At 33.1% G+C, this 144,179-nt stretch overlaps 4 protein-coding genes and 4 pseudogenes across 4 annotated transcripts; 6 read left to right on the forward strand and 2 right to left on the reverse strand.

Annotated features, from left to right (window-relative positions):
• Positions 1-9,927: 9,927 nt before the first annotated feature.
• On the forward strand, positions 9,928-12,170 carry LOC133193214 (scavenger receptor class F member 1-like). Its single transcript, XM_061329181.1, has 4 exons — positions 9,928-10,093; positions 10,399-10,539; positions 11,711-11,848; positions 12,007-12,170. Exons 1-4 carry the CDS (start codon positions 9,928-9,930, stop codon positions 12,168-12,170), a joined length of 609 nt encoding a protein of 202 aa, XP_061185165.1.
• Positions 12,171-21,448: 9,278 nt separating this feature from the next.
• LOC133193215 (uncharacterized) lies at positions 21,449-23,974 on the forward strand (annotated as a pseudogene).
• Positions 23,975-26,369: 2,395 nt separating this feature from the next.
• Positions 26,370-27,951, forward strand: LOC133193216 (THAP domain-containing protein 3-like). Its single transcript, XM_061329182.1, has 4 exons — positions 26,370-26,494; positions 27,018-27,245; positions 27,389-27,473; positions 27,922-27,951. Exons 1-4 carry the CDS (start codon positions 26,415-26,417, stop codon positions 27,949-27,951), a joined length of 423 nt encoding a protein of 140 aa, XP_061185166.1. The 5' UTR covers positions 26,370-26,414.
• On the forward strand, positions 27,376-32,180 carry LOC133193062 (uncharacterized). Its single transcript, XM_061329049.1, has 6 exons — positions 27,376-27,473; positions 27,922-28,011; positions 28,298-28,466; positions 28,918-29,053; positions 29,421-30,134; positions 31,776-32,180. Exons 2-5 carry the CDS (start codon positions 27,960-27,962, stop codon positions 30,120-30,122), a joined length of 1,059 nt encoding a protein of 352 aa, XP_061185033.1. The 5' UTR covers positions 27,376-27,473; positions 27,922-27,959; the 3' UTR covers positions 30,123-30,134; positions 31,776-32,180.
• LOC133193218 (uncharacterized) lies at positions 30,751-33,419 on the reverse strand (annotated as a pseudogene).
• A 1,354-nt stretch (positions 33,420-34,773) lies between these two features.
• LOC133193219 (uncharacterized) lies at positions 34,774-38,262 on the forward strand (annotated as a pseudogene).
• Positions 38,263-38,376: 114 nt separating this feature from the next.
• Positions 38,377-38,918, reverse strand: LOC133193068 (P2X purinoceptor 7-like). The gene is given in 3 exon segments (XM_061329053.1): positions 38,377-38,564; positions 38,567-38,639; positions 38,738-38,918. Coding segments are annotated over 3 exon segments (327 nt in total). The 5' UTR covers positions 38,804-38,918.
• Positions 38,919-56,199: 17,281 nt separating this feature from the next.
• LOC133193220 (receptor-type tyrosine-protein phosphatase epsilon-like) lies at positions 56,200-102,843 on the forward strand (annotated as a pseudogene).
• The last annotated feature ends 41,336 nt before the right edge of the window (positions 102,844-144,179 follow it).

Here is a 144,179-nt window from a genome sequence, read left to right on the forward strand (position 1 = left end):
TAACGTCCCTCTCGAGAATTTTCCACTTCGAGATTGCTTTTAACCTAAAAAGTAATGTCCTTGACCCTGTCCGCAGCTCCAACGGAAGACCTACTTGTGCTTTGCAACGAGCTTTGCTTTAGTTCAGTTTACCTTTTGTTGTTATTCTTTTGTTTTGACAAATGTTCACCCGCTTTTTCATTCTCGCAGACATTGCACGATAACCAAACGTCTGTCTACTTGAAATTGAAACTCTAATTAAAAAAAGGTACAAAATAATAGAGACATTTTGATTTTTTTCCCCTGATGTATCAACCCATGTCAGCAAGCAAAGACTGTAGAAGTTTTATGATGTACTTATTTAAATTTAATCAAGGTTCGGAAAGAATTTTTTTTCCAGAAGATAGTTTTTTCGTATGTCTCAAAATTATCAACAGCTCTCTCTCTCTCTCTGACGTTAGTGAGCCCCTGTTTGAATGCGCTTATCGCGTTCTACATTGAAACTAACTTACAGACACTACAGCCTTCTTGTCATCATCCTCTAACTCACCGATAATTTTTCCTTCTCTTAATGTCCATTTCATCTCAAATTTTCACAGTAAATTTACAAACTATATGATTGTGTACAATTTACTTAAAATGATTAGTGTTTATCAACTTATGTCCCGCTAGTATTTCAAAAGTAGGCCCCCCTATCCCAAAAATAAAATTTTGCATCTATAAGTATGCCATGTTGAGAGTGATATTGGAATGATTGATCAATACCCTGTCTCAAAAAAAAAAACTAAAATTTATATACCAGTATTAAAAAGTGATAATTATTTTTCTTTAATGCATAATATGAATACAATAATTTAACATTTAAGTGTTTAAGATAGACATACATGTACATTTAAGTCACCTTACCGGCCGCCTAAGTTTTGCTAAGATTGTCAAATCTTTGTACGCTTCTAGTTACGGTCTTATGTCTAGATCTGAGTCTGAGATCGTACGTACGTCCCTCTAATGCATGGTCTTAGACCCAAGATCCCTTTCTGTTACGACCCCCTTATTAACTGCATGTTTTCCAAAGACCTAGCTAGAAATTCAAAGTTTTTTGTTCGAAATGCAGGCCATTCGAAATGTCGATCGTAAAAAATAATAACTATGAAAAAAATAAATTTATTTTTTAACCAGTATCTAATCTCTCAACCCAAAGACTCAATTGAGCTTTCCTGATTAAAATTTTTCCATTGTTTGTCATCATTATTGGCGTTCTTGGCGGTATCGTCGTTGTCGTCGTATACCTACTTGTAAACTTTTCACATTTTAATCTTCTCTAGAATCACTGGACCAATTTCAACCAAACTTATCACAGAATATTCTTGGGTAAAGGGAATTGCAGTTTTGTTCAAACGAAGGGCCACATCCTCTGCAAGGAGATAATTAAGAAATACATGTAGTAAAAATTGTGTGCGGTCATTTAAAAATATTGTTTTCAAGAACCACTGGGCTAGAAAAGATTGATTGTTTGCTGTTTTACGTCCCGGTGCGGCGAACGAGAATCGAGCCCTGGCCTCCCGATCACGAAGCAAACGCTCTACCACTAGGTTACCGTAACCGGTTATGCCAGAAACGAGGATACTTACGTAACAACTTCCTGACATAGTGTAGATTCATTTTTTTTTTCCGAATCATGTCCAGAGGGGGGGGGGGGGGGGGGAAGGTGGGCCGGAATGGGCGATCAAAGATTAAAATAGGAAAATATAGTTATATTTAAAAAATAAAACCCCGTCTTCTCAAGAACAGCAAACGCATGATTAGTCATATTTATTTGGAAGCATCGTCAGATTGTGTACATTCAATTTTGTTCAAATCATGATCCCTGGGGATAGGGTAGGGCTACAATGGGGAATTAATAACATAGAAATATATGGGGATTTTTAAAAACAAATCATTCCAGGACCAGCAAAGCCACGAATAGTCATATTTATATGAAAAAAAGTGTAGATTCAATTTTGTTCCACTCATGACCCCCAAGGGGACACAACGAGCGATCAAAATTTTACATAGTACAGAGTTAGATTCAAGTTTGTTGAAATCATGCCACCGGAGTGATCTGGAAGAAAACTGATGAACTTGTCCAGTTGGAAACCAACAGATGGGAATTGCTAATACCCAGAGAGTGTTACGGTCGTGAAGCAAGGTTATTTGGACAAGTTTAAGATCACTAAAAGAGAAACTGCGTTTTCTGTCTTTCTACTGGTGACACATAGGGAGTTGATACCTCTTTCAAGATTGCTTTTTACCTGAGAATGTGTTATGACCTTGACCAAAGGTCAGTACTTCCTGTCTGCACCTCTAAAGGAAGACCTACACGTTGCTTTGCAACGGGATCTGTTCTAGTTTTTATAATTATAATTATTATTTCTTCTCCTGTACTTTTTTTGAGTGATCTAGCAAAGTTTTCATCCGATTGAGATCGTTTAAAGTCATCATTCCGTAAGTTCTATGGTCGATACAATGACCTTGTCAGCAAATACAATATATCATTAAGTCATATGCTTACTGACGTTTTACATGCATACTAATTGTTAGGCCAGTATTTACACACTGAATTGTCTACAGATTTTTCCGTTATTTCCCGATCATGACAAGGAGCACACGGCGGGTGTGGCCGGTCGGCAGGGGATGCCCACACCTACATGACACCTGATCCCACCTCTGATGATTTTTGAGATCTGTGTCTTCTCTGCTCCCGATTTGTATTGTTTTAATGGACTTTGAGCTTGAATACTGTTCGTTATCTCCATTTTTAATGAAACATTTTATAAGGTTAACAACTATAATGCTGTATAGATGTGCGGAACGAAGCAAAAAACAAAAGTATTGTTTAATTTAATCAAGCTTATAGTAAATTGGGCACCGTTCCCGTTACAATTAGCACTAGAAGATACCTTGCTTTGTCGGATATAACTAATCACAAAATTGACTGCAAGTTAGTTTTCATGTAGTATACTGCTCCCCTTCAGCTTAAAATCTCGTCATTGTATGATGGTATTTTTGTGGAATGGTTATGTTTGTGTTATGTCATAGTAAAAATATAAATTAGGCCCGCGTCCTTTTTGTAGCCTAAAGTGAGCTGCATGTAATTTGCAACATATATGCGAATTTAGCTACATGTACCATAGGTACATTGAAACTTAGGAATAATTTTTCCAAAACCTTTAATCTCTTCAATCATTTGGAAAATGTATGTCAGATCCAGCAGCAAAAGCATTCTTATAGCGTGCATCCCTAGTTGTATCATCCATTTATATTTGCTCAACATCCATTTTAGAGTTTCATGACGTTTTAAATATAACATTGTTACTCCTCTACAAAAGTCGCTCATATCAAGCATCCGGAGCATGTCATGTGGCGTCCATTCCTAGAAGCATATTTCATACATGTATAAACCAGAAAGTGCTCATCGATATTTGGGAAATACTTGCTTCAAAGTTAATATTCTTACTTTCATCACACATTTTTAAAGTTACTTTGGAATGTACTTGCTCAAAAAATTTGATCCGGGAGGCCAACTCTAACGTCAATGCCGGTGGCATAACAAAAGCTCACAGTAAACTAATAGTTAACTCAAGTTTACTATAATATTTCTTTTTACAACGTGCCGAGGCTAGGCAAAGGAACATAAAATTTTGCTAACCTATTTCTTTATCGAATTCTAAAGGTGTTTGTGGCCTGGGCTCAAACCCAGGACCTTTTGATCTCAAGGACAATGCTTTACCAACTGTTTTACATCAACGGAGGCAATAATAAGGATGTTTTAATGTTTGTTATTTTTAAAGCGCTGTCTTTTGTTAAAATCAACCAGCTTTGAAACCTGGAATGATGTTGTGAACAAATAAAATGCACCTTTGTATATCGATGAAATGATTCCAAACAAATACACGAACAAAATATATGATGATTTTTATAGAAAAATAGTTATTTTTATCATTGATATTCTACTTTGTAGTATATACTTAGTTACCCTCCCTCTTTTTAAGCACAAATAGCAACTAAATGCAACTAATCATGTTTTGTGTTATATTTTTAGAGAACGCCTTTTTTTTCAATGACTACCATTCACTCTAGAATGCCTTTGACATGACCTATTAGTCGATTGCATGTTTCTTAGCAGTAGTCTTCTTAATTCGACACCAAATGTTTCATATACGTTTAAATCGGGACCATTTCCCGGTCACAAAAGTGTAGAAACTGTTTTAAAAATTTTTGTTGTGCTTTTCAAGTTATGGCGATGTATCAAGTTTTGTTGAGATACATTTTTTTAATCTATGAAGCAAGCACACTTTGTAGTAACCTCTTTCATTATCTTCTTCTGATGAAAGGTGAAAATAAGGAATAGAATTGAGCTGATATTGAAGTTCCTTTTAGCGATATCGATTTTAAAACTCATTGGTGTAAAAACACCATTTATCAAAACATTCTTCCAATTTGAACAATGTTGAAAACACTTGAGGTCGAATAAAGGAGAACTTTTGTCAGATCATACCAACGACTCTTAAAAGATTCTTCGAAGGAACTCGAGATGTAATGGTTCTTATTTTCAAATTGTTCTCTGAATACTAAACTCATAGTATGCCTAATTTCAAAAAGGCTGTTTTGTTCAAAAGCAGAAGCAACATATTTATTTAATTTATAAGTAGAAATCAATCATGAATAATAAAACTAATCAAGTTTGTTTTTATACCCCGCGCAACAAGTTGCAGGGGGTATAATGTTTTTGACCCGTCCGTCAGTCATGGCATTTTCAATTTTTAGCGGGAAACAGATTACACTTACCTGTGGGGGGACTATTATTGCTAATGCAATACTCTCAGAATGCTTGTTAGTCCCCTACCGGTGAAACCGGAGGGGAGTACAGGTTTCTTCTGAGTCTGTCCGTCTGTCTGTCTGTCCCTCTGTCTGTCTGTCAGTGTGTCACACTTGGTTTTCCGCACTTTTTTTCTAAACGCTAGCAGATATTGAGCTTAGTTTTGGTATGTGAGTGTATCTTGATGAGTTACAGATCAAGTTTGCATTTAGTTTCGCTTTAATGATTTTTGGCGTAATTAAGTCCATTTTCAAGTTTTTGGGATTTTCCGCATTTTTTTTTCTAAACGCTTGCAGATATAGAGCTGATTTTTGGTACATGTATGTGCTTTACTTTGATGAGTTAAAGATCAAATTTGCATTTCATTCCGCTTCATTGATTTTTGACGGAATTATGGCATTTTCAATTTTTAGCGGGAACCAGATTACACTTATCGGTAGGGGACTAGTATTGCTAATACAATATACTCTCAGAATGCTTGTTACTTGAGGAATGCGCACTGTTAGGCGTACTATGAAGAAATCAACGGAATATAGACGTGTATAAATAGATACCTTTTTTAAAATGGAGTTTATTTTTTGTAAAGCTATTATATTATCACAATAATTTAATTTAATTGAAATAACATATTATACCCCACTTTGTATTGAATTAAGTTTGGTCATTTTATTTGACAATCACGTAATAAATGCTTATAATGTGTTCTTCACGGAGGTCAATATCGCAAGGGCATGCCCTAGAAAAAAAAATCAAAATTTAAGTAATAAATTATTTGTACATATCTTGTAGTTCTTGGAAAGTGCTGCTGCTTTAAATAGAATTCCCATTTTCTTAGTTTAAATTTCAAATAATTGTGCTCAAGTTGAAAAATTTGTGAGTTTTACCAAGTATCTTATCCATTTATTAAGACATGTCCCCGATTTAAGGAAAGCAGCAGCACTTTTCAAATAAAGGAACATTTCTTTATGTACATTCAAACAAATGATCAAGATCTATTAAGTGTATGCCCTTGCGAAAAGGCGATTTTAGGGAGCCGACTGGGGTTTCATCGTGTGGAAACTACTAAAGAGAAACTCTTTAATTTTATACCATTTGTACCTTACATTGACTTCAGTATACATGCCAAGTTTAGTGAAAATCTACCGTCTGGTTAATTTTAGGGACCATTTCAAAATACAGGTACATTTACTATAGGATTATATAGGAAAACACTGTTGTTTTCAGCACTTCGGAGCAAATTATACAAATGCTACTATAAACTTCTTCCTCAAATTAAATTATTTGACGAATAATACTATATTGTACATTTTATGCAAGAAACACAAAATTCTACCGCCTGGTTTCTAGAGCGAGCATCTCAAAATGTCAAAATTCATGATATTTTCCTGTTTTATGGAGTACTACAAAACATGACAGATGCCATAGATTTATAAATAAAATAATAAAAATGTTTGTCAGATTCTCAATTTCCTATGTTTAATATTTCAAGAGCATATATTTTATACTTTTTATTTTATGACATAATTAATGGTCCCTCTTAAAGAACTTCGTTCTTTCATAAGGTCAAAAACTCACTATTACGACGTCTATCTAACCATCATTTTTAAAAAATCGTTTAAAAATCAGTTATTTAAGAACGTAATTAGATTTTCTAACCTGGGATTTCCGAATTTTGTAAATTTTTATAAATTAAGTAAAAAAAAAGTTGCTTTAAAATTGTAAATACGCTTAATTTTACTATGCTTCGCAAAGTATTACGCAATGAAAACCCAAGTCGGCCCCCTTAAGACAACACCTCGATCTTGAACAGGCCAACCTTGTACACTAAAACAAGGTAAAATTAATTCAATACACTCGATCAATAAAGATTGAATAATGCCATCAAAAAATGTTTCATATGGTATTAATGGTCCATCTAACATCTTTAAATAATATTCTGTTTAATAATAAAACGCATTTGTCACTGTCAAAAAAATACTTGATCCGCATTAGACTGTAAATAAAATGCGTCAAATTTTGCCATGATGACGTCATGTCGACAAGTGCATTGCGATCATTGACTCTTTTTTATACCTCGCTGTGTGGGATTTAACTAGCGACAAAAATTAACGCATTGCTAAATTTTGATGTAGTTTACTACTCTTATACAGCCTTACAATTGCAAATTATGTCAATTTCTGGTATTGTGTGGAATTGCTTTTTTGTGTGATGTCACAGTAAACATTTCCCGAATAAATAAGGTCTCGTCCCCTTTATGCAGCCTTAACAGTGCTGCGTTATTTTTTTTTATTTTGTGAATGTTAGTGGTATGTAAATCCAACATATTTGTCAGACAAGCTTATTTAATGAAGCTCTGTAGCAATTCATGAAAAATATGCCTATGTGCACGTCTGTGTGACTTACACATAAACAACACTCACAAACTGATAAACACTCATGTTTGCATTTTAAATGTCTAAAACGAAAAAAAATATACTGAAAATGTGATTTTTTTTTTTTTTTTTTTTTTTTTTTTTGCTGTCCTTTATTGTTTTTTGTTGTTTTTTTTTTGTCATCACGTTAGCCTCATTGTGACGTCATTTTTTCGTGTGTTTATATTTCTACGCGTGACGGTGTACAACCAGAAGTCTCTGACGAGACTGTAGCTCTACTGGTTGTACTTATAAAGGATGATAAAAGTAGCACTTGGACTTGAAACTTTGGAACAGCAATAAATAGAATAATGATCCTTGGTTTAGTCTCTTTTTGTGGCAAGATTTATTGCAATCAGACTAAAACTGTAGGAGGAGTAGCCTTTTAACAATTTTACAGAAATTTTGATTTAAGTAACCATGGCAACATCGTTCAACAAAATCAAAAAAGAAAAAAAAAACAATAACGACAATTATGCATCTCAGTGTAGTCTACTTGTAGGCCAAATTATACTGAAATCAGACAAAAAGGGTAGAAGTAGCGTTTTGAAAGTTTTTAAAGAAAACTTCTATTTTTAGTAACCATGGCAACAATGTTCATCGAACTCCAAAACTGAGAATTGAGAGAATAATGTATCTTAGTGTTGTCCACTTGTGTGTCAAGTTATTCTGAAATCAGACCAAAACTGTAGGAGGAGTAGCATTTTGAGAGTATTTCAAGGAAATTTCTATTTTTAGTAACCATGGCAACACCTTTTTTTGAAATCAAAAACCGATTCACAGAATTATGTATCTTATGATAGTGTACTTGTGTGTGAAGTTATACTGAAATCAGATAAAAACTGTAGGGTGAGTAGCGTTTTGAAAGTTTTTCTCGCAAATTTCTATTTTTAGTAACCATGGCAACAGCATTCATTGAAATCAAAACCCCATATACAGAATTATGTATCTTAGTATAGTCTACTTGTGTGTCAAGTTATATTGATATCAGAACAAAACTGTAGGAGGAGTAGCGTTTTGAAAGTATTTCCAAAAAATCTCTATTTTTAGTAACCATGGCAACACGGTTCATTGAAATCAAAAATCGATACACAGAATTATGTATCTTAGTGTAGTTTACTTATGTGCCAAGTTATGTTGAAATCAGACCAAAACTGTAGGAGGACCGTTTTGAAAAATTGTTTACAGACAGTCAGGCAGACGGACGGACGACGGACACCTTACTATCGCATAAGTTCTTCTGGTCACTGAAATATTAGAGAAAATTTGTCATAATTGAGATTTTAGTTTTCACTTTTTTATTTGTCTCAAAGTAGGTTTTTTTCCTTAACTTGTTCGCCCATCTTCTTTGTAAAAAAGCATAAAAGCATAAAATAAACAAGTTGTGTTTGAGAAACACTTATGTCCCCGTATGACAGCTTATGGCGAAGGTTAAAGTTTCTCAAATGCAACTCAAAATCCAGGCCAAAAAATTAAAAAAAAATTGGTTCCCAAGGAAAGGTCTTGAAAACAAGTTTTTTAAAAGTAAGTAAAACGTCAAGGTCAAAGTCAAAGTTGTTGGAATCCAAAGGAAGGTCTTGTCACAAGGACCAAGGACCTAGCACCAACCATTCAAAAGTTATGGCCAAGGTTAAAGTTTTTCGAAAGTAGGTCAAACACCTAGGTCAAGTCAAGAAGGTAAAGTGGTTGGTATCCAAAGCAAGATCTTGTCACAAGAATTACATATGTGAAATATAAAAGCCCTAGCACCAACCATTCAAAAGTTATGGCCAAGGTTAACATTTTTTCGAAAGTAGGTCAAGATCAAAAGGTCAAAATGGTTGGCATCCAAAGGAAGGTCTTGTCACAAGGATTACATATGTGAAGTATGAAAGCCCTAGCACCAACCATTCAAAAGTCATTACCAAGGTTAAAATCTCTTTAAATTTTGCAAAAGTGGGTCAAACTCTAAGGTCAAGGTCAAAAGGTAAAAAATGATGGTACCAAAGAAAGGTCTTGTCACTAGGATTCATTGTTTGTTGTTTAACGTCCCTCTCGAGAATTTTTCACTCATCTGCAGACGCCACCACTTGCCGGTGTAGGGCTACAAATTTTGACCTATACTCGGCATTCAGGCCCATTGAACAGTGAGGGATCTTTTTCGTGCCAGCACCTACTGCGACACGGGACCTCGGTATATACGGTCTTATCCAAAGGACCGGTCTCCACGTCCCGCAGTGTGATTCGAATCCGCGACGTAAGGATCAACTCCTTACTCCCCGACTCTAGAGCAGATTCTCTAACCACTGCGCCACGCGGGCGACTCTTGTCACAAGGAATACACATGTGAAATACGAAAGTTATAGGTCCAACCAATCAAAAGTTATGGGCAAGGTTAAAGTTTTTGCTGGCAAACACACAAACAGACAGGCGGACAAGGCAAAAACTATATACCCCCGAATCTTCGATACGGGGGCTTAAGAATCAAAGTAAAAATCTACAATGTATTAAAAAAACGCTTACTTATCACGACTGCAGAGATTCCTCATCTTAAAAATTAAATATGCAGATGTTTTTGTCCTCATTAAATGTTTTTAATTTCATATTCCATTTTCTCCATTTGGCTTAGTCCTGAGACAAAGGGGTAGGTTTGCTGGATTTTCTCTGTATCTCTCAGACTCTACCAAGAAAGAAGACGGGTATATGTGCTACAAAGACGTAGCGGGGTTACCTCCATTAAATTTCACAACAAACTGTATTGGATATGGTCGATATGTCATCTACTACAATGAAAGACTGATTGGAGTGACGTATCCAGAAGGATATCAATCTATTTCTTTAATTCAGTTGTGTGAGGTCGTAGTGGAAGGTAAGCTTAGAAAGTCATACATGTATTTAAAATTTCTCCTATTTTCCTGTTTCCAATTACCAAAACATTTCTTCAACAGGGTGCTCTAGAGGAGAGTATGGTATAAATTGTGATATGAATTGTCCCATTAATTGTTTTGGAAGTGAATGTGATATTGTCCATGGAACTTGTATGAAATGCAAGCCAGGATGGAAGGGAGAAAGCTGTCAAACACGTAAGGTTTATTTTCATTTTATAAATAAGCCTATTTCGGATATGTGTAAACCCCTAAATGGTTTTGAAAAACTAACTTCTTTTCAAAATAGCTTGCCCTAAAGGATCATACGGTCAGGACTGTAAATTTCGATGTTCAGGACATTGTAAAGATGGAACTCCATGTGACCTCGTGACGGGTGAATGTGTCAAAGGCTGTGTTTCGGGATGGATTGGGACTGGGTGCAATAAAAGTAATTAAGACTACAATATTAAGATAAAGAAATGTCTTTTGAAGTGACAAGTGCATTAATACCAATTGGATTTACTGTGGTTTCATCAATTTTCGTTGGCATCAATTTTCGTGTATTTTGTAAAACAGACGTTTTCGAGGATACGTAATTTCGTGGACAAAAGCATTGCCTATACAAATGAATAACATTTTTCGTAAATCAATGAACATTTAATTTCGTGGATCTGCCCAACAACGAAATCCTTGAAAATTGGTGCTCAACGAATATTGATGAAACCACAGTAAATGAAGTTTATGCATACGTGAAACCTTTTTACTTTTATACTTTTTACATTTTTATATTAATAAAAGTATTACTCATTAATAGGAAAAAATATATATAAGGGAAAAATATTATCCTCAGGCAATCTTTAAAACAAAATGTTTGGTTGCTCTCTCCCGACCGACTGGCTAAAAAAGATCCAACTCAAAACTTTTTCAACCTTCAGGAATTAAGAATTTTTTTTTTATTCCTGAATTTTCCCATTCATTCAACATATATGTTGAAATTCTATGAGAAAAAAAGATTTTTAGGGGTCTTACTGATATTCAGAGTGAGACTAATGTAAGGAATATAATATGAAAAAAGAAAGATTTTAAATGTTTTTTAATTATTAAGGCATAATTATTGACCAAAAGTACATAGAGGATATTCAATGTTTTGTAGTTAGATTTTGAACTTATTTCACGAGTGGGACAGGGTTTATTTTATTTTCACGAGTGCGAAGCATATCCAACTAAAAAGCATTGAATTTTCTATTTATTATATTTTTTTTTATTTCCCTTTGGTATCTACCTTTTCTTAACACAGTGTCATTCGCTTCGACGTCATTGTTGAGCGGTTGAGACGTCATAGTTTAGCAATTTGTGAGATTGAAAGCATAATAAAGAGATTTTAGCAATACATTGGCAAGAAATAAGCAGTTTTAGTTTCTATCAAGATTGTTTAGTTACTTTAACTTATGATAGGCCAGAAATTATTATTTACTTACTATGGTATCCTTTCACACTGTGAGAGAATATAATATCACGTTGGTATCCTTTCACACTAACAGGATATCACTTTTATTCAATAAATTAAATCACAGTATTTCACTGTTGAAAATGTAATAAATATATTTATCTAATTTCAGCTTGTGATAATGGGCGTTATGGTATCAATTGTACTTTCTACTGCAGTGGACATTGTTTAAGTGAACCATGTAACAAAGAAACTGGGCACTGTGACTTGGGATGTAGTGATGGATATATTGGTGATTTATGTAAAGCAGGTTTTAATATTACTGACATAATATAAATCCATGTTTCTGAAGTATTTATTTGTTCATTTTAGAAACTGGGTGGTTTGAAAAAGAAGGCAAATTTCTAATCATATGTAATATTAATATCTGTTTTTGCTGTCTTAACGAACACTTGCTAATTTTTACAGAATGTACATCTGGATGGTTTGGAAAAGGATGCAGATACCGCTGTAGTGAACACTGTACTGAGAGTGGAAGTTGTAATCACGTAAACGGGATTTGTTCTCGTGGATGTGAAGACGGTTACACTGGACTAAATTGTACCACACGTAAAATATGGAACCTCTTATAGTCAACGTATTTGGAAATTATATGTTAATTTTTAATCATTTTTTACATTATCATATATCAAAGTATAGTCTTAAATTTTTACCCACATTTTAGCCTGTACAGTCAACCACTATGGTAAAAATTGCTCCAGTGTCTGTTCTTCAAAATGCACGAGTACATGTAGACATACTGATGGTTCTTGTGTGTGCAGTTCCGGTTGGACGGGTTCTCCGTATTGCAACAAAAGTGAATATAAATCATTTTTAACTGGTTCACCTAAATATATTTTGGAATATTATATCTTTATGAAATTAAAGTGTTAAGATAAATATTTCATTGTTTTAGGGTGTCTTCCTAACATGTATGGCAAAAATTGTTCCTACACTTGCAGCCGAAATTGTGCAAATGACACTTGTGATAGATTCAATGGAAGTTGTCTTGAAGGATGCAGGGAACCATTTTATGGAGATAGATGCAATCTTGGTAAATGAATAAATTTAAAATGCTCCTTTTAAAAAAAAAAGTTACATACTATGAAATTACAAATTTTCGGAGGTGTGTGTGTGGGGTGGGGGGGGGGTGGGGGGTGGGGCTTTGTATTGTTGGATATGTATGAAGATACCCATGAATTCATGTATTCGTAAAAACAAAAAAAAAAAAATCCAATGAACCAATATTGATCTCTCAAACAACGAAAATTTGACCACACATATATGATTTTAAGGACTAATGACCCTATGCTCTAAATTTCATAGATTTCTTTTAAACTTTCAACAATGATTTTCATCAAAAGCTATAGCATTAGATTCAAATGAAAAAGCATGAAGCATGAAGCGCTGCTTATTTTTTTTTTTTCAGAAATGATTATGTCATATAATACGAAGTAATTTTAATATAGAGAATAGGAAGAGTAATAATTTATTATCACAAGATAAAATAAAAAATATGAGGTGTATATGAAAATGATATTTTGTGTCATACCTATTACATTCATGTTAGAAATTATAATAAAGAGCTTCTTCAAAAGTCAGAATATCACAATGGTATATGTGGTTGTAAGAAAACAATACATCTGTTAGCAAGAGTTACCTTTCTTATAAATATTTTTTTTTTTCATTTGGAAAAAATTGTAATACTAATAAAAAGTTTACATTCTGTACTTCATATATCAAATCATTTTTAAAATTAACCTTAAAAGGATAAAAGTTATTCAATTTGTAAGGGTTTTAATCTGGATTTAAATGTTTTTTTTTTTTTTTTTTTTTTTTTTTTTTTTTTTTTTTTTTTTGTCAAATATAATAAAACAATTTGAAAAGTATAGGCGAAGTATATAGAAGGTAATGTTTCCATCACATGTTGCGTTTGATCGATTTGACTACTCAAAAGTCTTGAAAATTAAACTCTGATAAAGTAAACTTTGAGTAACATTAGTATTTTTTTTTTACTCAGAAAGTTAGAGGGTCGGTTACCCTTTAATATCTAATGTTTAAATTTGATAGTTTGTTTGTTTGTTTGTATATCGTTTAACGTCCCTAACGAGAATTTTTCACTCATATGGAGACGCCACCACTTGCCGGTGGAAAGCTGCAAATTTTGACCTATGCTCGGCACTTAGAGACATTGAGTAGTGAGGGATCTTTTTCGTGCCAGCACGTACTGCGACACGGGACCTCGGTTTATACGGTCTCATCCGAAGGACCGGTCCCCACGTCCCACAGTGGGATTCGAACCCGCGACGTATCGATCAACTCCATACTTCGCGACTCTAGAGCAGACGCTCTAACCACTGCGCCACGCGGGCGACCAAATTTGATAGTATAAGCATTAAAGTGAAAATAACGTTTTTGTAAGCAAGTACACTGTAGAATTCTTTCTCAGTTAAGGTGATGCTCAAGTTCATTAAAAGAACACCCCTTAGTATTCTCTTTGGCATTTAGGTAAGATTTGCGAATCCCTCATATTTTTATTTTCTATAAACTGTACACGTCATACATCAATTTATTCGAAAGAATAGCTTCATCATTAAAATGATTTTAAAACATTTTGCCTGTCCCCCATTTCTTTTTTATTAAAAGACGCCAAATTTAAGGTATCTCATGTTTTAACTCATTTAATTATTTTCAATGAAAAAATTGATTTATTTTAAAAATTATCATGCTAAAATAATTAATCAGTTAAAATAATCAATATAAATGAATGGAGGATGTTTAAGCTATATATAATGAAACGCAAAAGAAACGCAACATCTCAATTTTAGGGGGGGGTATATACAGGTTATAACTTTGTACTTAAAAAGTTAGGACATCTTCAACTTTGCCAAATCAGTAATTTAACGGTTGAATGATTTTCATTTTATTACCGGAATTGATAATGAGCCCTCTTTACAGAAATCAAAAAATTGCATGTTTAATTAAACATTTGACAATAATTTGGGTTTTCAAAGGTTTGTAGCTGTTAATCATAAATATTGAACTAATATTCCGAATATTATGAAACGCATGAGGCTGATGAGTCGTTATGTAGTGCATATTTGCAACTGCAACTCTTCTTTACTCCGAATAATACTCCAAATAAAAAATCCTTCTTTCTTTTCCCTATGTGATGCCAATATTTCATCAAAATGAGTGAAAGCACGCATTTTCATTGTTCTTGCTGGAATTTTTCAAAATAAAAGTAAAGGAAATTTTCTGAATTATTTTATATATGTTTGTGTTGAGTCTTTGTTCTAAATCATATTAAAAATTCAAGGTAGGTCATCGGGCTAGTTTAAGAGAAGTTTGATAATTTTAAAATAGCCTTCTTCACCCACCGAAGAGCTAAAAAGCAGGGTAAAATAATATAAGAAGAAGATATGAAAAGGGCTATAAAATTTTTATTGATATATCAATTATCATTTGTCTTATGTGAATTCAAACATCTGTCTATATGAATTAATATTTGACATCAATCTTAAAATTATCAAGCATTGTAAGCGAAAAACAGAATTACATTTACCAAGATGCATGGTCAAATTACGTTAAAATATTGCATATTCATTGCTCAAAGACTCACACTTCTGCTTCCACTGTTAAAAAATTACCCATCAAATTTCTTTTTTTTATTGCATATTATAGTTAGTCAATAGGTATCTTAAATTTCAGAAAAAAAGCATACTACATAATGGGGTTTGATTCCAACCTGGCGCAAGTTTATTATCTTACACCCTACCCTACCCCCTTCCTTTACAAAAGATGCACTTTTGAAGAATATAGTGACTAAGAGAGATTATCAAAGAAGTCATAAAAATATTTCACAGAAAATGAGTAAATTCTTTTTAATATTCTACTAAATTACATTTTATATCACAAAAGCAAATATTTATACATGTTCATCCAAGACACATGTTGCCCTGGTTGACCTTTGTGCACTTACATTCAAACAGATATGAACTTTCCTTTATATCGTTAAAATCGACTTTGATGGATTTATTATACATATGATTCTTGGATGAATTATCAATGACAATATCTTTTGACCATTTCTGTGCATAGATAAACTGGTCTTTTAATCTTCCTTTGACAACATTAGTATTAATTTCACTTTCCTTTAACAATTCCTTTTTCATTCCAAATACATGCATAACATGTATAAATAAAACCAAACGATTATGAAGTTTTGTAAACAGAATCAATCCACAGTGTGTTATCCTTGTTTTAAAGATATTCAAATAAAAACATGAGTTATGTGTTTCACTGTTTAAAGCGACAGTACGGCTGCAAAACGTGTGCTTTTTCATTCAAATTTACCTAATATATCTTTATGAAATAAGGTATTAAGTTGATGTAAGCAGTCTGAGAAACAGAAATATTCTCTCCTCATACAAAATTAACGGAATTAGAATCTGCCGGAAAATCAAGGGTCGTACGAACTGGAACAATCTTAGATCTGTTTATTTGTACCACGTGAATTCTAAAATAGAACCTTCGCGAGCCCCTGCGTGAGTGTCGCCGAGTTCCCGTTTCTTCCTTATCCAACGATTATATTAATCCTCAAACTAAATGTTAGTCAGGAAATCTGCTTTTTCAAGCCCTATTTTCAGTTTCTTTTTCTTTTTGGTCGATTTTGTCAATGTAGCAGGCCTACCGGGCTTCCATTTCTTACCATGCTGTTATGTTTATGAAAACTACGCATGCGTGCATAGCATGGAATGTGGAACCCCGCACACGTTGCGATGTATATATTTATGTCCAATAAATAAATATTAATCTTAATGAAATAATCAGAATTATTTATTTGAGAAAGTTGTAATTTTCTGAAAGTTTATACATTTATGAGTAATACAAAAATTCCAAATCTTGTAGGAAAATTTTATCAAGTCAGTTTTATGATGAGATGCGCCGTATCACTTTAATGGAGAGTGTCTGGTCATCAGTAGTCAGATATTAATACACTAAAGCCTCACATGGTAAAAAGTGCGGGGAAATAGGGAGTTATTCGGTTATCATTACATACATACAAAAATATTGTAATAATTTACGTAAGAACATATAATCTATTATAGGTAATAATTTGTAACTTCAAAGTATAGATTTTATGCACACAGGTTCATAAAAGTTAGAGGAATCCCACCATAAACTGTACATCATTGTGTACAACTTTTAAACTCAGGATGTAGTTCAACAAAATAAAGTGAATACATTCAATGATATGTAAGTTTTTCTTGTAGTCCAAACGCCTCAAGTAATTTCAAGAAAATTGGAATGTCATTTGATACAACATTATGACCTACAACAAGAAAAGGATGGTTTGATTTAAGAAAATCTAAGAAATATAACAATGTTTGATGAATGTTGATGCTACATGTACATTAAGATTCATTTGGAAAAGTAAGATAAACTTGTTATTTTGCTAGCTGTAGTTTTTTGGCTTATTGGCTGACGAAGATCAATGTACACATGTATGAATCTTTAATTGCCATCATATGCATCCAGTTGTGTCATGATCAAGGAACCAGACAATTCTGTTGATTCTATGTCAATACAACAAAGGTGTTCTTCTCAGAAGGAGCTGCAATGAGCTGATTTCATTCTGTATATTCAGATTTTGAAGCACATATCTAATGGGTGGGATATGTCTGTTCCTCTTTACTGTGTCCTTCTGGTAGTTTTTTTATATATGTATTCATCAAATTGTCATGAGTCTTTTAATCAAATGCATATATAGTCGGCCTCATAAATCTGGACACTTTTGCTCCCAAGGAAATTGTTTGGATTAATGAAGTGTCTAAATTTAAAAAAAATGGTATATATAGATAAAAATTAAATATTTTAGTTTCTCAATGTAGGTCACACTCTAAGGCCAAGATCATGGGGTTAAAAAAGGAAATAAACATGTGAAATACAAAGACCCAGCAATAATTGTTCAATAAAGTTTTTGTGGAAAAAACACTACATGTACCTGTCAATGACACATCTTCAATGTGATACAATACATATGGTAACTAGCAACATGCTATATGCGTATTAAAAAAGCGGGCTTCATATTTTAGCGGCTTTGGTGCAGACAACGATGCGCTAATTCAAGAATACCATTAAGAAATCATTTATAAATACAATATACAGCAGGGACATATATAGCTCAAATTCATGATTTTGCCAACAATTCCACACCCAGTAATTGCGCTAAATTTTAAATACGCCAATTTATGTACATGTACAGTAACTATTATATGTGGAATTAAATTAAAATACATTTTCTACATCATTCTAATTCCTTGTTTTTTAATCCAGTCTTGTCCTAATTACCTTATTGACATAATTCCAATATTCTTTTGTAACACTGCATATAACACTTGATTATATAGCCAAGGATCATGTATGTCCATAAGATCTGTAACATGAAGAAAAGGCAATAAAAATTAAAGTAGATAGCTTGATCTGTTTAAAAGATATTGTAGAATTTATTAACAATTATGATTTAATTTGTAAATTTAATTTTTTGTAATGTTAGGTATGATAATGTGAAGAAGTCAGTATGTACATGTATTGTTAAAAAACCATGTCTCATCAGTTTTTCAATAATACTGACTTCTTCAGATTATCATACCAATTCTTTGGTGTTTTAGTTGAAACAATTTCATTCAAGTTAGAAGACATCTTTACATTTTATAATTTTTGGTTACATGTATTCAGTTTTTAATTCAATTTACAAAGTGTTTTTTTTTGTATGCATTTACCGGTACAATTAATTTAATAGAGCACCTGACTAGTGATGCAGGGGTCCCAGGTTAGAATCTCGGTCGAGCCATACATTTTCCTCCTTTCCTGTCACACATGTATGCTACTTTATGTACAGTTACTGTAGCAGATCTGTCTTGTATTTTCCTGAAATATGTATATGAAATTTGAAAAATTATTTACTTGAGAAAACGCTTCTACATGTATAAAAAAGTTTGTACATTATGGTGTGTAACTTAAAAATATAAGGACTAAAAATTTGAAATTTAATAAATTTATAATAATATAAAACACCTCCTTTTTACACCCCCCCCTTTAATGGAAAAATTTCTGGATTTTCCCTGATACATGTGCAAGTGTAAATTGAAAGGAAAAAATAAGAGAGGAAACAAATTAAGCTTTAAATACAAACCAGTGGCTACTTTGAAGTTAATGTAAAAAGCATCCTTGATATTACTCTTTCCAGCTGACACTTGATTTGAATGACCACATTATTTCCGCAGAGAATGCTGAATACACTGCCTTAGCCTAGTCCATATTTTGCTTTTGAGCATACAACAAATACATATATAAATTTATTACATGTGCATAATTATTACATAAACTTGCATAATTATTTGAAAAGCTTTTGAATACAGCACCATTTAAACTGTAATTTATCATCTATGTATATGGATCATAAGTTAACATGTAAAATTCATATACTTAAATAATATACAATGTTAAGTATTAAACAGGTCCAGTACAATCAGCACATTTATCTGCGTAGGTCGAATTACCTACAGACGACTACTGTAACTTTATTTAGCTACTTTGGGTAGCTATATTTAGCTATTTCAATGCAACTTTTTACAAATTTGCTTTTTATTTCAAAAAGACAAAAGATCTAGAATCGCAAGTAAATGTCCACTATTATTTGACTGGCGTCATGAGAAAAGGGCCCTTATCTTTCGACGTCACAATTCACAGAAAACGACGTCAAAGTTCGTGAACTTAAATCTTCAATATCGCGGCAACGTAAACCCGGAAGTTATTTTGTCGGCTGCGTTTGTTTACATCCTGGATGCGTTGTTTACAAATTCATCACATGACAGTTCTAATATAAAGGCTTGAAATAGACTTTCAAATGGATTTACAGGTAAAAATTGCTTAGAATAATTTATTTCACAAAACGGGTTACAAGAAAATTTGCCGTTTTGTCAATTGTTTTTTTAAAAATGTTTTTATTCAGCACCATTATGCACAGTCTATGTATGTGCGTTGTACATGTACAGTATCTATTCAGATTAAAACATTTTAGATCATTTATTCATAATTATATGAATGTACAATAAATACGTACATGTTGTTTTAAAATTCAATATATTTATAACTTGAAGAAAAAAAAAAAACAGGTATTGTAATTAAATTTACAAATATGCATACATGTAGAGTACATAAAACATTTTGATCCTCCTTCTTTTCCCGAGTTTTTTTTTTTTTTTTTTTTTTTTTTTTTTTTTTTTTTATAGTTGGCCTATTATTTTAATTTCATATTATCATTTCATCTCAAAGACGGTTGGTTCCTGTTTTTCGTTGAAAAGAGAGAGGACCCCCCTTCAAACAATCACATTTTTTTTTCATCTATTACTACCCCCTCTATTAGTCCCCCTATTTAATGAAAAAATTAAGCTGCAGTTACTAAGTCCATGAAAGTTTCATGAAAGTTGTGATTCTGTAATATATGTTAAAAAAACAAAAAAAAAAACTTTTTTGAAACTGAACAGGATTAAGTCCATGAAGAAGAAACAAAATATTTTATCGTAACGGTCTTAATATTTGTGCACGATAATACAGACATGTACAATCATTTTACTGAAATACCCTTGCTAACGTAAGAATTAAAAAAAAAAACACCCACATTACATATTAAATAATTTAAGCACATAAACATACTACATGGAAATACGTACATTTTCTTTTTTACACAAAACTATATACCCTATTTTTAGAATGTTTAGGTGTTACCATGTTAGCAGTTATTAAAAAGTACTAAATAAAATTTGACAGACTCATATTTTCCGGAATGTTTTAGGAACTTGATGAAGTAATACTATTCTCTATTGAGAAGTTGATGGCTCGTTTTAATACTCCCCCTCAACTTCTCTAAGAAAGGCCTAATAAAAGCAGTTCAGAAATTGACTAAATGAAGAACCAAAACCGGGTCCCACTTCGATCGGTGTTTTAGGATTGATGCATTATCATAGACATATTTTGGATGCACATATGTTGTTTTGCAATGGATATGCGATTAAAAATACCGATTCTGCTGACTTAAAAAACATTCATCACAGTAGAACACCTACTTGCGATATCTGTGTCACCGGATTCGTTTATTCATTCAAAACTGTGTTTGAACCCGGTTGACCTCTAAGAAAGTCCAAAACTTTTTATCCGGATAAATTGGATTAAATGTTTCAGTGTTAAATAGTTATCCGGAGAAATAGTTTTAGACTTTTTTAGAGATCAAACGCAGTTTTGAATGAATAAACGAATCCGGTGACACAGATATCGCAAGTAAGTGTTCTACCGTGATGAATGTTTTTTTAAGTCAGCAGAATCGGTATTTTTAATCGCATTTCCATTGCAAAACAACATATGTGCATCCAGAATATATCTATGATAATGAATCAATCCTAAAACACCGATCGAAGTGGGACCCGGTTTTGGTTCTTCATTTAGTCAATTTCTGAACTGCTTTTATTAGGCCTTTCTTAGAGAAGTTGAGGGGGAGTATTAAAACGAGCCATCAACTTCTCAATAGAGAATAGAAGTAATACCAGAATTCTTTCCGAGGTCGGAACACAAAGTTAATAATAACACTGAGGCAGTTAATGAAAAGCCCCCTTTTTCTGAACCTATATAATCAGACGAAGAAATGGTCAGTAGACTTGCTTCCAACTATTCGCAAGATCAAGGATGTGTTGTATTTGAGGAGGATCCTTGTTTGGACAATTTAAGAGATACAATTTCACTTGGTTGTTCTTGCCATTTGAAATGTTTTGATAAATTTCAATGTGAAGAGATTAAAGAACACATACTTACAATGCGCGAACTTTCACGTGACGAAAAAGATATGTACCTAATGGGAAAATTGAGAAGTAAAGGCACTGGAATCGACGCAAGCGACAAAAAACGGCAAAGGTACCAGTACAACTATGACGATAGGGAGGTATGTAAAGAAGCTTTTCTTGTAATGCATGACATCGGCGAGAAGTATTCAAAAACTTTGATAAAACACATGAAACTTAATGGACCAGTGCCCAGGTCCCATGGAAACAAAGGTAGAAAACCTAAACACGCCCTGTCGTTTCCGGACATCAAAAGAGTAGCGAATTTCATCGTGCGCTACAGTGAGGAGTGCGGGTTGCCCCTCCCCGCTGTGCCCCATGGCAATGACGCTGTCCAAACACCCATTCTTTTGCCAGCTTCCTCCACAAAGGTTGAAATTCACTCAAGATACAGGTCGGTCTGTGAGGAGAGCAATGAAAGGTCTGTCATGTCTTTAAAATTTAGCTGATTAAAACTGGTCATTTGTTATATTAACTCTATAATATACAGTGAATATAAACTTAAAAAAAACTATACGTAGGTCGGTGGAACTGTCAGCATTTAAGAGCATCTGGCTGCAGTGTGTTCCTCACATCAAAATCGCCTCTACCAGATCTGATGTTTGTCCAAAATGTGAAACGCTTAGATGCCGCGTGATGGGTGCATTCTCAGAGGAGGAAAAATTAATCGCTCTGCATGATTATAAGCAACATATTGAAATTTCTCAAGGTACATAAAGGCTTAAACATAAAAGTTTACCTGGTTTTCATAAAATTTACTGAATATTTTTCACCAGCGGCGGGGGGGGGGGGGGGGGGTCTTAACAACTCAAGAAAGATAGTCTGTAAAATTCCATTGAGTGGGGTGAGTCCGGGCCTCAACCAATGGGAAACTTCACAAACAAACACAAGAAACGATAAAATTATCTACGTTTTTTATTTCGTGTTTTTTTTTTTTGGGGGGGGGGGGGGTAGTTCTTACATTCCTACATATTCGATTATACTTTACAAGAAATTAATTATTTTTTCAAGAATCCAAGGTTAATCATATAACTCGAAAATTTCGTGGCACTCAAGCCCCACCCCCACCCCATTAAGAATGCATCAAAACTAGAAAAACATATTTTCTTTTTGTTTTATTTACTGGTACATATCATCACAGAAGTCTGGATTCATATGCAGATCAAAACGATACACGAAATATATGTAATGATAAAAGGATTTTTGATATTTTTTTCAAAGAATAATTTTGTAATATTTTGAGTACTTCCACTGAAAATTATTTTGTACCACTACAGCTGAACATGCGGTTTACCGTCAATGTGTTGACCTCGCCAGAGAAGAACAAGTGGCATTCGGGCAACGTCCGTTTAGCTGTCCACCATGCTCAAATCAACTGTCTCAGGTTCATTATACCTTTGACTTTGCACAACAACTAACTCTCCCCCATCATTCTAGACAAGAGGGGCCTCTGTATTTTACATCGCCCAGAAAAGTACAGCTTTTTGGGGTATGCATGGAAGGGGCTGGAGAATAGTACAATAAATTGTACAATTGGTGTGGATGGTTCACGGTCCCACGGCCCAAACACTGTTATATACATGTTACATCATGCATTTCAGCAGTTTGGACTCGGGGAGATGGCATGTCACGTTCAATGCGATAACTGTGCAGGTCAAATTACATTTATTTCCAACAGTAAAATTAGAAAATGAATATTATATTTTATAATAGTATTTCATGCAATATTGAAAACATTAGTTCTCTTATGCATCAAGAATATAAATAAAATCAAATTTCAGGTCAGAACAAAAATCGTTATGTAATGGTTTACTTTTGCTGGCGCATTTTGGTCGGACTCCATAGAGAAATAACCGTTAGATTTCAGATACCTGGCCACACAAAATGTTTAGTGGATGCTGGATTTTCTTACATCAAAAAAACTCTATCGACGGTAAAAATTGAGTGTTATAATTTTGTCTGTCACTTTTATGTGCTTCTGACAGAAAAGTTAGAAAGAATAAATAGATATTTATATTTAGAACAGACAATGACTCTCTCTCCGATCTGATGCGGACAGTAGAAAAGTCTTCCAGAACCAATCGAGCCGTCGTGGTGGACCAAGCATTCATCTGGCAAGACTGGAAGTCTTTTCTAGCAGAGTTTAGTCCTCTGCCAGGTATTCGGAAGTACCATTACTTCCGTTTCAGTGCCCTTAATCCTGGTGTAGTATTCGTAAAAGAGAAATCAGCAGATAACGAAAGGGCAGTCACCTTACTTTGCTGTTCAACTACCACTGTATCTTGCAGGAGTCTTCCGCGGCCCTTGGCTAAAGGTTAATATTTGACTTAAGATCTGATTCTTTAAAAAAATAAATGCAATGAACTTATAACTTAGAACACTATACCTTTTTGACAGGTGGACTTTCTTCGGAAACACTCCAGTATCTCTACAAACACGTGAGGCCTTTTGTAAAGAGCCATGCCAGAGAGGCGAAATGTCCCACTCCCACTGAGGAATAAATGACTCAGACGATGACGGCCATAGCCTTTTTTATTTATTTATTTATTTATTCCTGTGTGTTATTATTGGTTGATTGTGAGTTATATATTTAAACGTACATGTATGTAAAATGAACAAGGAAATCTGAGTTTGCACTGGAATTTGATTCATCAATATGTTGTTGAACTTCTATGAAAATGTACAACTGTACAGACCTTACAGAATTGATGAAAAATGGTGCATGACCATTTTCTCTTAACATATGTAATAAAAATATATACATGTATAAAGTTTTCACGGTTCTAAAACAAATAAACAAATGTTTTAAACTACATTTACAACGAAAAGATGCAAAGGACACATAATAAGAATCGACACAATGTTTGACGTCGTTTGACGTTCCGTTGACGTTATGATTTTCTAAAATGGACGTTATCAATATTTTTATATATGCGTCACAAAAAATGTCATAAAAACGTTATTTTACGTGATACGAGCAAAAGTTTGGTATTTTCAAAAACAAAACATGATGGAGACTTCATTTCAAGAAAAAAATAAAAATGTGAAATTTTGACCTTAAGGGCCCTTTTCTCATGACGCCAGTCATTTATACAAGGGATTAATATTTAAAAAGCGATCCAAAGCAGAGAAAGTTTACATATTTCTGTGTTTGAACACTTTAAGCAAAATATGTGTATATCTATTGTTTGAGTAATTATACACAACCTCGTGTGCGTAAGGCACAGAAAAGTATGATTACTTCACATTGCGCTAAATAATTAACAATCCGGCCTTCACCATGTTCACCAGATATGTCTGGTCTTGTTATTTCATTCAAGAAGTAAGAGTCTGGTCATAAAATAAGTTTGACTTTGTAGCTAGATAAAATTACTTCAGGTAGGTAAGTAAACCTATATAGGTAATTCAAGCTACGTAGCTAAATCTAGTGATTGTACCAGACCTGTACGTTAAACAAACATGCACCATAGTCGTAAATATTCACCTGATGTATCTGAACGCAGCACTGTTAAGGCGTACTTCGAAGAAATCAACAGAATATAAACGTGCTTAAATACATACCTTATTAAAATGAATTTTAATTTTGTAAAGGTACTATATTATCTTATGACTTTAACATTCTCTGAAATAACATTGTATACCCCGCTCTGTACTGAATTTGGTTTGGTCACGTTATTTGATAGTCACGTGATAAATGCATGTATTGTGTACTGTATGTAGGTCACAAACAAATTTCAATATCGCAAGGGCATACCCTAGTTAAGATTAAAAATTAAAGTAATAGATTGTTTCTACATAACTTGTACTTTATGGAAAGTGCTGCTGCTTTAAATAGAAATATGTGTGACCTTTATCAAGTATTTTATGTATTTATTAAGTTATCCTATCGATTTCAGGAAAGCAGCAACACTTTTCAAGTTAAGGAATATGTCCATTATGTGTATTCAAAAAAAGGACAAGATCTATTAAGTGCATGCCCTTGCGATAAGGCGATTTAACGAGGCACCTCGGCGTGAAACATGCACATCCTGTAGACAAAACACGGTAGAATTAATTGAATACATTCTCTCGATATTTTTTAAATAATGGCACTAAACAAACATTTCAGATTTGTATTAATGGTCTACCTAAGGTTTTCAAATAATATTCTGTTTAATAATAAAATGCATTTTTCACTGTGAAAAAATGACTTGATACGCCTCTCACTGCACATAAAATGCGTCAAACTTTACTGTGATGACGTCATGTCGACAAGTGCATTGCAATCAGTGACTTGTTTATATCTTGCTGTGTGGGATTTAACTTGCGACAAAAATGAATGCAGTGGTAAGTTTTGATGTAGTTCATTACTCTTATGCAGTTTAGATTTGCAAATTAGTTCATTTTCTGATATTGTGAAGAATTGCTATATTTGTGTGATGTCACAGTAAACTTTTTCCGTATAAATTAGGCCCCGCCCCCTTTATGCAGCCTTAACAGAGCTGCGAAACGGACACTGCAAACAAAACATTTGTTCTGCAAAATTTTTACTTCTTCCATCATACCAATTAACATCTGCAGGGTCATGGCCTTTAATCAGTTAATGTCTAAATTCAAAACCACATCAGACACAGATACCGGCACCCACGTGGTGCTGCAGTGGACAAGGAGTAGTTTCACCAAAATTATGTTCATGGTCGGTTTCAGTCTTATTTTCATTTCGATTCTTATTAAGGTGCTTCAATTTCGAGGACCGTCAAGATTAAGTATGTATGATACCTTTGTCTTTTAAACGACGAAATTTTCTCGACTGCTTCGTCGGCCATCTTGTAGCAGAGACAATAGACCGTTTCACGATAACTGCGAGACTGCTCTTCGCGCATGCGTACAAACACTTCCGCAGGGCAACTTTCAGTTTATTGAATATTGCGCTTTCGGTTTAATCATAAGATTTGTCTCAGTATGGTACGCTCTTGCTGTGTTGTCAAATGTTCAAATCGTGATGATACGAAAGGAAAACAGAAAGGTCTACACTTTTTCAGGTAAGTCTTTCAAATATCTTTTTAAATTCTCTAAAATCCAGGTTGAATCGTGGTAGGCCCCTATTTCCTTGCGTATTAAAAACCAATATGAATACAGGTATACATTGTTTTATATGGTTTTCGTATTCATTATGCCACACAAAGAATTTTACAAGTGTGTCATTTCATAAGAGGAGATTAAATTATATTAAAAAAGTTAAAAGTTATTTAATGTAAAGCATCCACATACATCGTAACATGCATATAACTGTGTATTTAACTGTAAAGTATACCATCTCATTGTAGTGATGGTACCTACAAATGGACAAAGAATGTAATTTATAAGCAAAATTTCTTTTATTTTCATATATTTGTGTATATTTGTTTAGTTTATACATGTAAATGATACCAATATTGTGTGACAACAATATCTTGAGTTGAAACTGTTATGTTATATTTATTCCTCTGTTATTTAGCTAAGAGTGACAACTAGTTCTTAGCTGATCTTTATGTTTTTCTTTCAATATTCATGTATTTGTTATAGATTTCTCAAAGTCAGTCGAAAGCGTCGTGCTTGGATAAAGGCAATAAACAGAGATGATTTTGTGCCCAATGAACACACCTGTGTGTGCTCAGAGCATTTTGTGACTGGGTGGCACAGCGAGGACCCTGAAGATGTGGATTATGCTCCAACTATTTTTTCATACAAAATGAAGACAGTTAATCCAGAGAGAGAAGAGAGATTAGCCAGAAGAAATTTAAAAAAAATTAAGCCTTTGGACAAAACTAAAAAATGAGAAATAAATATGGCACATTCCAAACCCATTTCACCAACAAAAAAAAAAAAGATGAAATGGTTTACATTCATTGAATTTAACATTAATCATACAATAATTTTTGCTGTATTATTTCTAGGAATTTCATGTGTCAGTACAGAGAGAGCAGGAGCAAGAGAAGAAAAGTCTGGACTTTTCTTTATTTGTACATTCTTACTGCAAAGGTAAGAGGAAAATGTGTATGTTATTATTTGTATTAAGATCTGCGCCAAGACTTTCAGAGTGGGAATAGTTTCTTTCAAGATTTGATTTGGAAGTCCCAACCATTTATGAATATTTTATCCCATATATCTCAAATACACTGTTCTCTTGATGTGTTACTCAGTCCCATGTAGATAAGAATAACAAGGTTTGAATGTACTGTAAAGAATCAATTGAATTGAATTGTAAATTTTGGACAATCATCATGTTATAACCCAGACAACTGAGCTGACAATATTGAATAACTCACTAACACATTATTCAATTTGTTAGTACAACCATCTATGTTAAGACATGCTGAACATCCAAAATCTGCAATTAATTGCTTAAATGTTAAGAAAAAAATTCAGTCAGGACATATTATGTTTTCTAACTTTTGGACATGAATTTGTTGTTCAATTTTTATTTTAGATAAGGAAGAGGAGGAATGTTTTCATGTAGAAGATGTAATGGAAGATACAGATGATGTAGATACAGGAGTTACACTGAAGAGAGATATTGGTAAATAAATTAGATTAGCGGAGGAAAGATTAACACAGTATTGTGTTCATACATGTACACTGAACACCAATGTCAACAAACAAAATTAGATGACATACATATTTCCGTAACAAATCCAACTGTCATTCCAAGAATATCATTAATAATATCCATAATGATATGAGTTAAAAATTAGATATTTGCTGTATTTATGTAGTTTACAGGCTTTTAGTCATACAGGTATATTTTATGAAATAGCTATTAATGTACATTAAAATGTCAGCTTATTGTAATTCATGAATTGTAGGTTGCCAGTGTGATCCAGACCCCCTTATACTTGAAAATCAGAGACTTAAGTTGGAATTAAGGAGGATACGAGACACAAGGTGGTCTGTTGCCAAGATTAAAGATGATGACGCAATGACCAGGTTCTATACAGGACTCCCAAGCTTTGGGGTGTTTCTGTGGCTTTTCAAGTATGATTTAAGAGCTTCATACCTCTTATTCCATAGGCAGTTTCACAATAACTGCGGTACTTCTCTTTATCTATCAACAAAAACTTCGGTAAAAGTTATTAATTTGCCCTGCAAAAGAGTGGTACCGCAGTTATCGTGAAAGGGCTAATTGAAAACTTTTTTGAAAAATATTTAGTGGCTTATACTCACTAACTGTTTGTGTGTTGAAGGATGGAGGCTAAATGATTAGCAGATATTATATTTATTTCTTTGGGCTAACACTTAGCATACAGGTTATCTTGGTGAAATTCCAGTAATGCAAATTTAGTCAGGTGTATTTAATTTAAGCAAATATTTGATACAACTTGAAGAAAATCTTATATTTATAGATATGAATTTTTTGCAATATTAATTTCAACCATCTCCTTGGCCCTTGCCAGAATAATATGCTCCTACTTTATGATACATTTAGCTACCTGGCACCAAAGCTTGAGAAGATGGTCTACTGGAGAGGTAGTTCAGCAACTCCAGAGGAAAGGAGTAGAGCTAGGCGAGGCATGGCACTGGAGCCAATTAACCAATTTTTGGCAACATTGATGAGGCTTAAGGTATCTTATAGTTACCATAAATTAATACATATACTAGTTACTGTAGATTCCTTATATTTATACTTGAATATTGAATTCATGATTTCACTTCCTTAAATCACAAATTGCTAGAAATTGAATTCATGAATGGTCTGTTGATCAAGACCTATTACATGAATTTCAGCCATAGAAAAACAAAAGGGAATAATTTTAAATCATGAGAACTGCTTCTTGCAGAATTATGGGATAACAAATTCTTTGGTTACATTTAGGAATCTACAGTATTGCATAATAACATAACTGTTTAGTACAAAGTATTTTAAAATAAGCCACATTTTATGTTGGATTTCGTCGTATTTTTGAAAGTTTAATTCTGATCATTTTAAAGGTTGGATTATATGTACAAGACATGGCAGAGCGTTTTGGTGTTTCTGTAGGAGCCTTCTCTCAGTACTTTACCACCTGGATTTGCCTACTTCACAAGGAACTGAAGGATCTTAATCCCTTTCCTTCCAGAGATGTTGTTCAGAGAAATATGCCAACTTGCTTTAAGTCTTTTCAAAATTTAAGAGTCATACTTGATTGCACAGAGATATTCATTCAGAAATCTAACAGTTTGATAAACCAGAATCAATCTTTTTCTCATTACAAACACCATACAACTTTGAAATTTTTGATTGGTATAACTCCTTCTGGTGTTATCTCATTTGTTTCAGAGGGCTTTGGTGGAAAGATCTCGGATCGGCAGATGATTGAGTGTTCACCTCTGCTTGATCTGCTTGAGGAAGGGGATGTTGTCATGGCAGACAAGGGCTTCACTATTAGGGATTTATTAGAGAAAAAAGGCTGTAGTTTGAATATTCCGCCATTTCGGTCTTCTTCATGTCAATTTTCTACTGTAGATGTTTTTAACACGCAAGATATTGCTAAATTACGGATTCATGTCGAAAGAGCTATAGGACGTGTAAAAAATTTTCACATTTTTGATGGTGTACTTTCTCTTTCTCTAGTGCAACTGGCATCTCAGATATTTTCTGTCTGCTGCTGGCTTACCAACCTTGATGTCCCTATGGTTGAAAGTAATCAATGATGACAAATTTAGGTTAGTATGAATTTATCTGAAGTTATACATGTATCTTTCATTTCATTTTCACTTCCTTAATACTATTTGAGCAATGCATATATAAATCTGTATAAAAAAAAAATCATTTTTTAGTCATAAACAATCAATGTAATTTTACAGTGACATCATAACCATATTGACATATTTAAGATATGAATTTAATTTTTGAGAATTCATGAGGACATGAACTATGACGCTTCATGGGTGAAGCGTTGTAGTTCATGTACCTCATGAATTTTCAAAAATTAAATTCATATCTTATATTTACATTATTTTTCTGATGACTTCCCACATATTTTTGTCTTTCAATGATCATTTTTGAAAAAAAGAAGTTTGCACTATTTTTTTCACTTCAATCACATCACAAGGGAAATATTCTTACTCATCCCATGGTAGTTCATGAGAACATGACCTTTTTCTAATTTGCAAAGAATCTTAGGAAAAAATATTAGAAATTGTAAATATTTCTAGATAAACATTTATATGGGTTGGTATGTGATCAAATCTTCCATAACACCTTTTGAACTTTCTGGGACTAGACCAACCCACATTTATATTCCTATAAATGTTACCTAATTTCTAAACTGAAGAACATTTACATTTTAAGGTATGAAGATGAAACATGTGAAACAAAAAACTCTACAAGTTTAGGCATCATCAAAGAACAGAAATCTGAATCAAAATAAATTCTCTCTACAAAGCAGTTGCTCTGCCTGGCTGCTGTCCACACAACAAAGTCACCCCATGCACATCCCATAATGGCCATTTCCCCTTGTATCTGGGCATAATATTTATGATCTCTTTTCAGTCTGGTTCCCTCATCAGTGTCTTCCAAGAAAAAACCTCCTCTACCAACCAGTTCATGCACCTGTTCAATGTATGCCAATGTAAGGTTGCTTTACTTAAAGTATGACTAATAACAAAAGACAACTTAGGAGGTGAACATGTACCTCTTTGTCTGTAATAACTTCATTACTGATGGAGTATGGGCATTTTATTTCCAAGACCCCTCTTTCATTTCCCTCTGGCATGGACTCATCATATACCCATCCATGACTGGTTGCTCCCAGAAATGCATGTGATGGGTATATGGTGAGTCCAGACTCCTCCACTCTGAGATTGGTAATAGCATTCTGGATGGCCAAGTAGTCTTTCAGGGCATTTTTCTCATTCTCTATCCCCCACTTGACTGGCAAAGGTAGTGTCTGGTACCTTAAATATAAAATGTTATACATTATGATATATCAGAAGTTGTTGATGTGCTATGCTACTTGATTCAATGCAGACTAAACACGTAGGGATTATTATAGTTTTTAAGATTTTAAACCTATTCCTTTACCTATCTAAACTCGATCCATTTATTATCTGGTCGACTAGGCTGTGGGGAGTTTGTCCTGATTTTAGAACAGAACCAAATACGGAACTAGTTATTCGTCCTCTATGCAGCTCCTTCCACATCTCGCACGCTCTTTGGCCTCTTGTTCTATGCTCGATGAAAGCACTCAGGCTTTCATCAATAGAAACTGGAATGGGTACTGTAACAATAATGTTTTTTTTTTTTAGATAAAGATTATTTTCAATTTAGAGCATAAATTTACAGAAAACTTTTTTCCCTTACAGTTCTCCTCAGACAATACAAGACTTTTCATTGCTGTTTCCATTGGATCCTCTGTTGTTCTGACTTCAATTTCCCCAGATGGATTAGGTGTCTCTTCTGGAATGGTCCATAAGTGACTCATGCCTAGAATAAAAATTTTGATGAAAATTTTTATGTTTTGTAATTCTAAATATTTGTGTTATTCTTTTTTGTGGTTTTTGTGTGTATAAACTGTAATATACATGTACATTGCATTTTTTTTTTGTAAAGCAAAATTGCAATTCATGCTTTTTAAATTGTAATCAGCTCTTTTGTTTAACCTGCACATTGATATATAACACTTCTGTGTCCACTAGAGAGATCACATTTTCCTTTGGAAGTTAGTAGATTGATTTTATCAAGATTTTGAAAATAAATCTTAAACTGAACCAGTATCTATTCTTATCTAGTATGATTTATGTATTGCTTTTTCATGCACATAACTGAAAAGATTACTTCTTGTATACCGGTTTTGGGAAATATATTTTTTAACATCATCAATTGTTCCATGGAATGTTTGGAGTTAAATTCTCGCTCTTCAGGATGCCGAGGATCAAAGTCTAATTGTTTTCTCTCACGGTACTCCAGTTCCCCCTCTGTCGTCAGTTTTGGTCGCCCAAGATTCCATTCCCTCAAGGGCATGGGGTCCATCTTAAGTGGACGGGGGACATTCCACTGGCATGGTCTAGAGGTTGCGCTGTCTGACTTAAGTCGGTCAGATGCCAGTGGTGTAAATAAAATAGCAGTCCACCAATATGGCTGCATGTTTGGGCTAGACTATATCAAACAAAATACATGTATAATTTGTTTGTAATTTAAGAAGATGTTTATTTTTTTTATTTGTTTAACTTTCTATTTTTCATATTGATTTTTAAAATTGTGCCTACCCAATTGGACATTCACAATAAGCAAATTGAACCGTTGTCCTGTCCTCAACACAGAGAAAAACTTTGTAATTCACTTTTTTCATAGAGGCTAAGCAGTAAGCTCTGATGTAGTCAAGGGACTCATCAATCTATAAGTTTGAATTTATAAATGTTAAGCATCAGTGACGTGAAACTTTTAGATAGAAAGTTACTGTTTATTTAAATTAGGCTTTATTCTCTTCTTTAAAGTCTGTCTTCACTCACCCTTTTCATTATTAGAGTAATTAATATTTCCATTAAGTAAACAATTCCCAATATATTTATTGTGGAATTCCAAATAAAAGGTGAAAAATACAGAAAAATTAATATAGTTGAAATGTTAAAAAGGACGATGATACATAAACATACTGAGTATACTTTTTTAATGCTTAACCATCATACCTGAGCTGTCATTATTTGGGATATATCTCCAGCCTCAAAATGCTTAATTGCTCTATCTAATCCCTTAAAATTCTTTGCTTGTCTCCCTTCTGTTGTTTGCCTCAATATCATGTGATGATAGATCTGATGAAAAGAGATATTAGGCAGGGAGGTGGGCGTGGCAGGGGAAAACGACGCAGACTGTAGAGGGGGGAGGTTTTCATGCCCAGAAATCTCGGGTACAGTACCCACCAATGCCATTGTCTGATACTTGATGGGCACTTCAGCGAGAGACCCTCTCCTTTTCCTGATTAGGTCATTTAAATTCTCCCGGGAAGCCATCTTCGCGTTGATAAGTTACACGGAAGTGCCCCCTTTGTGCACTAAACTCGGATCTTGATTTTATTTAATTTCTCTATATAAATATATATCTTCAAGCATAATCAACACAAGAGAAGTCTAAATATGTTAGAAAAACAAAAAACAAACACACTTTCACATAAGAATCTTTTATTTCGATCAAAGCCATCTTCGTATTGATGAACACGGAAGTGCCCCCCTTTGTGCACTAAACTCGGTTCTAGGTTTTTTTTTTTTTTTTTTATAAATTTCTCTATATAAATATTATGTATATTTACACATAATCAACACAAGAAAGGTATAAATATGTTAGAAAAACAGAAAACAAACAAACTTTCATATTAGAATCCTTTATTTCGATCAAGTAAATGTGGCTTTGTCGTAGTACCGTAGTAGTCAGCGTAACCTATGTAAACAAGTTGCCCTGCGGAAGTAGTTTTACGCATGCGCGGAAGTTATCGTGAAACGGTCTATAATGTGTAAATGAAGATTATTATTTGGCAGCGTTGCGGAATCCGGAAAAACAGCACGTGGTAATATGCGGATTCTATCTATCACGTGATTGCTATTCGTGATATTTTTTTACTGTATAAACACAGCAATACATGTAGAATAAGCGGAATCATATGCGCAGGAAAAATACTGCTTTTCAATTTTACTTACTTTTAATATATAAGCATCGTGTTATATGACTCTATCATTGAAAATATTTGAAAACGAAATTCTAAAGTTTGTTTATTATCATTACATTTTTAAAATACTTTTTCAAGGCCAATCAAGATCAGCATCTGGAATTTCAGCATCAGACTGTGTCTCTTTCATATGGATAGTGGTGACTGCAATATCTATCACACTCAATACATTTGCTTGTGTTGCCTATGTATTTTCAAAAAGGTAAATTTAAGGCTTTGAAATTTTATATCTAATTTGTAGTTTAATAATGGAGATTTTTATCAATATGTAGCATATGTAGGCAATTAGATTTATTTGAATATGAGAAAACTTATCCATATTAAAATACATAGACATTGTGATGATATCTTTGTCTACATTCAAAGTCAACTGCAGGGATAGTCTCTAAGGTTTATTTAAACAAAATAATATGCTTTTTTCTGCATTTGGTTAAACGGACCTTGTCAAATAATGGTGATTTGCCCCGTTTTGCACTCGGAAGAGTGCCTCACCAATCACTTATTTGATAAACAAACTACCGGATTGAATTTTTGTCATCCACACAAAAATTCGGCTTTTATCTTTGCTCCATTCACGAAGACCCCTGCTGACCCTGCTCGTAAAACAAACTGCGCATCCCTGACCGAGGTCAGAGTAAGTGAAGATGTCGTCGTCGAAGAGATCAACACGTGGGAGAAAACGATCTTTAACAGATTCGGCGAGAAAACGTAACAGAAGTTTGGTTGTGTCAAAATATAATCAAGGCAGAATAGCTATAGGTGGTCAGTATGATCGATGGATGGAATTAAAAGAGACACTGCAGCTTAATTCGCATACTGATGTAGCAGAGTACTTGCTTGATCGGTAAGTAAAATAATGTCCATTTTCACAAAAGCTGCTAAGTAAATCTTGATTTCAGTATAAGTAAATACTAATAGGAATGAGTTTTATCTGATATTTTTTATCTAAAACTGCAATATTTCGGAGAGAAAATGTGGATTAACAAATGTAAACAATATGTAAACAAATCGGAAAAACTGATAGGGGCCCCCAGGGGATACACTTTCATTGTTAAACAAAGGAGAGGAGAGGGAAAAATAGAGATATAAAACTTTCTGCTTTATTAATTTTGTTTGTGTAATACAATGCTATGTGTACAGTATTTTAGAAAAGAAATTAGATTAATGATATTTTATTGAAATTAGATAAGTAGATCAATGTTTCAAATGTACTATATGCACATACATTTTGTTTATATAGAAATGAAATCTTGGCATTGGAAAGTTCTCCAAAGAAAGTAAAAACTACATTAAGTGCAGTAACATCAACACCAGGACCAGCAACTACAATTTTCCCACCCAAATTCTGAATCCATTAGAGTAAGTATAATTATTTAAGTTAATAGATATCATATAAATTAAAATTAGTTCCTTAATGCTTTTAAGATTAGATATACATCAGAAATACTTTTATTTGTTGTTACTGATATATATAATAGAATATTTCTTATAATCAGTGTATCTTATGGTACTTTTGTTTTGCAGTCTCTCAATCTGTTTATCAAAAAACTACACCAACGAGGAGTCAGAGGATTCATCAGATGAAGATTATGAACCTGGTTACATAATGACGATTAGGTATGTATTGCAAGGACACCTTGTCATTGTATGTCAGTATAATATATAAAATTACTTTCTTATTTTAATATTTTCAATTATCGTTACTGCATGTTTAAACATTACAACTTTTAAATTTTTCTAATCACTGTCATAAGAGAGGACACTCAGACAGAAGCCATGGTTGAGGAATCGGAGAACGAGGATAGCTGTGATGAGGAATCAAATGATGATTTACGCCCGGGGGTTGCCAAAATTTTAACTCAAGAGGAGATTGAGGGCTGTAAGGAAGATCATCCTTTCATTGTTTACCTCTCACAGTTAATAACATTAGCAGAATTACGTGTTCTGCCAAACTGCCAGTTTAAAGGATGCAAAAAAAAAAAAAAAAAAACAAGTGCTTTTGGACAAAGCTGTTGTTGGATCAGCACTCTATTTTTAATGGGTAGGTAAAAAATTACTTGTCAATATCATTTTTTAATAAGTACCGTATCATTAATTGGAAACAAATTATTTTCATATGGGTTAATTTAGCATTGTTCTGATGGACATCAAGCACAGCAGTGGTGCTCACAGCCTGTCCTAAACAGAGGTCTGCATTTAGGGGATTTGATGCTCCTCTCTTCAATTTTACTTTCTGGAAGCAATTATCAGAAGGTGTCAATGATGGCGAAATTCTTGAAGTTACCGATTGTGAGCAAAAACTCATTTTACAAAATTCAAAGGACATACTTGATTCCAGCAGTGGATGAATTTTGGACGGAACATCAGGACACTGTTTTTAACCAGTTTCAAGGAAGAGATATAACAATACTTGGTAGATATCTTTTAAATTATACCAAAGAAGTTATGGGGGGAAAGTTTATGAGAAAATGCTAATAACCTTATTGTCTTTACTTATCACGTAAATGTATTTATCATTATTTTTTCTCATATATATGTTTTCTTTTTTTTTAATTAAAGGAGATAGCCCAGGTCACACTGCTCAATATTGCTCCTATACTTTCATGGAGTATGACACCAAGAACATTCTGTACATAATTACTATGGACAAGCGGGTGACAGAGAAAAAAAAGCACGAATCTCGAGAAGGCTTGCTTTGTCCAGGGCTTGAGATATCTTCCCGGCAAGGGACTTCATATTGTTGAAGTTGTTACAGATGCACATGTGCAAGTTGCCTCCGTAATGAGTAAGTTTAAACAAAACAATCAATATGTATATCACTATATATGTAAATCACATGTACATATAGGTTATTGTATGAAATGAGAATGGTCTTTATTTGATAATTGTGCAGAAAAAGACTTCCCAGACATAAGACATTCTTCTGATATTTGGCATGGGACGGAAAACTTCGGCAAGAAAATCATCAATGTAACTTTAAATTAAGCATATTTGAATACTCTTATATATTTTTGAATATTAAATCTTCATTCAACATAATTGAATAATTGATATCTTTAGAAATATTTTGTGCAGTGTGTTTATTCATGTCTTTTGGGCAGGTCAGCAGAAAAACCAAAAACATATACTGTCATGGACAAAAGATGTTGTCAACCATTACTGGTATACAGCTAGCATCTCACACACAAAGTAGGAGTTTATTGTAAGTTTCCAAATGCAAAAAATATATACCTTGCAAAAGTGTTTCATACAATTACGAAAACTGGTCTAAAATAGATTTTACTTTTCAAGGAGAACTGGATAGGAATCCTCCACCACACAGTTAATGTTCACACTTGGGGTTTTGCCCTATAGTGACATTAACGAATGCAACCATGGACCACTGACTGAAGAACGTACATAGGGATGGTTAGAAAGGGATTCTCCAGCTCATGTGGCCCTGAGGGAGATTGTGTTAGATAAGCGTCTCCAGAACAATGTGACCTACTATCTTAACTGCAGGTCAGTTTGATATACATGAAATAATTATTGTAAGATCTTTTTTTGTTATATTGCTAAAAATAAAATGTCAGAAAAATTATTTACACAATCTAGGTATTTACAGGAGCACAGCAGAACTTGAGAATTTCCAGAATGTAGTGAATGCATATGCATCCAAGCGTCACTCCCACAACCCGCCATCATATAGGTGCAGGAATCGACTTGCTGCCTTGGACCATAACAACCACATAAACAGAAATGTTCTCGTCAAGAAAGATGGATCAACACAGTAAGCAATATATGAACGCTAGCCCATGTTTAATGTTGATTGTCACAGTTAAATAATAAACAATAAGACAAAATTTACAAAATACACACATTTCAGATATCAGAGGAGCTTCAATAAAAAAAGTGGAAGATGGTCAGTTCATCCTGTGAAAGAGAAGAAATTGTTTGCATATATCCCATCTCTGCAAAAGAACATTCTTTTGTCAAGAAAGTCAGATCAAGTAGGGATGAACCAACCCATGGTGCTGGAGGCAGATGATCCAAGAAGGTTGTCATCCAATCTGGCTCCACTCCCACCCCATCCCACTGAACAGCTTGTCGTAGAACAGAAGTCAAGGTTTCTAAAACAAGAAAGAGACAATTGACATGTTTATATTAACAATTACTTCTACATATAGAATAAAACAGTTAAGAATTTGAAATTTGTTGAGTCTTTTTAAACTGATTACATGTTATTAGGATGATAATGGTAACTCACTTTATCCCAGTCGTCCTACAATGAAACCTCTATATTGGCCAAATGCATCTGGGAACTTGTCCCTTATTCTCCAGACAAAACAACTAGGTATCACCCTTCGGTTTCGTGCACCTAGGTGACCATGATGCGAAAGGATAAATTGTCTGTAAGCTGCGTGCCTGTTCCCTCTGTTTATATCTGCATTTTGAACATGACGTTTATATCCTGACGATAAAGCCTTGCGACAACTAGTACAAGGTCATCAAGGACGACCCTTTGGAAATCCTGAAAATATAATCAATATTGAATGAGTTAATCTATACATTTAAATTGGCAAAATTTAAACTTTCTTCATCTGTATATAAGTAATTTGAATTTCTTACTGGAACAATTGAATAGCAATTTGTTGGAGTTTGTCCACAACAGAGTTTCTCAATTTCGGATGGCATCTCTCTGCAGTGGTTACAGGTTCACCAGCTAGGAATGCCGTCTGATGGTTGTGGGTGGTACCCCTGCCTTCTCTCATTTTGAGATGCCTCATTTAGAATGTCAAAAACAAATGTTGAGTCCCTGTTGCATATTGTTTGGACAAGGTTCCTCAAATTTTGCTCTTCAAAGTTTGATATAGCTTCCTAGAATCATTATACTTTAATGATAAATAATTTTTCTAATGATATATTTACATGCCATAAACAAATTGTATACATTGTATTTGTAAGAATGAAGGTTATTTGACTTGTCAACTTATTACATCTTACCCTAAGATGAGCACCTCTCTGCTCTCTTTCAACAGCAAGACTTTCCGCAACAGTCTCTTGGGTGATTCTTCTGCGGGCACCTACACCTCTTCCACCTCGCCCGCCTTTAGTCTAACCCCCCTTGGGCGTCATCCTCTCCCACGTCCTCTGCCACGGCCCCTACCCCTTCCTGAATCTGAGGAGGATGGGGATTCTGGGGAGGAAGAACTCTGTCTCGATAGATTGAAATTCTAAAATAAAATTAATATTATTTAAAAAAATAAAATACATTTTGATAAAATTAATTTGATTCATAAAATTAAAATGCATTTCGATATATAATCCTCATATGCTAAATATTTCAAATGTGAAAATATATATATATATATATATATATATATATATATATATATATATATATATATATATATATATATATATATTAGCAAACTCTCAAAAATTTTAGTCAAATAATTTTGCAGAGGTCTATTTATTAAAATCTGTATAAATTCAATAATATTTGATATACAGTGATATATGGAACACGTTTTTTTCTTGTAGATATGTACATGTATAAAGATGTACATATGCTTTATAAAATTAATGTATAAATTTATATTTCAAATTAAAAATTTAAAAGCTCAACTTCAATTTCAAATTTTAGTGTTTGAAGTCTTTGAAATTTATGTCAAGGATTGCAATTTGTAATTCCAATTTTTTATATAAAGTGTTATTTAAATTTTTGCAGCTTGTTATTCTTTTAAAGTTTTTTAAATTGTAAATTTATATTAGAAAAGGAGATTTTGGTAGTGTAACATGATTTTCTTTTTTTTTCAATCAGAAACAGAAAACCATAAACATCACTATACTAACTTTACTGTTGATCATAGATCAATTAACCCTTATGAGGCCCCTCACATATTATAATCCGCTGGAGGTCACTCTGTTCAAATGAGTTGTGTTTTAAGAGAAAAATAAAATTAATATAAATAGTAATTTTCTAGTATCATTTTAATATTATTCATGTTTTAAATGTAAAAACTTACCTCTTCTATCTCCATTCTCTGCTACTAAGCATCAAAAGTGCAAATGATAAGATGGTCATCATCTCCCTGCTGAGTCGGCTATCTTCGGAAATCATGCCGAGCAATAATGAGGGCAGTAAACAGACTTCACAGATGGGTGCTAGTATTTATTGATTCTGATAATCAGCAAACTTCTTCTGAGCTTGCAATTATAATGGAGTGTCCTAATTATGTATTTCACACATGTACATGCTAATTTATAGCACCCAAACCTTAGAAACTATTCCTTTAATGCAAGATTAAACACTGTCGATGATCAACCTCCCCCTACGCCTTTCAAGGACCTATGACCCAGTGCTATAATTGTTGAGGAATGCAGCATTAAAACGCACGTTGATTAAGAGTTCATCATGTTAAATGTTAAAACTACCTACAAACGGTGTTTGTTGACAAGAAAAATGCTCAAAGTCCCTATATGAGTTAATGGCTCATAAGGGTAGAGAACTACAGTAAAATACTTCTTTGTAAAATATAAAAAATCAAATCTTTCTAGTAGCTAGACGAAAGTGGAACTTTCTTTTAGACAATGTGTTGCATATATATATCTGCTCTATATCTACCACTGTTGCGATTAATTGTTGTGTTACATCTATAGTGAGATTTCTTTTACTTGTATATGAGACGTTATCAGCTGTCGGTGATAAAATTTTAATTCGCTAAGTATAGGTATATATAATACAAATTATCAAACTAAATAAAGTTATCGAAGGTAATTAAATCAGCCCATTGATATGTAATCTCTACATAATTCATGCACTCAATTTAACTCTCTCGATTTAAGAGTGTATTAGTTATATGGGGAAAATCTTTATTCCATAAACTCTTCAAGGTCAGGTGGCATGGTTTACATCATCAGGTAAATGCACCGATGATTGAATCTTGATAACAAATACCACCCTAAGCAAAGTGAACATGTAATGCTAAAATGAATGAAAGTTCGAAATTTTCCTCTTCTTAAAAGATTTTTTGTAATGATAACCAGTTACAAAATTTATAATCATTATAGAACAAATATTGTAAGGACATGGAATGAAAAAGATTTCGAAAGTCATAACTGTATCTTTCGATGACGTCAAAAAGGGTCGATGTGCGTTCAACAAATCACACTTATCACCGGTCACGGTAGCCTAGTGGTAGGGCTCGCTTCGTGATCGGCAGGCCCATTTTCGATTTTCGTTCGCCGCATCAAACCTAAGACGTAAACATAGGTTAGTGACTGTTTCTTCGCCAAGCGCCCGACAATAGAAAGTAACGGGTCTATATATATATATATAGATATAGATATAGATATATATATATATATATATATATATATAATATTGTTTAAACATCAATACTGATTCTCAAATTTAACAAACTCATTCAAGTGAAGTAAAATCAGCGTTCGTATGTGTTGTGGTCAGCAGCATATAAATGACGCATCAAATTTGACACTCTTTAAAAAAAGAATAATGAATTCAACAATCACATCTAATAATTTCAGCTATGCAAACCCTGATAAATCCCCGTAACACATTGAGCTCAGACTATCCTGAGACAAAGAAAAATATGTGTTTTGAAAATGAATGAAATTGTGAGATTTTATATTTGTACAGATTTTCTTCTCATATTAACCAGATTTAAAAATCATGATTTTAGAAAAAACATCGCACAGATATGGAACGAAAAAAGAGGGGACTCAGAAGCGTACATGAACAGAATCCAAAGCAGCTCAGCACAAGTCAATGATGTACATAACTATCAGGAGCTTGATGTATCTGTCAATAACGCAAACAATTATATTAATTTCGAATTAAAAAGAGTGTAAATATTTTAATGATATTAAATTCTTATATCTAGCTGAATTACCTTGATGTATTAAGTTTATTTTCTTTTTCTATTGGAAAATAATGTCGCTTGTACGACTAATTAATTCTTTTGCTCAACACAAACTGTTGTTCACGCTTAATAGTAAATCGATTGATTGACTCATTATGTCTTCAATTTCTCATGCACCTCGTTTGAACAAATGACGAATGATGGGGCATACTGTAGATTCCTAAATATACGCGAGGAATTAATTATCGCGTAATTACGCGAGACGCACCACTCGCGAAATAAAATTTCTCGCTTTTATTTTTATGGTAATGAAATCAATGTAAAATTCCTTGATCAACCGTCCACTCGCGAATTATTGTTCTCGCGATTTGACGTGAAAGAGCCATTTCGCGATAATAAGTACTCGCGAAAAATAAGGAATCTACAGTATTGGTGTTGTAAATTTATCTACTTCTGATATGGTCCATTTGTGTTCAATTGTTTCCTTTTGTCCGTGCTCAAATTCTAGTAAGAATTTTCTTTCTTTTCAAATTAAAGAAAAGTGCGCCTACATGCAGTGCACAGTATAATAGAAGTTCCGAAGCCAGTTTCACTGTGACAAAAATATGTAGGAAAGATATCATCACACCTTGTGATTTGGTCAAGCCATAATCTATCATTACCTAATAAGAATTGAATATATTAAATTTTCAATCAGTTCATCTAAGGAACATAATGCAAATGTTAATATATATAATTGATCGAATAAAATACATATTTTTTATGGTATAAAATAGCTTTATGATTATACTATAATATTTCTTCTTACCCCAGGACAAGTCGCCCTCGTGGCGCAGTAGTTAGAGCGTTTGCTCTAGAGTCGCAGAGTAAGGAGTTGATCCCACTGTGGGACGTGGAGACCGGTCCTTCGGATGAGACCGTATAAACCGAGGTCCCGTGTCCCAGTAGGTGCTGGCACGAAAAAGATCCCTCACTGCTCAATGGCCCTTATTGGCCCTGGTATTATTACTCATTACTCCGCGACTCTAGACCAAACGCTCTAACCACTGCGCCACATGGGCGATTCTGCAATATCGTAAAAATACAGTAAAGAAAATAAAATAAAGACGATTTTGACAGGAGTTTTAAAATCTTGTTTAAAAATTCTCACTTTTGACAAAATGTATCCATTGATAACAAGAGGCCCAAGGGCCTTGAATCGCTCTTCTGATAAACTGTACAACCTATCACTTCTATTTGAAGCCTCTACGTATCCTGTATATTTAGATAAACCCTTGAAATTCCAATTCACACTCTGAGAACCCAAGATGATTCTAAGCCAATTGGTACAAGAGAGTTGGTCATGGTGACCTACTTATCACTTATCATTCTCTGAGGACCCATCAACTAAGTTTGATGATTCTAAGCGAATTAATACCTAAAATATTTTTAAAATTATAACTTTAAAATTTTATAAGTCAAAGTGACCTACTTTTCAGTTGTTGTACTCCAAGGACCCAAGATGCAACACCTGACAAAGTTTGATGACTCTAAGCCAATTAATACCTGAAATATTTAATTGAAGCCATAAAATTTCAAAAGTAGGTCACGGTGACCTACTTTTCAATTGTCTTACTCCAAGGACCCAAGATATATCAACTGACAAAGTTTGATGATTCTAAGCTAATAAGTACCCAAATATTTAATTAAAGCCATAAATTTTCAAAAGTAGGTCAAAGTGACCTACTTTTCAGTCGTTGTACTCCAAGGACCCAAGATGCAACAACTGACAAAGTTTGATGACTAAGCCAATTAATACCTGAAATATTTAATTAAAGACATAAAACTTCAAAAGTAGGTCACAGTGACCTACTTTTCAGTCGACTTACTCCGAAGACCCAAGATGCATCAACTGACAAAGTTTGATGATTCTAAGCCAATTAGTACCTGAAATATCTAATTATAGTCATATAATTTGAAAAGTAGGTCACGGTGACCTATTTTTCAGTTGTTGTACTCTGGGGATCCAAGATGCATCAACTGACAAAGTTTGATGATTCTAAGCCAATTAGTACCCGAAATATTTAATTCAAGCCATAAATTTTCAAAGTAGGTCACGGTGACCTACTTTTTAGTCGACCTACTCCGAAGCTCAAGCTCCCTCTACGCCTTTCAATGACCTATGACCCAGTTCTATAATTGTTGAGGAATGCAGCATTAACAACGCACGTGAATTAAGAGTATATCATGTTAATTAAATGTCTGCCTATTTCTACCTTTTTGATCTGATTCTTTCAGTCAAAAGGAAGCCATTTCACTCTTTAGCTACAAAATATGAATTTAATAAAATCAAATACAATTCTTGAATCATTAAAACTATCTACAAACAGTGTTTGCTGATAAGAAAAAAATGCTCAAATATTAATCAAGCAATCTCTGTGTGAGTTAAAGACTCATTAAGGTAGAGAAATACAGTAAAATACATCTTAGTAAAAGATAAAATAATCAAATCTTTCTAGTGGCCAGACGAAAGTGGTTCTTTCTTTTAGACAAAGTGTTGCATATATATATCTGCTCTATACCTACCACTGTTGCGATTCATTGTTGTTTTACATCTCTTGTGAGATTTTTTTTTTTACTTGTATGTGAGACGTTATCAGCTGTCGGTGATAAAATTTTAATTCGCTAAGTATAGGTATATATAATACAAATTATCAAATTAAATAAAGTTTTCGAAGGTAATTAAATCAACCCATAGATATGATGTAATCTCTACATAATCCATGCACTCAATTTGACTTTCTTGATTTAAGAGTTTATTAGTTATATGGGGAAAATCTTTATTCCATAAACTCTTCAAGGTCAGGTGGCATGGTTTACATCATCAGGTAAATGCACCGATGATTGAATCTTGATAACAAATACCACCCTAAACAAAGTGAACATATAACGTTAAAATGAATGAAAGTTTGAAATTGTCCTCTTCTTAAGAGATTTTTTGTAATGTTAACCAGTTTCCAAATTTATAATCAGATAATAGAACAGATATTGTAAGGATATGGAATGAAAAAAAAATTCAAAAATCATAACTGTATCTTTCGATGACGTCATAAAGGGTCGATGTGCGTTCAACAAATCACACTTACCAGTGTACAAGCCAATTAGTACCCGAAATATTTAATTCAAGCCATAAATTTTCAAAGTAGGTCACGGTGACCTATTTTTAGTCGACCTACTCCGAAGATCCAAGATGCATCAACTGAAAAGGTTAATGATTCTAAGCCAATTAGTACCTGAAACATTTAATTAAAGTCATAAATTTTCAAAAGTAGGTCACAGTGACCTACTTTTCTGTCGACCTTCTCCGAAGACCCAAGATGCATCAACTGACAAAGTTTGATGATTCTAAGCCAATTAGTACCCGAAATATTTAATTCAAGCCATGAATTTTCAAAGTAGGTCACGGTGACCTACTTTTTAGTCGACCTACTCTGAAGACCCAAGATGCATCAACTGAAAAGGTTAATGATTCTAAGCCAATTAGTACCTGAAATATTTAATTAAAGTAATAAATTTTCAAAAGTAGGTCACAGTGACCTACTTTTCAGTCGACCTTCTCCGAAGATGCATCAACTGACAAGGTTTGATGATTCCAAGCCAATTAGTACCCGAAATATTAAATTATAGTCATATAAATTGAAAAGTAGGTCTCGGTGACCTACTTTTCAGTTGACCTTTTTTGAGGACCCAACATGTATCAACTTACGAAGTTTTATGATCATAGGCCTTAAAATGTCCAAATTATGCCTCTAAAACACTTTGAAATCGAATGCCTGCAAAGTTCAAAAACTAGGTCACTGTAACCTACTTTTTAATAAATATGTTTTATGCCCCAAGATGCATCATCTTCCAAGATTTAATGAATCTAAACCCCTCGGTATTCGAATTAATGACCTTAATTGTTTTGAAAAAGATTAGCCATAAAGTTCAAAAAGTAGGTCAAGGTGACTCACTTTTTAGTTGACGAACTTTGAAGATCCATGATACATCAACTGAAAAAGTTTGATGATCATAGGCCTTAAATTGTTCAAAATATGCCCCTAAATCATTTTGAAAAAGAATGGCCGCAAAATTTAAAAAGTAGGTCACCGTGACCTACTTTTGAGTCAACATAATATGAGGTCCTTAGATGCATCAACTGACAAGGGTTGATGATCCTAGTCCTTATAGTAAGCAAAATATCAACATTTTAATAAAATGTAATTTTTGGTCAACTTTGAAGTGACCTTGAGACCACGCCTTTTGCCCCAGGGTAAATCCCCGTGCAAATTTTAATCTACAACATATCCTCATCCTTTTATATAAGTTTGGTGATAATCTGCCCAGTGGTTCTTGAGAAGAAGATTTTTTAGCAACCAGTACTTTTGTTTCTATCTTCCTAATTATCTCCCCTTGTTTAAGGGTCACAACCCTAGTTTAAGTACAAAAGGGAGCCCTTGAGCCAAGGATACCCTGTGAAAAATTTGACAATAATTGGCCAAGGGGTTCTTGAGTTATGACCCATATTCTAAAAAGTTTACGCACACCGCACAAATGGCCGTAGCATAAGCTCTTTGAGCCGTTGGCTCAGAAGAGCTAAGAATACTACAAGTAACAGCTTGTTAAAATACCTTATTAAGCACTGGATAAAGTTGACTTTTCTTCCATGGTCTAGCGAATCTTACATCCATTTGTAAAATATGGCTGCTTGAATATTGTTCAGTTGCATTTCTGCATATGGTTAAGGCATCATAGAATTTTCAAACACTTTTTATTCAGATTTGGTTAACGATGAAGTTTAAATAAAAAGCTTATCTTAAGTGACAGCAATATGCCATACCATTACTGTGATCTTACATTATCTTTATGCAATATCTTGATTTATTTAAAATAAGTTCACATAATCATATTCAAATTGGTAAAAAAAATAATACTGAATATACGCCAGGATATCGTGTCTCGGTGTGTCTTGATATGTCCCAAACAACGTAGAGAGTCCAGTGATACCTGAAAAGCTTAGATTAAGCACAAGTAATGACAAGCATTCACATAACAACAGAACTTATAATACTTGAATTTATTTTTGCCCGCAATAAGGCCTATGTTCTCAAAATACATTAAATTAAATGGTTTTAAAGGTAATAAAACTTTCAATATTTAATCATTCATTTATGTTAAGCATTCGGAGAGATGCTGTCACTTAATCGACAATTACCATGCCTGAAAATTTCTGTTTAAAGTTTTTAAAAGGACAAACAACATCTATTAGAAGTTCTGACGTCGGTATCAAAGCTGAGTGGACTTAAAGGAAATAAATACAGAGGGCATCTTTTCCGGAATTCAAGGAATGGTTACGCTTGCTACAGGTTCATGTACTTAGTCACCTTTTGTTTGTTACAGACTTCAACGTTCCATGTCCTTAAAAATCCTCCGCAGGATGTATTCAACTTCACGTATAGTGCTGGTAACTAATTTAGTTACATAAATCAACATCAGCAAAAGAACCAGCATCCAGCTTATTTAAGGATCAGCATTTAAAAAACAAATTGCCAGGAACAGCATCAATAAACATAGGATAGAAGTAGCATAAATAGCATTGACATACTTAAAAGCAACATTGACCTAAACGCATCAAAGAATCAATGATTTTTTTTTTCCAGTAGAGAATTGAAAATAGAAACTGATTTTCAAACCTTAAAGCTCGTATGCAAACCTTACCAAACTCTTATGTTTGCTGCAGACCTGCAGCAAGTCTGTTGCAATTAAGATTGCAGCAAATAAAACTTGTTCACAGGAAGAAAATTTTCTTGTTCGCAGATGATTGCCGCTAACTGCGAACATTGCAGCAATTGCTGCAAGCTTGCAGTAAATTTGCGGGAACTCAACATTTTTGCAGGAACATTGCAAGAAAAATACATGCAAATCTGTTGTTTGCAGCAAGTTCGCAGGAAACCTTTAACAAATTGAATGTTTGCAGGAAGTTGGCAAGAACAGTAAACAAGTCAAATCAGCCAATAAAATGCAGATTGTACTGAGGTCAACACAGAATTTGCCATTTTGAAATGTTTGAATTGAAGTTAATTGTAGATATCTCAGTATTTTGTTAGGAATATTTACCATTTTGAATGATTACAAAAGCATAATTCTAGATGTAGGTGTACTTTGGCATACAAAACACATGATTGGTAAGATCTGATTTTGTTTTAATATGAAACAATGATCTCTTTAAAGCATGTTTAAGTAATGTATTAAGGTTTCCAAATCAATTATAATTATATTTCTAAAACGAGGTAAATTATTGGCAAACAAGTTGATGAAACAAGAATATCAGCAGTCTCGTTTAAAGTCATCATTTCGTAAGTTCTATGGTCGATACAACGACCTTGTCAGGTAATACAATTTATCATTGAGTCAAATGCTGACTGACATTTTTCATACTAATTATTAGACCATTATTTACACACTGAATTGTCGTTGGATTTTTCCGTTATTTCCCGATCATGATAAGGAGCACACGGCAGGTGTGACCGGTCGGCAGGGGATGCTCACTCCTCCATAGCACCTGATCCCACCTCTGATGTTTTGGAGGTCCGTGTTTGCTCTGCTCCTACTTTGTATTGTTTATTGGACTTTTGAGCTTCAATACTGTTCGTTATATCCATATATTTCATTATAATAAATGTATATATGTTTTCACAAAAATAGGTACATGTAACTACTTTTTAAAAATTTCGATTTTAGAAGTCAAGTGGAAAGGTCCTTTAATTTTCTGTATATGTCAGAAATTTCAACTAAAGTATTTTTTTTAATTGTTGTAACAATATTTTCAAATGGAAGCAAATTAATGAATATAGAACCACTGAATTTACAATGCATGAAGTTAATAGTCAGACCTCCGTGTCTCACTATACACTGAGCGATGCGCCCTTGCATACTCTCTACCAGACTGTCTATAGTTCTGATCCAAACCCATCCATGTTTCCATGATTGTTACTTTCCAGTCTGTGATATTATCTGGCTGAATGTTTTCCACACGATCTTTCATGATCTGCCAATCATTTTTATTATACCCCACGCAACAAGTTGCGTGAGGTATAATGTTTTTGACACGTCCGTCAGTCAGTCAGTCCGTCAGTTCTGTTTTTTTGTCAGCGCAACTCCTCATAAACCGCTGCACAGAATTTCTTCAAACTTTGCAGATATTTAGGACACTATGTGTAGATGTGCATATTATCAGGAAATTCAGATTCCTTTATTTTTTCTGGGAATTTCGGCACTTTTCAACTTCGATTTTTGGTCATATCTTGAATATAGAGATGAACAGTTTGTTAGCGCAACTCCTCTTAAACCCCTGCACAGAATTTAGTCAAACTTTGCAGATATTTAGTACACACAGTGTAGATGTGCATATTACCAGGAAATTTCGATTCCATTATTTTTGCCTTAAGAGTTTTGCCTATTATTGAAGAAAATTTCCAGCTAGGTAATAAGGAAATCCACTGGAATCAGCTTTTGTAACGAAATTTTATGTTAAATATTTTATGACCTTAAAAAACCCCTATTGATTTTGAGCTCAAATATTAATGATTTAACACGAACACAATCTTGGATAGTTCTCACCCGCCTCCCCTCAAATTGGTGCTTTGCCTTAAATAATTTCATAAGTACAGTATATAAATAAATTCATATGACTACTACATCATAATTTTGTTTCCATCAATTATTTAAATGTGTAAATTATCATGTGTTGGACACGGACTTACACTCATTTACAAATCGAAATCACTGAGGAATTTAAATAACAGTTTGTCAGCATAACTCCTGCACTGAATTTCCTGAAGCTTTGTAGGTATTTCAGACATAATGTATAGATTTATGTATTACCAAGAAATTTTAATTCCATTATTTATCAAGAAACTTCAGCCCAATTAAATTTGTAACATACAAAGATGTGAATGTCCTTATATATGCAAGAAGTATTGATATGTGATGATTTTTTGCAAGTAATGCCCCTTTTTGAATTATACTGTGTTTTTAAAATGCACTGTGCCATTCATTACGTGTTGCATTGTCGAGTTTTGGGGGAGCGTGGGGTATGTGAGCTTACTCACTTTTTCTTTCATTGGATTTAAATCCGGTGAAGCTGCAGGCCAGTCCATTACGGTCACGTAATTCTTTGTAAACTATGGAACGCCATAGCTGCCTTATGTGGTTATTTCATGAGAAGATGGTGCTATTTTATGTTATGCTGTGGTTATTTCATGAGAAGATGGTGCTTTATTATGTTATGCTGTGGTTATTTCATGTGAAGATGGTGCTTTATTATTCTATGCTGTGGTTATTTCATGTGAAGGTGGTGCTATTTTATGTTATGCTGTGGTTATTTTATGTGAAGGTGGTTTTTTATATAAAGGTGGTTTTTCATGTGAAGGTGGTTTTTCATGTGAAGGTGGTTTTTTATATGAAGGTGGTTTTTCATGTGAAGGTGGTTTTTCATGTGAAGGTGGTTTTTCGTGTGAAGGTGATTTTTTGTGAATGTGGTTTTTCATGTGAAGGTGGTTTTTCATGTGAAGGTGGTTTTTTATGTTATGCTAATGTTTTTTTATGTGAAGGTTGCTTTTTTATTTAATGAGAAGTTTGTCACTCGGAACTCCTCATATTTTTTAAGACTGAGTTAAACAGCTATTATCTCGAAATTTTGAAAGTAAAACAAATAGTCAATGTAATTAAAATCATTTTAATACACCATTGCTAGTTCCTCTTTTTTTCCATAGGCACTTGTTTTCAGGATTGTGTATTTTGTGTATTATGTTTTTCTAGGTGTGTCGGAATACACTCGATAACATAAAAATAAAAAAAAAAATCACTGAAATTAGCACGTTTTAAAAATGTCATATTACTGTATATAATAAGAGTGAAGGTACGACAGTTGCCATTGTGGGAAAATCTAGAGGGGTCAGAAACCGCGCCAAACTTGTTCTCTCTAGACTTTCCGTGTCATTCCGGGACGCATCTACATTTTAGTACACAGTTAAAAATCGTCACTTCCATTGCTTTCACTTTCAGTGCTAGGTATCAGCACGTTTTTGTTTACTGCATATTTTATACGGCAAGTTCAAATTGGCAGACGATTGAAGGGCGTTATTCAATCATTTTGTAATGTAGATTTCACCCAAAACTGGTAGGAAAAGTGTAGATATTGAATAAAATCAAGTGTGAACCGAACCAGACACCCCGTAAATAGCAACTCTTTTTTTTATACACAGTAATATGACATTTTTAAAACGTGCTAATTTCAGTGATTTTTTTTTTATTTTTATGTTATCGAGTGTATTCAGAAACACCTAGAAAAAAACATGATACACAAAATACACAATCCTGAAACCAAAGGCCTATGGAAGAAAGAGGATACTAGCAATGGAGTATTAAAATGATTTTAATTACATCGACTATTTGTTTGTGAGGAATTCCGAGTGACAACCTTCTCATTAAATATAAAAACCACCATCACATAAAAAAAATCAACATAACATAAAAAACCATCTTCATATAAAAAACCACCTTCACATAAAAAACCACCTTCACATGAGAAACCATCTTCACATAAAAAAACACCTTCAGATGAAAAACCATCTTCACATAAAAAACCACCTTCACAAGAAATAACCACAGCATAACATAAAAAAGCACCACCTTCACATGAAATAACCACAGCATAACATAATAAAGCACCATCTTCAAATGAAATAACCACAGCATAACATAAAATAGCACCATCTTCACATGAAATAACCACAGCATAACATAATAAAGCACCATCTTCACATGAAATAACCACAGCATAGCATAATAAAGCACCATCTTCACATGAAATAACCACAGCATAACATAAAAAAGCACCATCTTCACATGAAATAACCACAGCATAACATAAATAAGCACCATCTTCTCATGAAATAACCACATAAAGCAGCTATGGCGTTCCATAGTAAACAAGTCACGGGTATAGCTTGCGGTGTGCGGTCTAGCGTTGTCCTGTTATAAAACATAAAGTAGATCGTTTGTCACAATATTGGACGACAATAACCCCTCCTCCAAAATTTCACAGTACTTCCCTGCGGAAATAATTCCACTCACAGAAACTAGCAGAGGTAAAAGCAACTTGCTTATTCCACACCATACCGTTACAGCTTCGGCACCATTTTTTGACAATGTCCAAATTTTGCACACCTTTTTCGGGTACATTTGTAGAACTGAAATCGACTTTTGGCTGTAAAAATCCAATGCTAAAATTGTCATTCCGATGAACGATGCACCACGTCTCTCTTTTACGCTTATGTTCTGTGGTCAATTGTAGCACCTTCTGAGGCACCGATTTAAAATAATTACTGCGAGCCATAATCTCAGCGAGATCCGTAGAGACTAAACATTTTTGTCTGGTGTATCTAGGGATCTCAGACCAGTGTCACATATTCTCATTCGGGGTTTCGTGCCCGGACTTCGACCGCTTGTTTCGATTAATACGAGCTGAAATGAATTAGCTGTCTACTTCAACTTTTTGCTTTGGATATCCTTTTAATTCCCTTTCACCATTAAACTTTCGTTTCTTACCTCTGAAAAGTTTAAATCCATCAAATATAAAGTTGTTGATTTTTCATAGTAATAAGCTATTATTTTACACCTCCGGTGATGAAGAGTTCCAGCAATAGTCTGCATCAAATACTTCGTACTATGGCTCATTTCTATGGGAAATAGTAGTAGAAAAACTGTTAGGAGCCGTCTTGAGACCCATGGGACGTCTAGTGAATTTATATGTGCCATAACATGTGTTAAATGCAGTTAAATTGGTTGATTCTTTAGATATGTCCATTTGAAAGAAACCTGAGCTCATATCTATAATTGAAATAAAATTGGCTGTGGTTTAACTAAATGACTCTGTGAACTTTTGTATATCAGGTATATTGTAAGCAAAATTAAGTGTTTGAGATTTCAGATATCTAAAATCACAAAAAATCTGTATTAGGTAAGGTGAGTCTCTTTGCTCTGGGTATCATGAGATCCATTGGATTTGCGCTTAGCAACCAAAAAAATGAGGCTAGTAATAGGCAATTTATCTGTTTCACTAACATGGAAAATAACTCCTTGGGAGAGGAGTTCATCTAACTGTGTGTACGTAAAACTTCTCTCCTATCTGGGGGTAGACGGTAAGGTCTCTGATACTTTGGAACAAAATTTGGTTTCAGATGTATCTCATGCTGCACAAGGTTTGTAAAACCAAGCTGAGGATTTTCTTTTGTCACAAATACATTCTTGTGTGCATATAAACATCTCTCATGTTTCTCAATCTGTTCATTTGTAATAACATGTGCACCAGAAAAATCAAAATTTGTACAAAAAGCATCAAAATCATCTGATTTCTGACAATCTGCCTCATCCTGACTGACATTCTTAATATTATCACACATGGGGGAATGACACAATGTCATGAGGGTAATCTAATACAGCAAAATCAGCTAACACCATACCTTTAGGTATAAAAAGTCTTTTCCAAAATTCATGATTTTAAAAGGAATGATTTTACTTGCAGATATGGTATTCAATGATTTAGTCAATAACAGATCTCTTCTCAAAACATTTACATGAGCAGATAATAAACCCTGCACACCATACAATGACTTTAGGAACCTTACCATATACAATAAGATCTGTGTTAGGTTCAACAGTAACAGGTTTCATGTGCCTAACTTTTACTTTTGATTTCATTTTTTGATTTTATATAACCATTCAACAAAATTATTGCATGCACCACAATATAAAACAATACCTTTCTCTAACATGTAAACGCAACTGTTCCTTCGCCAAGCGCTCGGCCCTTTGAAGTGAAAGTTGCGGGTTCTTCGTCGGAGACCTTAGAACCGAGGCCCCATGTCACGGTGGCGTTGGCAAGATAAAGATCCCTCGCTGCTCAACGGCCCTGAGTGCCGAGTAAAGTTCTAAATTTGAAGCCCTTCACCGGTATATGGTGACGTCTCTATATGAGTGAAAAATTCTCGATTGGGACGTTACAATCAATACAATCAATCAATTTAAAATGTAATCTGTTCCAGCGATAAAAGCGTTTGAGGTATATTCAAAAATATACACTGTAAACCAATGTGCACTTTGAGGTGTTTGACCCCCTTAACATTTGTAACACCTAAAACCTTGACATTCTGATTGTCAGCTATTAAAACAGAAATATTACACGATTGCAGAGGTTGCTTAACAGAAACAGGTAACCTATCATATAATGACAATGACATGACAGATATACATCAACCAGAATCTAATAATGCTGCTACATTAACAGTTTTAAATTTTACTGGCATATACATACATGTGTAAATTTAGTAGTGTTTGAGGTATGTATGTCTGGAAAATCATCAGACGAGCTCAGTCACTACTCACAGGCGCGGTTGCGACTACACAAGAGTCACACAACGGAGAATCACCACTAAAATATGATGCGGTATTCAATGCCGCACACCTCTGCTGATAGAGTCCCTCTCCATTGTATAGGTGAAGGGCTACGATGTCGTGATCTTAGTGTCTTCCCGAGAGAGCGCCCTGTTGATGTCTCCTCGGGGCTCTGGGGTTATCCGGCTTCGCAAACATGCACGAAAAACATTATGGCCAAACTAGAAACAGTACGGACACTGGGGTTGGATACACCATCAGCCCTTAGAGCACATACATGCTGCATGTGACCAATTCCACCACACCGAAAAACAAGACTTCGGTTGCACTGGTGGTTGGGGTGCAGAATCAGTACACCGAGACAGCTGCTGTCCATGAGAATCTGGAGCTGCCAACTGTTGAACTGCTGTGGATAGTCGAGATAACTGCTGCACAACAAATTTCATATCAGAAAATGAAGGTTGTGTGCGCATGGCTTCTGTAGTAGGTTGAACCTTTCGGTATCCAAAAGCCTTTCCTGCCTTTGCAACTGTTAGAATGTCAGCAAATGTCGAACATCGCCCAGCCAGGACGTAGAAAGCTAGCTGTTGTGGTAACTTCTCAACAAACTTCTTCATTAAGTCTCTTTCGGGTTTGCCAAGTCTGCGTCCCTTTTCTAGGATAACACTAGAAGTCCTCAAGAGGTTGTGAGAGAGATAGACACAGTGAATCAAACATAACCGACTCCATGATTAGTGTAGAATCTAAAGGTGACTTACTGGTTAGGTCCTCTCGAACCCGCTTAATGACATTCCAAGATTTCCTAATGAAGTCCGGAAGCTGACCAAACCATATGAGTGCAGGATCATGGAGATGGAATGCTGCAAATTTCCGCGAGTTTGTTTCGGTCGAAGTCGAGCAGGTGCTTGAAAATCAAGTCCAGGACCTAATCACTCCCCACTCAAATACAGTATATAGAAAAATCAGCACGCCCTAAATTATAATGAATCTAGTCAATACAGGAAGTTAACATATTGATTTTCATCTCATAAAAAAATTCAGCTCCAGTCTCGTATTAAAATTCCCGAATCGGAAGGAAAGATTCAGGAATTATTTTGCGTCAGCCATGATTTGACAGGTGAACCTCAAGTTAAATACTGTTACGACACCAACACAGAGATCCATATCGGGATCGAAGTTCGTTTTTTATGAACTGTTTCCGTCTTAAAGTACCGGTATACTATCAACAGTCGTTCTTTCTAATATTTGGAGACTTCTTTACATTAAAATGCACTTGTCCAATCGGGCAAGTGCCCAGCAATATTCACTTGTTCGTAATCTTTTTTCAGTGGTACCGGACAAGCGGACAGGAGTTAATGTCGAGCGCTGGTCCTCTGATAAATGAGCACAATAAGTTCCCATCTGAATTCGAACTGATTTTTGGAAGACCTGGTTTCAAACGTAGATTTTGTAAAATGAAAAGTAAAAAAATGAATAATTACATAAACATATTTAACAATCCGATACCTTATCCAGTCGATAGCTTCAACATGAATTTGAAGAACCTAGACATGAAGTTCCTTTATTTTTTTTTCTTTTAACGTCTCTTATTTAATTGTTTCCAATATTGTTCTCCATAGATATTCATTTTTCTGTAACTAAAGCTTCCTGATAAGTTTTTTTTTTTACCTTTTTTTTTTTTACCATTTTTGTATTGGGCGTTAAATTGATAGCTGTGTGATTCTATCCATCATGGTCATTCTTTGGACACTATTTGTCTGTAATGGAATTACTCTATCATCTGGATACGGTATGTGCTTTTAATTCTATCTTACATTTTACCAGTCCTAAGCAGAGGAGAATCAGCAATAAACCGATATTAAAAATAGTTTTGATTAAATGAACATCATTCTTTTCAAGCTCATCTTTTACATCTCTAATCTATGGCATTTACGTTATTTCTATGACATGATATGATACCTGATGCTCTAATATTATTTTTCATTGGAAATAAAACGTGAAACTTTGGAATGGCATGACTAAAAATACATAGTTATGTTAATCTGAAATAAATTATTTGCTACGGATAAAGTATATTTCTATGTACACTAGTACGAAGAAATAATAAAGATGTTACACAATTAAACTCATTAAAACTAGAGGGAAATTAGATACCTCTGCGTTGCCATTAGGAAGCATCACAATTACTTGGAAAAGATATATGGAAGAACATGCAAGCGATAACAGTAAATAAACTCCTTTTTTTAAATCCTGATCATGGGAAATCAGAGTCGGAAAGAACAAAGGTACCTTAAATTTATGTAAACTTTAAGTAAACCTTGACATAATTATGATAAAAATTCCCCAGTGGAATAATTGTCTAGGCTGAATTCACCTTACATTTCTTTACTTTAATGAAGAGAAATGCATGTGTTTGAACGTATGCATAAAAAAAAAAACAACCCCCTCCAGTAAGATTAGATCAAAAGAACATTAAAAAGTTCTAAGCATTCACAAAATGAGTAATAATTATAAACTTTCACATGAAAAATTGAAATTAGTGTCATTGAAAAAGTTTAAAAGACAGTGTTCAATAATGTAAGAATAAAGCTGATTCCTAATATTCTCAGGATTTGTCACAGGTAGTGTTAAAACATACTTTTTATTTTAAATTTACTCAAGAAAAAAAATAAAGATTTTTTTCAGAATCATTGTATATGCAAAAATCTTTCAAAAAAGTGCGGTTGGGCTATTATTCAAAAAAAAATTCTAATATTTACTATGATTAAACCTTTAATTTGAACTTTTTAAGATGAACAAACACATTTATATATTTATCTATTTAGATGTTTTATCTTATAAACAACTGACGTTTCAAAGTACAACTGCCCATGGGCCTGTATATGCAGCCAATAGGGCTGTGGATGGGAATCATGCTACTTGTTCAAGGACAGATCCATTTGGTCCTAATAGTGTACATGATAATGCGTGGTGGTACGTGGATCTTGGTAACATTTACAGTGTACACAGCATTAGGATACAGTTTGAGGACATGGGGGAAGAATATGGCAAGTTTTAGTATTCCATATTATCCTTACGTTTCTAAATTGTTTAAATGCAATTCTTGAATATCAGTCCGTTTATTCCAAGTTGTTTTAAATCTAGATTAACAAGGAAAAATGGTTTTCATTTAGGATCATACATGTTCCACCTGCAAAAATATTTATTCTGCTGAAATCGATCTATTTTGATATGTTTTTTTTCTTTTAAGAGTTGTTCATCTACGCTTTTAGATACAAAAAAAAACCCCACAAAAAGACTGATGGCAAATATCTACAGTCTATAAAAAATTATAGTATATTTAATGTTTGTTGCAATTTGTATACCGCAAAGGCTCTAAAAGTTTTCTGCTTACCTACATACAAACACACAATATTTTCTTAGGGCCTTTTTGGCCCTGTAAATTTCTGAAAATTCAAAACTGCTCAGTTTTAGTCGAAAATACATTAAATTTCACTTAGACCCTTGGAGACCTCATATCTATTAACAATGATATAATTTTCGCGCTAGTCCATGCATTATTATAATTGCGTAATTATCTTCAAATCCTGAAAAATTATTTTAAAATGGCCAACAATTTAGCCGTTTTTCAATATTTCCCATAGACCCCAACCTCTAATCGAAAATGTTCAATCATATACTGAAAGAACTGTCCTTTTTTTTTTTTTTTTTTTTTTTTTTTTTTTTTTTTTTTTGATCGAGGAGTGTGGGCTCATATCTTAATTCTTTGCTGAAGGTACTCAAATAACCCGATTTTCCTCAAAATTCAAGAACATAGCAATTCCACAATTTTTTTTATAGGAAATGAAAGCATTAAGTCTCCAAGTTATATTGATGTTTGAAATAGGACATTGGGACTTGGTTAGTTAATGATATATGGGCAGGGCCATTTTATGGATAAAGTGAACCTAGCTCTTTAAGTACAAAAACACAGAAAGTCTGCTGGCAAAAGTACAGTCTAATGAAAGCTAATATTGATAGTACTCTTGCAATTTGATGACAAATGAAGGGATTTTCATGCATCGATCCAATTCCTTTTTAAAAATATCGCAAAGAATCTGAATGACAATCATCAAGAAAAAAAAATCAAACATGCCTGATCCTTGAAGACAAAAATATGCATTTTATGAAAAAGCTGCTTACCTAAGCATTCATGGAGTTTATGCTTAAATTTTTGATTATATAGACGAGTTTGTTTTGAACGAAATATTCTGCATTATTAAAAAAAATAAATTCGTTGAATTTTGAGAGTTAAGTTTCAAACATAAATTATCAAATATTACAAACTCGATTTTACGAGCAGTATCGAGAAGCAAGCAATGTCTAACATCGCATGAATGTTCTAGTAATGTGTATTTGTAGGTAAATTATCCGAGCAAGTTTGGTCAAGAGAGAGAGAGAGAGAGAGAGAAAGAGAGAGTGCAGTGGTTAGAGTGTTTGCTTTTGAGTCGAGGAGTAAGTTGATCTTGTGTCGCATTAGATGCTGATATGATAAATACCCTTTACTGCTCAAAGGCCGTAAGTACCAAGGACGTCTAATTGCAGCCCTCCACCTGCAAGTGGTGGGGTCTCAGTATGATCGAAATCTTTTCCAATAGAGGTGAAACAAACAAACGACCAAAAAGAAAAACAAGAAGTCCATGGACCGATATGCTAACCTGAGACACACTGGCCCTGCCGATTTTAAGAGATGTTAATTTTCCTTCCCTATTCACAAGAAAGATTTTGACACCATATTATGACACAGTGGTATAATAGTTCCACAGAAGATTGAAATGCTTTATATCGATATGACTAACATGATTTCTGATCTAGAGAAGATATCTAATTTTTTTGTATACATGCATTAGGTAATATTAATTTTGATCTCTGACTTAAGCTTCATCCTACATGTAACCCAAGGGGGACTTATTTGAAAAAAAAAACACATGTTCTATATAGCTTGAGAATATTTTATATCAAAACGATTTATTGCGACCTTCTGTGCCATGCGGGCGACTTATCTTGGTCGTATTTATATCATTACTTTTTTCGGTAAAAAGTAGTCTTTTCACACCTATTTATTGATTTAATATTCAAAAGACTGTAGAAAAACCAACAGAAATGTATTTGCAATATTCCGGAGATTTATAATGTGATTATTCGGATTTAGCTATAACGATGCAGATGTAAACATCCGTATTTAAAGGGTATATAAAGGCTGAACAGGTCGAGATCACTAGATTTTCTACCGAAGCATAAATTTGCATGTAAATTAGCTATTTGTTTACTTTACCGACTGTTGAATGAGTCGCAATGCATTATGGGCTACTACAAGTATCAATTAGGAACTCAGTTGTGTTGAAAACGAACGGCAACTTAAATTGTCCCTTGGAAACTCATTTTTAATTCTTTTTTGATATTTGTAAAAGAAATATTGAAAATGATGTATAATTTTTCATTTCTATGCTCACATTTACAAAATTTGCTTTATGAAGCTTTATATCAACTTGTAATACATCGGCGTAAACCATTGTTCACAGAGACGTACATGTAGGTGCTACATGTATTGTGTCGATAAAGCATTGAGTGTGTTTTTTTCACGTGATATACATGTGAATAGTTTTAAACAGCAGTACAAGGTGCGTAATTATTATTTAACTCCTCGATATCATCAATTTTTTTTATGTACACTCAAACATCAGAGCGTTTGTAGGGTATTTGCAGCAACTATATGTCATCTAATACAGCTCAAATATTTAAACCGTTCACGGTAGCTCAGTCGGTAGAGCGCTCGCTCCGTGATCGGGAGGTCGTGAATTCGAATCTCGGCCGCGACTGACCTAAGTCGATAAAAAATGGGTAGCAACTGTTCCTTCGCCATGCGCTCGGCACTTTGAAATAAAAGTTGCGGGTCCTTCGGATGAGACCTTAAAAACCGAGGTCCCGTGTAGGCGTTGGCACGATAAAGATCCCTCACTGCTCAATGGCCCTGAGTGCCGAGTATAGGTCAAAATTTGAAGCCCTTCACTGGTATATGGTGACATCTCTATATGAGTGAAAAATTCTCGAATGGGACGTAAAACAACATACAATCAATCAATCAAATATTTAATGGGAGCATGTAACAGTGTCTTCGGTATATAATCTTTCAGTTTCAGCCTTATAAAGTATAAAAGAAACTTTACGGTTTTTCCGGTGATCAAATTAATATTATACAGTAAACCAACGAAAACCACATGTCGCTATTGAATCGTAAACACGTAGTGAACCGTCATGCAATGCGATTCATTCAATTGAGAATTGGAGAATGGGTTTGACGAAAACATCGCCATGTGTTCAAAAGTGCCTTCCATAAAAGGTAGTGTACCAGACCTGCTGAGTGTCATACCAGTGCAAGCTATGTAAAGTGTAAGACCGTTAAAAAGTGTGCGAACAGAACAGTGGTAAGTGAGACTATAAAGAAATAACGACAGCTTACAGAGGAGGTTGACCTTATGAAAAAGTAAGGTCTACAAGGATATTTAAAAGGCTGTTTTGTTTTGGATTGGCAAGCCACTCGGAGACTAACCAGCAATGGGGGTTAGCCACCTCACTTGTAATTCGTATTATTGACCTGTCTGGCGACCAGGCTAGCCCTGTTGTGTGCAAAGTGTCTGCCTGAATAAGGCTAGCACTGTGTACAGCAGTTGAAGGGCACTTGTACTGAATGTGTCCTGAATAAGGTTACAGTACAAGCGTCTGTCCGAGATTGACCAGTTTAAGTGATAGTCTGCCCACTGCAATTTACTCAATCATTTGTAACTATTTGATTCTCTATTTCATACTGTCTTTGTAATTATTAACCTAGATAAGGTTAGGCCATATTATTTGTAAATATTTGCAGGGCTTTGTTTTCAATCATTTGCGAGTCATTTATCAAGGAAAATTGTTATATTGAAATCATTCCCCAAAACCCTTATCCGACAAGGTTAGAACCCCCGTTAGGAATTAACATTCAGCTCGACACGCTACATATTAATTAAAGCACAATTTTTTAACAGCTTTTGTAAATATATGTAGTATCTACAATTAACTTCGGGTTCGCTGCCATGATGCTCTCTGTGGCGAATATGCACATCTTACTGGTACATTCATTAGCACAAATGGTACATTCATTAGCACAACTTGTCGCCCGCGTGGCGCAGTGGTTATAGCGTCTGCTCTAGAGTCACGGCGTAAGGAGTTGATCCTTACGTCGCGGGTTCGAATCCCACTGTGGCACGTGGAGACCGGTCCTTCGGATGAGACCATAAAAACCGAGGCCCCGTGTCGCAGTAGGTGCAGACACGAAAAAGATCCCTCACTACTCAACAGACGTAATTGCCGAGTATAGGACAAAATTTGCAGCTCTCCACCGGCAAGTGGTGGCGTCTCAACATGAGTGAAAAATTCTCGAGAGGGACGTTAAACAACATAAAAACAAACAAACATTAGCACAACTTACTAGTAGTCTTGCGATATATAAATACATTTACAAACCTACAGTGTACTTAATTGCGTTGACCCTGAGGTCCACGCAGAAAATATATTAACGGGGTGAAACCGGATGCCATGGGCTTACGTCAGGCTAAGCATGCGCGAAAATGCTAGAGAGTTCGCCTCTAAGACAATTTGCCCTTAGAACAATTCTTCCTTTTCGAAATAGAATATGCCAATCATTGGCAAACCTCGCTCTAAAATCTGCACATGTATTCTTTGGCGTAACCAAGATCTGAGTTCCTCTTTAATACATATATCCTTATGTACAAACTAAATTCTATGGTACAAGCATTTTAAATAAGCAGGAAGAACTTGCATAGATAGCTTGTTAAAAACTTAATTCAACTATTAGGATAGTCTTAACCATGTTTACCGGCATTAGTTTTGTGCATCAAGGTTCGCAAAAATAATTGGATAGACAGCAACCCAAATTTAGCTTGATAAAGGCCTGATGCAACGTTTTTTCCATGCTGGGAGAGGGAGAAACATAAAAAAAAAATCCTGCGTACTACAGATCTGTGCTACACGTGTACCATCTATCTTTCCAATGATAGAATCTTCCGTATAAATCTAGTACAGATGTCAAGTCCCAGCCGTCATGGATTATGTGTATCGAAATAATGACAAAACTACAGGCCAATCGGGAATAAGATTTAACAATTTTCCTATGAAAGTGTAATCACTCAAAGTAGGCAGACCATTGTAGAAAATGTTAACGAAAGGTTAACCTGTGCCACCTTTCAGAGTAACCAATGAACTCGTCCATGGATGCATTGACGGTCATTGTAACATGGTTACTCCATATCCAAGATATTCAACTTTTAATTTACTCCAATTTTCACTAGAAAAAAAAACTGCTTATGTTATGAAACTGTTCTTCATGTCCGTAGCAAATACCGTCACCAGTCTAAGCGTCACTAGCAAACCGTACACACACCTGTGCTTGCAAGACCAAATAGCCTAGGTCTACACACGTGCGATGAGATTGTCAATCGCATCTTCTCAGACCTGCTGGCGAGCTCGGAAAAACACGCTGTTTTGCCGAGAAGTTTCGATTGCAGGTGTTCTACTAAGAGACAGAGAAAAAAAACACGTGCAAAATCTTTTTTGTGTTTTTAAATTGATCGAGTTAATCGATAACCTAGCATCGTGTAAGATAACTCAATACCCTCTACATGCTAGTGCCGAGACCCTTGAGTGCTCAAGTACAGGGTTTTTGAAAAAACAAAAGGGGGGGGGGGGGTCTAGGTCACACAGCAAGCATTTACATTCAAGCCCGTAGCAACGGTTTTTAAAGGGGACAACCTCCAAAAAGAGTTGGCAAGCAAAAATAAATTAATTAATTAACTTAAAATAACAACCTGTGCACCACACTGCAAAATCCTATTTGGGGGGGGGGGGGGGGGTTCGTCTAACTTTTCGGTACATTTTGATTTCTTTTAAATGTTTGATTTTCCGTATTTTGAACCTTCCCGTAACAAGAAATACGGGGGAGCTTCCAATGCAAATCAAAGCTTATATATTCAAATTATAACAAAAGATTATTTGTTTTAAGGAAGAGTGAGCCATCCCCTCCCCCAACAAACTACGGGGACATTTTGAACCTTTCTCTTCATTGATTAAAATATCCCCGTAATATAAGGAGATATATATAATATAAATATTCTATTATGGATACTCCCCTTGGATGACTTTTTATGCATACTTCTTAAAGTTAGTTACTTTAGAAGATGGTCCAAAAATGGCATAGTCGTACGTTCGCCGGAATCTTCCGATGATATCAAAGTGAAACCTTTCATGTTACGTGTGGATGGTCGAGGCCTGGGGCCGGGGTTGTGAAGGTACAGGGGGAAAGCAATAAGCAAAACTCTATCTAAAGAGCACAAAGGGCAGAGATTGAAGTATTTATTTTATTGAAAATACTAGACGTAAAAGTAAGTTAATAATTGATATATAAACAAAATACGACCTTGAAGCGGGGGTGCCTGAAATTGAGTTAGGTACCTGGTGGTTAAAATAAGTAGGGATGCCCCGAATACTAAACAAGTGCCTGTGATATCCCATTGTGAAAAAATAATTTTGAACCGCCAAATAAAATGCGTCAAATTTAACCACGATGACGTCATGTCGACTAATGCATTGCGATCAGTGACTTATTTATATCTTGCTGTGTGGGTTAATAAATGCAGTGGTAATTTTTTTATGTAGTTTAATGCTTTTATACAGTTTAAAGTCGCAAATTATTTCATTTTATGATATTATGAAGAATTGATATTTTTGCGCGCTTACACATTTCCCGTATAAATTAGGCCACGCCCCTTTATGTAGCTTAGCAATGCTGCGTTCTAAATATCTTTTAAACAACTTGACCACGACGAAGAAACTTGTCAGTTTTTCTTGCCGTCGCTGTAGGCTGTTGCTCGGTTACATGTAACCAATGTCTTTACGTTGTTATCAACTTTGTGTAGAATATCTGTAATCATGTCTGTTGGGCTTTACGCAAACACCGCCTGGGTGAACTGAGAAAAACATCACTTGATTTTAATTCCCGGGAAAAAAATTCTCGACAAGCTGTATAAAGTTATGACTTCGTTATGATGAAGTTTGACATGGCAGCCTCTCGATGACTCCACTGCTGGTGTTGTCCCAATGTCTAATTAGTCCTTCTGTAAAGATGGAGGAAATATGATTAGCTTCTTCTGTGCATCGCCTTTAGATTAAATACGTGAACAGATTTGCTAAAACTTCTTTGTGGTCTGCAGGTTTGAAATCATAGAGAAATGTTGTTTTTCGTGGAGAGGCAAGCTGAACATCTCGAAACAACACACGTCTTACAGAGCTTAGTTCTGGAGTAAACCTTGTAAAGATGAGTTTTTGTTACCTCTCCTATTTATAATGGATTTCATCATTGTTCACCTTAATATAAATTGGGCAAGATCAGTTAACCATTTTCTTCGACACTTACAGTTTTGCTTGTTTACTTTCATAAATTTCATAGTGAGGTATAATCTCATCAGATAAAATTATTATTCTCTTCATCAAGGTTATTACATGTAGCTTTTGTTTTTATTCAAATTCAAAGTGATTTCTTTCTAACACATTTGATCTATTAAATTTGAAAAAAAAGTAAAGTATAACGCATAAAGTTAAACATTTTATAATGAAATTTGTCAGGTAAAAATTTTTCAAAATGATTCAAAATTGAGTCAATTCAATTGAAAATTTATAGAATTGATTTTCATGAAAAATGATTATCGCTAAAAATAAACAAATAAATGAATAATAAAAAAAAACCAGAAAGTGAACTATTTCATCTTTATAAATAAGGAATATTTTGCTATAAGTACATGTAGCAGTCACGTGATGACGTCGTAGTGGTGCACTTCTTGGCCTCAGACACTCTGTTGTCTTTATGCAATAGTTAAGAATAGTTTACGTTTTATCGGCGACTTTGATAAATTATCAAGCTTATTTTTGTTTAAAAAGTCAAAATTTCCCGAGAATTGATTTGTATGCTTCCTTAACATACCCGTGCAAAGTTAAAGCTTTTATGAGACAGAAGGAAATATAATTAAAGACATTTTTTTAGATTAATCAGGAATAAGAAAAAAAGGTATTGATATAACAGTAGAACATTTTCGTTTAAGTATTTTAAGAGTCTTTTTGAGGATAAAACGAATCTAGCAATGTTAATGTCATGGTTAAACAGCATTCAGCACCTTGTTATATAGAGTTAAATATGTGTATATCCGAAGTGGAAGTAGAGAAAGCAATTATGAAACTTAAGTGTGTCAAGTGTAACGCAGATGACTGTGTAATTAGTGATTCTTTTTAAGTGTAAGGAAGTAATGATACCTATTTTATGTAACTGTTTAACAATATTTTTGATTCTAGTATGTACCCAGATAGCTGGTGAAAGGGGTGTATTGTACACATTTTTAAAAAGGGCGACCTTCAAGACTCAAATAATTATAGAGGCATAACTTTGGTTAGCTGTTTAGCAAAATTGTTTACATGTGTTTTGAAAAATATATTGTTAGAATGGGACTAACAAATAATATTATTAAAGACGCTCAGTTCGGCTTTAAGCCAAGTACAATTGAAGCTTTATTTTTTCTACAAAGTTTAATCAGCAGAACAGTAAGAAACCAAAATAAAAGATTATGCTGTTGCTTTATAGATTCTTCAAAGGCTTTTGATTTAATTGACAGATCCAAGATATGGTACAAGATACAAACAGAGGGTATGCAAGGAAAAATGATATGTATTATTATGCCTGTATTAAACATCAGGGAATATTGCCTAGTCCAATAGTGAAACTAAAATAAATAACAAAACAAAATTACAAAAAAACAAGATGTGTTTGTGAAATACTGATGCGCCTGTATGGCAACTTATAGCAAAGGTTAAACTTTCTCAAATGCAAATCAAATATGTTGGTACCCAAAGTAAGGTCTTGTCTCGAGGAATATACCTGTGAAATATGAAAGCCCTAGCAGCAACCTTTGAACAGATATGGAAAAGGTTAACTTTTTTTTAAGTATATCAAAGTCAAGGTCAAGCGGTCAAAATTAATGGTGCCCAAGGAAAAGCCTTCTCCCAAGAAATACACAGGTGAAATATAAAAGCCGAAGCACCTTTCATACAAAAGTTATGACCAAGGTAAAAGTTTTCCAAAAGTAGGTCAAACTCCAAGGTCAAAGGGTCAAAGTTGTTGGTATTTGAAGAAAGGACCTGTCACAAGGATTAGATATGTGAAGTATGAAAGCCCTCGCACCAACCTTTCCAAGGTTATGGCCAAGTTTAAAGTTTTCCAAAAGTAGTTCAAACTCCAAGGTCAATGTCAAAGTTAATGGTATCTAAAGAAAGGTCTTGTCTCAAGTATTACATATGTGAAGAATGAAAGCCCTACCACCAACCGTTAAAAAGTTATGGCCAAGGTTAAAGTTTGGTAAAATTTTGCAGAACTGGGTCAAACGTCAAGGTCAAATATGGTGGTACCCAAAGAAAGGTCTTGTCACAAGGAACATACAACTGAAATATGAAAGCCATAGCTCCAACTAATCAGAAGTTATGGGCAAGGTCAAAGTTTTTGCGGACAAACAGACAGACAGACGGACGGACAGGGCAAAAACTATATACCCCCGAATCTTCGATACGGGGGCATAAAAAACAAAATTATAAAATTTAAAAAAAAAAAACGAAATTACAAAATTAAAAAACGAAACTAAATAAAAAAAGAATTTATTAAATAGAAAAAGAATTATTAAATAAAAATCGAAATTATAATATCAAAACGAAATTAGTACATAAAAACGAAATTACGAATAAAAAAAAATACGGAATTTAAAAGTGCGTTGTAAAGACGTGAACCCAAGAATCATTCCATATGGTGCATATGTTAAAAGCATTAATTTTATTGACCTACTTTTGTTTCGACATTACCGTAATACAAGTGTGATCTATTTCCATATCATTCTCATGACCAGATGGGTAGCTCAGTCGGTAGAGCGCTCGCTCCGTGATCAGAAGGTCGTGTGTTCGAATCATGACAGCGACTGACCTAAGTCGAAAAAAAAATAGGTAGCAACTGTTCCTTCGCCAAGCACTCGGCAGTTTGATTTGAAAAATGCGGGTCCTTCGGATGAGACCTTATAAAACGAGGTCCCATGTCACGGTAGGCGTTGGCACGAGTAAAGGTCCAAATATGAAGCCCTTCACCGGTATCTGGTGACCTCTCTATATGAGTGAAAAATGATCCTCGAACGGGACGCAAAACAACATACAATCAATCAATCAAATGCATGTCCATCTACAATCATGACCAGATGGAGTAGACGATCACACACAACACGGAGGAATTTTAGCTTTGGTTATCTAAGATGCTATGATCTACTAGTATATGTTTTTATCCTGCATTAATATGAGTTTGAAAAGTCTGATGAATTGGCCAGAGATTCTAGAAAAGACGATAAATAGTTAACGTAATCTTTCTTACATCTTCGGCTCAGTTTAGCTAATTATCAGCGAACGATTAATCTTTACATAAAATAACAAAGATATTATGCTAGTAAATTCAAATATTTTAAGATATACATGTCTGTTTTTTTTTTTTAGATTCTGTTGTTTACAACTGCTAAACATTATACCATTTAAGAAATTCCCATGGCTATACATCATCTGTCAACTTATCGCACAACACGGCAATGTTGTAAAATGATATGTTACCGATCGGATTTTGCGCGTTTGTTGGACATTACCAAGGAAACTATTATAGAGAGCAATTGCTAAAAATTGCACAAGACAAAGTGTTAACATTGAGTAGGTTGTAATGGTCGCTTACTTTCAATAAGACTAAAACAGTGCATTTCTAATTTCTGGGTCATTTTATCAAAGTTTTAATAGAAGTGATGCAGATGCAGTATATATGACTTGTATGTACCGCATATTTCAAATGATAAATATCTATAATATGCATTTAAATTTCAGTCATAGTTATGATCAAACAATGCACGCACTTGCATAAAACTGTCCTTTTTAAAAAAAGATATTTTGTCCGTGAATAGCATGGACCTCAAGACATACAATGAATATCGCTGTCCTGCGCTGAAAACCTCATATGTGCATTATGTAGAATGACTCATGGGTTTTTAATTTTTATTTTGTAATGTCTTTTTGATTTAATAATTTCCTTTATTTAGTTTCAATTTTAATATTGTAATTTCGTGTTTTTTTTTTTTGTTTTTTTTTTTTTTTTTTTTTTAATAATCTTTTTTTTGATTTAATAATTTCGTTTTTATCTAATGATTTCGTTTTTATGTCATAATTTCGTTTTTTTTACTTTAATAATTTCGTTTTTATATACTTTCGGTTTTTAATTTTGTAATTTTTTTATATAATAATTTTGTTTTTTTATTTGATAATTTCTTTTTTTTTATTAGTTTTGGTTTGCACATATTGGACTTAAAGGTCATAGAAAACGATTCTTAAAACTAGGATTTCACTTTTTAAACCTAAAGCTATATATGGAAGAATGTTAAATTACGAGTAGTAATATTTTTGGCCTTTGTTCTACTGAAAAATAAAGGTGAAAACTTCCACTTGTTACTTTTCTTACCCGCTTATCGTTCTTGATTTTGTAGTTTTATGACGTCACAAGAGCCCACTGATGTAAACTGAGCATTAGACTAATATATTCCTACCATATTTTATCTACATGTAGTTAATTTAAGCTATTTTTGTAATAAAATATACATGTGTCTATGTTTTCAGGTGAGTTATCTGATTTCGTAGTTCAGTCAATTCAGTTTGAGCGAGTCGTTAATAAGGCACGGCAACTCGAAACTGGAGGTTTTTATCGGAAAATGATCCTGATGAAAATCCTATATAAAACTACGCTTAAATTATTTTCTTATAACACCTTATGAAGCCAATTTTACATGTATTGATGCGAAAAATAAAATTAATTTGAAAATAAATTCTATTTTTCCCCTGACATGTCAATAACGTCAGTGGATTACTTAAAAGTATGAGAAGACAAACTATTGGGGTCATTTTTTATTTATACATGAAATATATGGAGATAACGAACAGTATTCAAGCTCAAAAGTCCATTAAACAATACAAAATAGGAGCAGAGCAAACACGGACCTCTAAACATCAGAGGTGGGATCAGGTGCCATGGAGGAGTGAGCATCCCCTGCCGACCGGTCACACCCGCCGTGTGCTCCTTGTCATGATCGGGAAATAACGGAAAAATCCGTCGACAATTCAGTGTGTGAATAATGGCCTAACAATTAGTATGAAAAACGTAAGTCAGTAATATAATATTATAAAAATATAATATTATAAATGTAATATTTCATCATTAGTCAAGAAGTTGTAACTTGTAAATTACGGTTACGTCAACATCAAACGTCATAATGGGCAAAAATGAAATAATGTAAAATTGAATAAAAAGTAAAATAAAAATTGATAAAATTATTTACAAAATAAGTTATTACAAAAGTATTTATTTATCATAAATTATATCAAAACTTAAATAATACAAGACACACATCTGCTTAGCTGGAATAATATAGCCCTCTCCGATTTTTTTTTTTTTTTTTTTTTTTTTTTTTTTTTTTTTTGAAGACTACAACTCCTTAGGATCTCCGTAATGGTGCAAGTGCAGTAGTGATTCACTACCGCACAGATTTAAGCTCAAATTATCAGTAAGTGTATATTTTATTACCATATCTTACCTGAACTCATAAAATGTAGTTGCAAGACACGAATTGATCCAAAAATATACAGAACAATCCGTATATCGGTTATTTTTCGTGTATGTCAACATCACAACTTGAATTTATCCGCCATGTTTTCTGACCTTGATCGATTTTATTTTGGGACAACCAATGAAATTCGGGATCTAGGGGAGCGGATTGTTTAGGATTTTCCTTATTTTAAGCATAAATATCACTGTTTATGAAAAAAAATATCATATGGGATGCTTTTATTTATCGATGCTTAGTGATATCATACAACACAAACATTTATAAACACCGACATTTACTTTATCAAGTGATTCTAAATTTCAAGAGCAAGTTTCTGTACATCACGGGAGAACTGTCATGGCTGCTGAAGAGAACGACTGGTAAACAAGCAGATTTATTTTACTTGGTTTTCGCTTATAAAGGTCTATGATGTTGATAGTGAATAAAAATTCCGTCTTATTGGAAGTAAGTTGAATGCAAAAACAATTTATTTTGCCTGCAGTCGCCCGTATCTAAAAAATATATTTGCACCATTACGGAGATGCAGTGGAATTGTAGCCCTCTCCTGAAAATATCAGATTAAAAAAAATCGGAGAGGGCTACATTATTGCAGCAAACATCTGCTCATTTGTCTTCAAAATTGTTTGTAAATTGAATGTAAAATCGTATCATGTGATCACCCCTCCATTCGACTTACCTGAGCATGTCGAATGAAAATCGAATGAAAAATCGCATCGTGTGACCGCACCTTAAACATCCAATTTTACGTTAGCGCCTCCAAAATCTACCTGGTTCAAGATCAATAATATAACGCCTGTCAATCATTAATAAAACAATAGCTTCTGGCTTCTGATCTGATTGACAGGCCAGCTACCTGTGCTACCTGATGTTCTGAGATTGGATGTTTCGATAACAATTACCTGACCACGCGACAACCTCTTTTATGTGCCCTGCTTGATTTGTCGCTTGGGTCCACAGAAGCTCAATTCGCCGTCATCTGGGAACAATATAGCGACACCCCCCCCCCCCCCCACACACACACACACACCAAAATGAATCGACACAAAATGGAATAAAATAATTAGAAGATAATTTGACACTGATGGCATGAATTAAGTTTGAAAATTATGAAGATTCCTTTATCACAAATCTTAGCCGTGGATGCAGATGTTTAAAAAAAAATCACAAATAATACACACACGTAAATATTGTTTTCCTGTACAATAGATTGGGGTTTAACTTGAATTGCACTATCTTCGGATGGCATTTATTTTTATTTTGGATTACAAAAATGTTCAATAATTCTTCATCACGTAGTGGAAGAAATGTCAAAATCATAGTTCGAATTTCCTCTTAGTTCCTTATTGGTAAATAGCATCATGGGCACCAGTGTCGGCCAGGGAAATTGATAGTTTCTACAATGTATCTTGTAATTTTTTTTTTTTTTACTGACAATTACAAAGTCATTGATATGATTGATTTGTAGCTTACATTCAATATATATATATATATATATATATATATATATATATATATATATATATATATATATATATATATATATATATATATTTAAATAGATATTTCTTCATACATATTTTTTATACAAAAAAAGTATCGATGAAAATGTAGAGTTTGTCAATTTAATGCAAAAGTATTATTTGGTTTCACTGCAGTTTCACCCAGAATTAGACAAGAAACGTGTGTAATGTTGACCATGATCACCATAAAGACTTTCTGTATAATGCAAGGTGTATATGAATTTTTGGCATCTTGAGTATTAGGACACTCCAGGTAAATAACATCTGGTACTTATAAGACAACTTCCTCTTTTCAGGTAACCGTACGGTAAAAAAATTGGGTCTTTAAAACATTTCTACCACCTTTAGATATAATATGACGTTAAGCAAACAGAAGTATGACGAACTTTCCGAACAACCCCCGTATTTTGGCGTTGCAAGGATTTCAACATCCCAGTTTAAAGTCATGTTTCATACAATTTGTTTGGTCATGGCTTTTATACTGATGTTGACTATTGAGTACTCCGTATACCTCATCAATACATAGGGTTCACGGTGGGAGACGACAGGGATTCTTATTCCGTCAAGGCACCTGGTCCCACCTCTGGTGCTTCTAGAGGTTCGTGTTTTTGCTCTGTTCGCGATTCGTTCTCTTCGTTGGATTTATGAGATTAATCACTGTCAGCTCCCTTCACCTTTCACACCTTTACCGGACACATACGGCTATTCGGCAGTGAGTGTTCTTTAGGGTTCCAGTGGTAAAAATTCGCAGGTGTGTTAAGGAAGCACTAAGATAACCTGACTTGACTAAATCAGTGATACAATAATAGTAGGCGAGAAGACGTCAATTTTAGAACACAAGATTTCTTAATATTGTTATTAGGAGATATAATATAACTCCTAAATATGAATAGAAGCTAGCAAATATTAACAAAAATAAAATGTTTTTATTTTGTAATGCTGTATCTGTCACTTGAATTAAAATCTCCGACGGATGACGCCATAACTGTTCAACAAGTAACATGAGAATTGATCATGTTGTGTAACGAGAACTTGGCTTAGACGGCATGCAAAAAGATACGTAAAAGGTGATTTACAAGCAAATACCGTGAATATTGTGTGTAATTCATGTGAAGTTAAAGTTTGTTTAACAGGTATGCTAATCTATTTTCATCGATTTAATCTTCTATTGAAGACTGTCAGCTATTAATGTATCCCGGTCGGCCTTTCCTCTGTCATTCGTGGCAACAATATAATAATGCAGAAGAACAACACTAAGCTGGATACTTCAAAACATAAAATTGTAGATATCGAAAGCTTGCGTTCTATTATACTTGGAAAGTGCTGCTAGAATAGTGAGGTAAACATGGTTTGAAGAAATATCTATGGTTACATATATATAATGCAAAACATCGGGTAAGGTTTCGTGCGAATATGTGGAATAATTATTTTCCCGACCGGACAGTGGGATTCTAGCAGCATTTTTTAGGCATAAGAGATGTTTTTCAACTATATATTATTTACTCAAACAAATTATTAAACCCTGGGGTAGTGTTGTTCTGTTAACTATTTTATTAAGAAATATTTTGCTATTAATAGCAGTCACGTGATGACGTCGAGGTAGTGCACTTCTTCGCCTCAGACACTCTGTTGTCCTTATGCAATAGTTAATAATAGTTTACGTTTTATCGGCGACTTGGATAAATTATCAAACTTAATTTTCTTTAAAAAGTCTAAATTTTTCCGAAAAATGATTTGTATGCTCCTATAACATACCCGCATTGATAAAAAAAAGGAACCAATCAATAACTTTGAAAACCTTGATTGAATGAATTCAATGATAAGCTATGAGTGACATGACTATGATCAAGATGAAAGTAAAGGTCATATAAAAGGTCATTTACTATGATCCAGTGTATGACCACATGGGTGCATAAGGGAGGGATGGGCTTGAATGAACTTTTATATTCCTTAGTTACATGTACATATAAAATGATTTTACTTTGCCCCAAAAACGAAGATCGAGGGCATATAAATGATTTTTTTTACCACCCTTCATCCTATATAATATGCATGTCATTAACTTTAATCTACAAAATAAATTTCGAACGACAGAACTTCGAGTCCTTTTTTGCAAACTTATACATATATATATCTTTCATCAAACCTTTAACTCGCTTATAAATCAAAAAATAAATTAAAATTTAGACCGGAATCAATATTCAAGAAACAGAAAACACATTATTGAGACTACACGTGTGCTTATTTCAAAAAGGCAGTTAAATTTACATTTTTCTGATTAAAATCGATATTTATCTCTCTGTTTTGGGTGACTTTTATGTTGAAATGCTGTAAATCAAATGTAACTCCTTGGCCATTTTTGAGAATGGTAAATAAATTTTAAAGACCGGGGATTGTACCAAAGAAGATAAATATTTTCGTGTATCATTAGATGGGTAGTCAATTCACGATAAATTTATAACTATAATGATTATTGGTTAATTTATATGATGTTAATCATCCCTGTAATAAATCACAGGAAACTGGTAGTAATGTATGTCACTGTTCAGTGCGGTTGCATACGAGGATCAAGGAATTTTTCGAAAGTGTGCGGGGGTTGGGAAAATATTCCTGCACATTCTTACAATAAGGTTCGTCCATGCATTCATGTGTTTCATAAGAAATAACCACACTCTCGGGGTACTTGTGTTTATCAAACACATCTTTAACTTTCATATTTACACCCCCCCCCTTAAAAAATAGAGGGGGGTAGCGTGTATCTTTAATATTGTGCATAAATTTTGAAAACTGCAATAAATTGTTAATTTAAAAAAAAAAAAATTAAGCAAAATTCTAAACTGTGTTCAAACAACGTTTACTTAACAATTAAGACTGCATTTATTCATTATCTTGAAAATGAAGTAAGCAGATATTTTTGTCTTCATAAAATGTTAATTTCCTCTTGCAATTTTTTATCTTTCCTTTAGTTCTGAGGCAAAGGGGTAGGTTTGCTGGATTTTCTCTGTATCTCTCATACTCTACTAAAAAAGAAGACGGATACCTGTGCTACAAAGACGTACAGGGGCTACCTCCATTGAATTTCACAACAAACTGTATTGGATATGGTCGATATGTCATCTACTACAATGAAAGACTGAGTGGAGTAACGTATCCAGAAGAATATCAATCTATTTCTTTCATTCAGTTGTGTGAGGTCGTAGTGGAAGGTAAGCTTAGAGAAGTCATTTAAAATTCCTCCTATTTTCCTGTTTCTAATTACCAAAACATTTCTTCAACAGGGTGCTCTAGAGGAAAGTATGGGATAAATTGTGATATGAATTGTCCCATTAATTGTTTTGAAAGTGAATGTGATATCGTCCATGGAACATGCATGAAATGCAAGCCGGGATGGAAGGGAGAAAGCTGTCAAACACGTGAGGTTTATTTTCAATTTATAAATAAGCCTATTTCGGATATGTGTAACCCCCTAAATGGTTTTAAAAAACTAACTTCTTTTCAAAATAGCTTGCCCTAAAGGATCATACGGTCAGGACTGTAAATTTCGATGTTCAGGACATTGTAAAGATGGAACTCCATGTGATCATGTGACGGGTGAATGTGTCAAAGGCTGTGTTTCGGGATGGATTGGGACTGGGTGCAATAAAAGTAATTAAGACTACAATATTTAGATAAAGATATGTCTTTTGAAGTGACAAGTGCATTTATACCAATTGGATTTGAATGAAATTTATGCATACGTGAAACCTTTTTTACTTGCATTTTTATATTACTAAAAATATTACTCATTAATAGAAAAAAATATATAAGGCAAAAATATTATCCTCAGGCAATCTTTAAAACAAAAAGTTTGGTTGCTCTCTCCCGACCGACTGGCTAAAAAAGACCCAACTCAAAACTTTTTCGACCTTCAGGAATTAAGATTTTTTTTTTTCTTTTTTCTTTTCCTAAATTTTCCCATTCATTCAACATATATGTTGAAATTTTTTGAGAAAAGATTTTTTAGGGGTCTTACTGATATTCAGAGTGAGACTAATGTAAGGAATATAATATGAAAAAAGAAGATTTTAAAAATGTTTTTCTAAATAATAAATTATGTAAAAATTAATTCACAATTATTGACCAAAAGTACATAGAGGATATTCAATGTTTTGTAGTTGGATATGGAATTTATTTCACGAGTGGGACAGGATTTTTTTTTTATTTTCACGAATGCGGAGCATATCCAACTAAAAAAAAAAAACATTGAATTTTCTATTTATTACATTTTTTTTTATTTCCCTTGGTGTCTGCCTTTTCTTAACACAGTGTCATTCGCTGTGACGTCATAGTTGAGCGGTTGAGACGTCATAGTTTAGCAATTTGTGAGAATGAAAACATCGTAAAGAGATTTTAGCAATATATTGGCAAGAAATTAGCAGTTTTAGTCTCTATCAAGATTGTTTAATTACTATAACTTATGACAGGCCAGAAGTTATTATTTCCTTTCACACTGTGAGAGAATATAATATCACTCTGGTATCCTTTCACACTAAAAGGATATCACTTTTATTCAATAAATTAAATCACAGTATTTCACTGTTGAAAATGTAATAAATATATTTATCTAATTACAGCTTGTGATAATGGGCGTTATGGTATCAATTGTACTTTCTACTGCAGTGGACATTGTTTAAGTGAACCATGTAACAAAGAAACTGGGCATTGTGACTTGGGATGTAGTGATGGATACATTGGGAATTTATGTAAAAACAGTAGGTTTTAATAACTACAGACATTTAATTTATATGAATTCTTGTTTGTTTTCATTGAAAAGAGTGAACAACTGGGTAGTTTGAAGAAAAAAAAAAAGCAAATTATAAAGTACTTTGTAGTTGGAATACCTGCTTGTTGTAGTATTTACGAAAATATGCTCAATTTTACAGAATGTACATTTGGGTGGTTTGGAAAAGAATGCAAAGTGCGTTGTAGCGGACACTGTGCTGAGAATGGGAGTTGTAATCACGTGGACGGGATTTGTTTTCGTGGATGTGAAGACGGTTATACTGGACAAAATTGTACCACACGTAATATTTGTAGCTTCTTATAATCAACTTATTAAGAAATTATATGTTTACGTTTAATTATTTGTAAAAGAAATATAATAAAAAATTGAATCAATATAAGTTATAGTCTTAAATTTTTACCACGTTTTAGCATGCACAGTCAACCACTACGGTAAAAATTGCTCCAGTGTCTGTTCTTCAAAGTGCACGAGTACATGTAGACATACTGATGGTTCTTGTGCGTGCAGTTCCGGATGGATGGGTTCTCCGTATTGCAACGAAAGTGAATAAATATTTATATTTACATATGAAGAATCTTTAACATGTAAATGTATTTTCATTTTTTATTGTATGTATGTAAAATAATTTTTAAAAAATGCCTAATTCTTTTAGGCTGTCATCCTAACAAATATGGCGAAAATTGTGCTCACACCTGCAGACAAAATTGTGTCAATAACACTTGTGATAGATTCAACGGCAGTTGTTTTGCAGGATGCAAAGATCCAATATGTGATCAAAGTGGGTGTATTTCTTTTCCATTTTCTTCTTCGTATATTTTATTTAATATTCTTACGTTTTAAAAAAAGCAATACGATATTTATAATTGACATTGAAATTCGAATTACAATTGAACAGAATCTCAGAATTTAATTTTAAAATGCGTTCCATACATTTCTCTCGGTCCTTAATGATTATTCATTTATACATATTTGTCTTTTTTAGGTGAAGAGACTTCTCTTCTGAGTATCGAAAGTACTTCTGTAAAAGCACTTACAGTTGGAGGGGTTCTGTTGTTACCATCCTCTTTATATTGATTGTTTTAGCCATGAGGTACTTGTTACTTTATTTCCTGCAGTACAATTAATGTAAAAAAAAGTGGTGTTTGCATTTGATTTTCATATCAACAATTTCTGAATAATCCTAAATTTGATTTTTTTTTTTTGCCTTAAGTAAAGAACTGTTTGATATATTTTCGTGCTTTTTTTCTTCTTTTATGATTCCTGTAGATTAAGAAGCAAAAGGTATAAGAATGCAAAACCTACCTCGTCGGAAAGAAAGCCTATGATGGAATTAAAGAATAAATTACCACCAAGAGAAAGTAAACATCTCTGGCATTATTTAGCCTACACGTCATTATGAAGGCAGTGTTCATTAATTAATCTTATTAGTTTTACTGATACCTCTTCTCACCTGATCAATTCTATTTTCAATATTCTTCATACAAAATGTATAATTAAAATATGCTCGGGTGTTTAATCAAATGGTGTGAAATATTTAAATTACATGCATATACATCAGTTATTTTAATCTGTATTTGAAAGAAAGACAAGTAAGTGAGGATTTAAGCATTATGCAGACAAATGATTTTCCTGATGTCGGAAGGATCCCGAACGATATTCACGAACCAGCTAAAAGAGGAAGACCAACTAATAAGACAATATTTGTGGCGAATTTACAGTCCATTATATCCAAAATGTCAGCAGCTGAAAATCTAGGCTTTAAGCAGGAATATCGTGTATGTTACATTTTCTTTTGTGAAAGTTTTTACTCACCATTTTCAATGTTCTAGCCTTTACATTGGTGAACTCTTTAGTATCAAACAGTATTTATGATTATTAATAAAATATTTTTTTGGACGTAGGATATCCCAAAAGGCGAATTTCACCCTTGCGAAGAAGGCAAAAAAACGGAAAACAAAGTGAAGAATAGATACACAACCACATTTCCATGTAAGTATGTCTATGATTTATTAATATACCTAACATTTATTGATACTGGCACTTTGTAACACAAATATATATTAATATTTTAATTATTTCTTAGATGACCACTCTCGAGTTGTATTGAAAACTTCAAAACCAAACGAAGGAAATTATATCAATGCTAACTATATTGAAGTAAGTAACTGTGTGATTATTGATACATCTTGCAGAACAGCTTCTGATGAGGACATATTTACATTTTCTGAATACCATCTACTTTATTTCTTCTGAAAACCACGGCCATTTATCGATATACATACGTGAACGCCAGTAAGCAAGCTATCTCTATAAATTTCTTGAGCAGTAGTTTTTCTATCGATGAAACAAGCAATGGTGTACATACCAATAAAAATATTAATCGATAAATGTATATTGTAAATCCTTTACAATACAGTATTATAATATAAAAATCATGGACGATATCGCTAATATTCATGTATATATCAGTGATGTGAAAATTTTTATTTGCATTAGGATGCAGTTGGGAAAGTATCCTACATTGCAACACAAGGTATGCGATTATTCTCACTAAATTGAGCATTTTCAATAATTATCTATTAATAATTAGTGGGGGTTTTTCCTAATTATATAGGAAAGTTTTTCCCTTAATTTAAGAAAGAAAGCTTTATGGTCATAGTTTGGGATAATACTAGATGTCCGTGGGCTGACCTGGAGTGTAAAATATTTTGCTTAGTTCATCTGAAATGTATTTTGCCCTTTTTAAAACTGAAATTTCTTAATAATTTGCCAAAAAACTGCCATAAACAATTTTTAGAAAATGCTTGAGTGCAATAATGATTTCTGCTCCCATGTAGCGCCCTTGATCTTAATGTCATATCATTAAAGGTGTTGATTTTTTGTGTTGCTCTGAATGCACGAAGAGGCCAATATATCTTTTTAAAACGTTAACGATCATTAATCTTCTTACCCCCAACACTCGAAAGTTTACTTTTTTTTGTTAATCGGTTTCCTGTCATACTTCTTCAGATAGTACAGGGGACATGATTTTCAGATTAAGCAGCCATGTACATTGCAGTTTTTTGACATTTTTTGTAGAATAGGAATATAACTATCGCCTGACATTGAAGTAATTTTTTGACTTAAAGTTTAAAGGATTTTGTTTATAACATGTAACAAGACCTTTCATAAATGTCAGCCACGTAATTTGAATTTGCAACTTGAGATTTGAGCTAAATTGAACTTTTCTTAGAACCCGTTGTCCTGCAAGTACTACATGTGGACTCTGGAAAGAAGCGCTGAGTTTTACAGTCAACGACGAAAGCTCTTTTGTGATATGAATATTTTGACTGGAAAGATAGAAGATAATTGTAGGTCAAACATAAGCAAATTTTACATTGTCTAGGAAGGGAGCAACATTCACCGTATCCTCGACCCCACCCGTCCAACTTTTACCAATTCATGCCAAGTTTTCCTTCCGGAATGAATTTCCTTCTTTATTTGACTCCTTTTGAATTTTAGATTGTTCTTTTTTTTTGTAACGTCCCTTACTCATATGGAGACACCACAACTTGTCAGTGGAGGGCTGTAAATTTATACCTATATTCGGCATTCAGGATCATTGAGCAGTGAGGGATCTTTTTCGTGCCAACACATACTGCAACATGGGAACTCGGTATATACGGTCTCATCCGAAGAACCGGTCTCCACGTCCCGCAGTGGATTCGAACCCGCGACGAAAGGATCAGCTCCTTACTCCGCGATTCTAGAGCAGACGCTCTAACCACTGCGCCACGTGGCGGACAAATTTTAGATTGAAAGGAGGTACTTCCCTTCAAGAATAGGGTATTTTGAGCTATGTTATTATGCCTCCCATCATCTCTAGTGTTAATTGTATACCGATAAATCATTTGAGCGCCCCTAACACTATGACTGTAACCGCTATTAATGTATTCTTAACTTTTTTTCAATTCCGTGCCTCTGTTTATAGCACAAGTTTAAATGTCAAAGTAAAAGTCAGAACTTCTCGCAAAAGCCCACTAATTGTTTATCTGTTCGTCCGTCTATAATTTTTTTATGTCCCATAATCGAAGATTCGGGGGCATAAAGTCTGTTTGTCTGTCCGCAAAATAACTTTAACCTTGCCCATAACTTTTGATTGGTTGGAGCTCTGGCTTTCATATTTCACAAATATATTTCATGTGACGAGACCTTAACTTGGGTACCATCATATCTGACCTTTTGACAATGAAGTTTGACCCAGTTTTACAAAATTTTACCAAAGTTTAATCTTTGCCATAACTTGTGAACAGTTTGTGCTATGGCTTTCATACTTCTGTGACGAGATCCTCCTTTGGATACCAACAACTTTGATCCTTTGATCTTGACCTTGGAGTTTGACCTACTTTTAAAAAACTTTATCTTTGCTCACAACTTTTGAACAGTTGGTGCTTGGGCTTAAATACTTCACATATGTATTCCTTGTTACAAAACCTTCCTTTGGAATACCAAACAGTTTGACTCTTTGACATTGACCTTAGAGTTTGACCTACTTTTGAAAAACTTTAACATTGGTCATAACTTTTCAATGATTGATCCTAGTATAGGGCTTTCAAATTTTCACATATGTATTAACTTCCTTATGACAATGCCTTTCTCTTGGTACCATTAGGTTTGACCCTTGGACCTTTACCTTTATTTAACTTACTTTTGGAAAAAGTTAACCTTCTCCATAACTTTTCATTAAATGGTGCAAGGGCTTTCATATTTCACAGGTATATTCCTGAAGATAAGACCCTATTTAGGGTACCAAGATTTTTGTTCTCTTGGTCTGAAGGTTGACTTGCATTTGAGAAAGTTTAACCTTTGCTACAAGCTGCCCTACGGGGATATCAGTGTTTTACAAACACGCCTTGTTTTTATTTAAGTTTTCTTCTTTCCTCCATATTTGGTAAACGCGTTTCGCCATTAAAGGTACATAGTTGTTTTTCCCCAGTTTTTGCGTCTATCGTTAAGACGTTTATCCTATCGAATTCAGCTTGAATCTAACATCGTGCGTGTGTCCTATCCTGTATTGTATCAAGTCACAAGTAACGTTACTGTATCATAAACTTATTTTTAGACTCTGTGCTGTCATTAATATCGAGTAAAATGAAATATAATGAATGCAACTGAATATTGTTAACATGTAAAACGTCGTCGATATATTTAAATGCCGAATTTGAGACCACAGCAAGAGTCATTTCATGAAGGAGTTTCTGAATAAATTCTGCTTCACTTGAATATAAAAACAGTACTGATAATACCTGGGTCAAAAAATATATTTCGCACTAGTTTTAGCTGCCATGTTTTGACGTTGTTAGTCGGCGAAAGAGAATCGACAAAGTGGTAAACGCCAAAGATAAAAACATTCGAAAGGAAGAATTCCATATTGAAGCGGAAAGCTGTATTTTTCATTTTTATTATTGCAAGAGTTATCGCCCTTGTTAATTTTTAATTACTTATTATATTAGCTTTAATTAATTTACGTTAATACTGAATTCGAATTAAAGTTATCAATTATAATCATTGTATGTTTCTTTACTTGATTCGATAAAGATTTGTTAAATGTAAGCTTATTTAGTAATTTTGTTGGTTTGTAAATAAATAATCACTATGTATTATTTATGGTACTTGCGATATATAGGATTTTTACTGGCAATTGTAAGGGGAGAGGTTCTATAGGTAATACTCGATAAACCCGATTTAGTACATGTAAATGTGAGGTTATCCCTGCTTATATTGTATAGTATTGAGTAGTAAATGTGCGGTCATCCCTGCCTATTACTTGTCAAAGTGTGTGGTCATCCCTGCTCTGGACTTGGCATCTCTAAGCAGCAAGTGTGAGGATATCCCTGCTTGTTACTGCGCAAGATAAGGTTTGCGGACTCCCCTGCCTGTATCTTGTGGTAGAGCATTGGTGTGCGGACATCCTTGCCAGTGTCTCTAGTCTGGAACCGTTTCCTTAGTGTCAAGCTGCTTGTCACTACGCAAGGGCAGGTGTGCGGTCATCCCTGCTTGTCCCTTGTGGAAGTGCGCTGGTGTGTTGTCTTCCCTGCCAGTGTCACTTGTACGCTACCAGTAAAAGTCATATAGATACGCAGTATCCTGTGATTAAGACTGCGCATTGTACATATTTGCAGCATCTCAGGGATATCCGTTTCTATCACGGGTACGAGCCCGCGGGGGTTCACAAGTAGTGGTCTCCCTTGCACGTTACAATATGTTTTCAATTTTATTCTATTTCGTTCTATGTCTTTACGATTGAACAAATAAAACTCTGGATTAAGAACACACGCAACGTAGTTTGAACTTTATTGTCTTTTTCCCTGGAGTTGAAGAGTTTCAATGCTTAAAGGAACTGTGTGCTACATTTTAATGTCTGTATATTCTGTTGTACATTTCCTCTAAAACAAGTTTGGATAAACAAAACATCTAGAAATATGTTTTGAAATTTTTGTATATTTCTCTTTGAATTATACAAGAATTTTCATTAATTAATATCTTTTCAAAACCCCTGGTAATGCATGCTGATTTTTTGTCTACGAACATCTGATGACGCTATAATCTTAAATTAAGAATATCTTGAAAAATTATCCGTATGTAAGGTACGTTGCGTATGTCCTTAAACAATGAAATAAACTCCTAAATATAAATGAAAGATCTATATTACTGATTCAAAATCAAAAGTTCTTCGAATATGAAATCAATATTTGATAAGAAAATAAAAATCTTAAGAAATGTCAGTGGCACAAAAAAACAAATCCTTTTTTTTTCTTAAATAAAAAGTTAAGTAAGGTGATATTATCTTAGTTGTAGATACACGTATATTGATACAACTAGGAACTCTAACATCTATGAGTTACAGATGAATTGTCAATCTGTTTTAAGGTCCCAAACCAAAGACAATTCCTGATTTCTGGAAAATGATTTGGCAGGAGAATGTCTCAGTCATAGTTTGTTTGACAAACTTAAAAGAAGGAGAAAAGGTTTGTTACAAATTACTGTTCATCTCTGAAATACATAATGAAACCATTCTTCATAAAAATTTCAAATACATCAAACTGTTCCTAATTTTCTAGTGACGTTTGATGAATTACTTCAAAAAATACATTTCAGTTAAGATCTCATGTCGTTTTAAGGAAGGACATTTGTGTTTATGTTAATAAGAGACAAACGTGTAACTTCCGTTAAATAACTAGTCTTTTCAAGATATATTTGAGCAAGTAATTATACCTCCCGCAAACGAAGTCTAGGTGGGGTATATAGGAATCACCTTGTCCGTCTGTCCGTGTAATTTTGTCAGAACTATAACTTTGTTAAAGAGAAACACTGGAAGCTAACGTTTGGTATAAAACTTTTGTCCGGTCCAAAACATTTGAATAGAGATTCACTGGAAGGTCGTACTTGGTACAAAATTGCTTCTTTCCCGACGGCCTGTCATGATCTTGACCCATGGTCATTCCGGCAAGTTCAAGGTCATTGGAAAAGAGGTATAAAGTTTTTGTCCGGGCCATAACTTTTGCAATATCACTTGGTACATGCATTCTTTATGATCAGATGACGTGTTATGACCTTGACCCAAAGGCATTTCAGCACGTTCAGGGTCACTAACAGAAAATGTATAGCACTTTTGTCTGGGCTATTTTTTTTTATTCTGTAATGGAGAATACTGGAAGTTCATACTTATTACAGAGATTGCTTTATGATTCAATGGTGTGTCTTGACCTTGAGCCATGAAGTTCAATTTCACTGGAAGAAAAAATATATAATTCTTTTTTAAGCTATAACTTTGTCTTGGATAATCATTGGAAGCTCATACTTGTTACAAAGATTACATCAGATCCTGACTGTAAGTCAACGTCAAACCGGCAAGATCAAGGTCACTGGCATTTTTGTTTGTTTGTATGCTGTTTAACGTCCCTCTCGAGAATTTTTCACTCATATGGACACGCCACCACTTGCCGGTGGAGAGCTGCAAATTTGTCCTATACTCGGCACTTACGGCCATGGAGCAGTTAGGGATCTTTTTCGTGCCAGCACCTACTGCGGCAAGGGACCTCGGTTTATACGGTCTCATCCGAAGGACCGGTCTCCACCTCCCACAGTAGGATGCAATGTAAGGATCAACTCCTTGCTTTGCGATTCTAGAGCAGACGCTCTAACCACTGCGCCACGCTGGCGACCAAGGTCACTGGCATAAAAAGGTATAAAACTTTTGTCCGGGCCATAACATTGTAATGGAGAATCAATGGATGGCCAAAGTTAGTACAATTATTGCATATGTCTGAACATTTTTTATGACCTTGACTCCAGATCATTCCGGCAAGGCCAAGGTCACTGACAGAAAAAATGTGTTTCTTTTCCGGGCAAAAACTTTGACTTTGTATTGAAGAATCACTGGAAGCTTATACTTGGTACAGACATTGCTTATGATCCAATAGTTTGTCTTCACGAAGGTCAATCCAGTAAGTTCAAGGTCAATGACAGAAAAAATAAATAATTCTTGTCTGGGTACATGTATAACCTTGTTATTGAGAACGACTGGAAGTTCATACTTGGTGCAAAGATTGCTTATGATCCAAGAGAGTGTTATGACTTTAACTTAAGGTCATTCTTTCACGTTCAAGGTCACTGGCAAAAAAGGTATAAAACATTTGTCCGGGCCATAAATTTTAAAAGGAGAATCAGTGGAAGGTCATACTCGGTAGAGATATTGCATATGATCCGACGGCGAGTCATGACCTTCACCCAGTGGTATTCCGGCAAGTTCAAGGTCACTGACAGAAAAAGAAAAAAAATCTTGTTTGGGCTATAACTTTGTAATCGAGAATCATTGGAAGCTCATAATTGGTACAAAGATTATTTATGTCCTTTTGGTTTGTCAGGACCTTAACATAAGGACATTCCGACAAGTTCAAGGTCATTTGCAGAAAAGTTTAAAATTATTGTCCTTGCTTTAAGTTTGTAATAAAGAATCATTGGAAGTTCCTACTTAGAACAGAGATTGTTTATGACCTGAAGTGTGATGATCTTGACTCAAGGTCATTCAAGCACGTTCAAGGTCACTGGTGTAAAGACGTTTAAAATTCATAACAGGTCTTTATATGGAAGAACATTGCCTGTCCATATTTCACTGAAAGATTACTAATGACTTGAAAATGTGCCTTTTTAAACAAAGTTTTTTTGACAAGTTAAAGCTCACATTTACAAATTTTTGTGGGCATTTATAAAAATAATGCGGCAGGGTATTTTCTTTTTTTCGTTCACTCACAGTATCGCTAGTTTTTTTTTTTTTTTTTTTTTTTTTAATTTATTTATATATTTCTGTTTGATTTTTTTTTTCTTGTTTTTTTTTTTTTTTTATTGTAGACTAAATGTGCGCAATATTGGCCAGAAATTAACGACAAACTGATTGGTGATATTCTTGTAAAGAATCTAGAAGAAAAACGTCACGCTAATTACACAATAAGGCGATTCAATATCAACAAACGTATGGTAAGGTCACGGAAATAATTTCATGTTTGTTAATGAATTTATTTTGGTTGAAATCAGGTTCCAATAACTGACTACTTTGTTTACTTCAATACTCCAAGTTTTTGTGATAACTTAAAAAAAAAACAAAACAAAAAACAAACAAGAGGCCCAAGGGCCTTAACGGTCACCTGAGTATAATACAACAATTTAGAAGTTAAATACACTGACAGATGAAGCTTTTGCCCTAAAGCAAGAGAAGTAGGAAGATCAGGATCAACAAAATAATTAGTCTAGTATTCAGTATCAACTCATAACTTAAGTTCTAATCTGTCCCCCATTTAACACTATCACCATGCAGACTATTAACAAACTATTAGTGCTTCTGTACTATTTTTAAACCCATATTAAGACCTCTAGCATTGACCTCTCTTATGGTCTTTGAAGAACTTTTAATAAGATAAGTTATTTTTGTCTCATTTTTATTTATCAGTTACTTACAGGTCTACCTGATTATTAAAACTAAGAAAGTCATTTTTGAATTATACGATAAACATTCTTGCATAATTATCTTATTCTATTAACCTTTCAAATACATTATTTACAGTGATTAATTATCAAAGGTGAATGGAAAAGGGGAATAACTTCTCTCAGTAGAATACAAATTAAGAGAGCCCTGCTCAGGACCCGAATGCTTAGACAAATGGTCCAGATGTTCAAAAATCTGGTAGAAATATGCTTACTTATATCATTTAATATTTTACTCAGTTTGCTTCCGATATGCCCAGAAGCAGAGAAGAATTTCACAGGTACAATGCATTTTCACTACAGATTCAAAAAAGCCTTACCCTAACTCCAGAACCCAAGACCAAAGGTCAAGAAATTTACAAATTCGAAAGAGTTACCCTCATCATCATAACAATGGACTTCAAAGAATTAACACTTTTCCACTATATTATCAAAAGCCCCCCCCCCCTTCCTCGTTATGCCAGAACCCCTGACCCTAGGACCACAAGATTTAAAAATTCTGTTCGAAGCTCCCATTTTAATCATAGCTAAGCAATTTATTTATCAGCTCAACACTAAGGAGCAGACAGGATTAATTAATGATTAATTAATAGAATTAATGCATTTTCACTATATAATCAATAGAGCCCCCCCCCCCCCTCCTCAAGAACCGCAAAAACTGAGGCCATGTATTTTAAAAATTTTGGAAGAGGCATCCTTGCCTATCATAATCATGCATTTAGTTTGTTTAAATAATCTCCAGTACCAAATAAGAAGATTTTCATTGAATCAATGCATTTTCACTATATAATCAATAATGCCCCACCCTAACACCAGAACCCCTGACCCTGGGGCCATGAAATTCACAATTTTGGTAGAGGGCTCAGTGCTTATTACAATCATGCCAACAGTTTGACTGCTTGATGTCCAGGAGTAAAGAAGAAGATTTTTAAAGATTGCATTAATTTTGGTGGTTTTAGCCCCACCCCTCAGGCCCCAGGGTGTCAGGGACCATGAAATTCACATTTTTTGTTCCCCTTTACCCATAGATGCTATATGCCAAATTTGGTTGAAATTGGTTAAGCGGTTTCAGAGAAGAAGCTAAAAATGTTCAAATGTTAACGCACATCGCACGACGCACGACGACGGACAAAAACGGATAGCAATAGGTCACCTGAGTGACTCAGGTGACCTAAAAAAAAAAACTAGTCGACACATTCTTGCACCAGTATTACATTGCGAATGACAGTGATAAATCACTATATCGTGTCAAGACAAAAGGTTATGTTGTACAGTGATAACCTCAAAGGGTTACAGTTATACATTTACGCATATACATATATCATATACATTGCATCATCACAGATTACAAAAAAGTATAAAGTAGGTTTGACTTAACTGACTAACCTAAAGAAGGAAGTTATACAGATTTTCATTATCGACGGTGAACTCTTCAATAATTTAACATCACTTAAAGATCCTGTAAAATTATTTTTGTTATAATTATTGTCAAAGTATATTACTTTGATAAAAAAGATGTAAATAATTGTGCAACTGATAATCCTATGAAGCCCTTGTTTACCATTTATCTAGAAAAAAAAGTTAGGTGTCAATATATAACTGCATATTTTGACACTGTGGCTAGAGGGGCAATAAAAGGGCGTTTAATATATTATTTATAAGCAAAGTTCTGATACAGTACAAGAGGCAAACGAAGTACAATCTTTCTCATGCTTTGTAAATTCATTAAAATCCTTGTTAAAGCAAGCTTTATCTGAAAAGGACTATATATGATAAGAATCAATTTGTCAATTTTGCCCCCCCCCCCCCCAAATCAACATTTCGGAATGTGATTCAGACATGTATAATTGTTTTTTTATTTTGTAGAAGAGATTATATTAGAGATATTTCCAACACATTTTTTACATTCAAATGAACTCACAGGCTATAAATGACGTCAGAAATGTTATTTTTGCAATCCGATCAAAATAAGACAAAAATGTGCCTTTTCTGGTCGTTTTTCATATGGGAAATATAGAGCGCAGCCTTGAACATGCAAAATTTTTCTGTCAGTAATCATCTTTGGATAGATACATATATATCTAAAGTTTGACCAAGTCTTTTAATATTTTCTGGAAGAAAAACTGCTTGAAAATAAGCAGTTTTATAAAAATATGCTAAAATGGCGGGAAAAAAGTTAACTTTATAATGTCATATTTCTAAATAATAGCATTATGATCAAATTAAAAATTACGAATAAAAATCACGTGTATAGCTTTGCAAAGTAAAGCTATATATTCAGCAAAATTAAGATATTCATTTTAAGGGGCCAGGAATCACTGATCATATATTGCTCTTTCCAAGAAAAAAAATGTACACAAGCAAGTCACTAAGCATTATATGAAATTATTTTTTTTTTAAATGAAAAGTTCCCTGTTGTCGCTCTTAATTTCTATATTGAATATGCTAATATTGTCTTGTTTATCGCAAATGTAAATAAAGTTCTCATAAAAAGAACACCAAATATATATCTGAACCAAAATGAAAAATGTAGTGAAGTCAAATAAATATTACTGACAAACTTTACCTTAACTGTGATCAGAAAAGAATACTGCATTTTTTGTATCTGTTAGCAAAGTTATGATAAATGAAATTAACCGTGTTATTTAATCCGCTAATATGCATTCGTTTAATTTATTCTTTCTTTCACTGGATTTTTCAAACGTCTTTCTTTCAAATATACCATACTTGAAATCTGAAATTAAAAAAAGGTCACTATAAAATCCAAAAATTCTATTATATATGAAAGGTGAAAGGTTAATATGAATAAACAAGACAGTCCATTGTAAATTTTTCAATAGTATCGCATTTGAATGTTGACAAGGAAAGATAAAATATGAAGATAACGCAACAATAATCATAGTCAAATTCCAATGAAGCATGATAATTTATGAGCGGAGAAAACATATAGACCTACCCTAACAGAAAATACTATAGTTTGATATAGTTAACTATAGTTTAATATAGTTAACTATATTGATAAATTTGACACTATGCAAAACTATAGTTAACTCTAGTGATAACTTTGACACTTTGATTAACTAAAGTAATAACTATGAAAACTTTGATTTACTAAAGTGATCACTATGAAAACTTTGATATACTGAAGTGATCACTATGAAAACTTTGAGCTACTATAGTGATAACTTTGACACTTTGAAAACTTTGAAATACTATAGTGTTCACTTTGAAAACTTTGATTTATTAAGACTTGCAATCAAATATACTGTATATTATTGTATTTTGATATGGTAGTTCTATATATCTTTATGCATACTTAATAACATTAAATTATGCTATTTACTAACATAAAAGAGGCCAATTGAAATAAGAGCAAAATAATATTCATTTTAGAGATATAATCCAGTAGAAGTCTTTCAAAACCATTTTTTTCAAAAAAATATATAATTAAAATTAAATTGAATGCAAAAAATGAATTGCATGCAAAGAGCATGGAATTATTTGAAATAGAAGACATTACTAGATATCTTTTGTAAATTGAGATAATCTGCAAAAGTAGATAATACCAATGTTGTGAAATTAATTAACATCTACATGCATCACAGAAAATTATATGCTGTAGGAATAAATTTTAAACTTTCAATTTCTAGACGCTTTATGTTTAAAGCCTTTATAAACCATAATGCTGACTTTGAAACCTTGATTAAAAATAGTGTAAAATTGACACTTTGGTTTACCTTAGTGATCACTATGAAAACCCTGATTTACTACAGTGTTCACTATGAAAACTTTGATTAACTATAGTGATAAATATGAAAACTTTGAATTACTATAGTGATAACTTTGACAATATGAAACTTTGATTTACTATAGTGATATCTTTGACAATATGAAACTTTGATTTACTTTAGTGATCACTATGAAAACTTTGATCTACTATAGTGATAACTTTGACAATATAGTGATAACTTTGAAAACTTTGATTTACTAAAGTGATACCTTTGAAACTTTGATTTACTATAGTTAACTATAGTTAACTATAGTATTTTTGATAGGGTATTTAATGGGTGGGATTAGATCAGATGCTATAAAGGAGTAACCATCTCCTTGTCGACCTGTCATACCTGCCGTGTGTTCTGTGTGAATCTAATGGCCTAACAATTATTATGAAAAACGTAAGCCAGTATTCGACAGATTTTAATTGGAAACAATATCATATTATCGACCGTAGAATTTGCAAAATCCTGACCTTAATCAAGATTTCAGATATACTTTTATCATTAACGTGTTTGACAGTAGCCTGCCTCGTTTTAAAAAAATGTTGGTACAAAGAAACATACTCTTGAGCATTGATTCAACTGCGATACATAAACGTCAATTTCAGGGGATAATTGTATATTACAATATAAAAAAGAACGGAAGTTAACGATAGAATACTTCAAGTCATTCCGTTTGTCATATACAGGTAGGTTAAGTATTAGTTTGCTATTAATGTCCTTCTGTAGTTACATTTCTAAATATGAAGCAGTTGTGTCAGATTCTACAGAGCAAGGAAATAGTCAAGTCAAACCTATATCACATAGATAAGCAAGTCGATCCATAATTAACAGTGTCATCATAAAATATTTCTTAAATGTATTTTTAACACACGTTAACATGACAAATCGACAGGAAGTTTTAATTTAATTTTGTCAGTGTTATCTCAGAATTATGGAAACCAACTTCAACAATTATGAAAATGAGTAAATGTTACACAACTTATTCCTGATTAAAGATGATCTTTATCTGTCATTTGCAAAATCTGTGATAATCCAAAATATACATTCATTGTAAATCAATGAAAAAGAAGGCAAGTCCTTCCGTTTTTTCCAGCTAGTTGAATTTTTCAATCAAATTGAGAGAGATTGAAATTGAAGTCATAATTATTAAAATGATGCATGATTTGTGTATCTTTGTTGTGAGGGATTTATTGACGAAATATTAAAATCATCCTAGTGTACGTAGAGACAAGGAAGGCCCTCCAAACAGTATGTTGTATCATACAAACTATACCTAGGAATCAGATATTATCATATTTATAATACTTCAATGAATATTTATTTCAATTATAATTTCTTTTCAAAATGGAATTTTGGTAGGAAATACGTAAATAAAAGCAAAGAATAAACCATTGTCATGTTATTGTTATTTTTATATAGTTTTAAAGTACAATTAGGCCGACACCAAAATGCACTTAACATTCCTGAGAATTGATTTTTATTCTGACAAAAAGAAATGATATTTAAAAGATAAACATGTGTTGTTAACTGAAGGGAAAATCTGACTGAATTTTATATACATCACAGAGCCAGCAGACTCAATCAATGGATACAAGTAAATATGTAATTTTTTTAACCTCCGTCTACCAAAACTGTAGGTTTGGGAGGAGGCAAGGTGCGAAGCGTAGCCAGAATTTTAATTCTAGATTTTGATTGAACAAACTCTGCTCTCCTAAGACAAGAAACAAAATAACCATTATTTTGCAGTACCATACAATATTTTAGACTCAAATATTCAAGGAGGATGCATAATGATAAATATAAAAATTCTCAAGTAAACTTTATTTTTGATTGCATCACACGTTCAATCAAAGACAAACAACATCTTGGATATTTTGAATTATTGCAAGGATAAAGGAAGATCTAACATATCTAAGATTCAGTCCTGTAAACTTTTTAGTAAAAGAAAACAAGTGTGTTCAGTTAAAAATCAAGTCGAAAGTCTTCATTGCCACTATAAACAAATACTTTGTTGAAGCCTACCTTATTTCTTTTCCAATGTCCTTTATGATTGAATCCATTTGTAGTTTGGCAACACACCTAATGTTATAATGTCTCGGCCATCATTCTTGATATACAGCATATGCAAACTGCTTTAAGAAGACTACACTCATGCATTGCGAAAATTCACCAATAACAAATAAGCATATGTAAATCCGAGCTGAGAATCACGCGTGCGCACCTCTTTTATACTCTCCGATTAAGGGAAGGTATCAAAGTACTTCGAATTTCCTTTAAATGTGTATTCCCTGATGCTTTAGATTAGAATTTATCCGAAAACTGGTAGACACAACGTGTATATGATGTAAGAATTTTAAAATCGTGTCATACCGAATGTTTCTTTTTTATATCAGATATTCTACAGGTATCAGAATGTAGGCATAAGTGTTTACTCAAGTTTTTTTTTTAAACTTTTTAGAAATTTAACTTAGAAAACTTCTCAAAGTTACTCAGTTTCAACTGTTATCATCCAAACAGTGGTCAAATACATTGTCATACGATGCTATTTTTTTTTTTAAATATTTGTTGCATGACAATGAATTTTAACGAGAATTCGGTCAAAAAAGTATGCAAACAAATACTTAAAATGGAGGGTTAAACGCTCCAATGAGTGTAAGAAGGACGAAGCATTAGAAAATGAGAATAATTTTTCTTTTATTGGTTTCAGTTTGTCTCTATCCATCTCTAGGTGTTAAGGAAACCTCCTAATTTGAGTATTAAGAATTTAAAGATTTTTTTTTTCGTGAAGAAATACAAAAAATGCGTATACACATATTTTGAGATACGAATATATATCATTTTTATCCTTTTCCTTCAAAAAAACAATTTTGTGAAATTCTAGTGAAACATATTTACACATATCTGAGTTTTCGAGATGTAAAAATGTAGTCCTTTTTAGTCACATAAGGCACAAAATATTCCTAAAAATGTCCTTCATTAATACATGTTTACTGATTTTTATGTGAAAATCAAAACAAGTACACCACTATACACAATCGTTTACTTTCTCTAATTTTCAAATAAAAAATCTGCACAAGAAATATAACAAAATTTGAAAAAAAGGGACACATAATTGCGGCAGTCATGTTTAAAATCATAACCTCTTTTTCATACAAATAATGAAAATGTTCCTTCAGTCTTTCCATAGGAAAAAGTAAAATTGACGTTATCAGTGGTAAAATCAATCATTTTTATAAAAGTTATGATGAATTGGTGTCTTATTCAGTGAAATGCAAAAAACCCTATAAAATGGTCGTTCTAAGACTGATTCTATATCTTTAAAAAAAAGCTATGGGTTATGGCTTTGGTAATCGTTCGGAATTCAAGTGTGGGCTTACAGACTCGAATTCTATTGTTAAACACTTAGTCGCACTAATTAAATCAGTATTTGCCTAAAATTAAAAAAAGAAGACCTTTGATGTTATATGGCATATGGTCTTTGTTTCCTCCTACTTTCACTGAAAGTGGAGGATATTAATTTCGATCTGTCTGTCTGCCCGTCCGTCCGTCTTTCTGTCTGTCTGTCTTTAACACACTTTCATTTCTACGCGATATACAGAGAAGCCTTCAAATGTTTGCAATGAAATTTTACATGATTTCCTATGGCCTAAAAAGGACCCCCTATTGATTTTGAGGTCAAAGGCCAAGGTAATAAATTCTGTCTGTTTTAACACGTTTCTGCGCGATATATTGAGAAGAAGCCTTTGAGCTTTTGCAATGAAATTTTATACCACATCTCCCTATGGCCTAAGGAAGATCCCTTTTGATTTTAAGGTCAAAAGGTCAAAGGTCAAGATTAAATTCGTACATTTTGTCTGCATGTTCATGCACACTTTTGTTTCCGGGCGATATCTCAAGAAGCTTTTGAGCTTTTGTAATGAAATTTTATACCATAACTCCCTATGGCTTCTTACTGCCCCACTTGCCCCTCTCAAAGTGTTCCGCCACGTTTTTTTTTTTTATTTTGGTCTATTTTGCAAAAGCCAATTGGAAATTTGTTGGCATCGATCACGCTCAAAGTTTTAGAGTTTATTATATATAATACAGGTTGTCGGCGGACCTCGTATTCTTATTACATTTAGAACTGTTTAGTAAAGGCTTAATTAGACCCATGTGTAAATTTGGACATTATCGAACGTAAATGTAAACATGTATATGTGACCTGTTGTTTGCATTTAATTTGCTTCAATGTCAAGCGCCTCGTTGGTCTAGGGGTAGGATTCTCGCTTAGCTTGTGAGAGTTCCGAGCTCAAATCCCGGACGATCCGGTTTTTTTATTCTATTTATTTATTATTTTTTTTTGAAATATTTTTTTTTTCGATTTACTAAATAATAGTATTCAACATATGAAATGAAGAAGTTATGACGTCTGGCGTGTACAAACTTTCTCATAAAATCATTATTACAGTGTGATGAATATTTTATATGAAAAGAATCTTCTGTACATAATTTAAAGAATAAGCAATCGATTCTATATATTTACTCCTGATGTTTTGGAGGTCCGTGTTTGCTCTGCTCCTATTTTTTTTTGTATTGTTAAATGGATTTCTGAGCTTGAATACTGTTCGTTATCTCCATATATTTCATATATTATTTTTTATTTGCTTCAGTATGTACTTTTAATAATTCTGCAAATCCAGGGGGAGGGGTCCGCGCATACTCTGCGCATGCTCGTTTTTTCCTTAAGAGGAGACACAAATTCTCTGAATTACTTGTTACTGTTTTCTTCGGGTTTATTGATTTATTGATCTATTTTGCTGCTGCTGCTCTCATAACAAACAAAAAATTGTGTCGCAGTATTTTGTTGAATTATAAAACTGTGGGGTTATCCACAACTCCTTGCCATAAAGTGCATAAAACTAAACATTGTCTTTATTAAAGATAATATGTATCAATATGATATCTGCTTAATATGCATACCTTACAAAACTATACACACACATGTAGGACTTGTCATTCAAGCATAATTTTTGTAACAAAAAATCTTTGAAAAAATATTTTCCTTTAGTGAGTGCTGATATATTATATTAATATTATATTAATATACACTTGAAACAGTCTTTTTATGCTGTGTCAGTAAGAAATTGGCTTGTGATTTGTTCCACGTTGAAACGACGCGAGGTCATAAATAGCCAACAATATATTCATTTGATCTGCTTTGTATCCCGGCTTTCAGTAATTAAGGAGGAAGTGAGGAAGTAATTAAAAGGAAAAAATGAACAATCTTTGCTCTGAGTCTACAGTTTCTATCATATTCTAAAAAGTCTTCGTCTGCATTATTACAAATTAAAATTATTGCATCTATGACGTTTCATTCAATACTGTAAATTTAATATATCGTATTCAGAGTACATGATATTAAGCGAAAAATGATTTTACAAGTTAGCATAGATTTTTTTAACCCTTTCTGAACGTACTAGATATAAATGTATCCATACAAGACATTTAGCGATGTACTTGATTTATTTATTTTTACGTCAAAGGCACTAAATACAATACACAGCCAAATGAAATATGTTTACAGTTATATACATGCACATGGAACAATTGTCAGGTACAAATGCTTTTTACGTTATCGCCTAAGTAAGAAAAATATTCCAACTTTGGAAACAATATTTGATTTTTATAAATCAAATTAACTTACAACATATTTTGATTTACATAGTTATCATTTTTTTACGACAAAAGGACGTTTTTACATTTATTTTTACTAATATGAAACCTTATCTAACGTTACTAATTTATCTAACGTTACTAATTTTCGTTATTGCATCTTCAAATAACACCTTATGTAAGGTTTGCATTATGAAATTATAGGAAAAAACAACTAGGGATGTAGTGATGTTTCACTACACGAGATGGCCAGACCATGGAGTCCCTGACCCACTCAGTCTTGTTGTGTTCCATCGTCACGTGATGAGAGTTTCAGCACAATACCATGGAAAATACACAGTGGTCCACTGCAGGTTGTATTAAAATTACCTCTCTCTCTCTCTCTCTCTCTCATTATGAGGTCATTCAGTTTTCATAATTTTAACAATCAGGGTTCTTAAGAATTTTTCCAATGAAATAAATCTTAATGCACATTAAGCGTTTAACTTTCTTGTAAACCATTTAGCAAGAAATAAACAAATATTGAACATTTTGATTTTAAAAGACCGATATCCCTACTAGTATTTTTTTTTCTTTAATTTGTTGAACGCAGTGTACCTAGAATACTTTGGGTTCTTTTTCAGATGCCTTTGCTTATTAAATATCTTTCCTAATTTCATTTCTGAATTTTTTTTGCTAAAGATTCTTGCCAGTTTCAAAGAGAATTTGGATGTTAAAATAATATAGGCTATGATAGAATATTTCGTCATTTTAAATGCCCTGCTGCTTTGCATATGTATGCTCAATGTTCAGTAATAAAAGAACACGTTATACGTCACGTGACGGAAATAAGTAATCAGTAAGTGAGGCAAGAAAACGTGGTGATTTTTAATATCCAATAGGAAGCAATACTTGTGTACAATAAAGACACAGAAAACGTAAGAAAAACAGATTTTTCTCTCTTTTCAACCATGACCGCATGCTTGTTTGTTCTTCTTCACACAAGTTTATACATGTAGTTATGTATTCAAATTCAAGAAATAAGAATAACGCCGCCATCTAAACCAGATTCAAACTTCATGCATACAAGAATTTAATTAATGTAAATACGTGAAGAGGGCCTTAAAATGTTGACCATTCCTGGAATTAAAAGAAAAATATTCGTTTTGAAATTCTATTTTGTTACAAATTTAGTATGTCCTTAAGTGCAGTCATCCTCTGTTACAATGTATTTGTATGAAATGTTAAACCCGAATAAATTATGTACAGATTAGAGAAAGACGTTTTCAGATGAGTCAATTAGATACAATCTCACAGGATAAAATTCTGCCTTTCAGTCAACTGAAAGATCACTGAGAGTCCACAGAAAGTTGACTGAATGGCAGAGAATTGTCATTCAGTGACCTTCTGTTGACGGAATGGTGTATGTTCATCCGGTGTCTGCTGTTAATGTATACGTATAACTAGAATCTGTAGTATGATTTGTATTCCTATATGTCAATTATTTCAGTGAGAAAGAACTGAATGAACAAATATTTCAGTGCATAAATAACAGTCAATTTTCGATAAACATGAACTTTTTTCGTGGTGAAACTATAAATGAATAAAATCAACTTCTTCGTATTGAATACAAATAATACCATCAGCCAGTTTTAAATCATTTTGACTAGCTTTACAAATGAGATCGACACCGACAATTAGCCGTCTCACAGACCAAATTCACGAGATAACTTCCATTTTAAAAATGAAAGTATTTTAGTAAAAAAAAAAAAGACTAGGGCTAGGGATGACCTTATCCAGTTTTGGCATTACATGTATAGGAAGGATTTTATATAGCAGAAAAAAACGTTTCTGAAAAAGAAGTTTGGCAATAAATCAAATGACGATATTTCTAGAACTGACTATAGATGAACTGCCAAATATTTTTTCTCTTTTAAAATCCTTTAGCATTGATATTTTATGAACTTCATGTTAGTTTTGTCTCGCTTGTAATATTTACAGCGCAGGAATTGGCAGAACCGGAACGTACATTGCATTAGACGCCCTCTACCGAGAAGGGGAGAGAAATGGTAAAGTTAATGTACCGATGTACGTCAGGACAATGAGAAAAGACAGAATGAACATGATACAAGGCGATGTGAGTGTGTTTAGGAGAACTACTTATTTCTGGTCTTTCTTTAATTTTTAAGAGGCATTGTAGATGATATCCATCAATAAATCCAGCGTTTGTAGTCAGTTCTAGCGGTATGCATACATTTCTCATCGTTTGATGTAAAATCAATACTATTCAGACATTTTGCTCTACATTTCCCTACACGCTGTACAAGTCAGAAGACAGTACAGAAAAGAAATTCTTGAAGAAATTTATAATGTGATAGAAACGAACATCTCTTATTTCATTGATACAAGATATCAGTTCTCATTGTTCTTATTCTCAATAATCTTTTTCCCTTCTTTAGCTCGAACCTTTTAAATGGATCCCTGTCTCTTTTTTTTTTTTTTTTTTAAATTACACTCGTTTGTTTTAGTCATATTTTCGAATATAAAGGTCTTTTGAACACCCAACAAAACAAATTTAAGATAATCTCCAGGAATCCCCATTACAAAAATGTAAATATTGGTTGTACAGTTCAGAGGATGTTTGTGAAATGTATCCATTTTAAGTATTTACTTTATCTATAATCTATTTCTAAGGCTGATTTAAAACGCCCTTTAGCTTTGTTTTTGAACAAAATAGCTTTATTATTCACTTATTGCAATGTGCTGTAAATTTTACTCTATAGAATTGGAAGAAACAATATATAGAATGATATATCAAGGTACAAAACCTTCTGTGTTCATTGTACTCAAAAAGCATTTAACTTCAGATAGCAAATACAGAAAAAAGGTTACTTTATTGACATAATATTTCCTGTATTGAATTATCTGCATGGAGATCTTTATCAAGTCACGTAGCTGCTCCACTTAAAATAATTTCCTCGAGTGTAAATTTCCTTTTAAACTCTTCCTTAACTAAAGAAAACAAACATAAAAACATTTTTAATTGTCCAATCCTTTAACTCGTCAAACAAAGCGATGTGATTTTCTTAATTGTATGAATTTGAAATTTTCGGTAAGGAAAATTTATAGCAAATGATATCCATGGGAAGAAACACTCAAATACAACAAAAACAAATGTTGACATACCTTCCTTATAATGTCAATGTACAAACTTGTATATCTATCAAATGAATTGTAAAGAAAATCAGAAAAGGAAATAAAGATGTGTGAAAAATATACTGCATTGAAGGCTAACTCTTTCTGATTATTTAACAGGAATACTTTCCGCAATGGTTTGGCAAATCAAAGTCCTCGTTTACATGTACCTTGTAATTTTTGCTAGTTTTTTCCCAAACCTGATGTATTTCTGTGCACTTTATATATTGTAATTATCTCGTATGTTGTAAGACATCTTTCTCACAGACAATATACAGTGTAGACATACACAATTAGTGGGCGTATGTAAGTATTTATCAGAAATAAAATGATTACAAAATTATTCAAATGTGCTGTAGGAATACAAAAACAACCACGAATAAGAATGCTTTGCTAATTACTTTCCACATTTTTGAAACATTTCTAATCATGCATTTTCTAAATTCAAATAAATAGCCAGCCACAACAGGTGCATTTTGAATGAAGAAAGAGTAAATGTAAAATTCGCAGTTTTCTCTTTGTGAAATATTAAGACCTCCGTGTTTTCACTTAATTCCTGATTTTGTTAATTTTCAGGATCAATATTAAGCTGTCTACCTCGCCCTTTGTGAATCGTTCAATGGAAAATCACGATGTTTGACAACAGAGTCATTTTTACGAGAACTACAAGAACAGTCTTCTTATACCAACGATGGAGAAGCAGCGGCTAAATCTTCTTTGTCGTCAGAGTTCCAGGTTATTTACACGACCCCCTTCAAAACAAAAAAAACACATCATTTAATTTTCATTTTCAAAAAGCCTACATTTATATAAAAATAAGTAATAAAAGGCATTTTTAGAAAAAAGTACTTTCTTGCTTTTATTTTATTCGACTTTTTTCCTTTCCTTTTTTTCCAAACTGTTCAATTTATTTGCATTTTGATAGAAAACTCTATAAAGCTCCGATATTTAAATGTACGTAGGAAAACACAAACACACCGTAACACAAGAAAAAAAAATCAAAATCTTAACTAAATCAGACTCGGAATTACTTTTTTCTTTCCTCTACTCAACTGTTCTGCAGTTTACAAAAAGTCGTTGATCATTACATTATCTACTGAAGTGCTAAAAACTGAGGAAATGATTACAATCACTGATAAAGTTAATCAAGTCAAATTTATTAATGCAAAAGTTTTATTATAATTATTGCCACAATATTTTCTTTCTCAACATAATATTCATTAATGATGTATCTCAATCTTTTATAGGAGTTACTGTCTCTCCGGAAGGAATACGAACAGAAAGATTATGAAACTGGACGCATGAATAAATCATCCAACTATACAGACAGCGTTTTGCCACGTATATTTCGAAATTTTTTTAACCTGATTATCAAATTAAATTAAATTTTCAGAAAATAATGAAATACATGTACTCATTGATCTTAATAAAAAATATTAACCACGAAAATATAATTCTGGAAAAAAATATTCATTTAATTACAACGGATTAATGTAAATCTCTCTTCACACTTTTTTTCCCAGTTGACGAATATCTGTGTCATTTGTCTTATTCAAAGGGAAGAAACACCTACTACAACGCCGTTATACTTCAGGTCTGATTTAATTTCCAATTCATATGAACCGTATTTTTTGGAAATATCTAGACTTTTTCATGAAAGTAAACAAAACACTTTAATAACATTGATAAAAATATAACTTTTAAATGTAGGTGAGCATGATGAAAATATCGTCAAACACAATAAAAGAATTTGATATACACAAATGCATATCTAATAATGTTTGTTTCCATGATACCCTTAGATATGTACGACGTTTATAAACGACATGAAACGTTCAGTAAAATTGAATTGTATTGATTTAACTAACGTCAACATAAATAAATTTAACATTAGTCATTTTTGGATTATGAGTTTCACATATAAATTTTAAAGTAAAGATATTTTTTTTTTAAAAAAGTGTTATTTGTCTTCTAGTCCTTTACAGAAAATGACAGTCTAATCAGCGCTCAGTACCCACTTCCTGACTACACTGAAGACTTCCTCAGACTCATCAAGGATTTTGATGTCAATGTGGTCGTTTTTCTGTGTCCGTTGAAGAATTTGAACTCGGTAAGATGTTATTATTCAAGAAAAAGATAGTACTGATTGCTTCAATTCAATCTGATAGATAGGAAAATATCAAATACTGGTTATATATGATTTATTAATAAAATGATCATTTTTCGCATTTCTCTCAGTCTTCTATATGGGTTCCGTCAAAAACCGATCATAAGACTTGTGGAAACTTAACCATAAAGTTAGCTGCGTCAACAAATTCAGCAAATTTTTCAACAAGAAGCATCGTGCTACAGCACATGGTAGGTTGTATTTTGACATTTTATATACAAAGCCATCATACAATATAAATGAAACTGTACGGAAAGCTTCAATGTAATTTAGTTGAACAAGAAAGGATTTAAATTTAATATGTACATGTTCATTTGAAGAAAACAGTGACTTAGCTAAAGCAATAATGTTTCTGTGCCTCTTATTCATTTTTCAAACTAGGAACCAAATTTTGTGATATTGTTATTTATCGTAATGTATTCATTTATCTAATTCATCAATTTCTTAATTGCAGGGAATAAGTGACACAAAGGTAATTGTACTAGAATGCAAAACATGGAAAGAAGGCAAAAAGACAATGAACAAAAGAGCTTTGCTGGATGTTGTTAAAGAAGCAAAATCTGAAAAGGCCAATCACGAAGGAAAAATTCTAATTTTGTCCAGGTAATGCAATACCGTAGTATTTACTCAAGCATTTTTTCAGCAGCGGGCTACTTTTTGAACAAAATACTTTCAATTTATACTATTTGTAGATTATGTAGGTTCATATGTACAAGTATATGCACAAAAACATTCCATATTTACCATTATTACTTTAAATTTAATAAGGGTTTATGGCAAAAATAAATAGTTCTTCTCCTTTAATTATATAACGGTGTATCTTGAAAGTGATGGAGCCACACGTTGTGGAGCATTCTGTGTGGTGTATAACGCTCTGGAACAACTTTCAATGGACCAGGAAGTGGATATCTTCACCATCACACGACAACTTCAGATCCGTAGACCGGAGTTTGTGTCCACCTTGGTATGTGCATATGTATTTCTGTCCTTTTGAATTATAAATGCTTTCAGCAAAGTAGTACTAAATCAAGGAGATTACACAGTTGTATGTAAGATGTTAGATTTTTTTCCCAAATATAGATGACCAATTCAATGATGATTGTTACAATTCCTGAGATAGTGTATTCTTTAAAAAAAGATATCCATGTATCTTAGCTTACTTAAGCTAGCTATATTCATCATTTGCAATTTTGTGATATATAAAACAAACTGAACACTTCAATCTTTATTATTTTTTAATGTTATATTTTACTTTCAGGACGAATACCAGCTTTGTTATGATACTGTTGCAGAATACATCCAAAATGACAGCGTTTATGCGAACTGCTAGAACACTATGTGAAACTCTAATCAGCAAAATCTTGTTCTTGTTTTCATCACAAGAAAGGAATGGATTATTCTTTTATGACACGTTCATTACTACGATGTTCTGAATGCAAAATTATGAAATCATAATGAATTTCGATGGGTCCACAAATTGAAGATCAACTCAGTTGTTAAATTTGTAACAAAACATTTATTATATAATAATAATAATAATTTATAACTTTATTACTTTTTAAAATATAAATAACATTTCTTGACCAGGACATAATTTATTTATCTCTTTATATACCGTAATTCATAAATTTATGAATACTTTTGTTATAGTTATTCAGCTTATTTAAACCTTTTTTGACAGACACCTCTCATGCAGTCAACTGCTTTGCAATAAAGAACGCATTGACTCTTGCATTATACATGTTCATTTTTTTTAAAAAATGGTATTCATTTGTCTTTACTTTATTACAAGTTAGATGTATTATGTATTAAAAAATCTGCCTTTATTAAACTTGAATGTTATGATCAATAAATGAAAGCTAATATTACTGATCTGGTTGCTGGATCAATATGAATTCGCACTGTATGATACAAGGCTCTTTGTAAATTATCCTGATGGCTTGCTTATTAACAAATCAATACTCTGTGAAATGCATCTTAAAAAATAAACTTATTACAATCATAAAAACCAAAATGTCTGATTTTTACTTTTTGTGTACTCTTAATCATTATTTAAAAAAAAAAAAATCAGTTATTTCTTAAACTGCATTGTATTTAAATCTTCTTGTACATATATAATAAGTGTACCATTCTATCAGGTATTTAATTTTGGAATGCCTAAATGTAAACAGATACAGATTTATATTCTAACATATTTGACAATCACAAACATACGTTACCAGCACAGAAACTTTTGAATCGATAAAAGATGAATTACATGCCTACCAAGAGTTAAAGTTGTTCAAAGATAAAGAGAACTATCTTAATATTCCATCACCTAAAGATGATCCAAATACCTATCAAGAATTACGTTTCTCCAGGGATAGGGGAAATTACGTTAAAAAGAAACCAGGGGGAATTTAGACTTCTCTATCGAACCGGTTATTTGACTGGTAGTTCATAAGATTGGACAATCTTTAAAAAAAATCCAAATCGAGTACTAGTAAAAGAATTAAATATTGATGTTAGACATCAGTTTCTTCAAGCTGTAATTTTGTTTTGTTTAGGTAATTTTTCTAACTTTTTTGTCCACTGTTTCAATTACATTCAATTCTATCTTGGCAGAATTAGACTTCTAGGGATTTAAAACTTCCGATAATTTTGATGCACTCAATAAAAAAAAAGTCATTTTCAAATGTGTTTATCGAAGAACAGGTTAAAAGGCACTCTGTTTCATTCCAAGTTTAATTTTGAACCAACTGCATGTCCTTTAATGAAGAAATGTGTTGTATATAAAATTCTTACGTAACGAATTTGGTTCTTTTACTATATTTTAACAATCAGACAAAGGGCACCCTTGCTTTATCAATATTTCCTTTTCATGCGATTTTCATGATTTATTTTATTAAAAATGTTTCATATATCATTATTCAATTTACATATTTATTAATCTGTCTTTTAAATTGAATTTTAATATAAAATCATACGGTAAAGAGTCAAGCTTTTCTTAGAATCAAGAGACAGTGGCGGGTCGTCGAAATTATTGTCTATGTAATACTCAGAAACATCTAATATCAATGGGGAGTAACTTTGCATACAATCTATAACTGTATTTGCAATTTTTGGTAAACAATTAGCCAGACCGTGGGAAAATATTGTTTAATCTATATTTTTATGACATGAATGTAGGTGTCATTACTACTTGAAGCTGCTAGATAACATTTTTCTTCAATGTTAAAATGATATTTTTTGAGCGGCAGTGACCAGTTATCACGAATATTATTATCATTCTGTTTCAAAATGGAATAGTGTTAAAATATTGCTTCTGTGTGAACTGCATATACTACTTTTCAGACATAGTATAATTCTTTTTTTTTCATTTAAGTAAATTGATATTACAAAGTCTATTATTATCGTTCAGAATTATAGTCATTCTGATTGGTTTAAAGCATGTCATATGCGGGGAGACAATTCGTGAAGTCTCCTTCATGCGCAGGCTGACAGCTGTGTTGTCTCTCTTCAGATGACAATGAAATGGCGCAAGCAAACCTGGAGAGTGACAACTGTGTTAACTCCCTTTAGATGAAAATAAATTAATTGTCGTAAGCGAGATAACTCATATCTATTATTATATATCTTATATGCGGGATCGGTAAACAATAAATTCTAACGGTGACGTCAAAGTTATCTGCTGACATGTTTTGAAAATGTGGAATCGGAGCAGTGGGTAGGAGAACAAAAGAAGTCAATTTCTACTCCATCTTAATAATTAACCTTATTCAGACCTGATAATTGGTGATATATCCCTTCTAAACAGTCCATAATTGTAAATTGTCCGTAGGTGTGCCTGTAAAATCTTATTTTCTCATAAAATGAATTATTTTAAAGGCTCTCCTCATAAGAAAGAAAATATCCTTTAAATAACCGTAAACTACTGTTGGTAGGAAATGTTACACTTGAGCTAATTTTGTAATAAATAAATGTGCATGTGAAAGGTTTAAGTTTTTATTTTGACGTCACAAACGTGGAAGTGCAACGTCACTAAGCATTAAAAAAATTCACAAAAAAATTGAACTGTACGTAGCTACGTGTTTTTAAAGGGCTCTTCCATTATTTGTAACTTACCCGAAGAATGTGCTTATTTTATATTAAAATTCTGAATGAAAGCCACAAATACCTTTTTATCGTTAAAGGTTATACATCTATGATCAAAACTCATTGAAATTTAATTAAATCACATTAAATGAAAAGATTTTGATTGAATTTACATATACATTGGGTTGTTATATCATTTCAGGCAACAAATTGCAAATTTATAACACAACAACCGATATTCAAACAATCCAAACGGACGACATCCATGATTATCAGAAAATTGGAAAGTCTGATGATAAAAGATATTATATACTAATTCGCAATAAGGGATAAAAGTTTAAATTACACTTTTACAGTTAATTTGTGTGCATTAAAAGTCTTTTTTTTTTTCCAAGGTATCTATTATACAGGTTGAGCATACATACATGTAAATATTTCGATAGTTAGAAAGAATTTTATTGCAGATCAAACATTTTGACAGCAAATATGAATAATAATGTCCTTATAGTTCAAATCAATAAAATGTCAAAATTCAAACAAAATAATTCTCAAACACTTTTACCTATTCTATTTATACAAATTATGACTTATGTTCAACTGTCCTCAAGTATGTATCATACACCATGTATCACCAAAAGTTAGAATAATATTACTTCAGCCATTTTCATAAATGACATAGAAAACACCTTTTGTCTCTTCCTACTAAAAAGAAAAAAATACAGATTGGATGAAAAAATTTGTTTCAGTCCAACAATTCAAATTGTGATTCGTTGTGTTATCTCTTCTACTAAAAAGTAAAACAAATGTTTTACACAGATTCTTTCTCATTTGTTTCATATGTGTGTGTTTTACTGACTATAAAAGATGAAGGTCAACTTAAAAAAAATATTACAACAATATTAAAATTACTAATTTAAAGAATCTTCAAAAAAGTATTTTCCTGAGTAAAACAGTCTTTTCTGTACCTCAGTGCTTAGATTAACAAGTTGAACTTGGTGGAATAATGAAAGGATCTGGGCATATTGACCCTACATTATGGCGGCCAATGGGAAATAACTCTTGCTTAATCGCTTTGAAGGAAACCATCTATAACCTTTTTTTCAAAACCTGGCAGCTACTAACCTACAATGTAAGTCTATAAAACATAGGTAGCAACTGTTCCTTCGCCAAGTGTTCGGCACTTTGAAGTGAAAGTTGCGGGTATCTCTGATGAGACCTTAAAAAGCGAGTCCAAGTGTTGGCACAATAAAGATCCCTCACAGCTGAAGAACACTGATTGCCGAGTAAAGGTCACAATTTGAAGTCATTTACCGGCATACGGTGACGTCTCTATATGAGTAAAAATTTTTCGAACGGGACGTAAAACAACACAAAATCAACTAATCTCTAGTCTTGTTTGAAGTCAGCACTTTGTAAATCCCATGGTCGCTATAAAGGTTATCATTAAAACCTATCATTGGGTCGCATTTTAGCTGACATGTTTCACATCAATTACCTGTATTAGACTTTTGATTTTATACATGTACTTCATTTGACAACTGAATATTCTTCCTGATCAGTAAATAGGGCTCATGAATGGTGTGACTGGAAGACAGAAGATGTCTACACGTCCTAGGCACCTGCTCCCACCTCTGGAATTTCCAGATCTTGTCCTGTTCAGATCAGATTTGAAGTGTTTGTATTTATTTTTTTTTAGATTGATCACAAATCCGTTATCTTTACTTTTATTAAACGAAATTTATTCATTATTACTATTTGTATCAAGCGATAATTTGCAAAACATTTGTACTTTCCTTTTAATTTTCTCATAGATCTGTCCACGTTAACATCCTTAAAATTGGTTATTTATCGTTTAGCAATTTCTGCTGGGTCGGTGTACCCCTTCTCCCTCACTGAGCCTATAATAAAAGAAAACTTTCATTTCCTGGTTTAAAGAACAACTATATTCCCATTTTTTATTGAACTGGAAAATTGATACCACCAAGTGTTTACAATTTTTATGACATGCTTATTAGTTGTATGCTGTTTACATTGGTCGTAGGATATGATTTTAATACCAACAGCTGTGAAGTCACAATGACATAATTATGGAGAAATAGGTCCGGTTGTCTAATTCATATATTTCCGCCATATCGAATATCATCTTTCAATTTTACAAAGATATATACTGAAATATCGTTAAACTTGAAATTAGTCTGAGTTATATGTACCATGGTGGGATTTTTTCGTACCCCTATTACAGAAAATAAAACAATATGAACACAAAATTCGACCTGTCATTTTTAATTAAAAATAGGATGCATAAACAAAGTTATACTCTATATTGAAATGGCTAGAAGGGTGGAAATCCCATGCTTTTGTCTTCCAAATTGGCTATTGTTTTTATTGATGCAAGCTATGTTGCCATCGTCTTAAATTGAAACTTCAAGATGCACGGACAGTTTGATTGTTGATTGATTTTATGTTGTTTATCTTTATGTTGTAGGAATTTTTCACTCATATAGAGACGTCATCATATACAACTCTACCGGTGAAGGGCTTTAAATTAGACCTTTACTCGGCACTCTGTGCCATTGAGCAATGAAAGTTCTTTATCGTGCAAACGTCTTCTGTGACACTGTGCACACTTTTTTATTTCGCCCGTTCAACACTCAGGCTGTACTAAAATAAGACCATGTAGAGACTATGAATGTCTTATTGCTCACTTTAAAACTTCTCTTTGAGTTCCCTGACGATGCCGCTCACGGATTCTGTCAACCACCATTAGCGTTCCTTTCTAGCTGTGAGTCTTATAAAACAGATGTAAGACAAACTCCGAATGGCGTTTTAACCATTTTAACTTCTAATATTAAACTGAAAAATTTAGATACAGGTCGGTCTCGTTCTTAAGGTCTCATCCGAAACTTTTATTTCAAAGTGCCGAGCACTTGGCGAAGAAACAATTGCTTCCTTTTTTCCGACTTAGATCAGTCGCCACCGTGATTCGAACACATGACCTTCCACCCTCCGATCACGGAGCGAGTGCTCTATCAACTGAGCTATCGTGACGACATATGAAATATGAAGATAACGAAGAGTAATCATTTTAAGAAGTTCAATGAAACAATGCAAATTTGAAGCAGAGCAAACATGGACTTCTAAAACATTAAAAATGGGATCAGGTGCCATGGAGGAATTAGCATCCCCTTCCCACTGGTCACAACCGCAATTGCTTCTTGTCATGGTCGGGCAAAAGGAAAAATCCAGTGTGACAATTAGTATGAAAAACGTCAATCAACATTTGACATAATGATAATCTGCTGACAACGTTAGAACCTTTATAGAAATTACTTTGTATCTGTCATTTACCAACGAAAATACCACTATTTTGAAATATGCACTAGTGTTACCGATAAGCTTAGTATTGCCGGAGGGCCTATAAAACAATAAAATTCCTCAATGATTTAAGAAGCCATAGAAACAGTGATGGTTTCGAAATTAGAAATACAATGGGGTGATAAAGAGGCTTTTATTTTCACTTTATCATGCACCTAATGTTGAATCTTTATAATATCGTGTCCTACTACTTTATGGAGTTCGTCACTCACAATGTACTTCATGCATAATAATGAGAAGAAAGAGTTTTTGTGTGAAAGTGATGAAGTCAAATAAGTGGAAACATATAAATTTTCATGTGATAGCTATGTACAACATCTGATAAAATGAATTCCTGATTGATTGTGGTTAGATGTGAGTTTTATCCAACTCGTTTTTTTTCTAAAAAAAAAAAAAACCACATGACTCGTTTAATAAAAATTATATCAAATCCCGGGTCAAGGGAGATCCTATATTTTATTCAACGGAATGGCATGTGGTTATTATGCCACACCCATAGTTGGCACCAAAAAATTAAAAAATATATATATGCGTAGATTTATATTCACTAGTTACAAAGTGCTGTAGCAATCTTAATCTTCAATATCAAGCAATCTCAGGTGGTTGGCCTGCCCTTTTCTCAATTTTTTTTTTTTAATTTGGGCCAAAAATTAAAGGTGGCGATAAAAAAGGTAAATTTACAAATGAGATTAATGAAAAATTAAGTTTAACAAAAGAAAACCCCCACAAAACTTAAGGTATTTTGGGGGGAAAGCATGTGTCCTTCACCTGCCGCCTTTGATTTCATTCTTCTTGATTAAGTTTTCGAAACCGAGAGCCTAGTCTTATCGGATAATTATGAATACAAAATATACAGATATTTGCAAGTGTTATACAAATAGGCTAGACACTTTCCTTATGTTCTATTTTGGATGTGGTGAAAGAGCTTATTCGAATTGCTCTTTCTTTTAAAACTGACTGTATTTACAATATTGTGAAAAAGACCAGCCATACCTTAATATATGACTTCCTGGACGTATAACTGTACCGCAATGGCTATAGGCAGTACAAATTTCTTTACACTATTAATGCTGAAGGTATTGATTTTGTCATTCAGATTTATAGGGACATTTGGGTTTGGTATGTATGTCAATTCAATTTTGTCTTCTTTGTATATTCATTTCATGCCAATTGATGCTCGTCATACAGTAATAACTTTTATGTTTTACATGCATGTATTGATTGATTGTTTGTTGTTTAACGTCCCTCTCGAGAATTTTTCACTCATGGACACGCCACCACTAGCCGGTGGTGAGCTACAAATTTTGACCTATACTCGGCACTCAAGGCCATTGAGCAGTGAGGGTTCTTTTCCGTGCCAGCACCTACTGTGACACGGGACCTCGGTCTCATCCCAAGGACCGGCCTCCACGTCCCGCAGTGGGATTCGAACCCGCGACGTAAGGATCAACTCCTTACTCCGTGACTATGGAGCAGACGCTCTAACCAGTGCGCCATGCGGGCGACAAACATGTACCTTGAGGGATAATTTGGACTGAGGAATGTGTCAAATGTACTCTTACGCCACATACCTGTGCAAAGTTTTCGTGATTGAATATGAAAATTCTTAAAGCTATATATGGCGTATCTGAGCTAAAAAATAATAATACAAAGTTTAGTGAAGATATACATTTGTTTTGTATGTTCAAATTAAAATTTTCACCAATTTTGAAGTCGGATAAGCTAAGTTTTATATTAGAATTAATTGTGTCGAATATTAATAAGAAACGTTACTCGCATGGCTGCGGGAAAATAAAGCACTAAAACCATATGGAAGAAGAGGTAGAAATGAACATGGTATTGTTAATATAACATTTGTTTTCTTTACCTCTCTCCATATTTGCATATCTCTTCCTAACTTTTCTCTCCGAATCTGTTAAAATGCTTGTGTTCGCTGGTCTATCCCTCCTTCTCATTGCTTGCCATTATTGTTGGTTGTCTAAATATACTGTAGATTCCTAAATATACGCGAGAAATTAATTATCGCGTAATTACGCGAGAAGTACCACTCTCGAAATAAAATTATTCTCTTTTATTTCTATGGTGATTTAATCCATGTAAAATCTCTTGATCAACCACCCACTCGCGAATTATTGTTCTCGCGATTTGACGTTAAAGAGCCATTTTGCGATAATCAATACTCGCGAAAAATATGGAATCTACAGTAGTTTTACGCAATCAAATTAAGGCGGAGTTATTTAAATCTCTTGTTTCTGTAGAGTCGGTAAATAGATTTGTTATTGTTTATAATAACTTTGAAACGCCATTGATTTCAATTATGTAATTAACTGAAAAAATAGTTTCTTTATTTTAAGTAGTGAAACAAATAGAAAGATCTTTTAAATTTTAGTTATCTGAATTTATAAAAAAATAACCTTATATAGCTTTAAATGAAGACAAATGCTCCTTTTTAAACAAGATAACTATCGATCATTTTCGAGGTTATCCTTTCCTATAATTTTGCTAGATTGTCCAAAATTAATTTCATGTGTTAACGTCTCTCGCGCGCATTGGTTTCGGGGAAATTTGTGAAAGAAAAAAAAATCGGTTATTGAAATGGTGAAAAATGGCGGGCGGGCGGTTGCCAAAACGGTACCTCTTTTGTCTTGATAACTTCTCCTAAATTTATCAAGAATGGAACGTTTAATATGTTGTGATGATCAATTGTACGTCTGTCAAAGATTTGCATACTGCTTGGATTTTGGTTTTTGATAATTTATGAGAAAAATACTAACTGTTGAAGTAAGTCAATTTTAACAAAATGTTGCATATAGGGCACTTCATTTGTCCGGATAACTCCTCCTACTGTTTGCAAGATGGGATTTGTATACTCGCACTTTCTAAAGAAAATTCGGGTATATTTTGTTACCTTGATACGTCCGTCCGTCTGTCACACTTTCTTCTATATCAAATTAACTACTCCTACATTTTAAGCAAAATTCAATTAATCTTTTGGAATATGATAGGTTGTGTTCTATAAATGTGCAATAAAGATTTGGAATTTTCATTTTCTAGCTGGAGGCAAAACAGGGGTAAAAAAAAAATGACGTTTTTTCTACAAAAGCCTAGTTCCCAGAACTCCTCTTACAATTTAACAAGCAGCCTTATCATCTTTTGGAAATTGATTGGAGGGATTACTCTTTGTCAAAATCAAAAACTCTTGTAAAGAATTATCTATCTTTAGTATATTGTACTTCTACACCGAGAGGGTCGTTCGAGAGAAAAAAATCAAGTTGATCGACTACTCTTTGTTTTCTTCGCCTTCTCATTTTAATTTACCACAGCAATACTGTTCTTTGAAATAAAAAAAAAAAGATGAATAAAATTATGTATATTTTTTAGTAAGAATAGCAACATTGTTCATCGAAATCAAAACTAATAAACTCTTAAAGACCCATTTTTTTAGTGTATGGTTACCTGAGGAGAGGGATTGGTCTTAGTAGTCTTAGTAGTACTGGTGCTATTTACTAGGAAAGTCCAAATACTCAAGATGTCAAAAATCCATTTACACGTTGCATTACACAGGATGTCTGTCTCCGTTAATCAGGGTCAATATTACGCGTTTCTTTCCTAATTTTGAATTTAACTACTGTAAATAATTTAAGCGCCGTTAAACAAAATTGGTTGCTTTCATGTTTCCATCGATATCTTTTGAAAGAAAATAATTTATATAGAAGTATCATTTTAAAAATATTATTGAAAAAAAAATCTCGAGTAACAACTACAAAGCAGTCATGTACATATTTTTCAATCGTCAGTGAAAGAAATCATCATTAAATAGTGTAAATACTGAAATAATAAGATTCCATTTATCGCGTTGACATTTACCAGGATCGGAATATTATTTATTTTCGGCCAACAGTGGAGTCCAAAATATTCCCCTTTGCAATTTCTGAAGTTTTTTTTTTTTTTATTTTTACACCCTGGTTACAGATTTCTGTTGTTTGTATATATTTTTTTTAGATCGATTGTTGTTCGTAATCTTCACCATTTTCATTACGACCAGTGACCATGCTATTGTTTTCAAAACATGCAAAGTCAGATTATCATTTAGCACAGGTAGCTGGCCTGTCAATCAAATCGGAAGCTATTGTTTTCTTAATGATTGACAGGCGGTATACTTTTGGTCTTAAATTGGGTAGATTTTGGAGGCGTTAACGTACAATTGGGTACAATTATGTACGTTATTAAAGAATAATTGTGACCAAGTCTTATTAAAACTGAATAAAAACTGAAGGAGGAGTAGGAGATTTAATTAATTTCAAACAATTATTTTTTGTTAGTATCCATGGCAACACTGTTCATTGATATCAAATACGGATATAGAGTATTATGTATCTTAGTATAGTCCACTTGTCTACCAAGTTTTAATGAAATCGGGTCAAAACTGTAGGAGGAGAAGAGTTTTGAAAGAATAAATTTAATTCTACACTTTGTAATGAACTTTCACATAAGTTTCAATTTTTAATGTCCAATGGTTCTTGAGAAGGAGATTTTTGAAGATTTGTTCCCTATATATGTACATTCCCATGTAAAAATCTATTCCCCTATTATTGCTCCACCCTACCACTGGAGGTCATGAATTGGACAAGTGTGGATCAAAATACATGTATTTAATGAAGTTTCACATAATTTAAAACTTTTCTGGAAAAGTATATCTTGAGAAGATTTTTGAAATGTGCCATTAAATTTTCAATTAAATTGAATTTTCACTAATTTGTATCCTTTCTTGCTCTCCCCTTGAAATGGGGTTTGACCCTTCATTTCAACAAACTTAACAAATTTAACTCCCCTTTACCCAAGGATACTTTGAGGTATTTTAAAATGCCCCAACGGTTCTTGAGAAAATGAAACTGTAAAAAAAAAAATATGATAAAAACAACCTTGTTTTAAACAAAAATTGTTTTTCTTGAGAATTTCAAATATATATATATATATATATATATATATATATATATATATATATATATATATATATATATATATATATATATATATATATATATATATATATATATATATATATTTCATCCCTCTTCTAATGTGTTCAAATATGGACTGTCAAATATTCTGATAGATTTAAGTCAGGAACTTTACATGATCTTAAGTAATAGGCCTTCCGTGTGAAATTTGTAATAAACCACGAGGAAAGACTGTCTGTGTCTTTTTGTAACTAGATGTAGATTAAAGACAAAATAGTCAACTTTTTTACATTTCTGAAAGAGGTTATGTTCTAGCTGCAGTATGAATTAATTAGTGAAAGGTCAATCAATTTAAGGTTTTCGAGGTCAAAAAATGTTGCTACTCAAAGAAAGGTATTGTCACATTGAATACACTTGTGAAATATAAAAAGCCAGCATAAAATGTTCAAAAGTTATGACAAAGGTTACAATAAATGCACGAGAAATAGAACAGCCCTTACGCCAATCATTCAAAAGTTATGATCAAGGACAAAAAGATTTCACACAGGCGAAAAGCAAACAGAAAAAAATATCCCCAGAACATCCGATTACGTGGCCAAAAAATCTAGATCTTTTGTATTAAATGAACCTTTTTTAAGATAAATTACGTACACGTGGCGTTTTAGAGTCATGATTTTTTTTTCTTTTAAATTATTCTTGGTTGCTTATCAGGAATGTTGTGTAGCACTAGTTCTATAAATAATACATCTGCAGAAACGTTATGGGTCAGTTTTCTGTAATGCCTATGTTTTAATCAAATGGACGAAACAGTGTTTTGGAATTATTAAGGTTATTATGTCTTCTTTTAAAGTTAATTTATCGATTGGTAAACTATCACATCAGACATCAACGTATCCTCCACCTCCAAATAATGCAAGTTGGTTTATTGCGAGTAACGCAGTTGATGGAAACCCATCTTCTTGCACACGGAGCAATGTTATAGGGATGTCCTCTCCTTACAGCAGTATGTGGTGGAGAGTTGATCTCGGTGACATCTACAGTATTCATAGCATTAGGATAATCTTCAAGGACTATGGTCCAGCTTACGGTATACATTGTATGTTTGATATCTATGCTTTGCCCTAGTTATCATAGTTCGCCTTCCTTGCCTTCATTCTGTTATCAACTTCTGCCAAAATTATATTTTAACTGATATTTATAGTAGTGTATGTTTTAATGCGCATTTAATGTTCAGTGGTACAACATAGCACATAATGATGACGGAGATATTGATATACAAATACAGAATATTATATATCAGAATGCTATGTAACAATATTTGCATTTCCAACTGTTTTCTCTGTGATAACTTTTTGTAAGTTAAGTGTGTTGATTTCTCGATAATTACAACTAGTAATTTTGCTTTGTATAAAACTTAAGTGCCTAATATGCATGTCAATTTCTCGCGGCTGTCATTGTGTCTGACATTAAGTGGCAGGGACTAAGGAAATTAACATGGAATACCTCGTGTATTATAAATCTATTAAACAGCATTTTTTATTTCACATAAAAATGTAAGTATAAGGAATCAGTTTCTAATTTGCTGTATAAGCAAGGGGCATCACACGACGATAGGCAAAAACATGGGATAGTTGAAGCCCGTTTGCAAATTATCCAACAGAACGTTAACAATAAACATTGATGCCTTGGCATACATAACAAACTAAATAGTGATTCCATAAATCACTGCGATTTATTTGCATACAGGTATTTTTTAACCTAAATTTTAGAGCCACAAAGCATTCAATTCATTTTCATTTGTACTACATTTTGTTTTTGATCAATGGGAATAGGTGGGAATATGACTTCCTAATCTTATAATACAGGCTCCTCCATAATGCAATGTTCCTACTCTAATAAGTGAAAAGTGTTGTAATTTATTCTTTATATTCATATAGTAAACATGACAAAACTTGTGACAGTCCATTGTTTATCTCTTGCAGAATTAAGACAGAGAGGAAGATTTGCAGGTTTTTCAATTTATTTTTCAAACTCTACTAATAGCAAAGATTGGGTTCTGTGTTACAAGGGCGGACCCGAGCTACCTCCTTTGGATTTTAACACAACCTGCATGAAAAATGGCAGATACTTCATTTATTACAACGAAAGACTGAAGAATGTTACCTATCCTAATGGCTATGAGACTATGAGCATCATCGAGTTATGCGAAGTTATTGTGTACGGTAAGCAGCTCTCAGCTCAGTCATATAGTGTTTGTTTAATCTATACTGCTCAAGGACCAGTCGACTGTATGCCGAAGTAAAATGTTAGTCATATATATTGTTTTCCTTCATTGTCTTTCTAAAAACATTTTAAACTAATACTCCTATCAGAGATCTGGATCGTTGTCGGTTAAACTGTGAAAATTCTTAGAAAAAAAAAAAAAACACAATTTTTTAAATTGATTTTGTTGACATGCTTTCAATATGCTTCTCCTACAGTTTTCATCTAAAATCAAAAGTGGATAAAAGGTGTGTAATTCTGTTAACTGGGTTGTATTTTGATTAAATGGAGAAATCATTGTTACTAAAAATAAAAAAAAAAATATTCTTTCAAAATTCCTTTTACTGATACGTTATGATTTAAAAATTATAAAGCATTAAAAATAAGAATTTCATTTTTTGGACCAGGATGTGCCCAAAAGGGAGTCTATGGAATGAACTGTGACGTAACCTGCCCTGTAAACTGTCAAGAACAGAGATGCCACATAGTTAATGGAAGCTGTATGGGATGTAGGCCAGGGTGGACAGGAGTCATGTGTAATCAATGTATGATCAGTAAAACTGTGTAATGATTGATCAGTTTATAGCCGATATTTTCATACTAACAAAACCTACAGGACATTTAAACCATTTTATTATGTTCACTAAAATGTTGTTCCAAGTGCACAATAACTGATGTAAATGTGGAAAATTAATCCTTGCGATTATAATTAATTCAACAACTTTTAGAATATATACTTAGATTTATAAAATCATAGTTTAGTCAACTTAAACATATCTTTTATATCGAAATCAATAAGTTTGTTTTTTTTTTTAAAACTTGTTAAATTTTACCTATATCAAAGTCTATTTGTAAATGTCATAATGTTTTTTTTTTCTTCTTATCCGTTTCCTTTTTATATTCATATGAAGCAGAGTTTATTCACAAACTTACACATGAGAAGAGGAAGACACTTGCTGTGGCCTTCTACTCGACATTTAGATATATCAACGACTTAATAACAATTAACAAGAGTAACTTCCATTCATATGTCGACTCGATATATCCCAGTGAACTTGATATAAAAGATACCATAAAATCTTAAACATCTGCTTCATATTTGGATATTTTACGAGAAAACGACTTTAATGGCAACCGAACAACAAAACTTTATAATAAAAGTGATGACTTCAACTTTTCCATCGTCAAATTCCATTATTTATGTGGCAATATACCCTTGTCACACGCATTTAGGACTGAGTCTCCCAGTTCGATACGCATGTATCTGCTCCAAGTACGAACAATTTCTAAAACGGGGCAAGCTATTAACAAACAAGTTGATGGAACAAGGATATCAACAGTTTGGTTTAAAGTTATCATTTCGCAAGTTCTATGGTCGATATAATGACCTTGTCAGCAAAAGCAATCTATTATTTTGTTGAATACTGACAGCTGTTTTTCATTCTAATTGTAAGACCATTATTTAAACAATGAATTGTCTACGGATTTTTCCGTTTGTCCGATCATGGCAATTAGCACGCGTGGGTGTTACAGGTCGACAGGGGATGCTTACTCCTCCATGGCACTTGATCCCTCCTCTGATGGTTTTAGAGGTCTTTGTTTGCTCTGCTCCAATTTTTTTAATGTTTCAATGGAGTTTTGAAATTGATTACTGTTCGTTATCTTCATATTTCATTCCCAGTAAAAAGTATAGAATATGTAACCAAAAAATAACTTAAAAGGATATCTAATAAGGGGTTTGCTGAAATTTTAGTCTAGAGAAATATTACTGCCCTATATATAAATGATATTTAAAGCAACGCTTTAATGAATATTTGATTTACCCCGAACAAACAGCATGTCCTGATGGTTGGTATGGATCTGGGTGTAAAAATAAATGTTTTGGGCATTGCAAAAACAAAGTTTCCTGTCATCGAGAATTAGGCAGTTGTGTAGGTGGATGTTCATCAGGATGGATAGGGGCCATGTGTGATATAGGTAAATATTTCTTTTCCAGTGTTGAATATTTAGACAAAATGTGATGAATTTAGACTCTAGTCCGTTGAAAATTGATCCACGTCATGGAATTTTGATCGTGAAACTGGTTATAAATTCACTATCATTAAAATATATATTAATAAATTGATAATTATTCATAACTTATTATATCTTCAATTTCAACTAGACAGTCTGTACAAATCATGAAATACTTCAAATGGGAAGGTATGGAATTTTTGATGAACCCTTAAGATATGCAAGTAATTTATATGTGGTGTATCATGTTTTAAATGGAAAGTTTACAATATGATACCTTCTACATTTGCCTCTACTTAGAAAATTCAAAATTTACAACATGAAAGATTTTTCACTATTTTGCATATAATCGCAATATTTTGCGTGATACCATTATAAAAGAAATTTGTCTAATTCTATAAAAATTAAAAATGAATACATAGTTACACAATATATTGTTAGTTCAGAAATCCGGTTGTTTATATTTGCTATAGCCTAACAGCACTCCAGTTTTTTTTTTTTTTTGGTTTTTTTTCGTTAAATATTTCTAAATTACGTAGTTCTAGGATTTTGTAAATGTTGCAAGTTGAAGCATGATGCATATACATTTTTTATGCATACACAGTCATGTACAATATTACATGTAGTAAGTATATTTGTCTTGAAAACCGGGATTTATAAACAACTTTCAGTGATCTTTCTAGGACTTTCACTGTCGAGTTCACCAAGCAGTTACACAACGATTCTTATATTTACTTACTCTGTTTAGTAGGGGGTCAATATTATTTTATAAGCGACGGCTACATGTCCATGCATTGTGTATACTAAACTATACATAACCAGAAACTTTATTACAGAATGTGAAGAAGGAATGTTTGGTCCAGGTTGTATCCATAATTGTAGCGGAAATTGTTGGAATAATTCTAACTGCAATAAACAAACAGGGGACTGTAACTTGGGTTGTAATCCTGGGTTTACTGGGACTTTATGTGACAACAGTATGTACAACTTATTCAACTTATCACTTCATGAAAGTCTCTGCATTTTATTTACTGGAATTAATTTTATTACCAATGTTATAGTCATTTTCCTCTTTATTATCAGAGTAATATTTTCTCCTCCTGATGTTAAAATATAATTTCATTTAAATGGCAGTCCTCAAGTCAATATATATTCTTAAAGATATGGATACATGCTGTATGAAGTTGCAATTGAATTCTAGAATCAATAGGGGTAGTGCAACCCTTTCTCCTCATCTTAATTTCTTTTGAGAAAAGCACTAAATAATATAATAATAAATAATATAATTAGACGAATACCTGCGATAAAAAGGATTATTGAGTCAATAAACTACATCGACTAATTCGGACATTCTGTGTTTGTTTTACAAACATGTTCATGTGTATAAGCTATTATTTAATGAATATTTTAACTTTAAACTGATTAGTAAGCTGTGAGAAATTGTGCTCCTATTTTCACAGCCCATTTTTCAAACATTATTCGCCACACTATTTCGACGTATATTAAAGTTTAATTAGAAATATACTGAAAACAAAAAGAAACGCAAGGAAACATAATATGCGGAAGCGTTTTGACTGCATGGCCGAAATTTACGAAAACTGGTCAAAGGGGTGTCTTTGTAACTGTACACTCGAGGTACTTTCCAAGCACTATAGAATACAAGCTTTTGATTCAAACAAAACTTAAATATTGTTGAACTTTTGCATCTTTGTTGTTAAAGTACAACACAGGAAAGGCTGACAGAGATTTCAAAGCGATGTCTGTGTTCATTATAAGAAAACACGATACGAATAAATCAGCGTACCTGTTTTTAATCTTTAATTCCTTATGAATCACACATGACACTCACGGAATATATGCTTTAAAACTCCCATTTCATATATTAGTTTACTTGAATTCTTGTGTTTAATTTTCACTCGGCAAATATTTAATCAATAGTTATGACGTCGTGGGTTTGGTATTTAACCCCTGTGATAAATACTTAGCTACATGTATTTATACCACCCAAAAACGACAATATTTAGTTTATATGATGATTTTGAATGATTCTGTTCATTTCTTGGACCTGAAATTAAATCTTAAATATTGATATTTAAGGAATCACTGTCTAGTTAGTAGAGTACATGTATGCCAGGGCATCAAAGATAGTTGGAAACGTGGGATAATTTGCATAACGGGCGAAGCTAACTAGCCAGTGATTCCTTATATTTCCATTTCATTGTGAAATAAAATTGTAAATTTAGATTTTAAAAATGTAGACTAATAGATTTAAATTACACGAGGCCTTACATGTCAATTTCAATAGTCCCCGCCCACTGTCGTCGAACTCAAAGACAGCCGCACGAGATTTACATGCATATTAGGCCTCCTTAGCGTCAGACACGAAGACAGCCGCACAAGAATTACATGCATATTAAGCTTTCTTAGCTCCTGACCTTTCGCTTGGAGAAATTTACATTCCAGTAGAATGATCAAGAAATCAACTCAACCTTCAAAGTGTTATCACAGAGAAAATCAATAGAAATGGAAATGTTAAGAAATCATTATCTCTAAAATTCACGTCATACAGCTTATTATGACGTCATTTTGTATAGGCAAGAAGGATATCTCGATGTATTAACATACCCGCGCGTGAAATGTCTGATGTTACGTGGGGAAAATGGTAAAAAGCCAAAAACACGTGCAAATTGATGATGACAGGTTTGTCAACACATCTTGTTATACAACTTACTGAGCTGAAGATATACACATTGTTTTTCGATATTTAAAGAGAATTTGAATTTTTTTTGGAATCATGGTGTGGCTGACGGAAGTTCTATGGGGTCTGGCTATTGCATTGTTAGTAAAGGAACAGGTTGATGTGCGGTTTGTTGTGGATTTTTTTTTTTTACAATAGAACGTCTTAATTATCAGTCGTCAGAAACACTCCCAATCAAGCATGACGATGACGTTGGTGCGTTATAAGGAGAAGTCAAGATTGGGTTATTCATCCTGCCATCAGTGTAATCGCCCATTACGACCATGGAAACCACTATCAATACAGAAGGCAATCATGATCGGTACATTTACCCAAAATCTGAAAGAAACCCATTTCGCGAATTTGGTATGTTAGCTCGTCAACATTACGTCAGTGTTTCTCGCGTGTGTGCGCATTATGCCTATTTTTTCTGGATGTGAACCTAAGGCCCAATGTAGCCAGACTTTCTCTCAAATATTCACATTAACCCACTCGACTGTTGTTCGGACTAACTGGATGGTAGGGCGTAAATGCGTCGGAATGTCTATTTAAGCTACTCTCGACCAATGAAGCGCTGCCTTGTCGAAAAGGTTGAATAATATCCCTATGAGGAAGATAAATCCTCTTAAGAACTTCATGCAGAGGAGAATTAAGGGTGTGATAGATGCGTGAGAGAGGCATAGGAGATAATGAGAATTTTCGATTTTCACTTTTGGGGGGTACGGCCATTTGAGTTTCAATTACTCATGGATTATCGGTCAAAATCAAATGAGATTTTGCTTACTGGTTGATAAAAGATGAGTTTAGATGTTAGATTAGAATACTGGAAAAAAACTTTCCAAAATATAACATCAATCATCTCAAATTGTTACCCTGAATATCCTTTTCCTTTCAATATATTTAATTCAATATATATACGCTGCCGCTTCAACATCAAAAATGTAATAATGCGAGGTTAGGATAATCTCGATATGGTCATATTGAAATTCAAATTTTTAATTAAAAATATGTTAAATCAACAACCTTAACATGATATTTTAATCAGATTAGTTTAATTAATTTTTCTTGTTAATTCTTATTAGAAATGAAATGTACTATGATATGCAGATCATATCTAATAGAGGGAGGAAACAGGAGGAGTTCTATTCTGAAATAGGTGAATGTAGAACGAAATAAATGCAGTGGGTCAGTTTTCCGAGGGAGGAGGTCCTACACTAGAGTCAGTCAAGGAGATATTTTATGAAGGAATCCATACTCCATTTTGATTAATAATATATCATTATGTTTCAATACGTCTTTTGATTAGCGTGTCCTGTCGGAAAATTCGGAATCCTTTGCAGAGAAACTTGCAGTGGTCATTGTATAAACGAAACAAAATGCCATTATGTAGATGGAACCTGCAGGGAAGGGTGTAGTGATGGATATTCTGGGGATAGGTGCAATGAATGTAAGAATTACACAAAAGAATATTACGTTAGTAATTTTTTTTACTTTGGTTGTTTCTACATTACTGTTATATTTAAGGTCTGTTGTGGAACAATGGCCCTAAAATATGCTATGCTTGATGATTTTCACATTGAAATCGACGATTTCTTTCAGCATGCCAAAAGGGCTTGTTTGGCTCAAATTGTTCACAAAAATGCTCAATAAATTGTCGCACTGCTCATGAATGTTCTAACACTGATGGCTCATGCGTATGTTCTCCAGGCTGGACAGGGTCACCAAGCTGCAACAAAGGTAATTCTCAGAGAAAGAAATTGAATCATTGAATTTATTGGGATATGATGAAAAATAGAATTAAATATCTGTGTACAATATCTCTGTATTTGATTCTCTGTGTGTAATAGGTAATATCTATAAATCATGATTATCATGGACTTGAAGCAAACCAGAACCATAAGTTTTTGACGAGACTCAAGCTCTTCTGGTTTTACTTAAGGATGACGTTTACTCTGGGTTTTAGTTGAACGGAAATGGAATACTATGAAGTACAATATGTTAAATCAAAAATTGTTCGAAAAATGATACAATTACCAATTTATAGCTCAAAATCAATTTAAAAATTTATTTCCTAAATATTTGAAGAAAACATACAGGAACAAAAAAAGGTTATGGTGAGGCAGAGGAAATTCGGACTAAATTTATTTATTTATTTATTTATTTTTTCAATTTTGTTTTCTTTTCTTGCAATATTATTCATGAAGTTAAGATTCTAGGTGTTTTTAAACATCATTTTGCAAATATTATGTGTGTTAAAGCTTATGGATTGTTTCAAATAAAATAATTATGGCAGGCAATGAAGAATTGCAATGATATGAACAAAATCCATTCTAGACAACATATCTCAAGAATTTGATAATTGACCTCATATAATTTTAATGCATTCATAATAAAGGCTACAAAAGCAAAGTGAGGCTATATATAGCTTAGAGTTCTTTTCATGTTGATAAAAAGTAAAAAAAAAATTGTCAGAAAAAATTCGGACTGAAATTATTGAGAAATTTACAGTTCAAATCTAACTGTTTATTTATAAGAAGCAAAACTATTCCATTTACATTATATTTCATTATCCAAACAGGTTTGTTACTTGTTATTTTTTGTTAATAAAGAAAACATTGGTCGTAGTGTGAAAAATCCAGGACATTTTCAGAAAAAACACCCTGGAGCCACTAACATGAAAAGTAGGTCATTGACCCAGTTATTTGAAAGTGAATTTTAACTCTACAATCGTAGGTCTACATTGTACAATAGATTGTTTTTCATTCTTATCAGAGGATTTTTTTTAGTATCTGAGTAAACGTCATCCTAAACAAAGGTAGATGTTAAGGTAGAAAGAAGTAGAACTTCGACTTGATACTACGGTAACACTAATACATGAAAAAAATATTGATTTATGTTCTAAAAAAGTGCAAATTATGTTGGATGGCTAGTACATATTTTATATAGGGAGGCTCAAGACGAAATACATTCGGATTTTTTTATCGGTGAAAGACGTAGAAAATACATTCAACACATTCTAAACAGAAAAACATTTTTTTATGAAACGAATATTACACGCAGTAACGCAATTACTTGCAAAATATGGGGGGGGGGTGGTACTGAAAGGTCATGAAATATTTGTAATTTTGAGTGAGACAGAAAGGTAGAGAGACACTTCTGGCTAGTTAACCAACTATCTATTATGTAGCATCAGAAAAAAGTGGGTGTGGGGACAAGGACTTTATTGTGAGTATTGATAACATCCGAGAACAGTGCTAGATTGCATGGTAACATTCTGAAGCTGGATTGGAAATTGTTAATTATTAATTGACGTATTCATTTTGGAATTATAAACATAACATTTTTTCAACGGATATTATCCCCAATGTTGAACCTTTTAAACTTAAGAATATTAAAAAAAAAAAAGAATTTGTGAAAATGATCACCTTCAATTTCCTAACCACGATCAACTTAAATATAAAAGAATTCTTACATGCAAACTTCCCTCCACCTCCAAATTTTCCCTAATGTTCAACGTTTTATTATCCAAAATTTCGCCCTTTTAAAGCAATCTTTATTTACTAGATTTAAGAATCTATCAGTCATTATTAAACACAGGGAGGACTCCTATGCAACTATCAATATATTTCATTTTTACACTGTAACTTCATATGTCCATGCATGACATGAAGATGCTGAGGCTATACACGAAACTTACGGATGTATATTCTTAATAATCTATAGAGCTGAGTTTAGGACAAATTCATTAATGTCGCTTGGCAATCGCCAGTGTATGAATTAAAAGGGATAGATAGTTGTTCAATTGTTAAAAATACTTGATAATAATCAGATATTGAAATATCAATGTTTTTAAGAGTGCGATACTGGGTTCTACGGAGAAAATTGCCAGAACATGTGTAGCTGTCATTGCATAAATATGACCTGTGATAAAGTCAATGGCACCTGTTTGATTGGATGTAAGAACCCGTTCTATGGAGTTAAATGTGATCAAGGTTAATCCTAAGTTTATTTTTTTCCAGTTTTTTGTTTCGCGCTTTTAATCCCCCGTAGTCGAAGATTCGGGGGCATATAGTTTTTGCCCTGTCCGTCCGTTTGTCTGTATGTCTGTTTTCTGTTAGTCTGTTTGTCCGCAAAACATTTCATCTTGCTCATAACTTTGACTGGTTGGAACTATGACTTTCATATTTCAAACGTGTATTTCTTAAGACAAGCCCTTTATAGGGTTCAACAACATCTTTGACTTCTTGACCTTGACCATGGAATTTGACCCACTTTTGCAAAAGTTTGCCAAACATTAATCTAGGGCTTTCATACTTCACATTTGTATTCCTTATGATAAGATATTTTCTTGAGTATAATTGGGTACCAAGCCTCTTTCTTTACTCTTCACTAAGATATTAACAGTAATGAAGGAGAAACTTCAAAAGTACTATGCAACAATATATTCGAAAAGTGGTGTATATCAGATGTGGATACCAAAAATTCCAAGGGACTTTTGGAACATTTGAAATCAAAAATTTTACCAAACATCAACAACATAAAAACTTACGACTTTTCAACTTTATATACAACCTTTTCCAACGATAAATTAAAGTCCAGATTTACTGACATCGTTGACAGCTGCTTTTTCAATAAAAATGGAGCTCCGTAATATAGTTACCTTAACTTGTCATTGGTCATTTGCAAAATTACTTTGTCAAAAAACAATTTGATTGTACACACAAGTACTCTGAAGTTGACATTAAAAAGATACTCGAGTTTTTGACTAACAATATCTATGTGGTTTTTTGGAGATGAGGTCTTCCAATAATCTATTGGAATTCTCATGGGTATACCAATTTTGTCCCGTTATTAGCAGACCTATTTTTTGTATTCATATGAAGCACAATTTGTTCAAAATCTTCTAAGTGAAAAGAAGAAAACAATTGCTGTGGCCTTCAACTCGACATTTAAATATATCGACGAAGTACTGTCAATTAACAATGGGTTTTTTTCCATTCTTATTTCAACTCCATATATCCAGCTGAGCTTGAGATGAAAGATACCACAGAGTCTGAGACATCTATTTCATTTTTGGATATTTTATTAGAAAAAGTCGTTAATGGTAATCTAAGAACAAAGCTTTATGATGAACGTAATGACATTAACTTTTCATTCGTCAACTTGCCTTACCTATGCAGCAATATACCATTATCACCTGCATACGGGCTTTATATCTCTCAGTTGATTCAATACGCTAGAGCATGCTCTACGTATACGTACATGTATGAACAATTTCTAAAACGAGGTCAGTTATTGACAAACTCGTTTAAAGTCATCATTTCGTAAGTTCTTTTTTTGATACAATGACCTTGTCATCAAATACAATCTATCATTAGGTCAAATGCTGACTGACTTTTTTCGTACTACTTGTTAGGCCATTCTATACACACTAAATTGTCGATAGATTTTTCCGTTATTTCCCGATCATAACTAGGAGCACACGGCGGTTGTGACCGGTCGGCAGGGGATGCCACTCCTCCATGTCCGTGTTTGTTCTGCTCCTATTTCGTAAAGTTTAAAGGATTTTTGAGCTGTTCGTTATCTCCACATATTTCACCATAAATATATCTTTTTACCTTGACCTTGGAGTTCGACCCACTTGAAAAAAATCTTGGCAATAAATTGTGAATAGTTTGCACTAGAAATTTCATATTTCATTACTTTTGAACATTTGGTGGTAAGGCTTTCATATATCTCTTATTTATTCCTTGTTAAAAGTTTTTCCCTTGGGTACGAACATTATGACCCTTTGACCCTGACCTTAGAGTTTGACTTACTTTAAAAAAATAATAACCTTTACCATAACTTTTCAACGGTTGGTGCTAGCGCTTTCATATTTAATCATATGTATTTCTTTTGCCAAGACCTTCCCTTTAGTAGCAATAGTTTTTACCTTTTGTCCTTGACCTTGAAATTTAACCTATTTTTGAAAAAAAAAAAACCTTAAATTTTCTCAAATAACTTTTGTTAGGGCTTTAATATTCTAGTGACAAGACCTTCCCTTGAGAACCATAAATTCTTAGCATTTGACCTTCACCTTTGACTTACGTTTCCAAAAAAAAAAAAAATTAAGAAAAAAAAACAACATTTGCCATGACCTTTTGGTGCTAGGACTTTCACATTTCACAGTTATATTCCCTGAGACAATACTTTTCTTTGGCTAACAACAATTTTATTTCTTGAACTTGATCTTCGAGTTTGACTTGCATTTAAGAAACTTTAACATTCGCCATAAGTTGCCATATGGGGGCATCAGTTTTTCACAAACACATCTTGTTTTTCATACAATAAAAGGAAATGAGAAAGTAATGATGTAATATATTTATAACAAAGTTTGATAGTAAAATTTATTGTTTATATGTATTTTTTTTCTTTTTGTTTGGGGGGGTGGAGGTAAAATTTCAATATTTTTTGTTTATTTTTAGGCGGAGAAAAATATAATACGATATCGTCCTATGCAATAGAGCATCACACAGTTAGTGGCATATTAGGAGCACTACTGGTTGTTATGATAATCCTCTTTGCTGCATTATACATAAGGTACAACAGTATTGCATTTTCATTCCTGTATTTTACTTAATAAGCTTTTGACTAAATTTGATTTTTAAGAAAATTAATTCAAACTTATTTTCTGAATTTTTAAACCAACAATGAAAATGTTAGCGTTGCCGAATAAGTATTGGTAACAAGTATTGTGGAGTTGTTTTAAAAATATAACGTAAGAAGTAAATATCATACTTGTAGTCTGTTTGTTTAAAAATCCGTTTTTCTAATTTTTAAATATATTTTTGTGTTTCAATTTTGAGTGTTTTTTTTAAAATCATTATTATTATTGCTATTGATGAAGGTATAGGAAATTTAGGAAAAATTGCTTATCAATAGCTACTTTTTCTTGTAGATGGCGTATATTTTTCATTAATAACAGAACACCCCATTATAGTAACAGTTCTACTCAAATAGATAATGGAGAAGAAGGTCATTCAGATGCAAATGTGGAAAAAGATAGAGCCTTATATCAAGGATTGAGTGTGTTTGAAAACAAGAGTGTATATCAAGAATTATATGCTCAGGTTGAGGGAAATCCTTATCAGAATTTTGATTTAACGACCAACTAGGAATAAGTCGTTGCATAATCTGAAGCCACTGACTATACTTTACACATACCTGTAGCTCTCTCCTATAGCTTCCTTTGGCTGCTTTAACACATAAAAGTATCGTAGTCTTGAATAATCATGCCTCTGATGTGTGAAATTATGTGGAACTAATGACTATTGCAATTGTAATCATCGATATACGATAAACATAAAGTAAATTGTGTTTGGTCAAAATTTAAATGAGCTAAAAGATATTCTCTTTTATTTTTCAACAACTGCCGGAATAGGAGTGAACCGTACATGTTGTCTTTTGTTTGCGACGATGGCTTTGTAGATTTTATGCAATATCAAATAGTTATCGAAATAACCTGCTCATGAATAATAAATGTTTTATTATTATTATTATTAATACCTTTTCACGTACTGTTAAAGATACTAGAAAATGCTAAATGTAGTTGAGTTGTCTGACTTGTCGTCAGAGAGTACTAGATTTAGTCAAGGTTTGTTCATCAAGTCGTTCAATAAAATTCTTATGATAACTCGAACTTAGAAACTTCATAATATCTTAGTTATTAATTGAAGAGTATGAACATTAATTGAAGTGTACTTGCTAATCACCCAAACAAGACATTAAAATAAAATAAAATGACCTTGATGTGTTTTATTTTCACATTATACATACTAGTATCAGGTTGCATAACATTAATCAATTCTTGAATACATCTGTCATCATTCTTGTCCAGCAGGAATGAAGCTCCACTTGTCAAATATCCTTATCAGATTAACTAATGTGTTTATTTTCAATGCATACTACATGTAAGCCTCTCTACCCTCAGAATTTAAGTCTACATATATTAATGACTTGCGGACGTATGATCAATTCATAGTTTAAAAAATATGATTATATGGACGTTAAAGTAGTTGATGAGCACTCCCTTTGCTAAAATGCAAAGATGATACCTAATTTGTAACAAATTAATTTCTAAAGCATTTTATAATAATCCAAACTTTTCAAAATTTATGTTTTTAGATCCTGATGTATTGCACCCCCCCCCCCAAGCATAGGTTATATCCATGTTAAAAGAAAGAAAAAACATGTAATACAGTGTATTCAGCATAAATTTAAGTCTAATTTATACTGATAACACTGGATATAATTTTTCTAGATTCTTATCAAAGCAATTCATTTCTGGATTCAGATTTACGTTGATTACGCTAGATTGTACTTTTCTTGATTCTTCGAATAATAGTAAATTTGCTCACACCAGACAAGCTTTTTAGAAAAAACTAATACTTGTGTCATCAGATACGTTATCATTTTAAGGTTTATAAATAGGTAGGTTCTTTAATCGAATTCGTGTACATTATTGTAATCTAAGAAATGGGTTTGTACTTATGCTTTTTTTACAATTATGTTGCGGATTAACTTCAATAAACATGGTCTTATGCAATTCATGGCCTTCTGTTGTAAGAGACCAATAATAAACATTTATAAACAAAAGGAGTGATATCTAATATTCACTTGATGTAGTTGTACTTTTACTTAAATAATGGTGATATACTATGTCAAAAAAGACAAAAATGTCAAAAAAAATGTGAATTGAAATTATATTTTTATATGTCATTTGAAACCTTAAAGTGTATGGTTACACATGACTGTATAAAAAAAATATCAGCATTTGGATTGCATACTTCATGCTGTGTTCTGTTGACCCCCATCGAAATGAATGCGATTAGAAAGCTAAATTTACAGCAAGATATATACGTGATGGCAATGGACCATACTTGGAAACCAAAAGATTTAAAAATAAAAAATTACACAGTACGATAACACACATCAAATTTTGTTGACTATAAGGATATATGAAAAAGTTTAAACACATTTGTAAAGGGAATGTGGAATCTTTACTAAAGTCCTGTGATAAGACGACCTCTGATTCGGGCACTGTCGTTTTTGGTCCCGACGTAATCAGTCCCTCGAATTCTTTCCGTGTCTTGTGGATCTGGGTCTGGAATGTTCGGAAGCCGATTGGTGCCAGGTAGACAAAATATTTTATCTGGCGTCCGACAGGTAAGTTTCTGTCGGTCGCCACATTATTAACTGGCTGCCGCCAGATAAAAAGATCTAGCCGCCGTCAGATAAAATATTTTTCTACCTGGCACCTACTGGCTTCTGTAGAAATGGGTATGCGGCGAGAACGCAGTGGATAACCGCTGTCCCTCAGTAATCATTCTTGAGTAAATCTTCCCGTTTCAAATAAACGATTCAGAGCAGAACGTGACCAAATAAATGCATCATGTGTTCCGCCGGGCCATTACCACAATGTTAATGAATTTTAAGTTTGTATCACAAAACCTTGGATATTTATTGAATGGTAATTTTTGCGATTGATGTATATATGTGTATATTGACCGCATTAACAAGACACTGGGTCATATATTTCACTAGTTTGCACACAATCGGTCTTGAAATGTTATGCAAATCAATAACAACTGCTTTGAAACTGCCAGTTGATTAAAATCATAATGCAACCATTACCTGCAGTGGGATGCATAAGATCTCATAGTAGGACGTTGAAGTTCATAAAACATGGATTAAGGGTCTTGAAAGCCTATTCCTTCTTATAATAGCATCATCATCAAGGTAGTCGAGAAGATAATCAAGGTCTCTAAATACTCTGTCACGTCTGATACGACGATTTTGTTGAGCCAGCATCAACATGAACGCGGCCATTTTTGTTTAAAATAGACTTACCTTAAGTCTAAACTGTCCTAACTTTAAGATAATTCTTAAGAACTTTTTGAAGTTAGGATACTTTCGGAAACCGCACTACGTACGTATTAAGAAATTTCCTAAGTACATATAAATGGATATGGTAAGACGTTTTTCAGTCCTAAGATAGCTTCGTAAACATGCCCGCAGCTCTTTACACTGCGACTCTAGAGCTTTCACTCTAACCACTGCGCCAAGCTAGCGACAATCATATAAATAATTGTATATTCCTGTGCACCTGAATGAATAGAATTCCCGAACTGATCAAAATGTAAGCCAGGAAAAATTTACAGATCTTACTTTTTGTCCACAAGTGTAATTTACAGACTTAAATGTATTTGATCCAGTTTTAACACACAGTTTTACATTTTATTACTCATACACAAGTAATGTAACTTTTCTGATGCCACGTCTTGATTTCTTTTACAATTAAATCGTCGATAATTAAACTTGCACATAGTCTCCAGAAGGATTTTATTAATAGAATGTGCAACCAGAAACACTTTGTACTTTTTTTAAGTTCAGTAAGTTCATTACAAGTGTTATATATTCGTTCATTCAATATGTACATACAAATGTTTCTATTTTGTTTGACTGCATTTTTAATGGTTTAGTTTTGAATATTTACATCCGATGAATATTATTTCCTTTATTTCTTATAAAAACCATTGCCATTAATCAGTCCATAAACAACACTAAGCAAGCCGCCAGCATTGATTTCTTAAGCAACGGCTGTTCCATCAATTATGCATACAATGACATACACATCTATAATACAATATTTGACATATTTAATTTACTTTGAATGTTTTTTAATAAAGATATAAATATAAACAATAAAATGCCTTTCTTTGTTTGTTAGTACGGGAATTAACGTCACAGCTATTGCAGAAAAAAATTCACATAACCCGCTATGTATTTTTTCTGCAACACTTGCAACATTAATTCCCGTACTAACAACCAAAGAAAGCATTTTATTGTTTAAATGTATTTCATAAATTAATCAAATTAGAAATCGTGGAATGTAATTATTGCCTTGTAAAGAAGTTTTGTTTTTCATTTCTTAGGTCAAGCATCAACAACATATTAACCAAGTATTACTGGTTAGTCTTGTCATAGTACATGTACCAGAAAAGTGCTTTGTGCATACAACGTTTTTATTATTCCGAATTCTAGTCAACTCTGGCTAACTACTTATCGAATGCTGCCTCTGCTATATCGAAAAGGGTAATTTTATTAATATTGGTTTTGTTGAGAGGGGGGGGGGGGGAGGTATAATTGTACATCCTAGCATTTTCTTTTAACAGTGAAATCAGAAGTGTGATGAATTACTATATCAGCTAAAAATGTCAAATCAGTAACGTAAGTACATGTAATAGGAAAAAATTAATTCAGTAATGCTAATCAAGGGCTCCCTGCAGAAATAGAATCAAATAATAAAAATAACACCCTAACATGAAAAACATATCAATGAAATGCATAAAAAAATTTAAACGGTTCTATCACATACGAACGTTTAAACTGCCTATTAAACGATTCGAATGTTTTTAAAGAACAAGCTAGGCTAAGACCCGTTCTTAGCCCCAGATTTGTGGTGTCTCCAGGAGCGATGCAATAGTTCATCATTACTAACCTGTTGTCATCCCTCTTACAAAATGAGTACTGATTCTAAGACTGTCCTATGATTTATTTACTAATTCTTCCTTTATATATTGTACTTGTTCGTCGTTTTATATTGTACTTGTTATACATGTAAAGCGCTTTAGGATATTTCTATAATTAGATAAGGCGCTATATAAAAGTAGAATAATAATTATAATAATAAAAAGTTACGGGGTACTCAAAGGTCCCAAGAAGATCACAAAATATGTCAATTTCCGAAATTTCTCATTTTTATGCAAACTTTTATCAATTCTATAACACATTCTGTTTAAAAAAAAAACACAAGCTTGCCTATCTACCAAATGCACCAGCATCAGATGTGTAAAAAAATATCAGATAGGCAAGCTTGTGCTCTATTTTTCCTAAAGAGAAAAGTATCTCAATTTTGATAAAATTCAATTAGAATTGAGGAAATTACGAAAAATGTCTAACGTTGGCACCCGCTTGTAGCCTCCCTGTGCTCTTTGAATCAAAGTTATTGTTTTAAAACAAGCAGCATTTAAAGTTCTTAACTGCAAACTATCACAATTTTAACTGTGATTTGATTTTGACATCAACTAAGGGGCCAAATTCGGCTATTACCATACCTTGTCCTTTAAGATCGCAATAGTGAGCTGCCATAGTAGCTATATAATCTTGAAATTGGGAAAGTTTTCCTTGTATATGAGAATGTACATTTTTATAGCGGTGGAGCCTTGTTTTCTTACGAGTGCAATAATACCAGAATGAATTATAGTTTTATTATGAAAGTACTTCTATTTTTAAGATCATCTTCATCTTTTGGATATGGTACGTACTCAAAATGTTATTTTTGCATTCCCTACGTCCTGGATAAATATTTTTTTAAAGCTGTTTATTCTAAAAATATCTTTAAGTTATTTTGTATAATTTGCTAAGCTTATGCATGCTGATTCTTTTACATGCGCAGCTCTAAAGGGGTCGGGGAGGACTGGTTTCGACCATAACACCTCCCCCTTGATTTTAGGTTCTTAAATTTCAGTAGAAAGGTAAAAAAAACAAATGATACTGGACACCCATAAGAAACATGATTTCCTGGAAAATGGGAATGAGAGGTCATATACCTGAAGAGAAATTGAAATGTGACTTATCTTCCCCTCCCAGCCCTCCCCTACGAAAAAGGTTTTTTTTAGATATAGACATGTTTTGTTTTTCTTCAAATTCAAAGTTTTCGTTTTGAGAGTGTGTTGATCCTTCAACACCCATCACCCAAACCCTACTTCCGAAAAAAAGTCCTGGAACCGCGCATGTTTGACACACGTATTAAGAAGGCATTCATAGATCGAATATATAACTTCGCTTAACCAACTAACAATGAGTGTGAGATTCTCGTTTGAAATTCACAAGATTAGCATTTATCTATCTTCAATAGATGAAACATAATCGAAAAACAATCCCTCACTTTTAACTTAACTGTAAGTTAAACTAATTCATACTTTTTAGTGCACGTTGTTTTCCAAAGATGAACGAAAGACTTTTGTAAATTTTTCACCTACATTTATCTGTATGACCACAGTATCTAAATACACTCTGTTTCCTCACTCTATGAACCTGCACTTATCGAATTGCATTCATATCACTATCTTTCAGTGTCTTCTGCCATGATTGCAGTGCATTTTTCACACTCGCACAAACCAAGCTTCTAAAATGTTAAGAAGTAAATGTATGAAAGATTGTGCAAAAAAGAATGAATTGTAGCATTTAATGAAATACCCCACAAAAAGAGAAGAAATTAAAACTTCTGACGAGCTGCATTTAAAGTTTTTAAAACTAATTTCGATCAATGTATTTACATGTTATTGTATCATAAAACTTTCTCAAGTTCAAAAGGGCTGCTATATTTTTAATTTATCTGTATATTTTTACGCATATAGTTACAAAGATCGATAAATCTTCACTTGCGGGTGTTTTAAGTTCAAAGCGAATTTCCATATCTATTTCAAGATCAATTTCAACTCTTAAAATGAATTTTGAAAATATTCTTTAGATGAAAACAATATAAAACTAGCATTCTCTCTTTATTTTATTTTATGTTTTTTTTTTTCTCACAGAGTATCAATATTTTGAACGCTGACGTCACAACTGCATCAAAACAATAAATTACGGGGGGGTTAAGAAGCAAAAAGCATGTATATTGTATGTGATTTAGTGAAAATAACGTAGACTAATCAGGTCTGCAGATTTAATGATCACCAGGGTTTTTTTTTTTTTTTTTTTTTTTTTTTTTCAAATGCAGACAAGCACCCGTGATCAGGTCGTGATTTCCTCTGACATCAAGATAGCAAATATAAGTAATAAACAACATTGTTTCAGTTAAGTGTTATGAATAACTTTAGCTCTGCAATATATTTATCATGTTGCTAATGTTGTTCATAACACCATGTTTATTGACAAACGTTGTTCATTTCTTAGATAAATATATTTGGGGGTGGGGGTGGGGTGGGGGGGTTGGAGGGTACTTCTTTCCAAATTTTAAAAAAACAAATATTTGGCTGACAAAAAATCAATGAAATTCCATCATTAACTTACTTCAAATTTACATGACGAAAAAATTAAAAACTATTTATCTTAAGATTCATTCTATGAATAAAGAATAAAATTTAAACTGAGATAATTCTATAATTTAAATAATATTTTTAGCTCACCTAAGCAGAAGGCTCAAGTGAGCTTTTCTGATCGAGATTTGTCCGTTGCCTGTCTTCGTCGTTGTCGTTGTAAAGGTTTCATGTTTTCATCCTCTTCTTCAGAACCACTGAGCCAATTTCAAACAAACTTGGCACAAAGTAACTCAAAGAAAAGGGGATTCAAATTTGTGTTCAAATGAAGCCCCACGCCCTTTTCGAAGTGGAGATGGTTAAGAAATAAAAAGAAATTGAGGGAAAATTTAAAAATCTTCTAAAAAACCACTTGGCAAGAAAAAAATAAAACTTATGTGAAAGCTTTCTGAGGTAGAGTAGATTTAAGTTTGTTAAAATCATGACCTACGGAGTTACGGTGGGGTCACTTTGGGCGTTCATAAAAGTTTTAAAAGGAATACGCAGGAAAAATCCTTAAAATTCTTCTTCTAAAGAACAGCAAAACCCTGATTAGTCATAATTATAAGGAAGCATCCTCAGGTAGTGTAGATCAATTTTGTTCAAATTATGACCCCTGGGGTTAGGTGGGCCACTATGGGCAATCGAAGTTTTACATAGGAATACATAGAAATAATCTTTGAAATCCTTCTTCTCAAGAACAGCAAGGCTGTTAGTCTTTATTTTTTCATAGGAATATATTGGGTAATAACCTGCTGATAAATAACAGAAGGGCCATAGTTACTCAGGTGAGCGTGTGACCCATGGGCCTCTTGTTATTAAAGCTTATCAACATTTTTTTTTTATTTTTCCCTACACAATCGAATGTAATAAATTTCAAAACATTTGTGAATTAATAAGGAAATTATCTTAAGAAAATTTGTTAAAGCTTATATGGTTTCTTATTGTACAAGGAAGAGTTTTAAAAACCATTTACAAAATTCACAAATAGTGAATTTTGTTTGCTGACAATGATTTATATTCTCCATATCAGTTTAAGGACATAGTACATAATGTGATACTGTCGGTAACAGTTATTCATCACCGCTGGGTTGCTAGTCGTTCTGCGTTCGTACATGATAGCTTTTGGTAATATTTTGCCGTATAACCCTGCGCTCATCATTTGCTATACATGTAGGTTCACCCCGCACTGCTTCAATCGTTTTTGAAACCTTTTAACCATTGTTTTCTTATCGTTTAGTCGGTTTTAGTAAGATGAGTTTGAAATTACCTAAAATAAACTTTATATAAAAATTCCTACCCAACCTCTATATATATATAATCGTAAAAGAATAAGAAGAAAATGCACAGTTTCCAAATTTCAATGAAATTTGGAAACTGTGCATTTCCTTTTTCTTTTACGATTATTTTTACTACTAGTATTTATCTATGTATTTAAATTGATTGATATATATATTTTTACAAGTTTGCCAACTCCATCTGCCAACCAATATGCAATGCCGAAGATTTTCTTGTTGAATTTTCTATGAAACTACACATAACCCTAAAATCAACAACTCATATCGTAGGTTGAATATCCATCTCATTAACCACCAACTCTTATAAAAGTTTAGGCTTTTCAACAGTCGTAACCTCCAATTTTCCACAAGGATGTTAGAAATGGAGATGGCTGACCAAGGCGCGCAGAATGCCTATAGCATCAGATATATAAAATCATGATCAATTTGTGAATTTAGTATTTAGAGTAAAGTTCTCATTCTTGAAAATTATGATAAACAAAACTTTTCTGAGGAAAATTTACTCTGCAAAAATTATTCTGTTATAAAAAAAAATTATGTGGTATTCGTAGGTTTCGAACCCCTAGCAATAGAAATCCTGAGTATCAATATCCTCTGAGACTAACACGCTAACCACTACGCTACACAGCTCTTGACGAATTGTGGCATTAAAATCATGTTTTGTGCTATGACCCTTGACTAAATAGACATCAAGTATTTCTCAAAAAGAAGCGAAAATTGTGTCATAAAAGTCTATTTTTAAGGTATAGTGGATCTCTGCTCCATGTTTTTGTTGACTGAAAAATGCATATTTTTTCGCAAACTTTGAGGATTAACTTTGAAAAATACGGAGAAAAGACCAACTCATATCGAAAAATTGTGTTATAGTACGAGAAAATAATCCTTTTGGCCTTTTCTAGTGTTTGTATGCTATTTTATAGGAAATAATTTCAGTCTCAGTGAGATTTTTGCAAATTATGGAGATCTTACGTAAAGTATTCTGTAATCTAAGATGAAATATCGAAGTAAATTTTGTTTTTATTGTGAATTAAATTTTTACCTTCATGTTTGTTGCGCTATAGGCATTGCGCTGGCCTTGTCCGCCTTTCAACTTTGAACTGTTCAATGCTTATTCAACGGAAGTGACGAGGAGATCACTTTTTACCCAATTACACACCATTGCAGAAAGTATGAAACATTGTTCCGGAATAAGCATATGAAGAAATGCGGTTGTTATACACTTGAAAAATGTATTTCAAATACATTGGAAGCATTGAGTTGAAAACCTTATTGACAGGACCCCCCCCCCCCCCCCCCCCCCGGTTATACCGCTGGTCCGTTTCGGACAAGACTGAATCAACGTAACAAATATTTTAAAAGATCCTTTCTTCCCGATATAAGATTTTGACAGACAAAATTCTAACCAAAAGGACCATAGTTTTAACAAACTTTATTATATTATAACTTAGACTCTGTACAGACAACGAAGAAACAGTACAAGAAAGAGTACAAGAAAATGGTACCGTGCACGTGTATTTGGAAAAAAGAACACACTGTTTCTTCTTGATGTACATGTATGGTTTAAATATATTTTAACCCCTTTTGTTATTAACATTTTATCCATATTTTAACTTATTTTAACGATTTTAAAAAAAAAAAATGCTTTCTGTACAAGAACAACTCAAAACTAACTGGGCGGGAAAGATCATAATTAAAAAGTACGAATTAGAATTAAAATATTTTCATATTATATATAGAATGTAAAAACTAACATACTTTATCATATACATGTACCATATATAGTATTTTTATCATTAATACATGTATCTAGTATATTTCCTTCTAAGAAAAAAAAGTTTTAAAAAAGACAACTCTTTCAGATAGATGCGGTTTTTTTTTTCAAGTAAAAATATCAATGTTATTTTTTAAAATTAAAACGAATTTTTTATTCTTCTTAGGACACTGAATGTTTTTTTTTTTCATATACATGTACCTCCTTTTTCAAAATTTTATATTGTGATATAAAAAAGGTGTTGCTCTTTCTAGTCATGCGCAAAAGTTTCCTTATAACAAAGATGTAAAATTAATTTTTGTTGTGAAATAGTAAACAAAGCTCTAGGCTTCAAACTTTTTTACCCATTTGAATCTTATGCTTGTGTGAAAATAAATGCTGTGATTTTTTTTTATTTTTTAGAATAAAATGAAGACAGAAATTTTAACCTGATTGCACAGGAGTAGTGATATTTTTTTTTGTTAAAAACACTCTTCATCTAGAATGCTTAAATGATAAATAGAACCTCTTAAATTAATTTTACATTAATTTAACATTAACAAAATTTAATTAATAAATAAATTTAAAAAGTAAAATGAAGTTTAATTGTTTTTTGGTGATTTGGGAAATTCTATTATTGTCAGTGGTATTTATTGCCTCCTTCGAATTAGAACTGTAACACTGTAAGAGATTAACACTGTATCCTTTTCAGACGCTTAAACACTCAATATTTAAATTAAGCTCCTGCTACATATTTGTACAACCGTATTTCTCAATAAAACTATTGCTTATACTTGCTTATACAATATATATTTCTTTTTAATTTTTTAACATTCATTTTTAATATCTCTCTCCCTCTCTCTCTCTCCCTCTCTCTCTCTCTCTAATCTATCCATCCATCCTAGCGCATCATGGAAATTATGCCAGCAGAGCTATTGCTATTCATAATGCCATGTTCACTTAATAGTTGTTTATTACTTATATTTGCATTCTGTGATGTTGTCAAGAGTATCAGAGGAAATTCTGGCTTACAAAACGGTACGGCTGCTTGTTCCCAGTAAAGGAAAAACATGACAATAAAATAAGTAGACCTGATTAATCAACCTTTCCTCCAAAAAATAACAAATATTATTACATTTTCAACAGTGAAATACTGTGATTTATTTATTGAATAAAAGTGATATTCTCTCACAGTGTGAAAGGATACCAAAATGATATTCTCTCACAGTGTGAAAGGATATCAAAGTAAGTAAAACATAATTTCTGGCCTGTCATAAGATAGAGATAGTAACCAACCATCTTAATAGAGTTAAAAACTGCAAATTTCCTCACAAATATATTGCTAAAATCCATGCTATGTAATGTTTTCAATCTCACAACTGGTAAGCTATGACGTCTCAGTCGCTCAACTATGACGTCAAGCCTATGGCACTGTGTTAAGAAAAGACAGAGGCAAAGGGAATTTTTTTTAAAAAATGTAATAAACAGAAAATTCAATGTTTTGTAGATGAATATGGAATTTATTTCACTCGTGAGACAGGATTTTTTGATATTTTTCACTCGTGCTTCGCACTCGTGAAAATATAAAAAAATCCTGTCCCACTCGTGAAATAAATTCCATATTCATCTACAGAACATTGAATATCCTCTATATATATATATATGATATTTGCTTCTCAACCACAGTTATCTGGATCCTTACAAACTGCGTCGACTTCGGTAATTTTTGTTTTAATGCAGTTGTGACGTCATCGTTCAAAGTATTGAAACCCTCTGAGAAAAATGAAAAAATTAACAGAATGATGAATGCTTTTATACATTCTGTAGACTGCTTTTATATTGAGTTTAACTTAAGAATGCTTTATTATGTTTTTTTAAGTTCCTAAAATTCATTTTAAGAGCTAAAATTGTTCTTAGAATAGATGTACTTTTACAGAAACTTCCTATCCTCTGAACGTGAAACACCCTAGCGTGAAGAGTTATTGTTCTTTAACAAAATATGCTTAACTATGAACATAAAAATAAAAGATATAGAAGTTTATTTTTTAATTTGTAAAAAAAAAAAAAAAATTATACAATTAAAAACATTAACCAAAATTTACTTTTTAAAGATATTAATCAGCAATTTTAATCATTTTAAAGAACAAGGTTCACTTAGGGCCTTTTTTGGCCCTGTGAATTTCTGAAAAAGTGAAACTGCTTAGATTAAGTTGACAATGCATTAATTATCATTTAGACCATTGGTGATTGTGTATCTATCAAAAATGACGTGATATTCTGGCTAGTGGATGCATTATGACGTCATGAATTGCGTCATTTTCATCATATCCTGAAAAAATCTACAAAAATGGCCAATCTTTGAAGCTACTTTTCGATATTTTATATAGAGCACAACCTCTGATCTAAAATATGCAATTATAAAATGATAGAACTGTTTCTGAGGATTATAAAACATGATTTATTTTTTAGATCAATAAGTGCGCTCATATTATTTTTCTTCTCTGAAAGTACTCAAATATAGCTGTTTTCCATAAAATTCACAAACATTGCAATTTCATAAAGCCTGTTTTCCAAAACCTGAACTTTCTGGAGAAAATTTTTAATAGGAATTGAGAGCACTAAGTCTCTTCTTTATCTCGATGTTTGAAATGGAACATAGAATGTTAGTCAATGAATTGGTATAGCTACAGGGCCATTTTAAGCATGAAGTGAACCTAGCTCTTTCCTTTTTTCCGGAGAATAGCATTAAAAACTAAGATTTATTCCTTTTGCAAAACATTTGATATATATATACTTCAGAACGCAACTGATGAGTGCAGGTTCATAGTAAAAGAAAACAGAGAGTAAGCAAATATATATATTAATTTTTTGTAGATGATTTATCTTCTGGTAAAGCTGCATATCAAAGTACGACCTCCAAGTGTACGATGAGGAACTGCTCAGCGAATGTTGCCGTTGATAGAAATATAATTACATGTATAAGGACCGAACCGATTGGTTATGATTCCTATATGAATTCCGTATGGTGGTATGTAGATTTGGGTGACATCTACAGTGTACACAGCATCAGTGTACTGTTTAAAACCTACGAAGGAAAATATGGCAAGTTTTTTTCTTTTAAATATTATTTAACGCTTTATAATGCCCTTTAACCCTTTAACTACCAGAGATTTTGCATTTTTTCTGCAAAACTGCCTAAAATTTTCAAATTGAAATTTTAACATTTTCTAGTCACTTTTACATAAAGCAACCTATACATTTTCTGAAAGGTAAAATCTTAAAGTATTTAATAATGCAGAGTAAAATGACGTCGTGGTTGGCATGGCAACGAATGAGACCCATAATTGCCAAAATATGTGTTTTCCACCTTTTTACATCACAGAAATTCAAACAAATTTACAAATAATGTTTCCATAACAGAGGATTTAGTGTTACTATTAAAAAAAGCATACAAACAATTAGTTTTAAATTATACTGGTCAATTTTATTTAATAGAAAGAATTTATACAATAACACAATGTCCGTGTATTAGACTTTGGCTTTACAGCTGTCTGATTGTCGTAATTATAAGCAATTTACAAATCGCAATTTACAAATCGCTTTCCCTCCTACAGTTTTTACCTGACTTCAATAAAATTTGGTACACTTTTAGAGTGTACTAAGATACACAATTTTTTATTTTAGTTTTTTTATTTCAATGAACAGTGTTGCCATGGTTACAAAATAGCAATTTTGAGAACGGGACTTCCTTACAAAACACGAGTATACTATATTCAGCAATTTTCAAATCGTTTTCCCTCCTACAGTTTTTGCCTGACTTCAATAAAATTTGGTACACATGTAAAGAAAACTAAGATACAAAATTCAATATTTTAATATTTTTATTTCAATGAACAGTGTTGCCATGGTTGCAAAAAAAGCAATTTTGAGAAGGGAACTTTCTAACAAAACATGGGTATATTATATATTCAACGCCATGGTACACATTAAAATTACAAATATCTACGTTACAAAAATTGACATATATTAAACGTTGGTCGAAGTGAGAGGAGGAGGGATATTGCTGAACATTGTCTCTAATTCGTTTATTAAATGTTGATTTGATGTCCGCGGAATCATGCGAGTTAATATCTCGCCTTAAATACCCATTTTTTTTTTTCTTTTTGGAAAACCCGTGTGTTCTACAAGAAACAACATTAATGCCCAGTCGTTTTTGACATTAAATGGTCCCCCATTTACTTTCAGTAGAGTTTTATCACTGAATATAATTACTTGCCTAGTTCCAGAGACCTGCACCTGAGAATTCACAACACCCTGATACGTACTCGAACATAAAATATCACTAGTTCATCAGTAAGTTTTAAAAGAAGGCCATGGGGAGAGTATGGCAAAGAACTACGCACACTAACTCTCGATTGCAACCTATATTTTACACCCCTTTATTCAATAAAAATGACAATTTTGCCATTATCTCTTTTTTTATATTGCATACAAGAGTTCACTAGTGATTGAATTATATATCTGTCAAATTGTAATATTTGAATTTATCGGATGGAAGTAAATATAAAATTACAATATTACAATTTATTATTTTGTAATTTTTAGCTCACCTGAGCCGAAGGCTCCAGTGAGCTTTTCTGATCAAAGAATATCTGGCGTCCGTTTGTAGTCCGTAAACTTTTCACATTTTCGACTTCTTCTCAAGAACCACTGGGCCAATTTCAACCAAACTTGCCACAAAGCATCCTTGGGTGAATTTAAGTTTGTTCACAGGAAGTGCCATGCCAGTCTTTAAGGGGAGATAATTAAGAATTCGTGAAAATTTGGTGGCTTTTTTTAAATATCTTCTTCTCAAGAACAACTGGGCACGAAAAGATGAAACTTATTTGAAAGCTTCATGACATACTTCATGATATGAACTCCGGGGGTAGGGCGGGGCCGCAAGAGGGGGTCGAAGTTTTACATAGGAATAAATAGGAAATGTATTTAAAAATCTTCTTCTGTAGAACAGCTAAGCCATTATTAGTCATATTAATATAGAAGTATCCTCAAGTAGTGTAGGTTCAAGTTTGTTCTAATCATGACCCCTGGGAGTAGGGCAGGGCCACAAGAGGGGGTCAAAGTTCACCATAGGAATATATTGGAAATATCTTTAAAAATCTTCTTCTCAAGAACAGCTAAGCCATTATTAGTCATATTAATATAGAAGTATCCTCAAGTAGTGTATATTGAAGTTTGTTCAAATCAAGACCCCCACGGATAGGGCAGGGCCACAACAATGGGTCAGAGTTTTTCATAGGAATATTTAGGTGTAATGGTTAAGGGGCATTCGAGTAAAATGCATTGAAGACCTGAAATAATGGAATGACCTAGCAACCCTTGGAAAGGACTAGCCAAACCAAAGGGTATATAAGCCAAAGCTTTGGGAAAGTCAGGCATTCAGAAGCTAGTAGAAGAAACTGGATGCTGAATCAGCAATAGAGAAGTTAAGGTATTCCATCCCTAATATCAACAGATTCAATAAAATTGAATATACGACAGATATGTAGGTGTTTAATACTCAGTATATTTAGACAGAATTCCCATTTATTACTATTAACATGTAAGGGTGGGATGTGTCCTAATTTATGACCTTGAGTTTTGGTAAGGGTTATCTCCATCTGTTTTTATTCAATTATAAAATCTTATCTGGTAAAAAAAATCGTTTCAATTGTCATTCTATTTCTAATGTTTTATGCATCTTTCCACCACAGTATTTATTAATATTCTTTTTATTTGAATATTTATTTTTAAAAGAAAAATCGCTTGTCCCCTTACAAAACAATGCAATCTTTGTTAATTAATTACTGCTTCGTTAATTACATTTTTGAAACTTTCTCTTGATAAATCCTTTTCTACTATAAAATGCTGTTACATAGGAAATATCTATTAAAATCTTCTTCTCAAGAACCACTAAGCCATTATTAGTCATATTTATATAGGAAACATAGGATTGATTGATTGTATGTTGTTTTACGTTCCGTACAAGAATTTTTCACTAATATAGAGACTTCACCTTATACCGGTGAAGGGCTTCAAATTTAGACCTTTACTCGGCACTCAGGGCCATGGAGCAGTTGGGGATCTTTATATCGTGCTTACGCCTGCCGTGACATGGGCCTCGGTCATTAAGGTCTCATCTGAAGGACCCGTAACTTTTACTTCAAAA

Source organism: Saccostrea echinata, unplaced genomic scaffold, assembly GCF_033153115.1.
Source record: "Saccostrea echinata isolate AGI-Se365-2 ecotype Australia unplaced genomic scaffold, CSIRO_AGI_Sech_v1 ptg000027l, whole genome shotgun sequence".
Classification (NCBI taxonomy): domain Eukaryota; kingdom Metazoa; phylum Mollusca; class Bivalvia; order Ostreida; family Ostreidae; genus Saccostrea; species Saccostrea echinata.

Bases quoted from the DNA above. Each gene is read 5' to 3' on its own strand.
- LOC133193214 (XM_061329181.1), top strand. From the start codon at position 9,928: ATGTGCTACAAAGACGTAGCGGGGTTACCTCCATTAAATTTCACAACA. The intron at 10,540-11,710 runs GTAATTAAGACT...ATCTAATTTCAG, and splicing joins TGGGACTGGGTGCAATAAAA to CTTGTGATAATGGGCGTTAT. The intron at 11,849-12,006 runs GTTTTAATATTA...TAATTTTTACAG, and splicing joins TGGTGATTTATGTAAAGCAG to AATGTACATCTGGATGGTTT.
- LOC133193216 (XM_061329182.1), top strand. From the start codon at position 26,415: ATGGTACGCTCTTGCTGTGTTGTCAAATGTTCAAATCGTGATGATACG. The intron at 27,246-27,388 runs GCCTTTGGACAA...TATTATTTCTAG, and splicing joins AGAAATTTAAAAAAAATTAA to GAATTTCATGTGTCAGTACA. The intron at 27,474-27,921 runs GTAAGAGGAAAA...TTTTTATTTTAG, and splicing joins TGTACATTCTTACTGCAAAG to ATAAGGAAGAGGAGGAATGT.
- LOC133193062 (XM_061329049.1), top strand. From the start codon at position 27,960: ATGGAAGATACAGATGATGTAGATACAGGAGTTACACTGAAGAGAGAT. The intron at 28,467-28,917 runs GTATGATTTAAG...TGATACATTTAG, and splicing joins GTGTTTCTGTGGCTTTTCAA to CTACCTGGCACCAAAGCTTG. The intron at 29,054-29,420 runs GTATCTTATAGT...ATCATTTTAAAG, and splicing joins CAACATTGATGAGGCTTAAG to GTTGGATTATATGTACAAGA.